This window comes from Catharus ustulatus, chromosome 25, assembly GCF_009819885.2.
Source record: "Catharus ustulatus isolate bCatUst1 chromosome 25, bCatUst1.pri.v2, whole genome shotgun sequence".
Taxonomy (NCBI): domain Eukaryota; kingdom Metazoa; phylum Chordata; class Aves; order Passeriformes; family Turdidae; genus Catharus; species Catharus ustulatus.
This window is the reverse complement of record NC_046245.1, coordinates 535,402-660,794: the sequence shown is the minus strand read 5'-3', so window position 1 is coordinate 660,794 and position 125,393 is coordinate 535,402. Positions and strand designations below refer to the sequence as shown.

The 125,393-nt window shown below is 52.5% G+C and overlaps 2 protein-coding genes across 5 annotated transcripts; one reads left to right on the top strand and one right to left on the bottom strand.

Moving 5' to 3' along the window:
• Window positions 1-4,327: 4,327 nt before the first annotated feature.
• DDX20 (DEAD-box helicase 20) lies at window positions 4,328-9,251 on the top strand. The gene is made up of 11 exons (XM_033080403.1): window positions 4,328-4,517; window positions 4,591-4,685; window positions 4,835-5,003; window positions 5,173-5,287; window positions 5,370-5,512; window positions 5,921-6,059; window positions 6,341-6,399; window positions 6,738-6,820; window positions 7,281-7,386; window positions 7,502-7,603; window positions 7,941-9,251. Exons 1-11 carry the CDS (start codon window positions 4,334-4,336, stop codon window positions 9,035-9,037), a joined length of 2,292 nt encoding a protein of 763 aa, XP_032936294.1. The 5' UTR covers window positions 4,328-4,333; the 3' UTR covers window positions 9,038-9,251.
• A 6,080-nt stretch (window positions 9,252-15,331) lies between these two features.
• KCND3 (potassium voltage-gated channel subfamily D member 3) lies at window positions 15,332-124,693 on the bottom strand. 4 transcript variants are annotated; one of them, XM_033080077.1, is made up of 8 exons: window positions 124,618-124,693; window positions 118,182-119,364; window positions 41,196-41,358; window positions 27,764-27,865; window positions 22,004-22,096; window positions 18,891-18,947; window positions 17,870-18,117; window positions 15,332-15,570 (listed from the first exon to the last, which is right to left on the bottom strand). In XM_033080077.1, exons 2-8 carry the CDS (start codon window positions 119,288-119,290, stop codon window positions 15,402-15,404), a joined length of 1,941 nt encoding a protein of 646 aa, XP_032935968.1. In that variant the 5' UTR covers window positions 119,291-119,364; window positions 124,618-124,693; the 3' UTR covers window positions 15,332-15,401. The 4 variants fall into 4 exon arrangements, with proteins under 4 accessions (XP_032935968.1, XP_032935972.1, XP_032935971.1 ...); XM_033080081.1 differs by lacking the exon at window positions 124,618-124,693 and adding an exon at window positions 123,752-123,994; XM_033080080.2 differs by lacking the exon at window positions 124,618-124,693 and adding an exon at window positions 122,960-123,479.
• Between the last annotated feature and the right edge of the window lie 700 nt (window positions 124,694-125,393).

The following is a 125,393-nucleotide window of genomic DNA, read 5'->3' as shown; positions in this document are numbered from 1 at the left end:
GTACAAGGCAAGTGGCAGATTCTGCAGGCTCCTGTGCTTCTTGCAAGGCACCAAACTCTGTGATCTTCTGGCAGATGAACAGGAAGAGTTTCTGGGCTCTGCTTGGCTTCTGCTAAGGACATCTTTTTGATCCATCTTCCAGCCTCTGGGGCTGCTCCTGTCCCAGGAGACTGATAAAGGAGCTCATGAGCACAGAAGAAAGAAAAGACCAGAATATTCATGTGCTCCAAACTCCTGGGAAGTTGCAAGGGGAGAGAAAAATCTGAAATATTTTCTCAGTAGGATTTCCTTACTAAGCAGCATTTTTCTCTTGCGTGTAGACAACTGGTTCAAAGCAGCACCGACACCTCATGCCAGGCCCTGCACTCCCGCTCGGTCGTGGTGCAAACCATGAGCAGATGGTGCAGTGCAGTGGAAAATCAGATCTCTGAGAAAACACAGAGCCAAGAATAAAACACCCTCCAGCAGAAAGCTACATGGTTTATTTCAGGATAAGAAGAAAAACTGAGATCCTTGGGCAAAAATTAGAATACTCCTTCAGAGTGGAGTATTCCACTTCTGTGAACTGCCTCGCTCCCTCCTGATTGAGGAAACATCCATCCCCTCACAGCTGAAGGCTCATCTCATTTGTTGTCTTTCAGTTCATTGATCTGCTTTCTCCAGGCTCCCACGTGACTGCTCTTTGCTGAACTAACAAGCGTGGTTAGCGCTGAATTTTCTTTCCTTTTGACTTTCTTGCACACTGACGACAAACCTTTCAGAATTTCCTCCCACTTCAGCTGCAGCATGACCTGAATTGCATCCATCCTTGTCTAAACCCACTGGGGCAGAAACACCCAGCCATGACAGGTAAGGATATAATGTCAGAACTTTGTATGGTTTTATATTTGTGCATAAAGACATAAAATACCCCCGAAAATCCGACTGTTTCTTCCATTAAATCTAATTTAGTTCCTACAGCCTCGGCATTTGTGGCCTTTATAAAGTTCTGACGTGCCCCAGCCTCACTATGCCCCATCCTCAAAATAAAAACTTTTAAGGCTGCTCTGGCCCAATTCCAGCTGCTGGCATTGCTGTGGCTGCACTGGAGGGCAGAGAAGGTGCCAGGGCAGCTCCCTGTGCAGCCCCTGCTGCCTGTGCTGAACAACTCTCACATCTCAGCTCGGCTCACTGCGTTTTCGTGACCTACATCCTGCTCATACGAGCTGAAAAAATAATTTAGCAAATCTTGGTATCTAAGATTAAACTGGGATGATGTTTATTTATTAAAACAACAGGAGTGGAATAGTGGCATTTCTCTGCACAGCTGGAATAGCTGCTCTGACCCCATCCCCTGGGTCTCCTTGCTTTTATCTGCAGCTGCCCCCGTGCATGTGCCTGTGGTGACTCCCCCACAGACCTGAGATTCCTTCTGAAACCTGGGCAGCTCTCTGTGATCCCTGTGAAGGATGTGCCTGACAAGGACCCAAATCCATTCCACAGCAGGGCACTGGAAGGAGCCTTAGATGGATGTAAGACATCACCATCCTCCTCATCATTATTTCTGACAACTGCACGCACCAGCCTGGCCGGGAAGGAGCCGCAGCTTTGCAGAGACCAAAGCAAGGAGAGGATTCTGCTGCTCCTTGGTAGCTTTGCCCTGCAGCTTTTTTCCCAGAGGGTGGGTGGATGTGCAGGGTGCCCAGAGTCAGTTTTCAGTGGTGAATGTGCAGTCCCTGTCTCTGCGGGGATCAATGGCCCTTTCACTGTCCTGGCTCTGCTGTACACAGAGCAAACACAGTTTCCATGGCAGTGTAAACACAAGCACGTCCCACACTCCAAAGAGTGACTCACACGTGCTGCAGGGAGCAGAGAAACTTCCCTGTCTTAATCTGAAAGCATCTGGGAGAGGAGGATGAGATTATCTCACCTTCAAAATATTCTACAATATTATGTAAAACAGATTTGCTCAGAATTATGCCATGTCTTGGCAGATCTGAAAGACAAATCCTTTGAAGGCAAAGGAATAAGGCAAGGCTGGTGGCTGTTTGCAGTAGCAATGTCCAAATCTATAATGAATAAATTCTTAAAATAGGCACAACCCAACAGTTCTGGAAGCCAATACAAATTATCCATGAGCATTTTACCTCATGTATTTTAGAGTCACAACAGGAATTGAAGTGTTGGGAGTGAAGAGCAGATTTACAACAGGAGGAGGAGATGGATCCATTTGTGGGAAGTATCCAGTACAGTACCACGTCCTGGTATTGCAGGTGTTAGGCTGAAACAGTCTGAAATAGTGACCCTGAGCATCAGCAGCATCACTCAGAGCTGTCTGAGAACATCATTCACCCAAAGCTGGGACACTGAGACACAGATTCAGGGGGAAATGAGTCCAGCATGAGTGCGATGTGCACTTTCTAGCAGGGACAGAAATGTGGTGAGCCCATTCTTGGAGGAATAAAACATGCTCCCAGTGTATATGGGAGGAAGAGCTTTCCCTATCAGGGCTTTTCTATGTCCTAAAACCTGAAGGATTTTTATGACCCCAAGCTAGAGAGTTTACATCCCTTCGAAAGAACCTGTTATTTTAGTAATGCTCCAGCTCTGAAGGATGTCTCATCTGCTTCTTTTACCAACCTAAATCCTTTTCCAGGACTTACTCTGCCTGCAGAGTATTCAGATGAAATGTCAAGATTTCCAAAGGCTGCTCTGAGCAGGAATTCTTCTTTTGGCAAAAGCAAAGCCGTGTCACGGCAGAGCTGCAGATTGCTCTTGGCGGGGCTGACATGTGAAGGTCGACAGTGGGAATTCAGTGCTGGAGAGGCACCGAGGTAAAGCAAGGCCTGGAGGGAGAAGATTCCGGCTTCTCCTGTGACTCACGGCACAGCACAGCACTTACACAGAGCTTACAACAAGGTCAGGAGCAGGAACGGGTAGGATTTACCACGGCAATGAGGGTTAAACAAAGCCTTTCATGGATGGACTGACAGAGCTGCAGGAGCTGAAATCAGAGTGACACAGCTCCCTGATCAGGGCCAAACCCTGCAGGAGGGGGACAGCAAATCTGCCAGGGTGTCTCACACACAGGGAGAGCTTTGGAGTCTGTCTGAAGGAAAATTAAATAACAAACAGCAGCGTCTTTGGGATGACGGTGCCGTGTCTGAATGGGTCATTAAGGCACCACACAGAATAATTCTGTCCCCAGATCACCTTGGTTGTATCACAACTCATGAAACCTTGGGAGAAAAGGAGTAGGTGAGAAAAGCAGAGAGGAGCAGTGTCTGCAGTGGCTCTTGGGGACTGTTTTGTCACCTCCTCGCTGCCCTTCCCCGCTGGGAACAGTCCCTGTCCCTCCTCATGCTCTTTCTTGTCTGTTCAAATCACATCAATTTAAAAGGGTCGTGAAAGGCTCTATTTAATCAAATGTTTGTTTTGTCCAGGTGTCTTTGTCTGTCTCCTTTCCCAGATTTATCCAGAGACAATTATCTCATGTTGGAGACTCCTTCCCCTTGAGGACCAATGAAAATATCCACTTAAAAATTTTAAAAATAATTGTAACAGCAGAATGGCTGCAGATCCTGTTACCTGAGCTCTGGGGCACAGTCCCACACTTGCTGTGCTCCCCTGAGAGCTCCAAACTGCAGGGTTAAGTGCTTGGTACTCACATATTCATAGGAAAATACCGTAATTAAAAAAAAAACTGAATAGAATCTGACAGACTTTTCTCTATGAGGAATTCCAAAGGCGTGACCAAGCCTGTGATACACCAAGGCCATTCAAACCCACTGAGGCTGCTGGCTCTGTGGGGATAATGGCACAGTGTGTGTGCTGTACAGTAGCACCCAGTGTGGAGATTTCCCAAATCCCCTGCAATGAATGGAAGCTGCACTCAGAGCCTCTGAAGTGCTCCGATAAAAGCTGATATTCATAAACCCACCATTTAAAATAAGTGGCCTACAGAGGGTAGTAAGTAACGCACACACAGATTAACACATTTGCCCTTTGTTGAGTGAATATGATACTGTTCATTTATTGTAGTGATTTTCTGTAGGCTCATAAACCGCGTGTTCTGTGGGCTCTCCCCGGGGTGGGCACGGCCCCAGGGCTGTCGGAGCTCAGGGTGCGCTGGGACAGCGCTCTGGGGCCCCGGGTGGGGTGCGGGGTGTGTGTGCCGGGGCGGGAGCGGCTCTGAGCGCTCACTCCGGGCTGTTCGGGCCCTTCCCGAGCCCACAGGGCCCTGAGGGAGAGCCGCCGCCATCTTCCCCCGCCGCGCCCCCTGGCGGCCGCTGCGCGCCTGGCCCGGCGCGGGATCGGGGCGGCTCTCGCGAGACTTCCGCTCCCGCCCGCCAAGATGGCGGCGCCCAGGGAGGCGCCGGGCCGGTTCCGCACCCGGGACGTGCTGGTGCCCGGCGGCCCCTCCGATTTCGGCTCTCTCCTGCTGTCGCCGCCGGTGCTGGCCGGGCTGGAGGCGGCCGGCTTCCATCGGCCGTCGCCGGTGCAGCTGAAGGCCATCCCGCTGGGGCGCTGCGGGCTGGGTGAGCGGGCGGGCCGGGCGCGGGGCCGGGCGCGCCCCGGGGCTGCTCTGACGGCCGTGGCCGCTCTTTGCAGATCTGATCGTGCAGGCCAAGTCTGGCACCGGGAAAACCTGCGTGTTCGCCACCATCGCCCTGGACGCCGTGCTGCTGGAGAGCCCCGCCACTCAGGTGAGGCTTTGGGAGAGAGAATCGCTCTCCTTTGGGGGATGCGGCGTGGAAAGCCGTGAGACACCGGGATTTAAATCCCCGCGGCGCTGGGCTTGGCTCTCAGCGCCATCCTGCGGCTTTGAGCCTCCCTTTAATCCTCGCCCGCGCAGATCCTGATCCTGGCTCCCACGAGGGAGATCGCCGTGCAGATCCACGCCGTGATCACAACCATCGGGATAAAAATGGAAGGCTTGGAATGCCATGTGTTCATCGGAGGGACTCCCCTGAGCCAGGACAGGAGCAGGCTGAAGAAATGTCACATAGCTGTGGGCTCCCCAGGTAAGGAGCAGCTTTGCTGTGCTTTGGGATCCTCCACACTTCAGTAACTGAGGGTGGGCTCTGCTGTCATTAACAGGGCACAGCCTCAGAGGTAATTCAAGAACAGAAAATCATCATTAGACTGTTTCAGTTCAGGTTTTTGGAGCTGTTTCACTTTCCCTCCCTGCAGGGCGGATCAAGCAGCTGATAGAGCTGGACTACCTGAGCACAGGCAGCGTGAGGCTCTTCGTGCTGGACGAGGCAGACAAGCTGCTGGAGGAGGGCAGCTTCCAGGAGCAGATCAAGTAAGGCAGGGCCCTGCTCTCCTGGCTCTGTGGCTGGCTCAGCTGCCTTTGGGGCAGTAATTCCTGTGCTTTTGTCTCGCAGCTGGATCTACTCCTCACTGCCAGTCAATAAGCAGATGTTGGCAGTTTCAGCCACCTACCCCGAGTCCTTGGCTGCTGCTCTCACCAGGTACATGAGGGAGCCCACGTTTGTGAGGCTGAACCCCACGGACCCCAGCCTGCTTGGTAAGCACATCAGAGCAGTCAGAGTGGCACTGTGGGTTTAGAGGAGGACACTAAAACCAAAACATGTCCCTTCAGAATGCGTGATGTTTTGTAATTACATCCCTGTCTGAGTTGTTCAGTTTATTAATATTGATTCCCAGTGTTGATGTAGTGAATCTTGAGGTAGAATGAGAAGGTTTTTAAAGGCCTTTCCAAATCACACCAGTTTGTGATTCCGTATTTTTAAAATAACAGTGACAAGTGGAACTCTCTGCTTTTTCTATCCAAAAAATGTCAGCCTTTCTAGAAAGCCTTCTCCTGGAGGTTCTTGTGTGTGCCTTTGTTTGCAGTTTCCCTTCAGCTGCAGTATCACATGTTTGCAGAACTCTGTGCATGTTTTTTAATCTCTTGTTTTGGTTTCCTGCTCAGGGCTGAAGCAGTACTACAAAATTGTGAATTCCCATCCCCTCCCACATAAAACCTTTGAGGAAAAAACCCGGCACCTGCAGGAGCTGTTCAGCAAGATTCCTTTCAACCAAGCCTTGGTCTTCTCAAATTTGCACAGCAGGTAATGCATTTGGAATTGCACCTGGACAAAGCTTGTTTGAAAGCAGGGGTGTAATGTCCAGCCATGGATAAATTTCTGTGCATGTGGATAAATTTATGGGAGCTGTGAGGTCTCAGAGCAGTCTGCAAACCTCAGGCCTGAAATACTGCCTGGGAAATGCAGTGTGAAATACTGCAAATATCAGAATGCAGTCCTTGGCTGTAGAGAATAACCTAAGAACTGGCAGCTGTTGTTAGCCTGGGGTTTTATTTGCAGTTTTCAGTGTGTGTGTGTTCCCTCAGGGCTCAACATCTGGCTGAAATCCTGACATCCAGAGGCTTCCCTGCCGAGTGCATTGCAGGTAAATCCAGTCACAGTTTTCTGATTCCACTGAAATTGTGCATAAATGTGACCTGAAGTAGGAAAATATATCTTAAATCTTGCCTTGCAGGGCCTCTGGTTAAATGGCTGAGAATAGCATTGGAATCTTCACAGGTCTTTTAAGACTACAAGGAAAAGGATTTTTTTTTGTCATGAGTGACCTGAGTTTTCCAGTTTTGTTTGTTCCTTTATACTCATTTGCAACTGATGTTTCAGGAAGTTTCAGACTTATTTCTGATGATACAAAGCAGTGCTTTCTAGAATGTGAGGGGCATAAAGATGAGAAATGTAACCTGCTTCTAATTTTTACTTTCCTAGGCAACATGAATCAAAGCCAGCGACTTGATGCCATGGCTAAATTAAAGCAATTCCAGTGCAGGGTTCTGATTTCCACAGACCTGGTGAGCTTTTACTGCTTTCAAACCAGCTTCTTACAGATTCCATTTCAAATTTATTAACTGCTCTGCAAATTTTACAGCACACAGGAATATTGCACATAAAGTTACTTCAGAGAATTAGATCTGGCTTGGAATTGGAGAGCTCATAAAGGTGCTGGTGAAGCACACGGACTGTGACTTTGTAGGCTCAGAAACCAGCCCAGTTCCCTGTGTGCCTGCCCAGGCCAGGGTTGCCATGGGATGGGCTTTGAGGGCTCATCAGCCCATCCATTCTGTGCTCTGGCTCAGGAATAGTTTTCAGTGCAGTGTGGGCAGTGAGCTGTGCGTGCCAGCTGTGCCAGGGGTGACTCTGGAGCAGTGACCTCTGTGCTCCCTCCCTGCCTCCCTGGGGTTCTGCAGGGGTTTAAAGCTCTGTGGGGTCACTGAGCTCTCAGTGCCCTTTTCTCCTCCTCCCTTCCTGCAGACATCTCGTGGGATTGATGCTGAGAAGGTGAACCTGGTCATCAACCTGGACGTGCCCCTGGACTGGGAGACCTACATGCACCGCATCGGCCGCGCCGGGCGCTTCGGTGGGGACAGGATGGGATGGGATGGGACAGGGACAGGGACAGCCCTGGGGCTGCAGCTCTGCTGGCCCTGCTGCTCTCTGGCCCTGCTGCCAATTCACCCTCCTCTGTCCCACAGGCACCCTGGGGCTGGCTGTCACCTACTGCTGCCGTGGGGAGGAGGAGAACACCATGATGAAAATTGCTCAGAAGTGCAACCTGCAGCTTCTTCCTCTGCCAGGTGGGCTCTGTGCTGGGGATGCAGCTGGGATTGGGGGTTTCCTGTCAGAGTTTCAGAGCAGCCCAGGGGGGCTGATGTGTGGCTTCTCTGCTTTGCTTTTAGTCCATGTTCTTCACACTCTGCTCCTGACAATTAATTTAGTGTTGTTTGTCTTGAGCAGCCTTTGATGCCTTCCATGAAGGAAATGTTCTGGCTCTTTAAACTCCCTCAGGAGCTGAAGGGGTTGGTTTGTGGCCCTGACTTGATGCAATTTGGAGAAGCTTCACTTGGTTGCTCTGTGAGTTGCAGAGGGAAGGATGCACTCGATTGAGTGGCTGCTTGTTTCTCTTCTGTGCAGAGCCAATCCCTCCTGGAATGATGGAGCAGTTTGAAGATGGAGAGGTGGAAGTTAAACCTGCAATACCAATGGGTCCTGAGGTGAATTGTGACACTGAGTGTCCTAAACCAGAGCAACCAGTGCTGCAGCCTGTCCAGAATGGCTTTGCAGACATTGCTCAGCCTCCCTCTAATCTTCCAAAGGATAATTCTTCTCTAGAAAAGCCAAAAAAGACTCAGAAGCAAAAAAAGATAAAAAAGTGCACAAATGCTGCAAATGCAGAGAAAAACAGTAGAACCCCCCAAAGTTCCAGCTGTCACACAGAGCAGAGGAATCAAGTCAAACCCATCTCCAGGATGGATGGACAGCACAGCACTCAGGCTCCAGATGAGGAGACCTTAAAAAAAAATCTTCCCAAAATTCCATGCTTGTCTTCTTTCAAAAACCAACTCACCAAGCCCTGGAGCTTCTCAGATTTTGTGGAGGACTATGATTATTTCATTAAAGAAGGGTCAGAGAGAGAGGTGGAGATTTTAAGAAGTTACTCAGGCCCAGGAGAGCAGGGTGAGCTGCCCAGAAATGGGGATGTGGAGTGGGAGGAGATGGAGCAGCACCCAGAGACAGCTGGGGATGTGTCTGACAGTGATAGCTCACACAGCTCCAGGGCTTCCTTCCACAGCAGGGCCAGCAGCTCGTGCTCTGAGGCCTTTTCAGACACCCAGGAGCCAGGTGCTGTGCCCACAGCAGGGCAGGGGCAGGGCCCTGCACCTTCCTGTCCCACTCCAGAGGGGCCTCGGGAGACACCCCACACCCCAAGGCAAAATGAAGAGAAAAAGAAAGTCCTGAAGCAAAATGCTAAACACAAGAAAAGGCACAACCATCAGTTCTGCAGTCCTGGCAGGAGCAGAGCTGAGGAGGGGCAGAGCTGCAGCTCCTGGGCTGGTGCTCCCTGCCAGGCCTGGAGCTCTGAGCACTACTGGAGGAGTTACTACGAGGCCTGGCAGAGCTACTACTCAGCAGTGTCTCACTACAGCAGGAGCTGCTGGCACTTCAGCTGCATGAATGCCTACCACATCAACTCAGTGTACCTGCAGGAGCTGCTGAAGGACGGGGATTGATGTCCCCATTCATGTCCCCATTCATGTCCTGATGCTGCTGGCTGGGACCAAGACAGGCTCTGTGACAGCAGTGCTGCTCTGAAGGACACTGACAGCAGACAGGTGTTTGAGATGAAGAAAAATGGTGTCTTTTTCTAAGCAGCTGTGTCTGGTAAATGTTTTACACAGGTCCAGTGTGATGTTACAGTTTGTTAATAAAAGGAACAGAAAGACAGCTGGATCTCAGTTGGAATCTTTACAATCCAAAGTAAAAAAAGGATGCTAAAAGGCAGCCATTCCCACAAAAGATGTCAGAAAGGACAAAATACAAACCAATCCCAGTTGTGTTTGATGGAATCCCAGAATGGTTTGGGTGGGAAGGGACCTCCAAGTTCATCTTGCTCTGTCCCTCCATGGCAGGGACACCTTCCCCTGTCCCAGGCTGGGACACTGCAGGGGCCCAGGGGCAGCCCCAGCTGCTGGGGCACTGTGCCAGGCCTGCCCTCCCTGCTGCCTGCCCTGCCCTTCCCTGGGGCTCTGGGTGAGGCTGAATTCCCTGTGACACTCCATGCTCTGTTCAAAGCTGGTGCTCATCCCCTTTCCCTCATTGTGGCAAACACCAGGCACTGATTGCACCCCAGTGAAGTGCCAGGGTGAAATGAGCATCTCAATGCCTGTATTGCTAATTTAAACCCAGTTAATTAACACTGTATAAATAACATTTCTATAGCAAGGTGTGCAGCAGGCTGTGTGGAAGAGGATTTAATTATGTAGAAAATGTGCAGCAATCATAATTGGTCTGTCCCTCTGGGTGCAACAATATCAGACTTCCCACACTTACAGGAATACTTTAATTAGAGAAGGAATTACCTATTAGTGCTAAAACTAATTGATATTTCCTGTTTGGCTTGTACAGAGCTGTCCTGGGGCAGGAAGAGATGGGAGTGTTGGCTGGCTCGAGGTGCTGACCCTGGGCTGCCTCTGCACTAAATTTAAAATTGTTTTTCTTTCTGTGCTTTGTTCCTGCCTTGCTCCCTTTGTGTCACAAAGGACTCCAGGGAGGGGATTCCCCTTTGTGTAGGTGGAGAAGCCAAGACAGCAGGATTTTGTTCCAAGATGAATTTCTCCAACTCTTACCATTCCCAGGAGGACACTGCAGGAGCTGCACTGCAGTATCTGCATCACTGCTGTGCTGTGACCCCTCACTGATTCCACTGATGATTAGGGAAGAGTTAATTAGTGTTTGAATGCAGCTGGAGTGGCCTGGGTGACACCCAGAAGGTTCTAGCAGAAATGACAGCATGCTGCTGCTCTTTGTGGCACATACTCTGTTTAATCCGGGTTGGATACATCAGGTACAGCAGTGGCACAAGACTCAATACTGGAAATGATATACAAGTTTCAACATATGCACTACAATTCCAAAAGAAGACAACAGGAAACTCGGTTCTTCTAGAAAGTTCTTCTCAAATGAAGCTACCTGCAGCTGTGTCCAGTACATTTCGTACCTGTCCTCTGACATTTGTAAAGCAAAGCCCATTGAGAGTACGAAAATAGAAAATAAAAAGGTCGAGAGCTTCTCATAACATAGAACTCCTAAAGAAAACACCATTGCATTGGAATGCCGTTCTGGTTTATCAAAAATAGACCATCACACCATTTGCAGAGACTTGGTTGGTCCGAGGAGCCCCCAGGAGCTCCCAGAGGTGGCTGGACAATGGGCAGAGCGTTGGGGTGTGGGGACCTTCCCCAGCTGAGGCTCTGGAGCTGCACTGGTGGAGCAGGGAGGGGAGGGACACACGGAGGGACAGACCTGACTGGGACAGGAGGAGGGACTTCTCAAGCTCTCTTGCTCCAGCTGAGGCGTTTCTGGCGCAGGTTCTGCTCCCTGGGCAGGGGCAGCAGTTCTGGCACTCTCCAGAATTCCCTGGAGCTTTTTGGGGTGCCATGAACTGAGCTCCACTGGCACTCTCCAGAATTCCCTGGGGCTTTTTGGGGTGCCATGAACCGAGCTCCACTGGCACTCTCCAGAATTCCCTGGGGCTTTTTGGGGTGCCATGAACCGAGCTCCACTGGCACTCTCCAGAATTCCCTGGAGGTTTTTGGGGTGCCATGAACCGAGCTCCACGCGGTGCCAGAGGAGCTGCTCATTGCTCTGCAGGCTGTGGGACTGGCAGAGGGTGACATGACTGCTTGGAGGTCACTCAGTGACTGCTCAGGAAATCAGGAGCAGGGCCCAGGCTGCTGGTGCTCACTCCTGATGTTTGCTGCCTTCCCTGTCCCTTAGAGCTTCAGAAAATCACCATGGACAGCATTTTTGGCAAATACAAAGCCAAACAACTTGGGCTCTAAACCCATGGATCTACTGCAGTTGGCTCCAAGTGTTGGAGAAAAATAAGAAGTGTTCTAAAACAAAATATTGCAATAGACTGGAGGGGTGAATGATGTGGAAAAGGTGTTTTATTCACCTGTTTGAAAAGCAGAATTCAGTTTGCAGTTCAAAGCCACTGATGTTCACCAGCTCTCCACAGTGCTGACTTTGTAACTCTGCCTTAGTCCAACAGATGAAAATATTACAAAGTCCAAGGGATGTTGCAACACAAATCAAATGTGATTTTTAATTTCCTGAATTTTCTTTACAATACATGTAAGATGTGACATATTTGCAACCTCTTTACCTAGAAAAGCAAAACCTTGAAGGAAATTTGCATTCTTTAGCTGGTATTCATCTGGTTTTCATGCCCACACCTGAACTGTCTGGACTAGAATGACAAATGCTGGGTGCAGGCGAATTAGCAACAGGTTTAGGTTAAATTGATTAAATTTGGTCTTTCTGGCCAGTTAAAGAAAGATGCATTTTGAATTACCCATGAGCTTTATTCCACACTAAAGCCATGTGTGTTACTTAGGCTGTCTGTGAGGAACAGCAAAGCCAAAGGTGGCTTTTGGAAAGAGCAGAGAGAAGTCAAAGCCTGCATGTGCAGGGTGTTTTTCAGCATTTGCTGCCAGCTGGGTGTGAATCCTGTTAGCAGCTCAATGCCAGGGGAGAAGAGAGGAAATCTATTGATAGAATAGGCTGAAAATCCGTGAAAACACTTTTCCTTCAGAAACAGCTTTGGAAAGGAAACAAAATGCTCAGAAAAAGGAGTTTCTCCTTTGATATTTTTAATATTGCTTTAGGAAAATCTGAAAAAATAATAATGCCCTTCCACTTGCTTTTTGTGCAAAGAATCCATTTTTATCTCTTTTAAAGGAACTTTTCTAAAACTATAAAAAAGTCACAAGGGATGAGAGGAGGGGGGAGGCTTTGAACTGAAGTGCCAGCACAGCACTGATGCTCGTGGGGCTGTTCCCAGAGCCTGCCCCTGTTCTGGGGCTGTTCTGGGGCTGTTCTGGGGCTATTCTGGGGCTGTTCCTGTGCTGTTCCTGCCCCTGTCCCTGTCCCTGTCCCTGTCCCTGTCCCTGTGTCCCTGTCCCCGTCCCTGTCCCTGTCCCTGTCCCTGTCCCTGTCCCTGTCCCTGTCCCTGTCCCGTTCCTGTCCCTGTCCCTGTCCCTGTCCCTGTCCCTGTCCCTGTCCCTGTCCCTGTCCCTGCAGCTCCCAGGGATGCACAGAGCTCCCCTGGGGACACCCAGGTTTTCCACAATGCAGTTCCAGGTGCTTTCAGAAGCTTCCCTTGGGCCACTTCAGAGGATAAAGGGAGCTAATGGCTCCATTAAAAATGCTCTCAGCCCTGTCCTCTAGGCTCAGACTTCCTTAATTCGGTGTTTTTATCCCCGAGAGCCTGTGCTGAGGAGTGACAGCGTGGGGCAGCACTGCCCAGCTCATGGCACAGGCTCCCAGCAAGGACAATTCCTGGTTTGTGGAGGAAAACAGAGGCTGTGGCAATCAGAGCCCAAGCAGCCAGCCAGAAACCCCTGGGACTGGAACTCCTTCTTTTTAACCCTTGGAATTGAATGTCACACTCTCTTTTCCAAGGAGTTTGACTGGCAGCAATGGGAAGCCCCAGCAGGGCTCTGGACCAGGCTGGGATGTGGCTGTCACAGACTCAGGGCTGGGAAGGGCCTTGTCCAGCACCCACTAAATCAGGAACGAGAAAGGCAGCACCAGCAGCCCACATGGAATCCCTGACTCTGTGATTTTTATTTTATTCCACCCTCACTCTGTGCCAGTGGAGATGAGGCTGCAAAGGTGGCAAGTGGAGGAGAGCAAGGCCTCTGATCTAGGAGGGCAGGGGTGCTCAGATGATGACAGTTAACGAAAACAAAGCAAAAAATGAAATTAAAACATCGAGGTAAAAGCTCAGTAATGGTAAGATTAACTGCAGTAAAACCTCCTACAGGAAGCAGCACAAGGCAGAGCATTTTAATCTTTTAAAACAGGACTAAACATAGTTTTGGGTAACATTACAGCACTGGAATAAATGACTGGAAGCTGCTGCAGCTACTGGAGGCTCAGCCATAGCCCTACTGCTGTAGGATGCTGTAGGATTCTAAGGAGGGTTTTAATGCATCAGCCATCGCTCACTCCCACAGGAGTGCTGCCAAAGCAGGGTGCAGCTCCTATGTGCAATCAGCATTAATTATCTATACATGAATGTGTCTAATTAGTTACATGTGTGTGTATATGTGCAAATACAAACGTCACATCGGGAGAGGTTATGACAGATGTTAGAAAAAAACGTCATCCCTTTGCTGAACCAGCCCCAAACGCTCTGTGAGCCGTTCCTGGAGCTCTGCTGCTGGGAAAATCTCTGCTCAGGACCAAGGGGAGCCTCCCCTGCTCCCTCCAGGCTCTGGGTTTGTGCACGACCTGGGGGATGAGCCAGGCTGGGGAAGGGGAGGGGGGGATGCTCCTCCTCTGCCCCCTGGCAAAGGGGGCTCCAGGAGGGCACAGGGGAACCAGCTTTGCTTCAGGTCCTTGATTTTCCTTCTGAATCTCCCTCCTAGAGAGGCCTGAGGAGGAGGTGCCAGCCCTGAGCCTGGCCCAGCCCTGAGCCTGGCTCAGCCCTGAGCCTGGCCCAGCCCCAGGATGAGGTACCTGGCAGTACCACACAGTGTTCTGCAGTTTTTGGTTAGCTGTTAGTCCATGGTTAGACTTTTCCCAAACTAAGTGTGGGACTGGGAATAGGAAATGCTGTCTGTACCACACGTTAGCAAATGTTCTCCCAGCTCCAGCCCTGCTCCCCCTGCTCCAGCAGCTCCTGTGCTGGGTGGAGAACGGGAATTGCTGACCTTGTCTATCCCCAGAATCAACGCAGCCCAGAAGCCACGGGCGGGACAACTGGAGCCCCAAGACTGTGGAAAGCCAAATACCTCTCTGTCCATGCAAGGTATTTGGCTCTGGGGTTAATTATTATCAAGTATAAATCCAGACATCATTTGGCTACTATTTACAGTGGGTTATACGTCCAGTGCTAGCAAAGGAGCTTCTGTCTAGAAACCAAAAGGTAAAAGGCATGGGCACACATTGCAAGGAACCTCTGTTAGACTCAGGAACGCTTGTTGCAGCTGAGTTCAGTGCTTTCATTCTTTGCCATTTGTGTGTACAGTATTAAAAAAGAATCCTACCTTTTTTTTTTTCCTTTTAAAAATACAGAACTGTAGTCTAGTCACACTCTAACAAGTAAGTGATAACAAAAATAGAAAGCAGATACCCAGGTGGGACTAAAACTCTACTAAAGCCTGTCTTCTTTTTTTTTTTTGTCGTTGTTTTTGTTTTTCTCCACAAATATGTTTCCACAGACAATAATTAGCAGACAAACACACCGTATGCAATTGCACTGTATTGACCTGAAGGGCGGATACAAAATAGTCTAAAGTGGGGATGGCATCCGGGGTGGGAGGAGTGTGTGTGTGTGTGTGTGTGTGCACACCTGGAGGGAGGAGCACACCTGGAGGGAGGAGCACATCTGGAATGAGGAGCACACCTGGAATGAGGAGCACATCTGGGCTCCTGCTGGGCACCCCTGCCCTCGAGGGGCTCTGCACTCACACACACACACAGTGCAGGGACTGCTGTGACAGGTGGCTTCTTTTGTCTAAATCTTTTCCTATAAAAGAAAAAAAAAAAAGAAAAAAAAAAGTGACATTTTGGTTGGTTTAAAGGTTCTGCTCCATGAAGGAAAAAAAAAAAATTCACAAAACCCATTGTTTTTCACCTTGTCAGTCATTTCCTCATGAATAAATATTATCCATTAAAAACCTTTAAAAAGGTGCTGCGATACACAGTGTTAGATCCCGCTGGCTCCGGCGATCTGCCCGTCCCGGTGCTGCGGGCTCGGCTCGCCCCGGCCCGGACCGGGCTCGGTGCCGCTGGTCCCGCTGGTCCCGCTGGTCCCGCTGGTGCCGCCGGTGCCGCCGGGCCAGGCTCGCTGCTCGCCCGGGGCTACAAGGCGGAGACCTTGACAATGCTGGGCAGGGCAGGGCCGGGGCTGCCCTCGGGCTCGGGGCTGAGCGCGGGCGGCGTGGGGATGCTGATGATTGCCGTGGTGATCTGCGAGCCCTTGCAGTTCGCCCGCAGCCCCTCGTCCGCCTTCATGTTGAGGCTGGAACGGCTGCAAAACAAACGGAGCGCTGGGCTTGGGTGGCGGAAGGAGGCGGTGGGAAGGAGGGGATGGTTGTGGTTCTTATTGAGCTGGAATATCCAAAGGCTGCGTTTAAACAACCCCTGCTCCTGCCAGGCACCGCTGCTGTCTGCACAGAATGCTCCCCCTGCTTAGGACACAGCTTTTCACCAGGCAAATTGCTCTGTTTCCATTTCCCTCCTGCATCGTTCCAGTCTATTTAAAAGGACATCTAAATACCCTGGCCTGGGTAGCGCGTTTTTGAGAGCACAGGTAGTTCTTTCTGAGAAAGATGCTGTCTTTCTTGCATTTCAAACACCTCTTTCATATTCACCGTCCCTTGATCTTTTCTATTTTATTTCTCTCTGCAGTACTCTCAAGGATGTGACAGCTGGGAGCATTCTTATTAGATCTGCATCAATTGCATCCTATAATTAATTACAGAGGGAAAATGATGGGTTGATTTCTGTGCATCTGCACAGCTACGGGAGTCTGCTATTAGCAGCCCAGCACATTCATTTCCAACACAAGGCTGTCCTTTCAGAACCGAGAGCTCCCAGTGGGGAGGCTGCTGCTGCTCCGTGCAGTGACTCAGAGGATGGTTTGTGATCCTCGAACATCCAGGGACAGAACCCACATCAGCCTGGGCAGGGCTGCGAGTGGGGCAGCCCCGGTGCAGCCACTGCACCCACACGAAAAATAACTGAGAAGTTTTTCTTTCTCTCCATCCAGTTTGGTAAGCAAGTGAAATAAGTGTTGACATTTAAAATATCACCGGCATCTGATTTAGCACCCAGAACAGCTGCCATTCCCCTGAATTACTGCTTCAGGTGCTGGTTTACAATATCGTCATATTGAAACTGAAATAGCTGGGGACGTGTTTTGCACCTCCTCATTCATAATTCATGCTCTGAAATGCCCTTCTGGCACAAAGTAATCGCTTGCTGCCCTGAAGGCAGCTTTGTTTCGGTTCCTACATCCCTTTGATAGGAGCGGGGACAAGAGGAATGGGACATTCAGAACCAGCCCTGGTGCACAAAAAACTTAATGGGCTGAGGGGGATTTAGAAAGTAATTTAATATTTGCAGGAATTATATGGTGAATAAATGATTCTTTTTCAGCAATTTATGTATAAAATGAAATTTTAAACATTTTCTATTAAGGGACACTTCACTTGTGTCCTTTATGGCTTTTTAGGGCACAGCTACTAAGGCACCATTGTGAAATTCCTCTTGTTTGCTTCCCAGTGAGGCCCTGAGTGGCAATTCAGAATTTTGGACAATGAAAATCGTGGAGTGTCCCAGGGGGGCCACGTCAGCTCTCCAGCAGCTTTGGCTGACAGACACTGCTGCTGGTTTTGCCAACGTGCCCATTCCCTGTTCCGTGCCCTCTGGGAGAAGCAGCTTTTCCTGAATCCTCCCCCAAAACTGCACTGGAGCCTGGCTTTAATCTGGCTCTGCCCAGGACAGCCAGGAGCTCCCTGGGTCAGCAGTGGGAGGGAAACAAAGGAGCTGGAGAGCTCTGGCTCTGGCTGGAGATCAGCCCTGCCAGGCCTGCAGCTGGACACAGCTGGGAACAGCTGGGCACAGCTGGATACAGCCCTGCCAGGCCTGCAGCTGGACACAGCTGGGAACAGCTGGGCACAGCTGGATACAGCCCTGCCAGGCCTGCAGCTGGACACAACTGGGCACAGCTGGGCACAGCTGGATACAGCCCTGCCAGGCCTGCAGCTGGGAACAGCTGGACACAGCTGGGCACAGCTGGACATAACCCTGCAGCTGGGAACAGCTGGGCACAGCTGGACACACCTGGGCACAGCCCTGCCAGGCCTGCAGCTGGGGAACAGCTGGGCACAGCTGGGTACAGCCCTGCCAGGCCTGCAGCTGGACACAGCTGGACACAGCCCTGCCAGGCCTGCAGCTGGACACAGCTGGGCACAGCTGGATACACCTGGAAACAGCTGGACACACCTGGGCACAGCCCTGCCAGGCCTGCAGCTGGACACAGCTGGGCACAGCTGGACACACCTGGACACAGCCCTGCCAGGCCTTCAGCTGGGAACAGCTGGGCACAGCTGGACGCAGCCCTGCCAAGCCTGCAGCTGGACACACCTGGCACACTTGGCACACCTGGACAACCTGGGCAGATCTGGACACACCTGGCCCACCTGGCCCATCCCATCCCATCCCATCCCATCCCATCCCATCCCATCCCATCCCATCCCATCCCCATCCCATCCCATCCCATCCCATCCCATCCCATCCCATCCCATCCCCATCCCATCCCGTACCTGGCGCTGAGCGAGGGCTGCTCGCTGCACTGGATGTGGATGGTGCTCAGCTCCTGCATGCTGCGCAGCCGCGTGGCCGGCACGCTGGAGTTGGGCAGGTGCGAGCTCTTCTTGTGGCGCCGCGAGCAGCACGAGGTGCCGAGCCCGGCCTGGCTGGACAGCGAGGGGCTCCGTGACGAGGGGTAGTTCTGCATGGAGCTCTCCATGCAGTTCTGCTCGAACAGCTGCTCGTCGATGAACTCGTGGTTCTGGGGGCAGAGAGGAGCGGTCAGGGCCGGAGCTGGGGGTGCTCTGTGCCCTGCAGGGAGTGCCCTGCCCTCTCTGCAGCCAGGGCTGTCCCGTGTCAGCAGGGAGCGAGGGCAGTGCTGGGGCTGTCACTGCTGCCTGCTCACACAGCCTGAGATGGGAACTGCTGCCTTCAGATCTGTGGGGTTTGAGTTTCTGCTCGTTTTCCCCCTGGATTCCAGAATGTTCTCAGAAAGTCTGGAATGCCACATGGCTGTGAAAGCCCAAAGGAGTTCCTGCTCCTTTATGCTGGGGACAGGATTGTATTTTATTTGGACGATCACCTGGCCATAAACTCAGAGCCTGCATTGGCTCTTGGGTTCAGAGCTTCCCTGCATGAGCTGGGAGGGATAAACACGGCACTGAAGAGGGGGAAGTGCTCAGGGGGGAGGAAATTCAGAAAGCTGAATCTGAAAAGAGCTTTTGTGCTAAGGAACGAGAAATCCTGAAAGAAAGAACTGCTGTGAGTGGCTCTGCACACCCAGGTAGGGTGAACAGACTTCATCCAGTCCCTGTTGGTTTCAGAAGAGATGGGAAACAAAAGCAAGCATGCTGAAGGCAGCCAGCAGAGCCCACTGGACAAGGAACGACTCTGACAGGGAACAGGAGCACGGGGAAGCCACAGGGAGCCACGAGCACGAACTGGCCAGGACAGGAGAGAGGAGAAGTGAGCAAACACTGCCCAGACACGCCACAGAGACCACAGAGAACACAGATCCAATTGAAAAGCAAATACCTTGATGGTGGAAGTTCGTACAGATAACAGGGGATCATCCACAAGATAGGACAATCCCTACAGGACAACATGCCAACAGAAGATAAAAACACAATTCATTGTCCATTGCAGCATCCAGAAGTTTAGTCCCAGCACTGCATCTCTCGCCTCAGCATTCCAGCTCAGGTTTGAATGGGCAACAGAACTTTCTCTCAGGCCCCTCAACCAGAATCCTTCTGGCCATTCAGCTGCTGAGTGTTTTGTTCGTGGAAGCAGAACAAAACCCAGAACAACTTTATTACTTTGATCTTTTGAGAGCCGAAGGCAAGGACAAGCAAGGTTTCAGCTGCTGATTCACAAATCACAGGTTTTGATTGTTTTGCTGTGGTGCCACCAATGGATTGTGGGGTTTGATCAAACTCTGTGAAAGCACAGAAGGGTTTGGGTTGAAGGACTGGGTTCAAGGCACTCAGCACTTGGAGGAAATACAGCTTGTGAATGTCCAGACTCAGTCTGGGAGTTGGAGTGAGAGAGGAAAAAACCTCCTTTTGTTTGAACAAGCTCCATCTGCTGTGGGAATATGACAAAGTAATCTCTGTTGTGGCAGCCACAAGTGCTCCAGGGTCACTTTGTCATCTGACACAGCAGATTCGTGAGCATTCGCAGCCACTCAGCTGGAAGTGTGTGCCAGTGACAACCCAATAAATAATGGCCTTTGAGAATCCTCTGCCTGCTCTCAGGAAAGGTGAATTGCCCATTGAAACAAGCTTGCAACCATGGTACATTCCTCATTCCATTCCTGCAACTCGCTCACAAAATGACTCTTCAGTGCTTAAAAATGCTTTTACTGCCATTTAAATTTTCTGCTGCACGGTGTTTGAATAGATTATGTGCAGTACAGGGTGTCCACACAAACCCACTGAACTTTTTGATAATTGCAGACCAGGAATCCAAACCTGCTGTGTGATTTGGTGCTGCACCATGGCAATAACTGGCTGAAAATCATGAGGGAAAACCCCATTGTGCAGATTCTCCTTCTGAGTTTTAATCAAACTCCAAGTGTCACTGTTATTGCCGTTGTTTGCTGAAAAACAGGAACATTTTCAACCCCTGCCACTCCTGGTCTGGGCAGGTCTGTGGGCTGGAAGGGTCAGCCTGTGTCAGTGTGGTGACACAGCCAGGGCACCACACCAATAATTGGGGCACCACACTGAAAATTAGGGCACCACACTGAAAATTAGGGCACCACATCAATAATTAGGGCACACTTTGGCCAGCTCCTTCAGCAGGTGAGTGATGGAGAAAGTCCTGCAGCCCCAGAGGTTTCACCTGGCCCTGCAGGTCAGAATTTCTGTGAGCCCCTCTGAGGGACAGGGTGGCAGCTTCTGTTTGCTTCAGCCAACACCTTCATGTTTTCAGATGAAAGTGCTTCACTGAAATGTGGGACATAGCACTGAAGGTTTTGGGCAGAAAGTTTTAAACTGAAGAGTCAGGTTGTGAAATATCTGCTGGTAATGTAACACTGAAATAAAGGCAGGATGAGTTGTATAAACAAATCCAGTAGTCATTGACACAGGAAGAATCAGTTCACTGCCCTTCAGAGCCCCGTGGGCTCAGGTCACTCATTAATTACTCAGTGCCCCTCTGAGCCCAAGGGGTGCTGCTCCAGCACAAGCCAAACCATGGGAGTGAAGGTGATTTGTGTAACAGAAACCCTTGCAAGTCAGAAATCAAAAGTACATTTGATGATGGACACAAATAGAAAAAGGCATGAATATTTCAAGTGTTAACCTCTCTTCATTCTCCCTAGAATGAATCAAGGTATAGATAATGTGTTCCTTTACTGCAGAACCTTTTATACAAACCTGGAAGCAAAACTTATGTATCAAATAAATACCTGAAATGTTCCCAAAGAGTTCTGCATACGCAGTCAGTCAGCAATGCAAACTAAAACTCGCTCCCAGCACCTGGCAGGGTGCAGACAGAGAAGTCTGGGTGGATTTGAGATAAATCCCCTGCCCTTGGACCAGAGATGAGCAGAGATGTGTGCAACCTTTAAACTCTGAGCAGAGCTCATCCTCTCTGAGCCTAAAGGTCATTTTTCCAGCCTTGGGCACTGGTGACCAGCCTGTGGTCAGTTTGGTGACCAGCCTGTGGTCAGTTTGGTGACCAGGCTGTGCTGTGTTTGGTGACCAGGCTGTGGTCAGTTTGGTGAGCAGCCTGTGCTGTGTTTGGTGACCAGGCTGTGGTCAGTTTGGTGACCAGCCTGTGCTGTGTTTGGTGACCAGGCTGTGCTGTGTTGTGGTCAGCTTGGTGACCAGCCTGTGGTCAGTTTGCTGACCAGGCTGTGCTGTGTTTGGTGACCAGCCTGTGGTCAGTTTGGTGACCAGGCTGTGGTCAGTTTGGTGACCAGCCTGTGCTGTGTTTGGTGACCAGGCTGTGCTGTGTTTGCTGACCAGGCTGTGGTCAGTTTGGTGACCAGCCTGTGGTCAGTTTGGTGACCAGCCTGTGCTGTGTTTGCTGACCAGCCTGTGGTCAGTCTGGTGACCAGGCTGTGTCAGTTTGGTGACCAGCCTGTGGTCAGTTTGGTGACCAGCCTGTGGTCAGTCTGGTGACCAGCCTGTGGTGTGTTTGCTGACCAGCCTGTGGTCAGTTTGGTGACCAGCCTGTGGTCAGTTTGGTGACCAGTCTGTGGTCAGTTTGCTGCCCAGGCTGTGGTCTGGAGCCCAGCTGCTCCTCCCAGGGCAGCAGAGCTGTCCCCCAGTGCTGCCAGCACCAGTGACAGGGATGATGTGACTGACACAGCACAGGGAAACGCACTCTGGGTCTCTCAGCAGCACTGAAGAAATAAAACTTCTTATTTGTAACCCCTGGTGAAATCTGTGTGTGTTCAGATGGACTTGGCTGAGAAGCTGCTGCTGGCTCCGTGCAGGGGTGGGGGAGCAGAAAATCCCATCTCCCTCCCTCTGCACAGGAATTGCTGTTATTATTTCAAAGACAGTGAAGTAGAAGGTTCTTTAACCCTCTGCAGATGCTGTGGGGAGCCCAAATGAGAGCCAGCCTGGGAGAGGGGTGCCAGGGTCCCCAGAGCCCCCCCGAAATCCCCTCCCTGCAAGGGCTGTGCTGCTACTTACGGTTGTTTTTTCCAGGCAGTGCAGCAGATGGTGGTGTTGGCTTTCGATTAACGAGGTGCCTTTCGTCATGTGCTGCTCCTCCTCCGTGGATCCCTGAAAGGCCACAGAGAGAGGAGGGGAACAAACCCAGAGCAGGTTAAAACCAGGGGAACAAACCCACAGCAGGTTAAAACCAGGGGAACAAACCCAGAGCAGGTTAAAACCAGGACAACAAACCCAGAGCAGGTTAAAACCAGGAGCACAAACCCACAGCAGGTTAAAACCAGGAGAACAAACAAACCCACAGCAGGTTAAAACCAGGGGAACAAACTCCCAGCAGGTTAAAACCAGGGGAATAAACCCACAGCAGGTTAAAACCAGGAGAACAAACCCACAGCAGGTTAAAACCAGGAGAACAAACCCAGAGCAGGTTAAAACCAGGAGAACAAACCCACAGCAAGAGTAAAACCAGGAGGACAAACAGAACCAGCAGCACCAGCAGGAGCTGTCTCACAATCATAATTTCAGTGCTGCCAGGTCCCAGCTTTTCCTCCTGGCTCTCAGAAGTTTCCTCAGATTTTTCTTAATGATTTCCCTTGTCCACCCTGGTGGACTCAAATTGGATCCAAAGTTTGAGGACATTCTCTTAGTGCTGCTTGAGCTGAAATTGTGATTCCAGCCCCCACATCCATGGTGTGCACTGAGGATAAGCTCTGCACAATGAGGGGCATTGCAGCAGCACCTGGGGGCTCCCAGTGCCCCAAGGAGTGAAATCTGGGAGTGAAACATGGATGTGCATGGCTTGAGTGGCTGCTCAGGGTCTGACTGCTCCGGAGAGGAAAGAAAATCCTGCCAAGAGATTGCTTGTTGTTCTCAAGGGGATCAAATTAAAAAATGTGGTTAAATTGTGTTTGAAGACACCCCAGTGTGCCCCTGCTCCCTGCAAGGGCCTGCCAGGGCTGTGATCCTCAGTGAAGGAATAACTCTGCCTCTGACAGCTGCCAAAGCACAGCTGAGGTGCTGCATTAAGGAAGCTGCCTTCCTGAACACAGAATTAACACATTCCTCTGGGAATGCATCTTAGGCAGGTTATGGATTTTTTGTTGCTGTTGTTTTGGAAGATGAACATTACCAGATGTATTTTTAGAAGTGGCCTAAAAAAAAAAAAAAAAATCAGTTCCATTTTTCTTATTAACAATCCTCGTGGTGAGGCAGCACATGCAGCAGGTCCTGCTGAGATGACTGACTCCACTGAGTCTGGGCTGGAACATCTCCCAGGGAGCTCCTTGGGAGCCCTAAAGCAGAGATGAGGCTGCACTCAAACACTGGGGAAAGAGAGAGGCAGAGCACGTACTGCACACTGAATGTTTGTGTGAGGATTTGCCTGAGAGGAGCTGGAGAAGGGATCTGAGAGCCAGGAGAGCTGTGGCAGGAGAGCCCAGGCAGTGAGCAGTGCTGGCAGCTCAGCCCAGCCTCTCCTGCAGCCCAGGGAAGGGACAGGGCTCAGACACCAGTGAGTGGCACTTGGACCCATCTTCTGAGGGGTTTTCCTCAGTGTTTCCAGGAGCAGGAACCTGAGGCATCCCAGTGGGAGCATCCCAGCTCTGCAGAGCTGATCCTGAGCCCCCAGGCTCTCTGGGGAGAAGGGCTGAGGAGAGGATGCTGCAGAGGCAGGTCCTGTGTCAGAGCTGCCTGTGTCACTGCAGGAAACACAGGCTGGGCGCTCAGCAGAGGGTCTGGAAGAGCTGCTGGGGAGGGAGAGCTCTGCTCCTGAGCAGGGTGCCAGCTCTGCAGGGATTTGGTGCCAGTTGCCTTCAGTTTGCTCTTGGAAGATTTTCAGTGCTGGTTGCCTGGGGGAGGCTGCAGCACGCTCTGGTGTCAGCTCTGAAATCCAAAATTCTTCACCTCAATTTCAGTGCTCCATCAGTGGGCCCTGTGAATGCTCCAGGGCTGGATTGGCCCTGCCCAGTGCTTATCTGGGGCTTGTGCAAAGGCACCAGAGCCTCCTGTTCCTGGGATGTTCATGTCCTGGGATATTCATGTCCTGGGATATTCATGTCCTGGGGTGTTCATATCCTGGGGTATTCATATCCTGGGGTGTTCATATCCTGGGATATTCATGTCCTGGGGTGTTCATATCCTGGGATATTCATGTCCTGGGATGTTCATATCCTGGGGTGTTCATATCCTGGGATATTCATGTCCTGGGATATTCATATCCTGGGGTGTTCATATCCTGGGATGTTCATATCCTGGGGTGTTCATGTCCTGGGGGCATTCATATCCTGGGATATTCATGTCCTGGGGTGTTCATATCCTGGGGTGTTCATGTCCTGGGATGTTCATATCCTGGGATATTCATGTCCTGGGGTGTTCATGTCCTGGGATATTCATGTCCTGGGGTGTTCATGTCCTGGGGTATTCACCTCCTGGCACTGCAGCTAAAAGGGAATTTCAGCTGTACAAGGAGATTAGTGCTAAGAGGATATGTAGGCTGCTGCCATGGAAGGATCTCACCATCCCCTGAGGACTTTTGACATAAAGCCCACTAAAAAAAATCTCTATATGAGAAGAAAACAGTCTGAGTGCCTCGTGCCTGGGTGGCAAATGCCAAACCCCCCTGGTCTCTGGAGCTGAGCTCTTCCTGTGCTGCCCTGGATGAATTCCTTTCTTTGTTTTTCTTTCCCTGCTGGGGGCTCCAGGCTGGAGGTGCTGCTCCTGGGAGGTGGTGCCAGTCCATCCTGGTGCTGAGGAATGGTCTGGAACCCTGAGCACCCCTGGGTTTCCAATGGACTGGTTTGGTGCAGAGCCCCAGCAGGGCTGGGTGTCCCTGCTTGGTGACCCTGCAGTGTCACAGCAGAGCTGGGGGGGCTGGGGGATCTGGGCTGGGGGATTTGGGGCTGGGGGATCTGGGCTGGGGGATCTGGGCTGGGGTATCTGGGGTTGGGGATCTGGGGGATTTGGGGCTGGGGACCTGGGGGATCTGGGCTGGGGGATCTGGGGCTGGGGGATTTGGGGCTGGGGGATCTGAGCTGGGGGATCTGGGGCTGGGGGATTTGGGGCTGGGAATCTGGGGGATTTGGGGCTGGGGCATTTGGGGCTGGGGGATTTGGGGGATTTCAGCTGGGGGATTTGGGGCTGGGGAATTTGGGGGATTTGGGGCTGGGGGATCTGGGCTGGGGGATCTGGGGGGTCTGGGCTGGGGGATTTGGGGCTGGGGGATCTGGGCTGGGGGATCTGGGGCTGGGGGATGTGGGCTGGGGGATCTGGGCTGGGGGATCTGGGTCTGGGGGATTTGGGGGATCTGAGCTGGGGGATTTGGGGTTGGGGATCTGGGGGATCTGGGGCTGGGGGATGTGGGCTGGGGGATCTGGGGCTGGGGGATTTGGGGGATTTGGGCTGGGAGATCTGGGCTGGGGGATCTGGGCTGGGGAATCTGGGGGATCTGGGCTGGGGGATTTGGGCTGGGGGATCTGGGCTGGCAGGGAATTGCAGGGATTCAGCTGGAGCTGCAGCCCTGGCCATCGCTGCTCCTTGCCAAGGTGTCAAAGCAGAACTCGGACCTGGCCAGGGGAGCAGTCTGACGCTAATTTCACTGACAAATATGCACAGTATGGAGATAATGTTTTGGTGCCTGTTACAGCAGCCACACACGCCGTGCTCCTTTATGTTTTCACAGCTTAAAAAATTTGGCTGTCTAGACTCGCTGTCATTCACATTTTGTACTCTTCAGAAGGGTTTGTTGCTCTGCCATAAAATGAAAAGACACAAAATCCTTCCTCGTGGAGTTAAACTGGTCCTGTGCACCTGCAGGGAAGAGCGCTCTGCAGTTCTGTAATTAATTAGTGCCTCTGCCTGGGGAGGGAGAGCCCTGTTGGGTCTTGGTTCTGGCCCAAATCCTCCTGAGATTCTGGGATTTAGAGCTCCAAGCCCACCAGGAAGGAAGTTACAGCCAGAAAACCTTGTGAAAACCTGTTGTAGGAGCTCCTATAGATCTAAATTTAGTTATTAATGGATCAAAAAAAAAAAAATCCTCCTGAACTTGTTAGAAATGTTTTGTTTTCCTTCTTGTATCTACAGTAGCTTTGTAGCTAAAATGATCCTTTTCCCACTTCTTTTTGGGCAAGTGCCAGAAAATGAACCCATTCAGCCAAGTATTTCCCTCAGCCTGGTGCATTTTGGACTTAGGCACTGGTGTGTCAGCTGCTCTTCCCTGAGTGGTCTTGGCAGGGAGTTTCTGTTGACAAGAGAAGTGAGGAGATTCTTGGGATGACAGGCTGGAAGATCAAGTGCAGACTGAGCGATCCTGCTAAGCTCTCCTGGCACTTTCAAAGATCAGAAACCAGAAGTTTAAAAGGAAATTTTAAATTGGTGCATGTTTCAGCTTTCCCAGGGGCTGGGAGGGCTCTCAGCTGGGATTTACAGAAAATGGGGGCTGGAAAATCCCTCCAGCTCCCTCAGCTACTCCTCAGAGGATTTGCTCTGCAGACCTTCCCAGCTCTGGGGTTCCTCAAATCAGGGATGTGTCCAGGACAGGGAGGTTGGGGTGGATCCCAGGTCAGTTCTGGGTGCTCTGGGCTCAGCCATTCTCCATCTCTGTGCTCCCCACGAGCACGAGGGGCTGATTCACTTGCAATGAAATCCATGAGACGTGCTAAGACCTGCTCTGGTGTTGGTCAGGCTTAATGCAATAACCTCTCCTGGTGTCTGCTGCTTCTGCTCAGCAATCTGAGCACTTAAAAACTTTCCTGAGCAGCCAGAGCCCCCGGAGGCCTTTACAGACAGCCCCGAGCAGGCTGCAGCAGGAGCTGGGAATGTCCTGGGTCCTGTTGGAGCTGACCAGCAGGGCACATCTGTGGATGACACAATCTCTCCAAACTCTGCTGCTCCTGGCCCCTGGAACTTGCTATCATAGATAAGGTGTCCTGGACACCAAGGCTGAGCCAAATTCCTTAAGAATTTGGTCACTCTGCTAACACCTGGGAAGATAATTGGTTAGAAATTAGGATGTTTAATTGGTCAGTTCCTGTTCTTTGTGTAAACTTCTATTGGTTGTAGTTGGATCCTCCGTGAACCTGTAAATACAGGTGTCTGCCCTTTGTTCTGAGAGAATCCGTGTTTGACTCCCTTGGCATGGAATGAACTCGTGTGGAAATCATCAGGCGTGGCCTCCGGTCTTTCTGGGCTGATGAAATGTTGGTTTTCTGAGAGTTAGCTGCCTGTTAGCACTCCCTGGTCCTGGCAAACCCATCAGGGACCGAAAAAGAAAACCCACACCCATCGGAGTGCTGGAGCAGTGAGTGAGGCAGTGGGGCTGTGCAGGGATCAGAGCAGATCCTGCCCAAGGAGAGCTCCTGGGAGAGCTGGGATCCAGCTGTGCTCACAGCTGGGCTGGGCAGGGCAGGCACTCACCGTGAGCTCCAGCCCAAGGAGAGCTGGGATCCAGCTGTGCTCACAGCTGGGCAGGCAGGGCAGGGCAGGCACTCACCGTGAGCTCCAGCCCAAGGAGAGCTGGGATCCAGCTGTGCTCACAGCTGGCTGGGCAGGCAGGGCAGGCACTCACCGTGAGCTCCAGCCCAAGGAGAGCTGGGATCCAGCTGTGCTCACAGCTGGCTGGGCAGGCAGGGCAGGCACTCACCGTGAGCTCCAGCCCAAGGAGAGCTGGGATCCAGCTGTGCTCACAGCTGGGCAGGCAGGGCAGGCACTCACCGTGAGCTCCAGCCCAAGGAGAGCTGGGATCCAGCTGTGCTCACAGCTGGGCAGGGCAGGGCAGGCACTCACCGTGAGCTCCAGCGCCTCGTTGAGCAGCCCGTTGCGTTTGCTGTGCAGGTACGCGTTGGAGCTGCCGGTCTTGGCCACGCGGATCCGCGCCAGGCGCGCCTTCTGTGGGACAGGGACAGAGCGGGTGAGAGGGGGTAAATAGTGGGGTGGGGGGTAAATAATGGGGTGGGGGATAAATAACGGGGTGGGGGATAAATAGTGGGGTTAGGGATAAATAATGGGGTGGGGGATCAATAATGGGGTGAGGGATCAATAATGGGGTGGGGGGAATAAAATAATGGGGTGGGGGATAAATAATGGGGTGAGGGGAATAAAATAATGGAGTGGGGGATAAATAATGGGGTGAGGGGAATAAAATAATGGAGTGGGGGATAAATAACGGGATGGGGGATAAATAACGGGATGGGGGATAAATAGTGGGGTGAGATAAATAACTGGGTGGGGATAAATAACGGGGTGGGGGAATAAAATAATGGGTGAGGGATGGGGGATAAATAATGGGGTGAGGGATGTGGGATAAATAATGGGGTGAGGGATGGGGACACAAACTGTGGGGTTAGGGCTGGGAAACACGGGGTGCTGCCAGCCCCTTTGTGTCCCCAGAGCTCCCTTGGGGTGAGATGCAGAGCACTGGAGCCTGTGCTGTCCTGTCCTGTCTGTCCTGCCCTGCCCTGCTCGGGGGCTGTGGGAGCTGTTCAGGGCTCAGGTGTCCTGAGGTGCCTCCTTTTGTCACCTGCAAACCCCTCCTGGAGTCCCAGCTCTGTCCTGGCCCCGCCTGGCCCTGCTCACACCCAGACCTGTGTCCCTGCAGTGCCACAGCTCCTTCAGCAGCTGGGAAAATCTCTGCCCAAACCCACACATCTCCAGGGGGACGAGTGAGGTGATGAGAGGCTGTCCAGAATAATCCAGCAAGAAAAACTAAGACCCTACCTCTTCTTTTTTGATTATTTTTGATAATTCCTGTAGCATTTTGGTTTTCTTTTCAATTGCTGCCTGCTTCTCTGTCGAGTGATTTGCCTTTTTTCTTTTCTACTGTTAATTTATGACTCAAACACCATTAAAAGTAAATACATGAAATAGCTGCAGCTATTAAAAAATAATTACATTGTGCTGTAGTTTAAAATGCTGCATAATCCCTTAAATAACATGGAGCTCGTGATTTTCCCTTCTAATTAGAGGTGCTAACGGGGAAAAGCTGCAGGAGGAGAAAGGCAGGAGGCAAAAATCTGCAGTGGGTCCAGGGAGTGGAGCCATTGCAGCAGCTCCACTCTGGCCTCAGTGCTGGAAATATTTGAATTATTTGTTTGACCTCAAGGCCTTGTGCTCAGGCAGACAATTTCCCAGGCAAGGACATGCACAGGGGGAAGTTTGCAGCTTTAATTGGGTGGCACAGACTATGGGCACTCTGGAAAATAGGTTTTCTTTTGGCGCCCCAAAATGGGGCCATCTGAAATTGGCTTTATTTCCCAGACCTCACCTAGATTCCCTTGTCCCATTTTAATGCTGAGCCTCCTGCTCAGGGTGAGTGAGATCTCTGGGCTGGGCTGGAACAGGGCTGAGAGCACCAGGAAGGGAAATTGGATTTTCACTTCTCCAGACTCTCCAAACTGGTACTCCAAGCCTTGGGAAGGACTGGAACAAACCCCTGGGCTGCTGCTGTGGGATGGGAGCCGTGGGGCTGGGCAATATTTCATTTTCCAGGTACATGGCATTGTCCCTCCGTTCCTGATAATCACATTTCCAGTAAACTGTTTATTCTAAATGCCATCATTTGTGTGCCTGCTCCTCATGGTGATGTCTCTCCTCTGAGCAGGAGAGGATTTGGGGTGCAGGGCTGGTTGTTCCAGGGCTGTTCTGATTCCCTTTTCCCTGTGCCTGATAAAACATCAGCTCCTTTGCCAGAGCCCAGCTCACCTCACCTGCAGCAGCAAAGGCTCCTCCTCATCCTCAGTGAATTGTCACAGTGGATTCAGTCTCAGGCTGTTGTAATGAACATTATTCCTTTGCTCCAGGCTAGCAGGATCAAATATTAATAGCTGTACTCCATGTGGAGTGGAGATGGTTCTGAGCTCTGCTCCCTTCTCCTTTTGAAACAGGGCCACTTGCTATCTAAATAATTAAGCCCCACAGCTTTTGTAGTTTGGAGCAGACGTTGTTATTTTAAAAAGTGTCAGTGGGGCAGGACAGAAGCGAATCCTGCTCTGCTCACACAAAGGATGGGCTGGGATTGTCCCAGCTCCAGCTCCCCTTCGTGATTCAATTTGGGAGATATCTTGATTAACTCAGCCAGAGAAGTTAATTAAAATTGGTGCCTAAAATTGGTTTGGCCCTCCAGACAGTTTCCTCCATTGGACTAGAAACTAAAAAACACCTCGGGTTTTTCAGGGAATGTTTTTCTGGGATGTTTTTCTGGGAATGTTTTTCTGTGTGCACATGGGAATTCTTTGGGACGTGTCTCTGCCAGGGGCCACAAGCTCTGCCTGGGGTTTGGGTGCCTGTCCTGTGTCTCTCTGGGCTCTGGCACTTTGCTCAAGCCTGACAGTGAAGAAGGGTTTCAGATTTTCCAAATTCTGCCAGTTTTTACCAAACTGGGCAGGTTTTTGTGCTCCCTGTCCTGCCGAGCTCAGCACTCCTGCTCTGGGCACAGATGATGGGCAGGGGCAGCCTGAGCTGCTGCTGCTGAAAATGGAATTTTGGGGGGGATGGTTGTGTTGTGCATCTTCTCCCCCAGATGTGACAGACTAAAGGTCACCAGGGCTGGGTCTGAGATCACTGCTACTGAAATAACCCCTGCACAGGAGCTAAAAAGGGAAAAGCAAACGGCACACTGTGTCTGCATGGAGATGGGGAGAGGAGTTGCTAGGAAACCACAGGATCTCAAAATGCATATGACCTAATCTGGAAGATAATTTATATGATGAAAATAATAATACTAATGACAGCCACTTACAGGTTGGAATGATTAATTTGGTTCTCTTGGAGCCCACGTGCTCCTCAGGGCAGGATGGAAGGCAGGGCTCAGGAACTTGTGGGGTTTGCTGGTTTTTGAGGAGCTGGAGGCTCAGGACAGGCAGTGAGGAGCTGCCAGGACCTGCCCAGGTGGGGAGGGAGCAGAGTCCTGGGAGCCTGCCCTTCCCAAAGGGGCTGGCAGGGGACAGGGAAGAGCCTGAGCTCATCTTGCTGCTTTTTGGAGCAGTGCAGGGAGCAGGAGCTGCTGGCTGGGGGAAATGCTTAGCAGATGGCGGGCTCAGGAAACAGCTAATTATTATTTATTAATGATTTTCATCCAGTTCTTATGGAGATAACGCTCACTCTTGATTTATGTGGCATGAAAAACTATTAAGCTACAAGCCAAGACACAGTTCCACGTTTGCCAGGCAGCTCCAGCTCTGCAGATGTTCTGTTCTGGGCACCTGCACATCAGGAGCTCTCTGCAGCCCCTCTGAGCACTGGAAATGTTTGGGAATTTTCACCTTGGGGAGCTTGGAGAGCAATCCCAGGTCACAGATCTACCTGTGCTGATCCTGCCCCGTGCCCAGGTGGGTCTGGGGCTGTTCCAAACCCTGCTCACCTGAGGGGTCCCTCTGAGCTGTTCCAAACCCTGCACACCTGAGGGTCCCTCTGAGCTGTTCCAAACCCTGCTCACCTGAGGGTCCCTCTGAGCTGTCCCCTGGAGCTGTTCCAAACCCTGCACACCTGAGGGGTCCCTCTGAGCTGTCCCCTGGAGCTGTTCCAAACCCTGCTCACCTGAGGGTCCCTCTGAGCTGTCCCCTGGGTCTGTTCCAAACCCTGCTCACCTGAGGGGTCCCTCTGAGCTGTTCCAAACCCTGCTCACCTGAGGGGTCCCTCTGAGCTGTTCCAAACCCTGCTCACCTGAGGGGTCCCTCTGAGCTGTCCCCTCCTGGGGTCACTGTCCCCTCCCCTCATGTCAGACCTGCTCTGTCCATCCCCAGCTCCCTTTCTGCCAAATCCACACCATGAGGGCTCCTTGTGCAGCCACACAAGGTGATTAACTGTGTTTTACATGCCAATTCCTCAATAATTAATATTATATTAACAATTATCTTACAAACAATATAATATATTATATTACTGGGAGCACCACTGGGTGTCTGAGGCTGGAGCTGCTCCCCAAAGCCACCAGTGGAGTGGTTGGGTCTGGTTTTTATTCTCAGGTGCAATATCACAGGCATCCAGCAAGTGCTTGATTTTCTTGCTTTTGTCTGCATGTGCTGCTTGTTTGGGGTTGGGAATTTGAATTCTAGGTGGAAAGAATGTGGCTGATCTGGAAGATGGGAAAGGTGACGAGCAGATTGTAGAGTTAAACAGAGCCCAGCACTGCTGCAGGATCTAAGAGAACTTTTTCTGCTCCTTTAACCTCCTTTTTTTTTTTCCTTTCCCTAGGAAACAAAGTGTGCACATTTGGATTTTGCTTCCTTTCAAACCTTTCCATTGAATGGCTTTTCAGCCAAGTTCAAATATTCTGTCACTTCTGCTTTGGGGGAGATGTTACAGAGCTGCATATGGAAATGAGGTGTAGAACTCATTATATTCCTATATAATTTGATAGAAGCACTTACAGTCAGACCTTGATCTTATTTTGGGCCTCTTCATTACTTTGCAGAGATGAAAGATTCCCCTCTCCTCCTCCGTGCCTCTCCTTTAATGCCACCTTACCCTTGGCACCATTAAAGCAACAGAACATCATTTCCAATGAACTTTATCGTTTCATCTTCCCCAGCTCTGAGGAACATCATGTCCAGCTATTTATAGAACAATGCACAGAACGTGGAGTTAATGGATCTGGGCCCCACCAGCCCCTGATATCCTGGCTGATTGAACGGGCAGCTTGCAAAGGGTCACAATATGCAAAACTGGCAGCATGGGCCTGCTGCAAACTTCTTTTTGTGCATTCTCATCCTGAGCTTAACAAGCTCTGCCTCGGATTTAGGGAAGCTCTTAGTGAAGCAGGACATTTGTTTCAGAAATTCTTTCTCCTGTTTAGAAAATTCCTCCTGGTTTCCAGCCTGAGTGTTGTCTGAGCATTTTCCCACCCAGCAGGGGTTACAGGCAGACCTGATCTGGGGAAGGACTGGCTTTATGGACACTCAATTGAATTATGTTTTATGATTCTGTTTTATGCAGTTGCAGCAACTTTGCTGAATCTCAAAGCTTCCCCTCTGCTGAAGTTCCCACTCCCAGCCCAGCTGAGTGACAAAACCACCTCTCCTCCTTTGTCTCTCCCTTCTTGAAATAAGAACAAAAGAAATTCCCACATGCACTTTTTTTAGAGTATGAATGCTGCAACAGATTTGTAGAGCTTGGGTCAGAATTGCTCCAAGGATGTCGTTAAGGAGGTGCCCAACTGTAGTGGGAACAATCTGGAATAACTGGAATTGTTATGGGGTGTAAATCGGGGTGTCAGAACTTGTCTAGAAACTTATTAATTAAAAAAAATCTCAAGAAAAGGCTCTGCTGTTTCCTGCATCATTGCCAGAGGTGCCCAAGCTCAGCTCGGGGCTGCACTGGTGTGATGAGCCCGAGATTGATCTGTGTGCCTGCTCTTATCTGTGTTCCAGAGCTCCCTTTAGAGCGCCTTTCACACAGCTCCCGCCCCTAATTAACGGCCATAAAGCATCGGGGGCCGGAGGAATTAGCGGGATCTGAGGTGGTGTCACTGCCCAGCCCCTGCCCTGATGGATGGGCACCAATGAAGGTGTGGAGCTGCAGGGAGGGGACGCTCAGCAGGGTCACCTGTGGGACAGGTCCCAGCTCCAGCCCCTTCTCCAGGGCTGAGTTCTCAGCCCTGACTGAGGAGAAGGTTCCTGGATGTCCCCAGAGCTGCCCAGAGCTCCTCCCAGCCCAGCAGAGCTGGGGCAGGGCTGGAACTGCCCCTGCTTCTCCTGCCTGTCTGCTGGCAAATCTGCACTGGGGGAAAAAATGGAAAAATCCATCCCAAATCCTCCCCTGGTGCTGCGTGAGTGCAGACTCCCTCCCAGCTGTGCTGCAGAACGGAAACATCTGGCCAGGGCTGCCCCAAACCTGGGATGGCTCCTGGGGCTCCTGCACGGTCCAGGCTCTGCTCTGGCTCTGACTGAGCTGCTGTGGAGCTGAAAACAAACGTGGAGCAGCTCCTGGTGTGTGGGGAAGGGATTCCAGCTGGGCACTGGGCCACTGCTGACAGCAGGATTGGATTTTTGGATGTATGGGCTTGCCTTGGAGGCTGAGCCCATAAACTGGAGCTCACTGATTTCAGCCCCTCCTTTCAGAGGAGACAGCTCCTTGTCTTATACCATTTGGGGCTCAGGGAGTTTGGAATAGCTGAACTGATGGAAAATGTTATTTTGCTTTCCTCGATGATATGAAAGAAAAGAGGCAGGATTCCTGGTTGGCTTATTTGTTTGGTTTTTTTCCCTGAACTCTATTAAGGGATGTGACAAACAGAGAAAGAGGTACCTAGCCCAGCAAAAATGAAATATCTGTTAAAAAAATAATAAAAAAGCTTTTTTTTCCCCTGTCAAAGACTGTTAAATATCAACAACAACACAAACATATTCCACACAGATTCATCCTGGTTGAGAAAAAAAACATGTTCTTGAAATGTCAGCCAGCTCCAGTTTTACCCTCATTGTTTCTCTCTCCCCTAAGTGCCCAGCCCATCCCCTGCTGGCACTGACTCCTGTTCTGTCACTGAGCTCTCCTCACACAGCTCCAGTCACTCTGGCCCTTCTTTTCCACGCTGAATTCAGTAACCCACCTCCAAAATCCCGGGTGTCAGCATTTCCAGGCTGCCTCCCCTGCCCTGCAGCAGCCAGTGCTGCCTCTTGGCAGCTCTGTGTGCCCTGCTCCTGCTGGGGACAGGGGTGACACAGAGCTGAGCCCTCCCCAGCCCCACTGCCCTGTTCTGCATCCTCCAGGAACAGCCCCACATTCGTGTCCCTGCTCTTCCCTCCTCCTGCCTGGACCCCTCTGAAGCATCTCCATAGTTACCTGCTGCTCAGCTGCCTGTGCCACTGCTCCCAGATGGAATCAGCTCCCTCCATCCCTGCTCCCTCCATCCCTGCTCCGAGATGGATTCAGCTCCCTCCACCCCTGCTCCTTCCATCCCTGCTCCGAGATGGAATCAGCTCCCTCCATCCCTGCTCCTTCCATCCCTGCTCCGAGATGGAATCAGCTCCCTCCATCCCTGCTCCCTCCATCCCTGCTCCCTCCATCCCTGCTCCCTCCATCCCTGCTCCCTGCCCTGCATCCATCCCTGCTCCCTGCCCAATCCCTCCATCCCTGCTCCCTCCATCCCTGCTGCTGCAATTCTGACATTGATTCATTCACCCCAATGTGTCCATCCCTGCTCATCCACCATCCCTGCTCCCTCTATTCCTGCTCCCTCTATTCCTGCTCCCTCCATCCCTGCTCCCTCCATCCCTGCTCCCTCCATCCCTGCTCCCTCCATCCCTGCTCCCTCCATCCCTGCTGCTGCAATTTTGACATTGATTCATTCACCCCAATGTGTCCATCCTTGCCCAGCCTCCATCCCTGCTCATCCACCATCCCTGCCCTCCATCCCTGTTCCCTCCATCCCTGCCCTCCCTGCTCCCTGCCCAATCCCTCCATCCCTGCTCCCTGCTCATCCTCCATCCCTGCCCAGCCTCTATTCCTGCTCCCTCCATCCCTGCTCCCTCCATCCCTGCTCCCTCCACCCCTGCTCCCTCCATCCCTGCTCATCCACCATCCCTGCTGCCCCTGCAGTTCTGACATTGATGCTTTCATTCACCCCAATGTGTGCATCCCTGCTCCCTCCATCCCTCCATCCCTGCCCAGCCTCCTGCTGCCCCTGCAGTTCTGACACTGACACTTTCATTCACCCCACCGTGTCCTCCCTCCTCGCCATTCACCCGCTCTGCTCTCACAGCCTGGGATCGTTTCCAGCCCAGTGTTAGATTTTATGTGGGAGCAGCTCTCCGAAACGGTTCTGTCCTGGGCAGTCCTTGCTGAATCTGTGTGTGCCTGTCTCCCGAAGCCTGCAGGATGGAACGAGTCTGCCTCGAGGCTTTTGCAGTACATTGCCTGTTCTCAGGGAGCCAAAGGGCACCAGATAATAAATGAAATGAATTGAACACCCTGAGAGGCTGTAGTCGTCAAAAGCACATTTACTGCAGCTTGGAGCCGAGCCCTGTGATTACCCAGGGTTTGTGTTCGTTGGCAGCCCCGGTGCAGCCCGTGTGAAATGCAGCACTGAGCCACGCCAATCCCCCTGGGATTAGCAGCTCCCCAGCATCCCTGCTCATTTAGCAAAGCTGGCTATTACACGACAAATGCACTTCAAGCAGGGCTGGGTTTTCGCTTTTTTCACAGCATCTGGACCCCTTCTCCAGCCCCAAACAATGACCTGCTCCCCTCTAATCCCAAACTATGATCTGCTCCTTCTCCAGCCCCAAACAATGACCTGGTGTCCCTGTCCAGCCCCAAACAATGACCTGGTGTCCTTCTCCACCCCCAAACACTGACCTGCTCTCCTTCCCCAGCCCCAAACAACCACCTACTCTTTCTCCAGCCCCAAACAATGACCTGATGTCCCTGTCCAGCCCCAAACAATGACCTGCTCCCCTTCTCCAGCCCCAAACAATGACCTGCTCCCCTTCTCCAGCCCCAAACAATGACCTGGTGTCCCTGTCCAGCCCCAAACAATGACCTGCTCCCCTTCTCCAGCCCCAAACAATGACCTGCTCCTTCCCCAGCCCCAAACAATCACCTGGTGTCCCTGTCCAGCCCCAAATAATGACCTGGTGTTGTTGTCCAGCCCCAAACAATGACCTGCTCCCATCTCCAGCCCCAAACAATGACCTGATCCCCTCTAACCCCAAATAATGACCTGGTGTCCCTGTCCAACCCCAAACAATGACCTGCCCTTCTCCAGCCCCAAACAATGACCTGCTCTCCTTCTCCAGCCCCAAACCATGACCTGCTCCCCTTCTCCAGCCCCAAACAATGACCTGGTGTTCTTCTCCAGCCCCAAACAATGGCCTGCTCCCCTCTAACCCCAAACAATGACCTGCTCCCCTTCCCCACCCCCAAACAATGGCCTGCTCCCCTCCACCCCCAAACCATGACCTGACCCCACACCTGCTCTCCCTCTCTAGCCCTCCCTGCTCTCCCTCCCCTGCTGCCCGAGCAGCCTCTCCGGACTGGCAGCGCTGTCTCTGCCTCTCCTTGCCGGGGTGCACAAGTGGGAGCTGCTGTTCCCCCCAGCACAGCTCCTGTTTCCCTCTCCCTGCTGCAAACCGAGCACAGCCGAGGGGCTCCTCCGGCATCATCTGAATTACAAAGTCCTCCTATTGTCAAGCCTTTTAAGTGTCACATTCTCTTTTAAATCCCAGGCTGTGACATTCGCTGAAGAACAGCAGCGTTTCAAAGTCAGGAAGGTCTATTCTTAGCGCATCAGTCAAAAAAGGGAAAAAGAAAAAAGTCGTTGGGGAAGGGAAAAAACACAACAATTTCACCAAAACGAACCTTGTCACAAGTGATCAATTCATCTTCCCTTCACGCTGACCTGCTCTTGCTGCGTGCCAGAGGACAGAATTTGATGCCACAGCACAGTGAATTAAGATTTGCCAGATCTCCTTGTAATTAATTGTCTCACAGCACAGGTTTGGCAAAGAATAATTTATCTTTAACGCGATTAGATCACTGCTAGTTGGGTTTTGTGTTTGGTGGGGGGTTTTTTTCTTTTTAAGGAACATTTCTGCTCAGTTAGTTGAAGAATAGATGATATGAGTAACAACCACCTCCTGGTATTTTATCCACGTTGCTGAAATCCCTCTTCCTGCTAGACCAGAGCCCCTCAAGAGCTGAGAGGCAAAGTTAGGACTGAGCTCAGCAAGGCTGGGGGACCCTGGGCTGGGCTGGGCTCTCCTGGTGCAGCCCCTCAGAACCCCAGGGCTGGGGGGTCCCGCTGCTCTCCCACCCCCTCCACCCTGGGAGTGCCAATCCAGCCAGGCTGCTGCTCCTGCAGAGCTGCTTTTGTTGTTTGTCACTGGAAAATCTCACTCTGAGTTCATACAAAATAAATTAATAAGGTCTGTAGCCTCATCTTGAGATCTACCTGTGCACCACCAAAGTTATGATTCTCCAACTAAACAGAGCTTTCAAAGCTTTTATCCTCACACTGCCCAAGAACTGCTCTTCCATTAAAGAGAACAATAATTCACTGAGTGCTAAGGGAAGACATGGTGTGGATTCAGAACTGTCTCCTAAATTCTGTTCTGAGGAGCTTCTGGTGGCTTCTTCATACTCAAGGACTGAGGGAGCAAAGAGATTTTCCCAACCTTCCTGAAAAAGCCTTGCAAATTGTAACTTTAATGAGATGGGGGCAGAGTTTGAACTGTGTGTGGAGATGGGATTCAGTCAGTGTGGGATGATGCTGGGACAGTGTGGTACCCAGGCAGATCCTGAAAGTCCCTCTGTACATCCTGACCATCTCCACAGGGACTGGCATTCCTGTGCTTCCCTCTCCTTCCTGCTTTTTAGTATTCATGCAGTGCTGATCATGTGAAAATTACTCACACTCATGACTTGAGAAAAGTTTCTTAACTGAGAAATTCCACCAATATCAAGGGAATTAGAAATTCAAATGGGGGAAATTATACAGTGTGTGTGTCAATACAGCCACCCTTTATAAAAGCTGCAATCAATCACGTTGGCATCAAAGGTGGTGGAATTGTCACCAAGTGGATCACAGGCCAGAGAAGGAAAGGAAAAGCTGGATCAGAGGGAGAAACCTGGGTTTGCTGCCTGGAGAGAGGGGCTGCCCTGTCCAGAACAGAGCTGCAGCCAGTTCTGGGGCCTCTCTGACTGTGACCCAGGGCTCTTATATTGTTATTATAATTGTTATTATCGTTGTTATTATCATTGTTATTATCATTGTTATTATTGTTGTTATTATCATTGTTATTATCATTGTTATTATTATTGTTATTATCATTGTTATTATCGTTGTTATTATGGGCCAAGGGTTGCCTGGCCCAGTGCTGTGCCTGGGCTGTGCAGCAGCTTCTGCCTCTGTTTTATTCAGCAGAACAAACTCCTTCTCTCAAAGCCCTCAGTTCTTGAAATGGGCTCTTGGACACTGTCCCCACAAACCCTCCCTGAGCATCCCTGCCCTCCCCATGCCTTGACACCTCCCCTGTCCCTGTCCCAGGTGAAATCCCAGCTCCTCTGCAGCCTGCCTTGGACAGCTCACCCTGCAGGGGCTGAAGTCACTGGATGGATGCTCTGATCCCTCTGGATCCCTCTGTCAGCAGAGCAGAGCATGAACAGACAAATCCACTCCTCTCCTGCCCAGCACCTCCCTGCCCTGCTGTGCCAAACCTCAGCCAGACTCTGTAAAACCCAGCAGTGGCTGCTGAGCTGATTCCTGCTCCCTTCTCCCTCCCTGCCACTCCCCTTTGGTGTCTGGGCTGCCAAATGCTGTGGTTTTGTAGGTCTTGTGTCTGAGCTCTCTGCTGTCAGCTCCCTGAGATGCAAGAAGCAGGCACGGCCCAGATGCTTGCCTGGAGCAGAAATAACACTTCTTTCTACTCCTGTTCTCCATCAGGTCCCCTGAGTCGTGAATTTCTGGCAGACAGCGTTCCACAGGGAGAACAAGAACCTCAGGCCTTTGGTTTGCAGTTGTTGTAAAACCCTGATTCTGGCTGTGGTGTAATTTAACAGATTGAAACAGAGCTGCAGTAAATCTGTTATACTCTCTTAGTGGCTCAGTGAGCTTCCACTGGCAAAAACTGCTCAGAATTTGGAATATTCAGTAATCCCTTCACATTTCCAGGGATTTTGTGTGTCCCAGTGTTGCTGGGAGGGGTCTGTGTGCTGCTAAGGACGAACAGCTCCGGGGTGATGGAAGGCTCTGTGCACACAGCCATACATTAGATTCAGACAAGTGTGGAGGAAAGGTGAATAATCACAGCCCTGCTGCTCCTGGTGTAAAATACAGCAGCACAGAGTGTGCAGGAGTGAGGTCAGTGTGTGTTTGATGGAGCACACTTTGCTTCCAAGGTGGGATGTAGAAATTGCTCTGCTCGGGCTTTGGGTCAGCCAGTGCTGAAATTCTGTGGGATCATATGAGTTTATTTTCCTTGTGCTAGAAATGTGTTAGGTAAGTTATTATCTGGGTGTAATTTCATGACATACAAAGGGAAAATTTTGTCCAGGAATCCATCCAGTCTCTGTGAGGTTTCCACATTAGCCTGGTGTGAAATGTGGCTCAGTGCTGGATGCCACTGGAGCACTAAAACACCTGGGGGGGTTCTGCAGATGAAATTTTACAACAATGGTTTTTACAGACCACAAGTCCTGGAGAACAGCCAGGCAGGAATTCCTGTGCCATGCTTTGTTCTATTTTGGGGTGTGTGTTTTATTGTGGGGGGTGGCAGTTCTGGGGCAGGGTGTGAGTTTGGGCACCTCCTCTGAGCTCTTTGTGCTTTTCTGGTGCTGTGGGGGCTCTGCCCACCCTGTGTCCCTTTCCTTGGGGACATTGGCAGGTTTGGGTGTGGGAGCTGTGTGGGGATGGTTTTGAGGGGATTCTGTGAGTGTGCCTGCACAGGGTGAGGGTGGCAGTGCCCAGTGTCCCCATGGGCCAGCAGGGACAGCAGGGACAGCAGGACAGGGGGACAGCAGGGACAGAAGGACAGGGGGACAGAAGGACAACAGGGACAGAAGGACTGCAGGACAGGGGGACAGCAGGGACAGAAGGACAGGGGGACAGCAGGACAGCAGGGACAGAAGGACAGCAGGACAGCAGGGACAGAAGGACAGCAGGACAGCAGGACAGCAGGACAGAAGGACAGCAGGACAGCAGGGACAGCAGGAACAGCAGGAACAGCAGGAACAGAAGGACAGCAGGGACAGAAGGACAGCAGGGACAGAAGGACGGCAGGACAGCAGGGACAGAAGGAACAGCAGGGACAGGGGGACAGCAGGGACAGAAGGACAGTAGGACAGAAGGACAGCAGGACAGCAGGACAGGGGGACAGCAGGGACAGCAGGGACAGGGGGACAGCAGGGACAGAAGGACTGCAGGGAGAGAAGGACAGGGGAACAGCAGGACAGCAGGGACAGAAGGACAGCAGGACAGCAGGACAGCAGGGACAGCAGGGACAGCAGGGACAGAAGGACAGCAGGGACAGGGGGACAGCAGGGACAGAAGGACAGCAGGGACAGCAGGACAGCAGGACAGAAGGACAGCAGGACAGCAGGACAGCAGGGACAGCAGGGACAGCAGGGACAGCAGGGACAGCAGGACAGCAGGACAGGGGGACAGCAAGGACAGGGGGACAGCAAGGACAGCAGGATAGCAGGATAGCAGGACAGGGGGACAGCAGGACAGCAGGACAGCAGGACAGGGGGACAGCAAGGACAGCAGGACAGCAGGACAGGGTCCCACCTTCTGAGCACGGCGCTTGTCGGCGCGCTGGTTCTGGTGGTAGATGCGGCTGAAGTTGGAGACGATGACGGGCACGGGCAGCGCGATCACCAGCACCCCGCTCAGCGAGCAGATGGAGCCAAAGATCTTCCCTGCGATGGTCTTGGGCACCATGTCCCCGTACCTGCAGCACAAACACACACAGGGCCCTCCTTCAGACACAGCCTGCCAGGGCCTGGGCACTGACAGGGGACAGCTCGTGGGGACACCCGGGGCACGGCCACCGTGAGCTGGGCATGGCCACCATTGGTTGGGCACGGCCACTGTGGGCTGGGCATGGCCACCATGGGCTGGGCATGGCCACCCTGCCCTGGGCACGGCCACCACGGGTTGGACATGGCCACACCAGGCTGGGCACGGCCACCACGGGCTGGACACGGCCACCATGGGCTGGGCACGGCCACCATGGACTGGGCATGGCCACCATGGACTGGGCACGGCCACCACGGGTTGGACATGGCCACACCAGGCTGGGCACGGCCACCACGGGCTGGGCATGGCCACCACGGGCTGGGCACGGCCACCATGGACTGGGCATGGCCACCATGGACTGGGCATGGCCACCACAGGCTGGACACGGCCACCATGGGCTGGGCACGGCCACCATGGGCTGGGCTGGGCACCATGGGCTGGGCACGGCCACTGTGGGCTGGGCACGGCCACCATGGGCTGGGCACGGCCACCCTGCCCTGGACACGGCCACTGCGGGCTGGGCACGGCCACCACGGGCTGGGCACGGCCACCATGGGCTGGGCACGGCCACCATGGGCTGGGCACGGCCATCCTGCCCTGGGCATGGCCACTGTGAGCTGAGTATGGCCACCATGGGCTGGGCATGGCCACACCAGGCTGGACACGGCCACCATGGGATGGGCTGGGCTGAGCTGAACTGAGCTGAGCTGGGCTGAGCAGGAGCTCTCTGCTGAGCCGAGCTGAGCTGGGCTGAGCTGAGCTGAGCTGAGCCGAGCCAAGCCTAGCAGGAGCTGTGAGCTGCTCCAGGCCCTGCTGGAGTTTAAATCCCCACCTCACTCTCAGCTGGAGTTTAAATCCCCACCTCACCCCTCAGCTGGAGTTTAAATCCCCACCTCACTCTCAGCTGGAGTTTAAATCCCCACCTCACTCCCCAGATCTCCACGCAGCCGAGCTCCAGCAGCTCTGAGCTCTGCCCTGCTGGGGTTCATGGATTTTCATTCCCTTCCATCCAGGTGCAAATGAGGACTGATTTACACTTCCATTCCAATCCCCAGCAGTTGCCCTGCCATCTGCACAGTCAGAAATTTGGGGGTTGTTCAAAGTGTGCATTCAGTGAAAGGTGAATTCTCAGGGATACGAGACCAGCTGAAAAATATTCACACAGAGCTCGGCATTGGGTTTGCCCAACAATCTCCTGCTGTAATTTGTGCTGCATAAAGAGCTGTGGAGCGAGTGCAGAGGAGATGCTCTGAGGGCTGGAGCCCCTCTGCTCAGGAGAGAATCTGAAAACTGAAAATTTAAATCTAGAGAAGCCCCTGATTGCTACCAGATGGTGTTAGGGATTTCTGTGGTTATCTCTGAGCTGTTGTGGTGCTTGGTGCAGCAAATGTTGAAAAGGGAAATGATTTATTACAATTGAAGTTTTGTTTTTACGTTTGATGTCAGTCTATGACCAACAAAGAGCCTTGAGGGGAATAGAGTTGAGCTAAGAATAATTGACATCCAAGAGGAAAAACAAACATTTCAGAACACTTTTTTAACAGTTGAATTTCCTGTGCCCATGCAAGAACTTGTTGGTATCAGGGGCTGAACAAGAGCAGGACTCTTGCTTGTGAAATCTTCAGGCCATCAGCCAAGGTTTATTTATGCCAGGCAGAATCCTGCCCTCACCTGCATCCAAAGCCCTCAAATACCTCAAATCAATAGATTGCTCTTCATGTCTATTAACTTCTTAGCTGCTGCTTTATGCAAAGATCATCTCAAAGCTCTTGCTAAGTGACAAGTTCTTCTACCTCATTTAACACTGGTCTAAAAAAATCTCACTTTTCTCCTGCTGGCCCTTAACACAATAAGGCTGAAAATTAATCATATGCCTCAAACATGATCTCAGTGACCTGGAGCATGGAGAAAAAGCCCTTCTGTGCATTTGCAGAGAGTGTAATAATAAGTGTCTGGCTCCCAGTCTGTCTCAGGGAGTTTTGTTCTTACACACAGCCCGAGAGTTACCTCATTACTCGGGACTTGAGAGAGCTGCTCCCAAACACCAGCAAAGATCAAAGCCTTGGAGCAGGAAGGGCACATGGAGAAGTTCACTTGCAGAACTTGTGAGAGCTGAGCAGTGGCTGCAGCCCGGGGACAGGAGCTGGCACTGGTGACACTGGTGACACTGGTGACACTGGCTCAGTGCTGGTGACACTGGTGACACTGGTGACACTGGCTCAATGCTGGTGACACTGGCCCAGTGCTGGTGACACTGGTGACACTGGTGGCACTGGTGACACTGGCTCAGTGCTGGTGGCACTGGTGGCACTGGTGGCACTGGTGACACTGGTGACACTGGTGACACTGGCTCAGTGCTGGTGACACTGGTGACACTGGCTCAGTGCTGGTGGCACTGGTGACACTGGTGACACTGGTGACACTGGTGGCACTGGCTCAGTGCTGGTGACACTGGTGACACTGGTGGCACTGGCTCAATGCTGGTGACACTGGTGACACTGGTGACACTGGCTCAGTGCCTGGTGACACTGCAGGATCCCTGAGCACCCCTGCACTCCTCCCTCTGGGATCTGCTGCCTTGGACATTGGCCCTTGGGAGCATCCCTGGCTCCCTGGGCTGCCTTGGCTGGAAGTGTCAGCCCTGAGCTCGGGGAGATCTCAGCTTTGTTTGTCACAGCAAACCCAGCTGGGCTCCACGTCCCTCCCTTGGACTCTGGGCTGGGGGTGAGCTCTGCAGCTGGGATTGTTCTGCAGCTGGGGTGTCACTGCCATCCCCAGCTGGGATTGTTCTGCTGCTGCACTGCCATCCCCAGCTGGGATTGTTCTGCTGCTCCACTGCCATCCCCAGCTGGGATTGTTCTGCTGCTCCTGCACTGCCATCCCCAGCTGGGATTGTTCTGCTGCTGCACTGCCATCCCCAGCTGGGATTGTTCTGCTGCTGGGATGTCACTGCCATCCCCAGCTGGGATTGTTCTGCTGCTGGGATGTCACTGCCATCCCCAGCTGGGATTGTTCTGCTGCTGGGATGTCACTGCCATCCCCAGCTGGGATTGTTCTGCTGCTCCACTGCCATCCCCAGCTGGAATTGTTCTGCAGCTGGGATGTCACTGCCATCCCCAGCTGGGATTGTTCTGCCCCTCCACTGCCATCCCCAGCTGGGATTGTTCTGTCCCTCCACTGCCATCCCCAGCTGGGATTGTTCTGCTCCTGGACTGCCATCCCCAGCTGGGATTGTTCTGCTCCTGCACTGCCATCCCCAGCTGGGATTGTTCTGCTTCTCCTGCACTGCCATCCCCAGCTGGGATTGTTCTGCCCCTCACTGCCATCCCCAGCTGGGATTGTTCTGCAGCTGGGATGTCACTGCCATCCCCAGCTGGGATTGTTCTGCCCCTCACTGCCATCCCCAGCTGGGATTGTTCTGCAGCTGGGATGTCACTGCCATCCCCAGCTGGGATTGTTCTGCTGCTGCACTGCCATCCCCAGCTGGGATTGTTCTGCTGCTGGGGTGTCACTGCCATCCCCAGCTGGGATTGTTCTGCTGCTCCTGCACTGCCATCCCCAGCTGGGATTGTTCTGCTGCTCCACTGCCAGCCCCAGCTCCTGCAATATTCATTGCTGGAGAGAACTATTTCTGTGCTGATGCTACCACAAGGCACTAATGGCCCTGTGGCGTATTTCTATCAGGTACAGTGCCAAATAAACTCGGCTATTGGATCTCAGTTAGCGCTAATTAGGCACTGCCAGCCCAAAACTTCTTTTCCCCAGACTGGAATGGGAGAACTCAGCTTTCCCATTAATTTGTTCAGTAAAAGGCAACTTGTCATCTAAAAAACTTCTACAGAAAGTGCATTTTAAGCAATTCATCAATAATCTCATTAGAGCAGCGAGAAGATAGAGGGGTTGGGTAATGATTAACACGCAGAGGGTCTAGGGGGTGTTTGAACTGTGAGTTCCATAGGATTTATTGTGACCTCCAGCAAATCATTGCAACTTTCTGTCCCTCAGCTCCCCAACTCCAGCTTCAGCTAAATCCCCAAACAGGCAAACCAGGGGGAAAATAATCAGAAAATGACATTTAAGTGGCCGCTCTTTAGACTGGAAAACGCTGCATGCAGAACTTCAACTTTTTTATTTTTTATTTCTTGTGTGACTTCTGTGCTCTTTGTCTGGAAAAGGGGCCGTGTGTCACTCACCCCAATTAACAGCTATTAATGTTGACAGCATAATGTGCTGCTGCTGCTCTCCGTGCCAGAGCAGCTCACACAGAGCTCCTGGTTTTACCACAGAGGTGTCGGCCCTGCTCGGGTCCCCAGCTGGAGACAGCAATAAATAAGGTGCCAGGAGCTCATCAAATGGCTCCTCTAAAAATAGCCCTGGCAGCGTCTCGGTGGTGTCTGCACGTCCCCAGCGCTGGGGCTGCAAGCAGGCACTGCAGGGAATGCACGGCAGGGACACGGGGCAGTGACAGCTCGGTGCTGGCCCTGGAGCAGCTCTGCAGAGGATGCTCCTGCCCTGCAGGGATTGTCCTGCCAGCCGGGCTCCCTGCATGGGCACAGCGCTGAGAGGGGCGGCTGGGCAAACCCCAGCACGGGCTCTGGGTGCTGGGAGTGCTGGGAGCACTGGGCAGGGATGGGGCTCTGAGTGCTGGGAGCACTGGGAACACTGGGAGCACTGGGAGCACTGGGCAGGGAGGGGCTCTGAGTGCTGGGAGCACTGGGAGCACTGGGCAGGGATGGAGCTCTGAGTGCTGGGAGCACTGGGAGCACTGGGAGCACTGGGAGCACTGGGCAGGGAGGGGCTCTGAGGGGTCCTGGGGGTCTCTGGTGTCTCTGATGTGTCCCTGGTGCCCCTGTGTCCCTGTGTCCCTGATGCTCCTGTGTCCCTGTGCCCCTGGTGTGTCCCTGTCTGTCCCTGCTGTCCCTGGTGTGTCCCTGTGTCCCTGTCTGTCCCTGGTGCCCCTGGTGTGTCCCTGTGTCCCTATCTGTCCTTGTGTCCCTGTGTCCTTGTGCCCCTGGTGTGTCCCCTGGTGTCCCTGTGTCCCTGGTGACCCTGTGTCCTTGTGTCCCTGTCTGTCCCTGTGTCCCTGTCTGTCCCTGTGTCCCTGTCTGTCCCTGTCTGTCCCTGGTGCCCCTGGTGTGTCCCTGTGTACCTGTCTGTCCTTGTGTCCCTGTGTCCTTGTGCCCCTGTTGTGTCTCTGCTGTCCCTGTCTGTCCCTGTCTGTCCCTGTCTGTCCCAGTGTCCCTCTGTCTCAGTGTCCCTCTGTCCCTGCTGTCCCTCTGTCCCTGTCTGTCCCTGTGTCCCTGTCTGTCCCTCTGTCCCTGTGTCCCTCTGTCCCTGCTGTCCCTGTGTCCCTGTCTGTCCCTGGTGCCCCTGGTGTGTCCCTGTGTCCCTGTCTGTCCTTGTGTCCCTGTGTCCCTTTGCCCCTGGTGACCCTGTGTCCCTGTGTCCCTGTCTGTCCCTCTGTCCCTGCTGTCCCTCTGTCCCTGCGGAGGTGCGAACACAAACCTGTGGCCCGGTTGTGTTTTTACAGCTCTTTTACAGCATTACCAGCTCTTCGGGAGCTGCTTTATCTCTCCAACCTTTTGCCCCTCGCAGGAGAGGCAGAAGAAGATTTTGCTGCAGCCGCTTTTAGGACAATGGGGACAGAATAATATCATTATGTACTGCACAATAGAGCGCGATTTGGAAAGGCTTTAGCACGAAAGAGCTGGAATAAAGCATGGAATTAGCATGTGGCTTGCCAGGTGCCAGAAATCCCTTTTATACTCCAAGCAATTCACTCGGCAAGGCTGTGATGGGCACGAAGTGGCTAAAACTCAGCTGGGAGGTTCAGTGGCATCGCCAGACTGTGAATGATGCTGGGAATCATCATTGTGCCACTTCCAATGTCCCAGCTCCGCTCATCCCTCCCCAGTTCTGCACTTGTGGAAGAGCAGGGAATTCACAGGGGCTGGGGGTCCTGGATTTGGGGTTGGGGTTTAATTCAGCATTCCCCACCCACCCTGGAACAGCCCCCAGAGCTCAGCTGAGCTGCTGAAAAAAGCTATTTATTCACCTTCAGAAAGCCATTTATTCACCTTCAAACAGCCATTTATTCACCTTCAAACAGCCATTTATTCACCTTCAAACAGCCATCTATTCCTGCCTGCAGGAGCAGGGACATTCCCAGGCCCTGTCCCTGACCTGGGGGTCCCAGGGGTGCCCAGCTGTGCTCCAGGCACTCCCAGCCTGGTTTGGTTTGGGGCTCGGGTGCCTCCTGCTCGGAGCCACGATGGTTTGCAGAAGAGAATGTGCAAACAGGCTGTCAAACGCCAGCCCTGAGCAGTAAATCAGCCGTGGCCGGGGAGTACAGAGCCTATTTCATGCTAGGATTCTTTTACATTAAATATACTTATTTTCTGCCTTGTTTGGAGCTGGGCAGCTCCCCAGCTGGGTATTCAACTGCGAGATCTGGCATGGTTTCACACTACTGTTTTCTTTTTTCTGGCATAATTCATTTGCTAATGTTTTCATGGATGCTCTAGAAATTCTCCTGCAATTCCATCCTCAGCCAAGCTGTGAGGATGAGGGCTGGAGATGCTATCAGCTCCAGCAGCAGCTTATCTCCAGCACTTGGATTCACTTTGATTTTTACTAAAGCCGTGGTCAGCAGCTGCTTAGTAGGGATTTTCCAGGTACAGTTGCCTTTTTGATATTGTTCTGGTTTATAAATTTATATTTCTCACTGAGTTTCGTGTGATAGAAGGACAGAGATGATTCAAAATTGTCCTCTGAGAAGTGAGAATGAGGAAGAGAGGAAGGTTGTTCCTGCTGGATCTCCCAGGGCAGCCTGAACCAAATTCACTGAACCCAAATCAAGGATCAGCTGCAGGCTGCTCGTCCCTCCAGCTCCACAGAAAACGTGACCTGAGAGCAACTGGTGGCAGGAATATTCCTGACAACAACAGCAGGCCCTGCCCAGGGAAACAGGAGTGTTTGTGTGGCCTCAGGAATAAACTAAATGGGTTATTTAATATGCAAAGGGTGGAGAATACTCAATATATTCACACACTGGTTCCATTTATTCCTCCTGGCTTGGATCAGCTTCTCAGCCTGTAGGCAGCTAAAACAGATGGTCTGAATTTGGGTAACATTCAGACCTTGAGTTGAAGCTAAAAATGGAATTTCATTGGCAAGGAAAGTAGGTCAGGAAGCTAAAGCCCCTAGTCCTAAAATGATGAAAGGCTTCTAATCAAGAGTTCCCTGTTACCATTCATTAGAGGGAGCAGGGGAAGGAATGTCATCAGAGCCCTTGGAAAGGGATTGCAGGGGCTGGGATGGGATGGGACCAGTGGGGTGGGATGGGATCCATGGAATGGGATCAATGGGATCAGTGGGGTGGGGTGGGATGGGATAATGGGATAATGGGATAATGGGATAATGGGATAATGGGATAATGGGATAATGGGATGGGATGGGATGGATGGAATGGGATCAATGGGATCAGTGGGGTGGGATGGGATGGGATGGGATGAAGATGAGGATGTGGGGATGAGGATTAGGATAAGATGAGGATGAGGATGAGATGAGGATGGAGATGAAGATAAAGATGGAGATGAAATGGGGATGAGGATGGTGATTAAGATGAGGATGAAGATGTGGGGATGAGGATGAGATGGTGATAAGGATGAGGATGGAGATGAAGATGAGGATGGAGATGAAGATGAGAATGAGATGGTGATGAGAATGAGGATTTGGATGAGGATGGAGATGAAGACGAGGATGAGGATGAGATGGTGATGAGGATGGAGATGAGGATGAGGATGGTGATGAGGATGAGGATTAGGCTGTGGGGATGGGGATGAGGATTAGGATGTGGGGATGAGGATGAGGATGGAGATGAAGATGTGAGGATGAGATGGTGATGAGGATGAGGATGGTGATGAGGATGTGGGGATGAAGATGACGATGGTAATGAGGATGGAAATGAAGATGAGGATGTGGGGATGAGGATGAGGATGGTGATGAGGATGAGGATCAGGATAGGATGGTGATGAGGATGAGGATGAGGATGGAGATGAGGATGGTGATGAAGCTGAGGCTGTGCTGATTCAGAGGTGCTCTGGGCAGGTCCCAGCTGATGGCAGAGGCTCTGGGGTCCTGCCTGCTCTCCCCTGACCCTGCCTGGCTGTTCCCACCTTCCTCCTCCTCAGGCACCGCTGCCAGGGCAGCCAGGCTGGGGCTGAGCTGTGCCAGGTCCCATCCCCAGAGCTCAGGGATGTTTGCAGGACAATCTGCTGCTTCTGCCCATTGCAGTTTCTGTCTCATGCCCATCCCACTGAGGGAAAACAGGTCCTGCCTTTCTTTATGGCAGCTCAGGTTTGTCCATGGAACTTGCTAAAGCACTGGGTATTTTTTAATAGGAAAAGTAAAAGAGAATTCTAAAGTGTTGATCTAACAGTTATTCAGAGGAAAAGTGGAATTTACTTCACTGTAGAACCAATATAAGAAAAGCTGAATTTCACTTTGGAGAAAATACCTCCAGTCCTAAAAGGCAATCAGGTGTGGAGGTTTTTCCTGATGTTTATAAATTCAGCTGCTCAGAGGAAGCTCTATTCCCTTCAGTTCTTGCAAAGCTGATAATCCAGCAAAAAGTAATCTCAGGGGCTTTTTGCTTCATGTCATCTAAGATTTTGATCCTCAGATCTCAGTGATGGATGTATCAGGAAAAGCTCTCAAATACTTTTTTTGGTTTTTTTTTGTTAGCCTGCTGCATTTCACAGCATTTCTGGCTGGGCCTTTCCTGTCCTGTGCTCAGAGTGGGCACCAGCACATCCCAAAATGCAGAACTGCTCCACAGCCACCAAGCACCAGGAACAGGCTTGAAATGTGAGAAAAACTCCTGATTATTGTTGTCCATCTGATTCTGGCATCTGGCATGAGAGCTCAGTAATGCCCACTCTTTAAAAAGTGTTGGTTTTAATGGAAAATAAAATGTCCCAGATTAAGGCATTATTTATTTCTGGCTGCACACACTAAAGGCCTTTTAAATCACTTCATTCATTATTAATTCAAGAAGAATCCTCATATTACTTGGAGTGAAAACCTTACACAATTACCTGCTCAGAGAATCCTCTTTCTTTTTTTTTATTTTTTGTTTTTTTTGTTTTTTGTGGGTTTTTTTTTTTTTTTCATCTTAACTCTCTGTAAAAGGAATCTTTTTGGAGAGGACAGGGGCTGGAGAGGGCAGGCAGTGCATGGAGCAATTAGACTTTTCTGCTAATGGCAGGGCTGGAGGCTCCCTGCCCTGCCTTAAATCCTTAACTGTGGTGTCAGCTTAAAGGAAATGCTGGGTTTCTGCTTCCATTTTATCCTCATCTCTTTCTTTTCTGTCCTTTTAAGCAGCTTGAGTGTCCATGCTGAGCCATGTCACATTCCCAATGATCCACATACTGTGCATTTTAATGAGCTGCTAACACTGATTATACAAAAAGCAATCTCAGAAATATTTACTGAGTCAAAAAAAAAAAAAAAAAGAGCCTATGGGGAGCTAATTAGCTTTTTAAGAATTGGTTTTTTGAAAGCTTCAGAGTCTGGAAAAGTTGAACTTGGAATCAGTTTCAAAGAAGTTGAAGGAGTGACTGAAGGAGTTGTAGTGGAGTATTTGTACAGAGTATTCCACATCCCCCTCTGCACAGGACTGAGGGTGAATATGGAATGGGAGTGAATGTGGAATGGACAACATCCAGGGAGACAAGAAATGCAATTGTGGGGGCTCAGGGGGCCCTGGGGGCTCTGGGTGTCTCTGTCACAGCCAGGAGGGTTTGGGAGCAGAGGCTGAGCCTGCCCCTGTGGCCCAGCCCAGCCCTGGGGCTCTGCTGTGGGGATTCCGTGGGATCAGGGAATGGTTGGGTGGGAAAGGGACCAAAAATTCCCCCAGAGCCCCCAGCCATGGCAGGGACCCGTCCCCCTGTCCCCCTGTCCCCCTGTCCCCTTGTCCCTCTGTCCCCAGTGTTCCCCTGTCCCTCTGTCCCCCTGTCCCTCTGTCCCTCTGTCCTCAGTGTCCTCCTGTCCCCCTGTCTCTCTGTCTCCCTGTCCCTCTGTCCCCCTGTCCCTCTGTCCCCCTGTCCCCCTGTCCCACTGTCCCCCTGTCCCTCTGTCCCCAGTGTCCCCCTGTCCCTCTGTCCCTCTGTCCCCCTGTCCCTCTGTCCCCCCTGTCCCCCTGTCCCCCTGTCCCCAGCCTGCCCTGGGCACCAGCCCAGCCCCATCCAGGGAACAATTCCTGCCCAAATCCCGTCCAGCCCTGCCCTGTGGCTCTGGGAGCCATTCCCTGGGTGCTGTCCCTCCAGCCCTGGTTAAATCCCCTCTCCTCATTCCTGGGGGCTCCTCGGGGCTGCTCCTGCTGCTGCTGCTGCTCTGTCCCAGTTCTGTGGCAGTCCCAGCGGGCAGGGCTCCACTCCCAGAGCTGATTGAGCTCCTGGGAGGGATCACCTGGGCACTGGTGCGGGGCTAATGCTGTTTGCATCTTTGCACACCTCTGTAATTCTGCAAATCTGCCCAGAGCTGCTCTGTGAGCTCCAAAACCCTTTCTGGGCTTGGGTCCCGTCAGCCAAGGCAGGGCCAGGCTGCAGCAGGGGCAGGGGACAAACAGGAGGGGCTGGGAGGGGACACTGGGGGTGTGACAGACCCTGAGGTGTCACCCAAGGTGTGACAGACCCTGAGATGTCACCCAGAGTGTGACAGACCCTGAGATGTCACCCAGGCTGTGACAGACCCTGAGATGTCACCCAGGCTGTCCCAGACCCTGAGATGTCACCCAGGGTGTCCCAGACCCTGAGGTGTCCCCAGGCTGTGACAGACCCTGAGATGTCACCCAGGCTGTCCCACACCCTGAGATGTCACCCAGGATTTCAGGTCTCTCCCTCTGCTCTGCTGCAGCTTCTCCTCCTTTGCTCCACCTGGGTGAGGAGCTCAGTGACTCCTCCCTAACGGATTTATCTCAATAAATCTGAATTCCTGCTCTCAGAGCTGGGCTGCCCAGGGCTGTGGCTGCAGGGCCACCCTCCCATCCCTCAAATCCCTGCCATCCCATCCCATCCCATCCCATCCCATCCCATCCCACCCCATCCCATCCCATCCCATCCCATCCCTCCCATCCCTCCCATCCCTCTCCTTGCTCCTGGGCTCGTGGGGCTGGGGAGCTTTATCAAAAGGTGACTCCAGCATTCCTTCAGAGCTCTGCTCCTTCTGCTCTCTTTTCCATGAATAAAATTTGAATTTTTGGAAGCCTTGAAATCAATTTCCACCCCTCATTTCATGTACAGCAGAATACAGAAATGATAAATCCCTGAAAATCCAGGTGCCCTCTGCAGAGTCACGCAGTGCAGGCCAGCAGAGGCTGCCACAGCAGACAGGGAAAACAAATTGCTGTTTCTTATGCTCTCCACTCTTTCATCTTTTATCTCTTTTATCTCCTTTATTAAAAAAAGGTGAGCTTTAAACACCTCACAGCCACAGGAAGTTTATTCAGGTAAGTGTGGGGCAGCCAAGTCAGAGAATCTCTTTGTTCAGGTGGGAGCCAAGTGCTCAGAGTGACCCCAAGATTTTCTGCTGTTCCCTGGGAGAGCTGGGGCTGAGAGCTGAGCCTGAGCTGAGCCTGAGCTGGGGCTGAGCTGGGGCTGAGAGCAGAGCCTGAGCTGAGCCTGAGCTGGGGGTGAGAGCAGAGCCTGAGCTGAGCCTGAGCTGGGGCTGAGCTGAGCCTGAGCTGAGCCTGAGCTGGGGCTGAGAGCAGAGCCTGAGCTGGGACTGAGAGCAGAGCCTGAGCTGAGCTGGGACTGAGAGCAGAGCCTGAGCTGGGGCTGAGCTGAGCCTGAGCTGGGGCTGAGCTGAGCCTGAGCTGGGGCTGAGAGCAGAGCCTGAGCTGGGACTGAGCTGGGGCTGAGAGCAGAGCCTGAGCTGAGCCTGAGCTGGGGCTGAGAGCAGAGCTTGAGCTGGGGCTGAGAGCAGAGCCTGAGCTGAGCCTGAGCTGGGGCTGAGAGCAGAGCCTGAGCTGAGCCTGAGCTGGGGCTGAGAGCAGAGCCTGAGCTGAGCCTGAGCTGAGCCTGAGAGCAGAGCCTGAGCTGGGGCTGAGAGCAGAGCCTGAGCTGGGACTGAGAGCAGAGCCTGAGCTGGGGCTGAGAGCAGAGCCTGAGCTGGGGTGAGAGCAGAGCCTGAGCTGAGCCTGAGCTGGGGCTGAGAGCAGAGCCTGAGCTGGGACTGAGAGCAGAGCCTGAGCTGAGCCTGAGCTGGGGCTGAGAGCAGAGCCTGAGCTGAGCCTGAGCTGAGCCTGAGCTGCCCCAGGCCCAGGACAGGGGCAGGGTACCAGGCTTTGGAACATCTCCCTGTGTTCTCAGCACGTTTAATAACACCCAGATCATTTTCTGTGTTAGAAATGAAATTCCCCTGCATGCTGCCAGATCGACGCCTCCAGGGAAGGGTTCTGAGGCTGGAGCTGCTGGAATATTTTATTCTATTTCAGAGATTTTTTTTTCAAAGATTGACTAAAGGACTCTGCTCGCACGTGTCAGTCTTGCTTGAAATGTTTTGGACTTTAGGAAATAAAGCAAATGAAACCACAAAGTCTTTAAGTGAAAGTAACAAAAGCCAGTGGAAAACAGAAGCTGGTTTGTGAAAACTTCCATTTCCTTTGTCTGTATTTGATTAAAACCACCTCAGATTTAACAGGATTTTTCTTTCAAATAGAAAGAAAATCAAGAAGAAAAATCGCCCTGCCTGAAAGTCCCTGTTATTTTCTTCTTCCTTGGAGTGTTTCATCATTCTCAGCAAAAATCAGGCAGAGTTGTCAAAGTCTGCCAGTGATGGATTGTGTCACCTTAAACGTTCCCAGCCCAAACCTGGTTTGTGCTGTTCCTGCTGCAGGGTGGAGGCTCAGAGCCAGGCTGGGGAATGGCTGTGTGCTGCAGGGGGGCCAGCTCTGACCTGTGCCCTGTGTCCCCAGCTCTGACCTGTGTCCCTGTCCTGTGTCCTGTGTCCCTGTCCTGTGTCCTGTGTCCCTGTCCTGTGCTCTGCAGGGGGGCCAGCTCTGACCTGTGCCCTGTGTCCCCAGATCTGACCTGTGTCCTGTGTCCCTGTCCTGTGCTCTGCAGGGGGGCCAGCTCTGACCTGTGCCCTGTGTCCCCAGCTCTGACCTGTGTCCTGTGCTCTGTGTCCCTGTCCTGTGTCCTGTACCCTGTGCTCTGTCCCTGTGCCCTGTGTCCCCCAGCTCTGTCCCTGTGTGTCCCAGTGTGTCCCTTTATGTCCCATGGGTGTCCCTGTGTCCCATGGGTGTCCCATGGGTGCCCACCATGTCCCTGTGTGTCCCTTTATGTCCCATGGGTGCCCCTGTGTCCCTGTGTGTCCCAGGGGTGTCCCTGTGTCCCAGTGTGTCCCTTTATGTCCCATGGGTGCCCCAGGGGTGTCCCTGTGTGTCCCAGTGTGTCCCTTTATGTCCCATGGGTGTCCCTGTGTGTCCCATGGGTGCCCTGTGCCCCTGCCCACCGCAGCCTCATTCTTTCCCGAGGTTCTCCCCCCAGGGAGCTCTCCCAGAGTTGATGTTGAACTTTTTGCCCTCCCCAATGTGCTCCCCCCAGATGGGAAAGCAGCCAGGCTGTGCTGGGGATGAAAACAACGGGACAGGAGGGGACAGTGAGCAGAGCAGAGCTGCTCTGTGCGAGAGCCCTGCCCGAGCGGGATGGACACTGAGATCTGCCCTGGGACCAGCTCAGACACACCTCCTGTCCCTCCAGACACACCTCTTGTCCCTCCAGACACACCTCCTGTCCCTCCAGACACACCTCCTGTCCCTCCAGACACACCTCCTGTCCCTCCACACACACCTCCTGTCCCTCCAGACACACCTCCTGTCCCTCCAGACACACCTCCTGTCCCTCCAGACACCTCAGCCCCTCTCCTTTGTACCTCTGCATTCAAACACCGAGATTTTTATGCACATTCATAAGAAAACGAGTCCCTCAGCTGTGGGGTTTGTTTTCACCACCACACAATGAAATTACCATTTTGCAGCTTCCACCAGTAAATCTTTTGTCTAGTCCTAAATCCCCCGCCTGGCCCTTCCCGTCACAGCTTGGGAAATTCACAGCTTCCCCGTCAGCAGGTTTTATTTTCTAATTCCCTTCCTGTCCTGGAAGATTTTTCATCGTTACTTGCCCAATCTGAGCTTTAAACCATCATCTGTTACTCCACTGCCTCGCCTGCTGTGAAGAATTTCCCCCTGGTGTTTTCTGTCAGTGCCCCAGGAGCCAGGTGAGCTGTGCTGACTGTCCTGTGTGCACCTTGGCAAGCTGAGCTGTTCCCTGCAGATCCACACTCCCTGAGTCTGACTCCATAAAATGTGAATTCATTCTGTGGCAGTTGCTGATTGCCATCGTCCCTGCAGCTGCAGCCAGCACAGACACCTCCCTGCAATCCATCCCTGGCACTGATGTGCAGCAGCCTCACTTCCCAAGGTGATTTTGGAATAAACAAGGCAACAAAACCCAAGTCAGAGCAAAACATAAAACCCCTAAAACAGCCAGCAGGGCCCAGGGCTGCTGCAGCTTTTCCCTGCTGGTGTTTGCTGGGAGCAGAGAGGGATGGCAGGGCCAGGACCTGGCAGGGTGTCCTGCCCTGGGTGTGCCAGGATGTGTGTGCTGGTGGGCACAGGGCTCCTGTCCCTGTCCCATCCCTGTCCCTGTCCTTGTCCCTGTGCCCATCCCTGTCCCTGTCCCATCCCTGTCCCTGTCCCATCCCTGTCCCTGTCCCTGTTCCCATCCCTGTCCCTGTCCCATCCCTGTCCCATCCCTGTCCCTGTCCCATCCCTGTCCCTGTCCCATCCCTGTCCCATCCCTGTCCCTGTCCCATTCCTGTCCCTGTCCCATCCCTGTCCCATCCCTGTCCCCTGTCCCTGTCCCTCTATCCCTGTCGCTGTCCCATCCCTGTCCCCATCCCTGTCCCTGTCCCATCCCTGTCCCATCCCTGTCCCTGTCCCCTGTCCCATCCCTGTCCCTGTCCCATCCCTGTCCCTGTCTGTCCCTGTCCCTGTCCCTGTCCCATCCCTGTCCTGTCCCTCAGGTTTGGGACAGCTCTGAGACCCCACAGATGGCACAAGCCCCCGACAGCCCCTCCCAGGCTGGCCAGGGCTCGGGGCAGGGAGAGCTGAGTGACAGAGATTTGTCTCTTTGCCTGTCTGGGGGTTTTAGTGCAGGTCTAGAACAGAGTCCTGGGATGGTCCAGGCTGGGAAATCCCACGGGATCACCCAGCCCAGCATCAGAGCCAGGAGCACCCTGTGTGCAGCCCTAAGCCATCCTCAGACTAATCCTTGTTCTCAGACTAACCCCTGTCCTTTAGACTAACTCTTGTTCTCCTGACTAACCCCTGTCCTCAGACTAACCCCTGTCCTCAGACTAACCCCTGTCCTCAGACTAACCCTTGTTCTCCAGACTAATCCCTGTCCTCAGACTAACCCTTGTTCTCCAGACTAACTCTTGTTCTCCAGACTGATCCCTGTCCTCCAGACTAATCCCTGTCCTTAGACTAACCCTTGTTCTCCAGACTGATCCTTGTTCTCCAGACTAACCCCTGTCCTCCAGACTAATCCCTGTCCTTAGACTAACCCTTGTTCTCCAGACTGATCCTTGTTCTCCAGACTAACCCCTGTCCTCAGACTAACCCAGCACTAATCCCTGTCCTTTAGACTAACCCTTGTTCTCCAGACTAACCCTTGTTCTCCAGACTAACCCCTGTCCTTAGACTAATCCTTGTTCTCCAGACTAACCCAGCACTAACCCCAGCCCTCCACACCTTCAAACTCTTCCAGGGATGGTGACCCCACCCCTGTCCTGGGCTGCCCTTTCCCTGAAGGAATTTTCCCTAAAATCCAACCTGAACCTCCCCTGGTTAAACCTGAGGCTGTTTCCTCTCGTCCTGTGGCTTCTAACCCGGGAGAAGAGCTAATGGGAATAAATGGGAACCAGGCCAGATTTCTCACCCTCCCTGCTTTAGGAAAAGCAGTGGCTGAGCTTTAAGCTGCTGGGCTCAGCACAGGGATTTCCTCTGATTTGGGCACATTTCGTGCCTTTTGTGTCCTGGGGGCAGTTAAGCCCCTGCAGTCTAAACCCTCTTTTATCCAGTGCTAGATCAAAAGTGCCTGCTAAAAATACCCCAGATGTGAGCAGCTCCCAGGGAATCACCTTCTCCTCCCTTTGAGGAGGAAGGAGAGCAGCAGTGTTCCCCAAACTGCAGAGCTGCTGAAGCTCGGGATCAACCCAGGACGGTTTGGGCTGGAGGAGCCTTAAAAATCATCCCAGGCAGGGAGCTTGGGGCTTGGTCAAAGATCTGTTTGTTCCTAAGGGGTTGGGTTTGAGCTCTTTTCCAACCTTTATGATCCCTGTGCTTGGCTGTGGCTGCTGCAGAGCCCGGGCAGTGCATCCTGACTGCCCTGCTGGAGGGATCTCCCCTTGCTGCTTTTATTTCTGAAATGAAATAATTTCCTGTTAAAGTGAATGGGTTTAGGTTTTAATGGAATCGGAGTTCTCCCAGTGAAATGAGCCTGATTCCCATAATTTCATCCCAGGTAGAGCTCTGTCCCTGACACTCCCCTGCCCATCAGGGAGAGGGGCAGATTTGGTGTCAGGAAAATGAGGGGGAAGCTCGGGATGGCTTCACAGAGCTCACATCCCCCAGCCCTGCTGGGTTCAGCAGCATGAGCTGCTAAGGTTTTGAGATCTAAATTTTATTTATTTAGTATAATCGTGTGCTTTGAACAGGAAAACAGTCTGATCCTTGTCTTTTCTCTGTCCTGTCCAAATCTCATCTGTAATGCCAGAGCAGAGTTCCTTGCCTTGCTGCTGGAACACACTGCTGAAGCACTAAGCCCTGGTAATCCAGTTTGTTTTCCTACCAGTAACTGTGACATGAAGATGTGCACAGCTTGTGCTTGATGTAAGCACTGAGATCATGACAGCGCTCCCAAATCCTTTTATTTTAAGATTTATTTCGTTGATAAACTTTACATGTTCGTCCTCCATTTGTCATTTCTAGCAGGGGCTTAAGGCAAAGGCAGCTCTGGGTTAAACCATTCCTCCCTGAGGTTTTCTGGGGGTGGTGGTGCAGAGTGAGAGGCTCTGAGGGGTGGCACCTGTGGCTCTTCTGTGCCCTTGGGCACCTCTTTTCTGCTTGTGTCTCTAACAATGAGGATCAGCCCAGCCCTGATCCCCAGCGCTCCCTCTGCTCTTTGTCTAAGGGACTCTGCTCTTTGCACTGCCAGTGTCCAGCCACTATTTCCATCATCATTATTTACACTCGGATTAAGCATTCATATTATTCAGTACATGGCATTAATAATATCAAAATGCCATTTTATACAATATTTAAGATCAGAATTTCCTATTGGAAATCAATGAGAACATCTTCCTAAAAATTCAGTGACCTGAACGTCCCTTCCTCTTATGTAAGGAGTGTCTAAATTTACCAGTGCTGATATCAGCTGCTGTGGTTACCTGGCTGCTCCTGGCTCGCCCAGAGCCCTGAGATGAGCTCCTCACACAGCCAGTCCCATCAGCAGAGGGTGACTTTGCTCTGCCCCACGAGTTCAGTGAATCCCTGCTCAGATTTAAAGCAGAACCCTGCAGATGGAAGGTTGCAGTTCCAGGATTATTTGGCAGCCCCAGGACAGTCCCACCCTGCAGGGGCTGCTGCTCCCATCCCAGCGGGCTCCAGGACAGCAATTCCCTGCTCAGAGCACAGCTGCAGCACAGCTGGCTCAGGACAGAGCCTCCTTCATCCCCTGTCTGCTCTGCAGCAAATCTGAGTGCACTGCCCCTGTGCCACACTCTGAAATCACAGAGGGACAGATGGACACTGCCCCTGTGCACAGCATTCACACTCTGAAATCACAGAGGGACAGATGGACACTGCCCCTGTGCACAGCATTCACACTCTGAAATCACAGAGGGACAGATGGACACTGCCCCTGTGCACAGCATTGACACAGAAATCACAGAGGGACAGATGGACACTGCCCCTGTGCACAGCACTGACACTCTGAAATCACAGAGGGACAGATGGACACTGCCCCTGTGCACAGCACTGACACTCTGAAATCACAGAGGGACAGATGGACACTGCCCCTGTGCACAGCACTGACACTCTGAAATCACAGAGGGACAGATGGACACTGCCCCTGCGCACAGCATTGACACAGAAATCACAGATGGACAGATGGACACTGCCCCTGTGCACAGCACTGACACAGAAATCACAGAGGGACAGATGGACACTGCCCCTGTGCACAGCACTGACACTCTGAAATCACAGAGGGACAGATGGACACTGCCCCTGTGCACAGCATTCACAATCTGAAATCACAGAGGGACAGATGGACACTGCCCCTGTGCACAGCACTGACACAGAAATCACAGAGGGACAGATGGACACTGCCCCTGTGCACAGCACTGACACTCTGAAATCACAGAGGGACAGATGGACACTGCCCCTGTGCACAGCACTGACACAGAAATCACAGGGGACAGATGGACACTGCCCCTGTGCACAGCACTGACACAGAAATCACAGAGGGACAGATGGACACTGCCCCTGTGCACAGCATTGACACAGAAATCACAGAGGGACAGATGGACACTGCCCCTGTGCACAGCGTTTACAGTCTGAAATCACAGATGGACAGATGGACACTGCCCCTGTGCCACACTCTGAAATCACAGAGGGACAGATGGACACTGCCCCTGTGCACAGCATTCACACTCTGAAATCACAGAGGGACAGATGGACACTGCCCCTGTGCACAGCACTGACACTCTGAAATCACAGAGGGACAGATGGACACTGCCCCTGTGCACAGCATTCACACTCTGAAATCACAGAGGGACAGATGGACACTGCCCCTGTGCCACACTCTGAAATCACAGAGGGACAGATGGACACTGCCCCTGTGCACAGCACTGACACAGAAATCACAGAGGGACAGATGGACACTGCCCCTGTGCACAGCATTGACACTCTGAAATCACAGAGGGACAGATGGACACTGCCCCTGTGCACAGCATTCACACTCTGAAATCACAAAATCACAGAGATTCAGTGCCTGTGGTATACAACATTTACACTGAAATCACAAAATCACAGAGGGATTTGGGCTCTGCTGCCTGAGCTTAATGTTCTGTGCTTATCTGGAAGTTTTTACTGTATATAGATATAGAGATAGATAGATAGATAGATAGATAGATAGATAGATAGATAGATAGATAGATAGATAGATAGATAGATATGTATATTTATAAAAATAATATATATAATATAATATATAATATACAAACAATATTATATATAGTATATAAAAATAAAATATAATAATATAATATATATACAGCATATATATCTTTACTGTGTATCTGTCTATATATTTATATCTATATCTATCTATATATCTAAATATCTCTCTCCTGTGTTTGATTTGGCCTGGGGTGTAATCAGTAAAAACTGCAGGGTAACCTGTAAACATTCTATTGGGAAAATGTGCAGCACCAGCTGGAATTGAGATTAAAGATGTTAAAAAAATCGTGTATCTGTTCATCAGTGCTCTCTCCTCATTAAACGTGGAGTTTGCTCACAAGCATTTACCAAATGAAGAGGGAGAGATAGGGAAAAGCAAATACTCTGCAATTAATTTCCCCTGGATTTCCCCAGAAGGTTCCCCTTGATTTACATCCCCCATTCCTCCCGGGTGTGTGATGCAGGGGTGCAGGGTGGGTTTGTGCTCACAGGGGCAGGAGAAGTGTCTGGGCAGTTCTTTCCTGAGCACAGGGTGTGAGTTCATCCTGCTCCCCTGGCCAGCTAAACGGACTGCTCTGACTTCCAGCGATTTTTCACTCATAACAAACTCAGTGGATAAGTAAGGGCTGGCCTTCAGCTGGGCCGTTTTCAGAGTGCATTTATATCCATGAGTCGTGTGGCAGTCACTATTTCACAGCCCCAGGACGTTTGGATTTACAGAAGGGCTGAGCTGGAGCAGGCTCAGGGCTCTGGCCTTGGTGCTGCTGAAGTGAAATTCCTGTGCTGGCTTTGGGGCTGTGAAGTGAAATTCCTGTGCTGGCTTTGGGGCTGCTAAAGTGAAATTCCTGTGCTGGCTTTGGGGCTGCTAAAGTGAAATTCCTGTGCTGGCTTTGGGGCTGTGAAGTGAAATTCCTGTGCTGGCTTTGGGGCTGTGAAGTGAAATTCCTGTGCTGGCTTTGGGGCTGTGAAGTGAAATTCCTGTGCTGGCTTTGGGGCTGTGAAGTGAAATTCCTGTGCTGGCTTTGGGGCTGCTGAAGGGAAAATTCCTGTGCTGGGTGCTCTGCTGAGTTTTTCTCAGTCATATTTCTGTGCTGGGTGCTCTGTTGTGTTTCTCTCAGTGATTTTCCTGTGCTGGCTTTAGGGCAGCTGAAGTGAAATTCCTGTGCTGGGTGCTCTGTTCTGTTTCTCTCAGTGAAATTCCTGTGCTGGGTGCTCTGTTCTGTTTTTCCCAGTGATATTCCTGTGCTGGGTGCTCTGTTGTGTTTCTCTCAGTGATATTCCTGTGCTGGGTGCTCTGTTCTGTTTTTCTCAGTGATATTCCTGTGCTGGGTGCTCTGTTCTGTTTTTCTCAGTGATATTCCTGTGCTGGGTGCTCTGTTCTGTTTTCCTCAGTGAAATTCCTGTGCTGGGTGCTCTGTTGTGTTTCTCTCAGTGATATTCCTGTGCTGGGTGCTCTGTTGTGTTTTTCCCAGTGAAATTCCTGTGCTGGGTGCTCTGTTCTGTTTCTCTCAGTGATTTTCCTGTGCTGGGTGCTCTGTTGTATTTTTCTCAGTGAAATTCCTGTGCTGGGTGCTCTGCTGTGTTTCTCTCAGTGAAATTCCTGTGCTGGGTGCCCTGTTGTGTTTCTCTCAGTGAAATTCCTGTGCTGGGTGCTCTGCTGTGTTTTTCTCAGTGATATTCCTGTGCTGGGTGCTCTATTCTGTTTCTCTCAGTGAAATTCCTGTGCTGAGTGCTCTGTTGTGTTTCTCTCAGTGATATTCCTGTGCTGGGTGCTCTGTTCTGTTTCTCTCAGTGATATTCCTATGCTGGGGTGCCCTGTTGTGTTTTTCCCAGTGATATTCCTGTGCTGGGTGCTCTGTTCTGTTTTTCTCAGTTATATCCTTTTGCTGGGTGCTCTGTTGTGTTTCTCTCAGTGATATTCCTGTGCTGGGTGCTCTGTTGTGTTTCTCTCAGTGAAATTCCTATGCTGGGGTGCCCTGTTGTGTTTTTCCCAGTGAAATTCCTGTGCTGGGGTACCTGGTTGTGCATAGCAGAAAATCTGCCTGGGGAAGGTCAGGGCCCCCAGGATGTTCAAAAGGGAGGGAGGCAAAGAGCTGCAGGCAGTCAGAGCAGGGAGGTTTTCACCTGTGCACCCTCAAAAAGAACAACAAATCTCCTGCAATCAGTAAAAACAACCAGCAGCACCCCAAGGCCCAGGAATAAAGGGAGGAAGCTCTGTCAAACATTCAGAGAAAACCTCAGTGATCCTGCACTGCTGAGTGGAGGGAATTTTATGGTTGACTTTGAGGGAAGCAAAAACAAGTCTTTGAACTGGAATGCTTCTTATTTTCATAGCACTGTAGAAAATATCTGCAGCTCATATGAAAAGAAGCCAGTGTTATCTCCGCTTCCAGGGCACTGAAGCTTGGAGAGTGTGAGCCTTTGGAAAATCAAGCAGGAAATGGGAGACAGATTTGGGAACCAGACCTAAATTTCTCCAGCCTCAGCCCGGTGAAAGGACTTTGCAGAAACAAAGTGACTTTTTCTGGTGTTCTCCAAAGGTGAGAATTCTCCTGATGAGCCTGAGCCTCCTTTTCCAGCTTTTTGTGCTGCTGTAGGTTAAGCACTCAGAAGTAGGTTACAAAGGACTCGAGTGCTGAAGAACAAATATTCCTCTGGTGACTTCTGGGTGGCCTAGTTCTGGCCAGCAAAGTCAGAGGAGACAGAACACTTCAAATCCCACTAAACAAGTGCTGGAGGCACTTTGAGGAGAGGCCCAGGGAGAGCTGAGCAGAGAGTGAAGGAGCTGGGGGAGCTGCTCTGGGCTCTGTCCGAGCAGGAGGGCTCAGAGGGGCCAGGCTGGCTCTGGGGATGTGCAGAGGGGACCTGAACGCCCCCAGGACTTCTGTCCATCCCTGAGCCCCCCAGGGCTCCTGTCCATCCCTGAACCCCCAAAAACCTCCATTCCTGACCCCCCCTATGGCTCCTGTCCATCCCTGACCCCCCCAGGGCTCCTGTCCATCCCTGACCCCCCCCAGGGCTCCTGTCCATCCCTGACCCCCCCCAGGGCTCCTGTCCATCCCTGAGCCCTCCAAAGCTCCATCCCTGACCCCCCCATGGCTCCTCTCCATCCCTGAACCCCCCAGGGCTCCGGTCCATCCTTGAGCCCCCCAGAGCCTCCATCCCTGAGCTCACTCCCAGGGCTCCTGTCCATCCCTGACCCCCTCCATGGCTCCTGTCCATCCCTGAACCCTCCCCAGGGCTCCTGTCCATCCCTGAGCCCCCCAGGACTCCTGTCCATCCCTGACCCCCCAGGGCTCCTGTCCATCCCTGACCCTCCCAGGGCTCCTCTCCATCCCCTCCCCTCTGGAATTGCTGCTGACCACGGGTCAGCCCAGTCCTTTACACTCACTGTGTGTTTGGATGGATATTTGATTATAAATTGTGTTTAAATCTCACTGGGGTGAGGAGCACAGAATCATCCAGCTGCTGAGGGCTGGCTCTGGGCACTGGGAGCACAGCCCAGGTGTTCTGCAGGTGCAGAGGCTGCTGCCCTTGTCGTGCCCTTCCTCAGGGACTCACAGCTCAGCAGGGCACAGAGAGGGTGCAAGGGCTGTATTTAAAGGTTTTATGGGACATGAAATAGTTCTGCTGGTTAAAAGCTAAACTTTATAGTGTTTCTATTTTTAATTAAATATTAATTGCAGAAGACGGCTCTGGAATTGACTGTTCAGATCATTTAATCCATATAGATGACCTTTAGGTTGAATTTATTCTCTCATGCTCACTCTGCCCTTCAACCCCATCTGGGGACTGACCTCATCTGCCAGGCTGCTCCACTCTTAATTAGAAAGATGCCGAGCTCACGCTCCTCTTTAATGTTTATTAATGCTCCTGTGCTCAGGATCCTGCAGGAGCTGCTGATTGCTGCTATAAACTTCCCTGGCAGCTCTTTGTGTACCAACACCAAGTTATTCCTGCTCAGCTTTGGAGGCTGGGCTGCACTTCAAAGGGCCAGCAAAGGGGGAACAGTTTCTCCTCCAGTTGAGAAGCAAACCCTCCTATGCTCCATTGCTGAACACAAGCATTGCTTAAAAAAATTTTTTTTTCCTCTCCCAACCATCTTAATTCAGTTCTTTTGATGGTGATAAGCAGCTTTGTGCAGCATGAAATTTCCTACCATGATTCTGAGTTGCCTGAGAGCTCAGGTATAAAAACAAACCACTGGCCAGCAGGAAAATGTGACAGGATCTGGTCCTTTTGCAAAATCCAGTTTGCTGCTGTGAGATGTGATTCTGCTTCTGTCAATGCACGAGCACTGGGATGGTTAAAGACTGAAAAGTTAATTAAAATGGGAAGTTAGAGAGGGAAATGACAAGTGTAAACCAGCCTGCTCTGTTTGCTTGTCTGTGGGACCTGAGAGCACAGACCTGCTCAAAGGGGAGGGCTTGGTTTGCACTTTAAATTACTCCAGTTCCTTTGGCACCCCAGGCTCGTGGTTTCTGCTGCTCTGCTGCTGCTGTGCATTGAATCATGCGAAGATAAAACCCGAAATTCCAGCCCAAAGCCCCAGAGAGCTGCTGCAGAGCACCAGGGATGTGCAGGAGCCAGAAATGCTGGAGTGGGGCAGGGTCTGCAGGAGGGCTGGGGCTGGGCTGAGCCCCTTTGGATGGCCCAGAGAGCAGAAACCACAAAATCCTGGCGCTTCTGATGTGCCTGGTGTCGCCACACAGAGCAGAGAAAACATTTAAAGTTATTCCTTCCAAATCTGCTTTGCCCTGTGGGGTGACAGTAAGCACCTCCTGTGCTCTTTGGGATAACAGAGCCCTGCCTCACCCCGGGATTTGACACAGGGATCAAGCCTTAAGCCTGCTCCCGAGGATTTGCAGATTTTGGTAAAGCTCAAGTGCACACAGCATCCTCTGAGCTGTGCCTGCTGGAAGGATCAATGCAGCTGCATTTCACTTCTCAGGCACAACCTGCCACGCTCCTGCTGCCTCCTCTCCTGTTTGTGTTTCAGGTTTCACAGCTCTGTTGCTGTGCTCACTGTTGTTTTCCAGCAGCAGCCCCCAAGGCAGGTAAGCAATCCCTGAGCAGAAAAGCCATGAGCAGCCCCAGCAGTTCCTGGGCAGGTCAGGCTGTGCCAGGGCCCTTTGGGCTCTCTGGGATGGAAACTTCACCTCCCTACGTGCAGTTACACTGATACTTCAGGAATGGATAACAAAAGGAAATTTGATTATTTCTGAGCTGTGTGTTGCTGTCTGTAATTGCACAGATTTGGGCTTTAATCACTCAGATTGCTTCCTCAGCTCAGGGCTGGACAAGGTAAGAACATGCACAAAAACCCTGAATGTCCTCTCCTTATCCAAGCCAGCCCACACCTCAGGGTCCGTGTGTTTGCTGTAATGAGCTCCTGGATCTAAACATTGCCTTTAGGCCACGCTTTATTTGTGGGTTTGTGCTCTGCATTCACCCTGCTCCTGCACCTCGCTGCACTTCTGGTGCTTTTCTGCAAGTTGGTTTTGTGGAGCAGGAAAAGAGATCCTGGCAGGGAAGCCTGACTGAAATCCATACCTGCAGTTTGCACCTTTGCTCAGCTCCTACACCTGCAATGATTTTCACAGGCAGATGAGTTTTGCACACAGATACTCCAGACCAAGGCGCGCGTTACACAAATCGAATTTTAAAATTAAATTTCCGATGCCTAGAGAAAGAGATTGCAAGGAGCTAAAAAAAGCCCTGAATCTGATGGTGAATATGAAGATACCAGCGAGTCACACCTCAATAAACTTCAGGGCTGGAGAAGAAAGGCTCAGCAGCTCTGTTTGAGCCTGTGTGTGCTGGACTGGGCATGGCCAAGCACCCAAATCTGGGGGCAGTCATTTAATAAATATTATTATTAAATTATTAATAAATAAGAACGGTGGGACTGCAGCCCAGGGAGCTGGACTGTGTGCACCAGGAGCTGATCTGTAACAGATGGAAGCAGAGCAGCTGCTCTGTGGAAATTCAGTGCACACCAAACATGTGGCAGCAGAGCTCAGACCAAGAACACACAGCTCAGACCAGCACAGCCCAGACCCACAGCACACAGCCCAGACCCACAGCACACAGCTCAGACCAGCACAGCTCAGACCCACAGCACACAGCTCAGACCAAGAACACACAGCTCAGACCCACAGCACACAGCTCTCACCCACAGCACACAGCTCAGACCAAGAACACACAGCTCAGACCCACTGCACACAGCCCAGACCCACAGCACCACACAGCTCTCCAGGATGAAGAAAGAATCATGCATGAATCATGCAGAAAGAATCAGCCCTGAACTCCAAAACACACCAGTCCCATCTCTGGCTGATGGAGTTGCTGGTGCTGATCTCCTGCACAGAAGTGGTTTTCTCATCACTGAAATGCTGCTGAGGTTGGGGTGCTCAAAAGAATGAAAAATACTCTATTTTCTTCTATTTCTGATCTCCTTTGGTGCACAGTTCCTACACCAGAGCCTTGTCTCTGAGGAGCCAGAGGAGAGGCTCAGGAACAGAAACAGCCCCAGAGGGAAAGGATCTCTCACTGCTCTGCAGTTTGTGCAGCTCTTGGCACAGGTTTGAAATACAGCAAGAGTTTCTGTTCATTTCCAGCAGCCCTGGCTGTGCATTCTGCCTCCAGAAAGGGAACTTTGGGGACGGTGGAGCTGGTGTGAGTCAGAGCTCACACACCCAGACTCAGGAGCTCCTGGAGATAAAACCAGGCTCAGCTCTGCCTGCTCCTCCTCCCTGCAGATGGGGATCACCTCTTAGGGCAGCACTTAGCACTGGCTTTTCTTATTCCCAGCCTATAATTAGTTTTCACACCTTGGCTATGTTTAACTCCCCTCTGTCTCATCTGTTAATCTGCTAACAAGCAGTAAATGTGTTTTCGAGTAGGCTCCAAATGGGAGGCCAGGACCTCATAGTTCACCTTCTGGGGGAGCTGCTCGCAGGGCACCGATCTTAGATAATTTTCAAATATCTTGTATTCATGTGGTTTTTACAGCCTGAACAAAAATGAGATTGTATATCTTAATATTAATGCAGAAAGTTGTAAATGGACTAAAAGCTAATAGCATAAAATAATCTTTAATTTCCTTTTGGAGCAGGGAAATGATTTAAAAGGAGGAAAGGTACCAGTCTGACAGTCTGGGAGCACCTTCCATGAGTTGAGCAACCCCAGCAATTTCAATTTCTGCTCAAAGAGACCTTTGGGGGTACCTGGGCAGTGGGGAAGGTGGATCTCCTCCCACTGAGCTGGGACTGGTGCAGGAGTTACTCTCCTAAATGCAGGATGGGGACATGGACACTGAACAGGACACCGGATTTCAATCCCTGCTCAGTGACTTGGGGGTGAGCTGAATTTCTCCGTTCTCTTGGCCAGTGAAGGAGCTGTGGTGGAATCTCCTCCCCTCTCTAAATCTCCCCACCCAAGTTCTGAGACCACCGAGTCTCCAAAATGCTTCTGCTTCACCCAGCCTCAGGCTGGGAGCAATGCAGAGAGCTTGGTTCTGTAGCACACAAAAATACTGCAGGAACTGAGCATCCACAAACTCATGAATGTGTATTAAAACAAATTAAAACATCTGTGAACAACCCCTGTGGGTCTGTGCTGGAGTCCACACGGGTGCCTGGGTGAATTTCTGGGAGAATTCCTCCTGGGAAGGGTGGTCAGGGATTGGGGGTGTGGAGTGCCATCCCTGGAGGCGCCCAAGGAACACCTGGGACAAGGTGGGGGTGGCTGCCAGGCTGCCCTGGATGATCCTGGAGGGATTTTCCAATGCAGACCCTGGGGCTCTGGGCAGTGAGGTTGTTTTTACACGGCATTGCCTGGCTCTGGGCAGTGAGGTTGTTTTCACACGGCATTGCCTGGCTCTGGTCAGAGCAGCCACTGCCAGCACATTCATCTCACTCACACATTGTGACTTCTTAGGTCAGATCTCCTTTGTCTGGACATAAATGAAGATCAGCTCCTTTTAAACATTTCCCCCCTACATTTGTGCTCCCTGTTGGAGAGTCATGGCCTGTGTTGCTGTGGGGGAATATCAAACGTGGAGCTGAAGTGCAGGCAGAGCAGGGGCTGACCCTGTCATGTTGCTGTCCCCACAGCTGCCACTCAGGGGCTCACACAGCGTGTGCTGCTCCTCCACTCCTGCTCATTTGTTCCTTTATTTACCCAGCCATCATTCCCTCCAACTGTGTGCACAGGAACAGAGATTAAAACTTCTGCAATAATAGCTGGAGCTGGAATTGGATCCTGAGCCTGCCCTGGGCTGGCTGGAGCTGCCAGGGGCTGCAGCCAGGACTGCCCTGGTCAGGGGAGGATTTCTGCCCAGCCCAGCCCAGCCCTGCTGCCCCCGCAGATTAGGGGAAGATTGTTCTTCCATTTTCATATTCTGCAGCTCCCAAGTCAATAAATGGAAGCTGCCTGTGCCATTTGTCCTAAGTCTCTTTTCCAAAGAGCTGCCACTGATTATCGACCTTTTTTATTTCGCATTGTTAATCCTCCTCCTTCCTTCAGTGGTCTGTTCATTTACTAATCCCAGCTGTCGTGTGCGTAGATGTGGAGAGATGGAAATCTAATCTCATTGCGGTTTTCATTCTCTGTCTAATGTACTTAGGGAGATTCACAGGATTGGAGCTTTTTTTAGGGGGCTGGTAGTGGAGCAGATGCCCAAATGACCACTGCTACCTGGCCTGGGGAAGTGGATCCAGACATCCACGGATTTGGCTTGGCTTTATTCAAATGCAGGCTGGTTTTTATAGTTACAAATTGCACTCTTATCCTTCCTGATAATTTCACTGAGACACAAGTGGTCTGTTAAGAGGTTTGGAGCCTTTCCCAACCAACGAGCTCCCTGAGAGAGGAGATGGGCTGAGGCAGAGCCCGAGCTCCTCCAGCAGCAGGGCAGCACCTGGAGCTGCTCCAGGGCCAGCTCAGATTGGATATTAAGGAGTTTCCACACAGAAGGGGTTGGAAGCACTGGAACAGCCCTGGGAAACCATCCCTGGAAGTGCTCAGAGAGCGTGGGGCTGTGGCACTTGGGGACACGCTGGGCTGGTGACCGTGCTGGTGGCACTGGGCTGGACTGGGGCACCTCCAAGGTCTTTTCCAAGACAATTCCCTGATTCCCTGAGTGCCAGCAGCAGGAGCACAGCTGGGGGGATGCAGCAGCTGCTGAGGCACTGCTGGGCAGGGCTGGGAGCCGCAGGCAGCCCCAGCAGAGCCTGGAGAGGTGGGGAGGATTGACAAGGCGAACGTCACAGGCGTGTTCCCAACGAATCTGTTGTGATAGGTATTAGTCATAAGTATAAACTGCAGGGAGATTTGCATTTGATTCTCTTTATCCTCCTTCAATCCCGAACAGCCCCTTCTGCACACCCTAATTTGGAATATTTGAGGGGATTTGCTGCATTTTTTAGTAATTAAAGGTGCTGGAGAACAGCGAGTTCCTTTGGAGGGAGTGATGTGTGTGCGTGCTGGGGCTGGGTGTGCACAGCTCCTTGTGCCCACACACTCATGGCCTCATTGAGGCTGGAAAAGCCCTGTAAAATCATGGAATCCAAGCATTAACCACCACCCCAGCACTGCCCTGCTCACGCTGCCCCTGCCCCAGGCTCCACATCCACACTGGGTGCTGGCTCATTCCTCCTCCTGGTCCCTGCTCGGTGCCCATTCCCACTGGGAATCCACACTTGGGGTGTGTGGGTTTCCTCTTCTCCCCTCTGGGTTGTTTTGGGGGTTCTCAGCTCCTGGCTGCTCCCCTCTGCAGCCCTGCAGAGCTGCTTACACACCTCAAACACAGCGGGGCTTCCACACCGAGCCTGAATTTATCTGGGCTCTGTCATATGCTGCTCTCATTGTGTTTTATGACCTTTAATTAATTAAGCTTCATAAAATTCTAATCATGCTGGAATTATTAATCCTGTTTTAAATTAACTGGCCAAAGAGAGGTGAAATGTCTCAGCAGGCTGTGGGTACCTGATTTGAACCCTGACGTCCTGCTGCCTCCAGCCCTGCTGGAAAATTCACTTCCCACAGCACTTCAGGTGAAGCCTTTGGCTCTGGAGCTCCTGTGCTGAATTCCTCCTACTGCACATGGATGTGACCCTGAGCAACCCCAGTCTTATCCCTGGGCCCAGCCACAGCTCTGGCCTTGGGAAGAGTTTCAGTAAAAGCAGAAGTGAGAATTCCCTCCCCTCCTGGCTGCCAAAAACTTCCACGACTCCTTAATTCCTTCCACACGAGTGCAGAAAGTCCTATTTTATCAATCTTAGCCTGGGATTTCTTGGCATTAAGTGACTTGTAATTTTCTTTGGAAGGAAAGTTTGTGAGTGGTTATTTAAAGCTCTGCTGCACCTCCCCTGCGAGGTGTACCAAATCTGTGTCCTTCCAGGAGGGAGCAATGTGTGTCCTGTGCTCCACTGAGCCTGCAGCCACGCAGGGCTGGGGATATCTGGGCTTTGGAAATGCTGCATTTCTGTCTCTGGGTGTGTTTCCATAACCTTCTCATCCCCCTGATCCTTGCAGCTCGATTTTGCCATGAAGGGCACACACAGAGGCAGCAGTACCTGTGCCATGGGGGTGGCTGCACAAAAGCTGTTTCTCAGCCAGGGAGGTGGGTTGCATAAAATTAATCTCACACAGCACAGAATCCCAGAATGGTTTCTGCAGGAAGGGACCTGAGATCCTCCAGCCCCAATCCCCTGCCTGGGCAGGGATGCCACTCACAGATCGCTCTGCTCAGCCCTCCTTCAACCTGGCCTCGAACATTTTAAATAAACAAACAACCAACCCCCCAAAACACAAACCCAGACTTCCAGGTCACAGTCTGCATTTCCTGCATTCTTGCCTGAAGAGTGTTGTGGGTTAGCAAAAGAAATGAATGTTGCTCAGTGTTGGAGGGGAGCTGGCAGCTCAGTGTAAAATATTATTGCAAGGGAGAGTTTCCCCAGCCCTGGAGATGCCCCTGTGACTGAGCAGCCCTTTGTGGTGTCTCTGTGCCAGGGCAGTGGGGGCTCTGCTCTGAGTGCTGTGAATGTCCCTGAGCGTCCTGGGGTGGGGCTGGAGCCACCAGAGAGAGTCACCAGAGTCTGGCAGTGCTCAGAGTTCAGGGAGAAACATCCCCACAGCTCTGCCAGAAATGGTTTTCCTTGTGTTCCCTGCACTGAGCAGGGTTTCTGTGCCTGGCTGGCTCTGGAGCTCTCAGAGTGCTCTGACAGAGCTGCTCTGGGCTCCTGTCCCTGGGGAATCTCTGTGCCACAGGAGCTGCTGGCCCTGCCCTTCCTGTCCCAGCACTGCCCAGACCAACATCTGCTCCACAGTTCATGGAATTCAAGGGATGTTATGGGTAACGATTCTCCTGAGCTTCCAATGCTACATCTGTGCCAAAACTTCTGAACTGGGGTGAAAGGGGTCACAAAAGGCTCCAGAAAGCAAAAACTGGCTGGGATTTGTACCATTGAAAGGAGCTGGAATCACCTGAAGTGGGGGCAGGTGGGGTGGGATGGGATGGGATGGGATGGGATGGGATGGGATGGGATGGGATGGGATCCATGGGGTGGGATGGGTTCGATGGGATGGGATCCATGGGATGGGATGGGATGGGATGGGATGGGATGGGATGGGATGGGTTCCATGGGATGGGATGGGATGGGATGGGATGGGATGGGATGGGATGGGATGGGATGGGATGGGATGGGATGGGTTCCATGGGATGGGATGGGATGGGATGGGATGGGTTCCATGGGATGGGATGGGATGGGTTCCATGGGATGGGATGGGATGGGATGGGATGGGATGGGATGGGATGGGATCCATGGGGTGGGATGGGTTCCATGGGATGGGTTCCATGGGATGGGATGGGATGGGATGGGCTGGGGATGGGATGGGATGGGATGGGATGGGATGGGATGGGATGGGTTCCATGGGATGGGATCCATGGGGTGGGATGGGATGGGATGGGATGGGATGGGATGGGATGGGTTCCATGGGATGGGTTCCATGGGGTGGGATCCATGGGGTGAGATGGGTTCCATGGGATCCAGGGGTGGCTGCAGGCTCTGGGGACAGCCCTGCACATTCTGTGCTCTCTGGAGGGCCAGGCAGTGTTTGCAGTGTTTGCAGCCTGGGAAACCAGGCTCAGCACTTTGGTTTCTCTCTCTGTTTCTCCACATCCTGCCTTGAGCCAGAGTTTCCTGTGCACCAGATCCACACCCAGCAGCAGAACAGGTACTTGAGAGCAGGAAGATGAAACATTTCATTATTTATTTCCCTGTGGTGATCTCTGTACACTCGAGGCAGAAGATTTGATTACATTTACATTAGCATGTTAATAATTCATCACATTAGCCAGACTCTTAAATCCAGATGCATGAGGTATTAGCAGTAAAAATACTCTTCATCTGTATTTATTTCTGGACATGTTTTAAACATTTTTATTTCCCTTACTGCTTTGGGTTACGCAGGAGCCTTGTCACTGTCCCCAGGTACCTGCAGTTTAAGGAGCTGGGGATGTGCTCCATGGCATTTTTCAGTGAGGTTTGCAGTTATTGTCTGTTTGGAAGGGGTTTGTGCTGTGGCAGGGCTGGAATGAGATGAGCTTTAAGGTCCCTTCCAACCCAAACCACTGCATGATTCTAGATGAAAGCTTGTATATATTCATACAGACACAAACACATATAAATATATATCTATGTATGCATGGATATTGCTTAGGCATCCTGAGACTCCCACAGATTCAGATTTTGTTTAGTCATAAAGCTGCACAGCGTGGAAATGGGAGGCTCTCAGCTAAATGATGTCAGGGATTTTGGATCACAGTGAACACAGGGACTCACAAATTGGGAAATTTTTGAGAAGATCTGGCAAGATCATACTGGATAACCTCAGATTTGATTTGAAAAAGGAAGATTAACATCCTGATCACAAGGAATAATTGTTACAATATTTCACATTGCTCTGAAGCTTATTGCTGAAACCCTCTGTTTGACACTGCTGAATATTCTGCTATTTTATCATTTGCTGGCTTGCATAACAAATGGAGAATTCTGTCAGGAATGAAAAGTAACGGTGCCTTTCATTTGAAATAAAAATATAAATATCAGCAGAGGTTTCCCAGGCTACCTGGCCGAGCTGCAGTGAGGTTTGTGGTGCAGCAGGGCCTGCTCAGGTTATCAGCAGCACGTCCCAGGAACATCACAGCTTCCCCTAAACGCTCTGACCTTCCTCCTGACTGAGATCTATCTGCTGCTCGATGGAAAATGTCCCAAATTCCACAGCAGAAGAGGAAAAGCGTGCTGAAGTTGAGGAAGTTGCTGACAAAGTGGGTCATTAATAAAGCTGCAAGGCTTTGTGCAGAGGTGCTTGGGGTGAATTGTCACTCAGAGTTTGTAATTTCCTGGGTTTTGTCGTTTTACAGCAAATTCTGAACCTGGGTGATTTTGTTTGTGAAACATTCTGCTGGGTTTAATTGCCTGCTTTTCTTTTATAAACCTGATCTGATCATGGGAGGTTTAGAGGCAAATTCATTTTGGTGCAATAGATTTTTCTGTCCCTGTGTTTGGGATGCAGGGGAGGGGACTGAGCTGCAGGGAGGATTGATCCCAGTGAGGGTGCAGGGAGGGAATGTTCTGGGTGTTCTGTGCCCGTGGCTCGGGGCAGGCTCTGGGCAGGAGGAGCCCCCTGCACTGCCCGAGCCCATCCCTGGCTGTGACACAAGGGAAGAGTCCCTGGCACAGAGCACAGGGTGTTTGTGCACCCAGAGCAACCCCAAATCCCTCCCTGCTGCTCTCACAGCTGCCTGGGGGACAGCAAAGGCTCCTGAGAGCAGCACTGGCACTGCTGGGAGGGGACAGAGAGGCACTGACCCCTGGCACTGACCCTGGCACTGACCCTGGCACTGACCCTGGCACTGACCCCTGGCACTGCTGGGAGGGGACAGAGAGGCACTGACCCCTGGCACTGACCCTGGCACTGACCCTGGTACTGACCCCTGGCACTGACCCTGGCACTGACCCTGGCATTGCTGGGAGGGACAGAGGTGGCACAGAGGTGGCACTGACCCCTGGCACTGATCCCTGGCCTTGCTGGGAGAGGGCAGAGGTGGCACTGACCCTGGCACTGACCCTGGCACTGACCCTGGCACTGACCCCTGGCACTGACCCCTGGCACTGCTGGGAGGGACAGAGGTGGCACTGAGGTGGCACTGATCCCTGGCACTGACCCTGGCCTTGCTGGGAGGGGGCAGAGGTGGCACTGACCCTGGCACTGACCCCTGGCACTGACCCCTGGCACTGACCCCTGGCACTGATCTCTGGCATTGCTGGGAGGGGGCAGAGGTGGCACAGAGGTGGCACTGACCCTGGCACTGACCCTGGCACTGACCCTGGCACTGACCCCTGGTACTGACCCCTGGCACTGCTGGGAGGGGCAGAGGTGGCACTGACCCCTGGCACTGACCCCTGGCACTGACCCTGGCACTGACCCTGGCACTGATCCCTGGCACTGACCCCTGGCACTGACCCCTGGTACTGACCCCTGGCACTGCTGGGAGGGGACAGAGAGGCACTGACCCCTGGCACTGACCCCTGGCACTGATCCCTGGCACTGACCCCTGGCACTGACCCTGGCACTGAGCCTGGCACTGACCCCTGGCACAGAGGTGGCACTGACCCCTGGCACTGACCCTGGCACTGACCCTGGCACTGACCCCTGGTACTGACTCTGGTACTGAGGTGGCACAGAGGTGGCCCTGACCCCTGGCACTGCTGGGAGGGGACAGAGAGGCACTGACCCTGGCACTGACCCCTGACACTGACCTGGCACTGACCCTGGCACTTACCCTGGCACTGACCCCTGACACTGACCTGGCACTGACCCTGGCACTTACCCTGGCACTGACCCCTGGCACAGAGGTGGCCCTGACCCCTCTGGTCCCTTTGGTGCCCCCCTGGTGCTGCCCACTCCAGAGCTGTGGGCTGGCACACGTGCCAAAAACGTGCCCAAGTTTCTCTCCCTAGACAGAACTGGTTAAAAATAGTCTGTATTTCTCAGCCAAGCTAATGGGCTTCTTCTTTTTTTTTTTTTTATTTTTTAATTTTTTTTTCCCAAATTGTCTCGATAAGGACACAGTGAGTTTGTAATGGAAAAGTTATTTGGGAAAATAAATGAGGTTGCTGATATTTTCCTTTTTCCTTCAGCATACGCGCTCCCACATCAATGCAGAAGTAACTATCCATTTAACACCTGTGTTCTTCGAACCATTATTTTACTTTTTCCACATTTTCATCCCCCTTGGATAGCAGTTCTCATTTTGAGGAGCAGTGAGGTCTCAGAGAAATCTGATGCTCCAAAGTGTTCTTGGGATGCTCAAGGTTCTGCTCCTTGTCCTGCCCCTGATCTCTCCCTGTGGCTGTTCCTGCACAAGCTGCAGCAGCCCCCAGACCTTTGCAGTGTGCTCGTGCTGCTTCCCAGGCTGGAATTCCAATTATCTCCAGGCTATTTTCCTCCAAGTAGCTGTGGTAGCAAGTGCTCAGTCCTCCTGCAGGAAATGGCTCTCTTAATACCTGGAGTGTGTCTCAAAAATTGTTCTGACATCAGATGTCTTTCAATTACAACTCTTAATCTTTATAATAACAGTTCATTTTCTTAATTAGAAAATGATAAGCGCGGTGCTCTAATGAGAATGGCAGTGCTCTGAAATGGTTCAGTGCTTCAGACCCTGAGGAAAGGCAAGGAGCCCCTGGTGCCAAGGGACACCCAGGGAGGAACTGGGGGCTGGGGCTGGTGTGAGTGCCAGGGCAGAGCTGTGCCCACCCAGCCGTGCTGAGCTTACCTGGGCTCAGCTCACCTGAGCTCACCTGAGCTCACCCCATCCTTGGCTGAGTGTTCCTGTCCCAGAGCTCCAGGCAGGTGTAGGACAAGGGGAACTGCTCCTGTGGGGCTCTGGGTTCCTTCCCCTTCCCTGAGGGAAACTCTGGAGCCACTGCAGGGATTTTTGCTTTGCCCTGTGCTGTGGCAGGGCCAGGAGGAGCTCTGAGGGTTTGTGTAGAGGATGAGGGGTGCCAGGATTTCCAGGTGTGTTCCTGGGCACTGTCAGCCCCTCCTGCCCCCTGTGCCCGGGAGAAAAGGGATGGCAAAGCCCCTGCTCCTTCCATTGCACAGCTGCAGGTTTGCTGTTCATCTTCCCCAGGATGTGATGCTGCAAACCCCACCTTTGCTTGTTCAGATCAATCCCATTTCCACCTCCAAGGAAAGCCATTTGAAACGCACTTAGCAACCACCAGAGTCTATTTTTAGCTTCTCTCAGGGTGTCATGTACAAAATGTGGTAATCTCATGCTCAGGGCTCCTTCCCCTCCTCCAGAGCCGTGCCATTGCTGCCATGAGCAGCAGCAGCAGGGGAAGCTTTGCCAGTCCTGGCTGTGCCACCTCTCCCCTGGCCTCTGTCACCTCTGAGTCATTACTGGGCACGGGGACAGTGCTGGGCAAGGCAAAGCAAGTGCAAGGTTTGGGAGCAGAGCTCCAGGGGATGCACAGAGAGGATGTGGAGGGGGAATGAACACCCCCATGGCTGCAGGAAACGTGGGGGACAGCCAGGGACCAGGAGAGCTGGGCTGCAGGGCTCACCAGCTCCTAAATGCACTTTGCATTGTCCACCAGTGCACTGCCCTCCCCCAGACCCCAGGAATGGGTTTGGGAGGGTCTGGGGAGCTCTCGGGGTGTGTGGGGGAGATGTGAGCTCAGTGCTGGCTGAGCAGAGCAGGGAGGATGATCCTGGGGCTGCAGGACTGGGATGGACACCAGTGCTCCCAGATGAGCACTGGGAGGATGATCCTGGGGCTGCAGGACTGGGATGGACACCAGTGCTCCCAGATGAGCACTGGGAGGGTGATCCTGGGGCTGCAGGACTGGGATGGACACCAGTGCTCCCAGATGAACACTGGGAGGATGATCCTGGGGCTGCAGGGCTGGGATGGACACCAGTGCTCCCAGATGAGCACTGGGAGGATGATCCTGGGGCTGCAGGGCTGGGATGGACACCAGTGCTCCCAGATGAGCACTGGGAGGGTGATCCTGGGGCTGCAGGGCTGGGATGGACACCAGTGCTCCCAAATGAGCACTGGGAGGATGATCCTGGGGCTGCAGGGCTGAGATGGACACCAGTGCTCCCAGATGAGCACTGGAATTCTGTGTGACACCGTGGGCCTGTGTTTCCTTTGCTCATCGGGGTTTGAATGGCAGAACTGATGGGGCTCCTGTTGCTCCCTTCCAGAGACTGAGTGACCTCCTGTGCCAGATCAGAAATAGATTTTCAATAATTCATTGAATAAAGTCTAGGATTTTTGTAACTGTCTGTCTGATTCTCCTTGCTCTTTATTATTCCTGGCTGTCGTACCAACCCATGGAGCAGAGCCTCATCCCTCTTGTCATCATCACATCTACACTGCCTGCTCCACTCACAGGCCACTCCACTGCCTCAACATCACTCTAATTCTTCCTTCTTTCTCTTGAACCAGGGAATTACTTTGTTTTGATTTCCCTGCTGGAGTGTGCTTTGCTCTGCTGGGGGAGGACAGAGCCTTGAACTTCCTGGGGGTGGAGGGGCCCCCAGCAGAAGGTGCCAGAGCAAATTCCAGGGTCCTGTGAACACCCTGGGACAGCCCAGCTCCCACACAAGCACAGCGAGCAGAACTCAGCCTGTGAGATTACAGATGTGCACATCTGACAGAATTCAGCCTGAGATTACAGATGTGCACATCTGACAGACCTCAGCCTGTGAGATTACAGATGTGCACATCTGTCAGACCTCAGCCTGTGGGATTACAGATGTGCACATCTGTCAGAACTCAGCCTGTGGGATTACAGATGTGCACATCTGTCAGGCCTCAGCCTGTGAGATTACAGATGTGCACATCTGACAGAACTCAACCTGTGAGATTACAGATGTGCACATCTGTCAGAACTCAACCTGTGAGATTACAGATGTGCACATCTGACAGAACTCAGCCTGTGAGATTACAGATGTGCACATCTGTCAGAACTCAACCTGTGAGATTACAGATGTGCACATCTGTCAGAACTCAGTCTGTGAGATTACAGATGTGCACATCTGACAGAATTCAGCCTGAGATTACAGATGTGCACATCTAACCCTGGGCACTGGAAAGGACAAAAACCTGCCTGGGGCTCCAGGGAGAGGCAGGGCAGCCAGCAGGGCAGAGTTCTGAAACTCTGGCTGGGAGCAGAACATGGGCAATTTGTGAATTTTCCTGATTCCAAGTGCTCTGGCTCACTCCTCTCAACCCAAAGGGATGGGATGGCTTTTGCTGTTTAGCTTTGGGCTGGAACAGAACAGAAGACACATTTCCTTGCAAAGACACATTCCTGTCCTATTTGATGGTCTGCAATGAAATCAGGAGGAATGTTACTTAGTCAGGGAGAAAGGAAAGCAAGAAGGAATAAAAGAAAGGAAAGCAAGAAGGAATAAAAGAAAGGAAAGCAAGAAGGAATAAACAGGTGTGTGATAAATTCCTGGCTCTCACTGGGGGATATTCCTGGGGAGTTGCTCAGAGAGCCCTGGGCTCTGTCCCCTCCCTGCAGGGCCCAGTTTGAGCAGCTGAGCTCCAGCCTGGCTCCATGGAGCACTCCTGCCTCAGGGACATGCTGAACTAGAACTTTTTTCTGTCTTTTTAAAAAAACCGGCACAACCATGAAGTGATTTCTTTCCATCACAGCTCTCCTGACCGTCTCACCTGTGGGGAAGTGAGGCTGGATTTATTCCAGGCTAAGCAGGACTGAAATGCAGCTTCCTTCATCCCCAAACCTTGTGTGAGCTCCAGCTCTCCCCTGGTTACTCTGGGTTGCTGAGGGGAATTTGAGGCCATCAGCCACCACTTCTCCCTTTAATGCAGAGATTTAACCCAAAGAGAGTTAAATGCTTGATCAATAGTGAGGTCCTGGTGGTGGCACTGCCAGAATGTTCCTTGTTCTGTGGCTTCAAAAGACTTGGTTTTCCTTTGACAAGTGCATTTCTTTTGTGATATAACCCCACTGGTTCTGTGTGGATTACAGCAGCCCTGGTGGGGGTGAGTGCACAGAAAAAGCTGGAGTCAAACCCAGAGCCCTTTAAGTAACAAAACAAAAACAGAAGCACTGAAGTAGAATTGCACTGGAGCTCGTTTAAGGCTCCCTGAAATTTCCATTGTGCGAGCGTTTGAATGTTGTAGTTACTGTGGCACATCTCATTTTCCTTTATTCCCTGGTGGATGTTTCCCTGAGAATTTGGTACAGATGCTGAACAATAAAGCCTGTTGCAAATTGCTTTCCAACTGCTAGGTAATTACAGCAGGTTTTATGCTAAATGTAAAGAATGTACTGCTATTTTTTAATAAAGGGAACATCTTTTCTTATCTGATGCTCTAATGCAGGCTCATTTGTCTCACTTTCCAGCTGCAGGGTAGCTCCAGTTGCTCCCACCCAGCTGGAGCTGCTGGCCTGGTGCCTTTCCCTGTTCTCCCCAGAACCTGCCTGTTGCAGGATCAGCAGGAGCTTCAGACACTCTGTGTATTCAGTAAGGAACTTTAAATATTTAACATGACTACACGGAGGCCAGGGAGCATGTTTCTATCTGTGCCTGTTACCAGATCAGCCTGAGTGCTTGGTTCCAGCAGGCTCCAAGGATTAGCTCCACGTTCTGTCACATTTGTCAGTGTTTACTAACGACCAGTGACATTATCATCTCTCACAAAGCAGCCTGAGCAAACATGGAGCTCCTCAGCCTGCCTGGGAGTGTTCTCAGCTCTGTGCTCAGCTCCTCGAGCTGCAGAGTGCCTCTGCTTCCCTGCCCTGCCCAGCACATGTGTGGGGAGGGTGGGATTCGCTCTGTGGGGACAGACCAGCAGCAGAGCGGGTTTGGGGAGCCTGCCCCTCTCAGATGAGAATTTCAGGGTGCAGAGAGTGCAGTAATTTCAGTGTGCACAGTGCTGTAATCTCAGTGTGCAGTGCTGTAATCTCAGTGTGCACAGTGCTGTAATCTCAGTGTGCAGTGCTGTAATCTCAGTGTGCACAGGGCTGTAATTTCAGTGCACAGTGCTGTAATCTCAGTGTGCACAGTGCTGTATTCTCAGTGTGCACAGTGCTGTAATCTCACTGTGCAGTGCGGTAATTTCAGTGTGCACAGTGCTGTAATTTCAATGTGCACAGTGCTGTTATCTCAGTGTGCACAGTGCTGTAATCTCAGTGTGCACAGTGCTGTAATTTCAATGTGCACAGTGCTGTTATCTCAGTGTGCACAGTGCTGTAATCTCAGTGTGCACAGTGCTGTTATCTCACTGTGCAGTGCTGTAATTTCAGTGTGCACAGTGCTGTTATCTCAGTGCACAGTGCTGTTATCTCACTATGCAGTGCTGTAATTTCATTGTGCACAGTGCTGTAATTTCAGTGTGCACAGTGCTGTAATCTCAGTGTGCACAGTGCTGTAATCTCAGTGTGCACAGTGCTGTAATCTCAGTGTGCACAGTGCTGTTATCTCAATGTGCAGTGCTGTAATCTCAGTGTGCACAGTGCTGTAATCTCAGTGCACAGTGCTGTTATCTCAGTGTGCACAGTGCTGTTATCTCAGTGTGCACAGGGCTGTAAATCTCAGTGTGCACAGTGCTGTAATCTCAGTGTGCACAGTGCTGTAATCTCAGTGTGCACAGTGCTGTAATCTCAGTGTGCACAGTGCTGTTATCTCAGTGTGCACAGTGCTGTTATCTCAGTGTGCACAGGGCTGTAAATCTCAGTGTGCACAGTGCTGTAATCTCAGTGTGCACAGTGCTGTAATCTCAGTGTGCACAGTGCTGTAATCTCAGTGTGCACAGTGCTGTAATTTCAGTGTGCACAGTGCTGTTATCTCAGTGTGCACAGGGCTGTAAATCTCAGTGTGCACAGTGCTGTAATCTCAGTGTGCACAGTGCTGTTATCTCAGTGTGCACAGTGCTGTAATCTCAGTGCACAGTGCTGTTATCTCAGTGTGCACAGTGCTGTTATCTCAGTGTGCAGTGCTGTAATCTCAGTGCACAGGGCTGTAATTTCAGTGTGCACAGTGCTGTAATTTCAGTGTGCACAGTGCTGTAATCTCAGGCTGTAATCTCAGTGCACAGGGCTGTAATTTCAGTGTGCACAGTGCTGTAATCTCAGGCTGTAATCTCAGTGCACAGGGCTGTAATCTCAGTGTGCACAGTGCTGTAATCTCAGTGCACAGTGCTGTAATCTCAGTGCACAGTGCTGTAATTTCAGTGTGCACAGTTCTGTAATATCAGGCTGTAATCTCAGTGCACAGTGCTGTTGTCTCACTGTGCAGTGCTGTAATCTCAGTGTGCACAGTTCTGTAATCTCTGTGCACAGTGCTGTAATCTCAGGCTGTAATCTCAGTGCACAGTGCTGCAATTCCAGAGCTGGCAATGCCATGGGCACTGCTGGGTTACAGGGGCTCTGGCAGCAGCCAGAGGCTGAGCTGGTGCTGTGCTGGCAGAGCTGGAGCTGAGATAAGCACGAGCAGGGGAGGTGGAATCAGAGGACATGAGGTGGGGTGAGACAAGGGAACAGTCCTGCCCTGCCACCAGGTGACTTCACACCCAAAGCAACACCCCACATGGCTCAGGAGACAACAGAAACCCCACCAGAGCCGTTCTGGCCTCTTCCAACAGCACTACTGAGTGGTTGAAATGTGCAATTTAACATATGGCTAATAAACTACTAATTAAAACAAATAGGAAACAGTCAACTAATCAAATCTTCTTGCTGCCATATGGCAAAATTCCCTGGCAGGCTCAGGGAGGAGTCACCCAGTCCGGGCTATCAACAGGGACCAGTGACTCAGCAGGGATTAGGGTGAAGCAGGGAATTTGGGATGATTATTCATTGCTGTCAAGCACAAAAATCTCCTCTCTTGCTTTGTTGCTGCCCTGGGCAGCAGGAGGAGGATGAGGGCAGAGGATGAAGCTGGGACACCCTGCATGGACAGAGATGTCCCTGAACCCACAGCACCTCTGCAGGAGCTCCCACTGCACCCAGGGCAGGGTTTGGGCTGGGTTTGGGAATGTTTGCAGAGATTGGGCTCTGCCCAGCCCTGGACAGGGCTCAGGGCACCCTGGGGCACTCAGGTGACCCTGGCAGGGCAGGGGGGCTCTGGATGGGCTTTGAGGGCCCTTCCCACCCAAACTGTGATTTCTGGGGGTGCTGTGAGCAGGCAGGGGGAGCAGGGGGTGCTCAGAGCTGCTCCTGTCCCAGCAGGCACAGCCTGGGACCAGAACAGAGCCTAGAAATAGAACAGAGCCTAGAACTAGAACAGAGCCTGGGACTAGAACAGAGCCTGGGACTAGAACAGAGCCTGGGACTAGAACAGAGCCTGGTTTAGGCCACAGCCTGGCACCAGAACACAGCCTGGAACTAGAACAGAACCTGGCACTAGAACAGAACCTGGGACTAGAACAGAGCCTAGAACTAGAACACAGCCAGGGACTAGAACAGAGCCTGGTTTAGGGCACAGCCTGGGACTAGAACAGAGCCTGGCCCAGGGCACAGCGTGGGACCAGAACACAACCTGGGACCAGAACAGAGTCTGGTTTAGGGCACAGCCTGGGACCAGAACAGAGCCTGGGACCAGACCAGTCTGGTTTAGGGCACAGCCTGGGACCAGAACAGAGCCTGGGACTAGAACAGAACCTGGGACTAGAACAGAACCTGGGACTAAAACAGAGCCTGGGACTAGAACAGATCCTGGGACCACACTAGAACCTGGCTTAGGGCACAGCCTGGCACCAGAACAGAATCTGGGACCAGACCAGAGCCTGGCTTAGGGCAGAGCCTGGGATCAGACCAGAACCTGGGACCAGACCAGAGCCTGGTTTAGGGCACAGCCCGGGGCCAGAACAGAGCCTGGCTTAGGGCACAGCCTGGTTTAGGGCACAGCCTGGGACCAGACCAGAGCCAGCCCAGGGCACAGCCTGGGACCAGAACAGAGCCTGGCTTAGGGCACAGCTGGGGGCCAGACCAGAGCCAGCCCAGGGCACAGCCTGGCACCAGAACAGAACCTGGGACTAGAACAGAGCCTGGCCCAGGGCACAGCCTGGCTTAGGGCACAGCCTGGCACCAGAGCAGAGCCAGCCCAGGTTCACAGCCCGGCCCAGGGCAGCGCTGCCCACCGCAGGCCCTGCCTGCCCAGGCCTGGCCTGGAGATGCTGTGCTGGTGCTGGTGGCAGCACAGCAGCTGGGGGAGGATGTTTAGAGGCAGGGAGAAGCCTTGCAATGATTCAGCAGGAATGGGCCGTGCTGCACACAGGGCTGGGCCTGCTGTGGCTGAGCAGGAGGCAGCAGCTGTGGGATCAGGGGCTCAGGCTCTGCCCACCACGCTGAGCCGCCCCTGGCTGCACTGGCAGCAGGGTGACACTGTGGTGGCACTGCAGAAGTGTCACTGTGGCTTTGGTGTGAAGAGCAGGATGAATCGAGGGGCAGCCCTGGTTCCTGCTCTGCGACAGGGACAGGACCCAGGGCACGGCTGGAGCCGGGCCAGGGCAGGATTGGGGTGGATGTTTCTGGAAAATTCTGTCCCAGAGGGTGCAGGCACTGCCCAGGGAATGGGCACAGCCCCAAAGCTCCAGGGTGGATTTGGGGCTCTGTGAGGTGAGCCCTGGGTCCCAGCTCAGCAGGTTTGGGATCCTGTGTGTGTCACCCGAGGGGTGCTGGCTGTCCTGCAGGACACAGGCAGGGCTGCTCAGCTCAGCTGCAGCTCAGTCAATGATGGGAATTAGGAACAAAACAGGATGTTTGCCCTCTCTGCTTTATTAACTTACTTCAGAGCAGCTGGGTGACTCACAGCTTTCTGGGCACAGAGATGCCCTGGTCACGCAGGCTCAGGCTGGAGAGCCTTGAGCTCGCTGTCACTCCCTGCTTGGGCACTGGGGCTCGTTCTGCCTGTTTGTACCCCAAAAATTCAATGTGAAACCATTAGCAACTGATGAGCTTTAACCTGGTGTGACAAGAGAGCACAGAGACAGAAAATCCTCCCCTGAGCCAGGAAAGCTGTGTCCCCTTTCTAAATTTACGTGTTCCTACAGAGGGGATCTTTTATTCCCTCGTGAATAGAACTTTCTGCTTCTTAAATGGAGTCATCATTTACAAAGGAGCTGGAACTGGATTTTTTCAGACCTTTTGCCCTTGTGTTGGTTCAGCTCTAAGTCATGTTCCAGGCAGTGTAAAACTCAGTGTTAGCAGAGCACAGCCCTGAGGGGTGGGAAGGGGCATTTCTTATGGGCATGGGGGGTCAGAGGGACCCAAACCTGGATGAGGGGAGATTTCTGCACTGGGACCTCACTAAGGAGTTTTATTTGGCTTCGTTTTGCAGACAACCAGTAATAGATAAAGGCTGATATTCTTCATAAAGTGACAGAATTATAACAAAATGTAACAGAAGTGACTCCAGTGCCACGGGGAAGTGCTGGGCAGGATCCATCAAGGCTCTCAGTGCCCCAGCCATCATCCAGGACAGCTCCTGGTGCTTTCCTAAGTGCCTCCTTTCCTGTAAGCCCTGCCCCAGTCAGAGCTGATTTCTGAGCTGTGTCAGGAGCAGAGCTCAGGGCAGCTCAGGCACACCCTGGGCCCCGTTTTCCATCTGCAAATTCCACTTCCAAATGCTCTCCTCCTGGGCCCTGGGCTTTTGGAACAGAGAACATCCCTTGGCAGTGTTGGAGAAGGTCCCTGGGAGCCTTGTGTGGAGAAAAGGAGTCCCAAAAAATGATGGTTCTGAAAAGGGGGCTGAAATGGGTAGAAACCATGAGTGATTTTCAAACCAACAGAGGAGAGATGAGCTCAGTGTGGCTGTGACATCCCTGCAGCACGGAGGTGTTTGCTCTCGCTGCCAGCCCCAGGGTGTCACAATTTCCCTTCTAGCCCTAAAGCTGTTAATGAATTGCTGATCCCCCATGGCCACCTTCTGTTTAGTTACAGGTGCATTCTGCCTTGCTCCTCCCAGCAGGAATTTGGGTGCCCAGGCCTTGGCAGGACATGCAGAATGAAAAAACTTCCTTAGATCCAGCTCTAAATAACAAACTTCCTTAGATCCAGCTCTAAATAACAAACTTCCCTTAGATCCAGTTCTAAATAACAAACTTCCCTTAGATCCAGTTCTAAATAACAAACTTCCCTTAGATCCAGCTCTAAATACCAGAGGGATGGGCTGGGCTGGGCTGGGATGGGATGGGATCCATGGGATGGGATCCATGGGATGGGGTAGGATGGGATCAGTGGGATGGGATGGGATCCATGGAGGGGGATCCATGGGATCAGTGGGATGGGATCCATGGGATGGGATCCATGGGATCAGTGGGCTGGATTTGTAGGACAGGAACATCTCCCATTGATTGGATGCTCGGGTTTAGAGGAACATTGTGCAATCACACAGACATAGATAGAGATAAATATCACACACAATTTCCTCCAATGAATGTGAAGCCAGGCAAGGGTAATTTAGTTACATTAAATAAGTCTTATTCCCCAGGAATGGATTTTCTGTGGCTGGACCTTGAGCTTGCACTGGCATCCAAAACTTCGCTGCCGTCTCTTCTTCCCAGGCTCTACCAGAAGCCAAATTCCAATCAGCACCATATGGCCCCTCTCAGATTTGACTTCTGGACAGAAGTCAGGTCCCCAGTGCTCCCTCGTGAGTGGAGCAGACGAGCCTGGAGACGACAGGAGCAGGGCTGTGTTCCCAGAGGAGCTGCAGGAGATTTAATTTTCTCCCAAGGGTGTCCTGGCCCTCAGACGGATGAGACAGCTCATTTTTCACTTAGAGCAGGGCTAGACCAGACCTGCCACCTGCAGCAGGATGCAGACTCTGAGGAACTCCCTGGAAGCACAGGAATTTCTGCCTGCCATCATTTCCAAGACCCCACTGCTGAAAAGGGCTGGAGCAGGTGGGGAAGGTGCAGAGGTGCCCACGGGCTCCAGCCTCCTCTGGTGCTCTTGTGCAAGCGGCAGCGAGCTCCCAGGCTGGAGGGGAAGGTTTGAAGAATGGCAATGAGGTCATTCCTACAGATATTCACAGCCTGCTCTTCAATGTTTGATGAGCAGCGGGGGCCTCTCGCTGCAAAATGACTCCAGAGTTTTATGGGGTTTTTAGTTTGCTTTGGTTTTTATTCCTTCCAGACTCATCAGGTGTTTGGTGTTCCAGTTCCCCTTCTCCAGGTTTCTCTCACTCCTGGGTTTTGTTCCTGTGCTCCCCACACAGCGCCAGAGCCTGAGCCTGATCCCTGCAGCTCCCAAACTGCCCAAGCCTCCCTGGACATCAGTGAGGGGCAGTCCCCAGGTGAATGAAGGGCCAGAGCTGTCCCCTGGGCAGTGCCATCCTGTCCCTGAGCAGTGCCATCCTGTCCCTGGCAGTACCAGCATGGGATAGAGGCAGTGCCATCCTGTCCCCTGGGCAGGGCCAGAGCTTTCCCCTGGGCAGTGCCAGAGCTGTCCCTGGCAGTGCCATCCTGTCCCTGGGCAGTGCCATCCTGTCCCCTGGCAGTGCCAGAGCTGTCCCTGGCAGTGCCATCCTGTCCCCTGGCAGTGCCAGAGCTGTCCCTGGGCAGTGCCATCCTGTCCCCTGGCAGTGCCAGCATGGGATAGAGGCAGTACCATCCTGTCCCCTGTCAGTGCCATCCTGTCCCCTCTCGGTGCCATCCTGTCCCCTGGGCAGTGCCATCCTGTCCCCTCTCGGTGCCATCCTGTCCCCTGGCAGTGCCAGCATGGGATAAAGGCAATGCCATCCTCTCCCTGCTCTGTCCCTGCTCTGTCCCTGCTCTGTCCCTGCTCTGTCCCTGCTCCTCAGACCCTCCTGGGTGCCCCTGAGACAGCCCAGAGCCCCCAGGGCTCCTGTCCCTCCCTGCTGGGCTCCCAGCTCTTATCCCACAGCATCACAGTGCTGAGATTGGCACTGCTGCACCCGGGCTTGCTATTTGCTCTTAAATTATTTTGTTTCCCTGTGTACTCTTTAGTGGAGGTATTTGCTTCTCTCTGGAAAGGCACAGTATCCTTTTGGCATTTCAGAAAAGGTGGGCAGGATGAATTATTCATTTTAAAAGTGTGTGACATTATGATGGAGCTTCAGCAAAGTACATTTAAACATTACAAAATAGGATGAATCAGTTTAAACTCATCTGAGCTTATCATATATCAGATAAAATGACTGATATAAATGCTAAAAAGGAAAAAAAAAAGCTCTCCTCAAACCATTTCTAAATTAGACTCCAAAACCACACCAAATATAAAAGGGGGTTTATTTTCAGATCCTTTAATGCCAAGAGGTTTAGAGAAAATGGATGAAAACACAGGGTTAAACCCCTCCTGGCTGGAAAAGGGATGTAACTCCCAGAACTGTGCTGGGGAGAGTCCCTGGGGCAGGAAGGGCCAGGTGGGACAGACCACGGGGACTGGGGCATCACTGGGGACCTGAGCTCACCAATTCCTCAGGAGCACTTGTGTAAAGAGGGAAGCAAAGGCTCTGGTCAGAGCCTGGAGGATAAAGTGGAAAAAGGCAGCAGGAAGAATCTCCTGGAGAAGCCTCGGGAGCTCCTTTATTCTGAAGTGATTTGTTTTGTTCTGGAAATGTAAATATGAGTGTTTCTCTGTCCCCCTGCTAACCCTCTTTATGGGCACCGAGGATTCTTTACCCTGCAAAATGGATGTCCTGAGCTACAAAGCATTGGCAATAGGATGTTTAGACTCAGAATTTAAACAGCCCTCATTATTTCCATGAAAACCATGTCTTTAAAAGTCAAATTCTGGGCGAGAATCCTCTCTGAGCACTCATTTAAGCAGAGCTGTTGCTTCTCTTTATGCTTCAAGGATTGCTCTTTGGGTGATCATCGTTTGCTCCCTGCCAGGGCAGTGGATGCCCAGGGCTGTTGTTTTGCTGCTCCCATCTGGACTGAGCACAGCAGGAGTTTCCTTGTGCTCTGTATCCCAGTTCCTCCCCTTCCTGCACCTTTCCCACCTTGGTTTCCCGTGCTGCTGAAGTCTCCAGGCCCTTGTGGAGCTGCTCCATCCTCTGCTCCCTGTCTGAGGAGGAGCTGCCCTGTGCCTTCCCCAGGCACTGCCCCTGCCAACCTCCCCTCCTTCCTCTCAGCTGCCTGATCTGCCCAAATATTTATTCCATGCCCACTTCTTTTCACTTTCCCAACAAACGAGACCTTTCTAGCTTAAAGCTGACCTTCAGATCCTTTCCCCTGCAGAGCTCCTGCAGGAATAGCTCAGATGCTGTACAAGCACTCAAACACGTGCTTTTGCTTTCTCAGACAATTCATGTTGCTGCTCTGCTTTGCCAAAATCCCCGGGAAAACTCCCTTAAAGCTTGTAAATCCACAATCTGCCTCTTTGTTATCCTTGGGATGGGGGGATATAAACACAGCAGCTCCAAACCGCTGCCCAGTTCAGCACCCTGTCACTCACAGCAACAAATGGGAATTGCTCTGAAAAAAGAGACCCTGAGCAAGTGCAAAGCCTGCCAGCAGGGCCATGTCCCTGTGAACCCCAAAGAATTACACCCTGCTCTGAATTCACCTTGCCTTATTCTGACAAGAGCTCCTGTTTTGATAGAAATGTTGGTGCTTTCAGAGCAGCAGCTGAGCCCTCGCTCCCAGGGAGGGGCTGTGGCACTGAATGCCAGGTTTGTCCCTGGGGCAGCACCAGGGATGTGTCTGCTGAATTTGTCACCTGGATTGGAAGCCACTCAGCCCCTCCCCTCTGCTGTCCCTCAGAGCAGTGGCAATGGCAGGTTCCTCACCCCGTACCCTTTGGCACTCACTGCAGATGCCTTTTGTGGGCACCCAGCAGCCCAGGCAGCTCTGAGCTGGGAATTGCCTTGTAGCAGTTCTGGGGAATTGCCTTGTGCCAGTTCTGGAGCTGGGGAATTGCCTTGTGCCAGCTCTGGGGAATTGCCTTGTGCCAGCTCTGGGGAATTGCCTTGTGCCAGCTCTGGGGAATTGCCTTGTGCCAGCTCTGGAGCTGAGAATTGCCTTGTGCCAGCTCTGGGGAATTGCCTTGTGCCAGTTCTGGGGAATTGCCTTGTGCCAGCTCTGGGGAATTGCCTTGTGCCAGCTCTGAGCTGGGAATTGCCTTGTGCTGGTTCTGAGCTGGGAATTGCCTTGTGCCAGCTCTGGAGCTGGGGAATTGCCTTGTGCCAGCTCTGGGGAATTGCCTTGTGCTGGTTCTGAGCTGGGAATTGCCTTGTGCCAGCTCTGGAGCTGGGGAATTGCCTTGTGCCAGCTCTGGGGAACTGCCTTGTGCCGGTTCTGAGCTGGGAATTGCCTTGTGCCAGTTCTGGGCTGGGAATTGCCTTGTGCCGGTTCTGAGCTGGGAATTGCCTTGTGCTGGTTCTGAGCTGGGAATTGCCTTGTGCCAGCTCTGGGGAATTGCCTTGTGCCAGTTTTGGAGCTGAGGAATTGCCTTGTGCCAGCTCTGGGAATTGCCTTGTGCCGGTTCTGAGCTGGGAATTGCCTTGTGCCAGTTCTGGAGCTGAGGAATTGCCTTGTGCCAGTTCTGAGCTGGGAATTGCCTTGTGCCGGTTCTGAGCTGGGAATTGCCTTTGCCAGGCCCAATTTCCCTGCAATTGCAATTGGATGCAGCTCCTCATTAGTGAGCTCCTGATTGTGCTGCGTTGCTGTGCAACAACGGCTGCAATTAATCCCCAGGGCCAGGAGACTCACACACTCCCCCTGCACATTTGGAATTTGTAAAGCTGGAATGGGTCTTTTTCAAGGAATATTACTTAATATTTAATAACAGCGATACTAATGGACTGTGCATTTGCTCCAATTAGACACTGGGAAGGGCAGATTGTGCAAACTCTGCCTCCAGAGCTGCAGTGTGGCACTTTCTCCCAGACTCTGTACTTGAGGACGTGAGTAAAGTAGGGTAATACAATTCCCAGGCAATTACACATTGCATCCACATACTGTAGTGCTGAAAGCATTTATCATAATTAATGGAACCGCACTGATTATCAAAGGCTGTTTGGATAATGATTGATTTGTCACTTGTAAAGCCGTGCAGGACATCAGAGCACAAATTACGCTGAGTTACTGCAAGAGTTCTGAGCTTTCAAGTGCAGTTCCTTAGGGGGGATCTGGGGCTCTGCTGCTCCTTCCTTGCTCTCTGGGTCCCTCAGAATCATTTTGATGTGATAAAATAGAATTAGGAGAATTACTGCTAAGAGGCGGCTTGAATGAAGGGACGGGAGCGCCAGGGATGCTGCACATCTCCCCGGGCTCTCACAAAATCCTTCCTCCTCCCCCGGGAAGGACAAACAGCAAACTGCCAGAGCTCTGTGCTCTGAGCCCCGGGCACCTTCCCACCCTCACCTTCCACGGTTCCTTGGCTGCTTTGCTGTACCCCCAGCTTTTCCCAAGGCCGTTCTTTGCAGCCATCCCGCATTCCCGGTGCCGGAGGAAGGATGGCTTCACCCGGCGTTGCCATGGGAACACGGATGGGGACTGGGATGGAGCTGGGGACCGGGATGGAGCTGGGGACTGGGATGGAGCTGGGGACAGAGGGACCGGGATGGAGCTGGGGACCGGGATGGAGCTGGGGACAGAGGGACCGGGATGGAGCCGGGGACCGGGATGGAGCTGGGGACAGAGGGACCGGGATGGAGCTGGGGACCGGGATGGAGCCGGGGACAGAGGGAGCGCTCGGAGCCACCGGGCAGGAGCCCCCAGCTCCATTCCTCAGCACGGGCCCGGCTCTGTGCCTTTGTCTGCACACTTCAGACTGTGGGCACTGCAGCAACGGAGGGAAGCACAAATCAGATCCCTGTCATTGCCTTGCCTCCTCCAGTGTCACTGGCTGATGTTTTCATGGAAATCCGCTCCCAGCCTGCCAGGACTCCTTCCCCTTTCCCCGGGCACTGGTGCAGCCAGGCTGATTCCTCTGGATTGCCCTGGCACCGTCCAGGAGGGCCAGAGGCTGTGCAGCCATCCCAGGGGTTCTGTGCTCCCAGCCCCGAGCACTGCTGGGGACAATCACCATAAGTTATCCCAGTGACTGCACAGGAGGGATATTTTTACTTTTGAGCACGCACATTTTACATTCCTGCCCCCAAAGCAAGGCTCAGCTCCTGCAGCCTGTCCAGGCTCTCTCCAGTCCACAGGACTCTGCTTTCCCCAGCTCTGGCTCCAGCTTTGCTGTAAAAGCTTTGGATCAAAGCTCTGCTTGTGCAGACTCAGACAGGTATAAAGAGCATCTGCTGTGTTGAGTCACTTGAGTTTGTGCCATGCCTCAGACCACTTGTGGATAAGCTCTCAGCTTTCTGCTGTGTGCACACCACTTTAAACCAAGCCTCATTTCTGCCGCTCTGATTCTGAGCAGAGGGAGAAATGTTACCTGAGTGTGTGCTGCAGCACCAGGGCTTCCCAGAGCCTGTGGGAGTGTGAGTGGCAGCGGGGCAGGGTTGGGGAGGATTTTGAGATGAGAAATTCGCTATTCAGTGCCTCTGCAGCCCTGGCAGGACACGCAGATGCCAGTGGGGAGATCAAAAACCCTGATAATTGTGAGGGATGTGTCCGTGGATGTGGATGGCCAGCTCCAGGGATGACTTCAAACAAGTCTTGGATGTTTCCAGACCTGCCTTTCTAAGCTCATCCTGCCTGGTTTTCTCTCTTACCATATTCAGAAATGCAAGCTGCAATGTTTGGGTAGAAGTGCTGGGAGACAGTGGCCAGAGCAGGAGGGAGAGATGGAAATCTGTCTGGGGGATTCAGGGCTGGAAATCTCCCTGGGGGATTCACGGGTGGAAATCTCCCAGGGGAATTCAGGGCTGGAAATCTCCCTGGGGGATTCAGGGCTGGAAATCTCCCTGCAGGGTTCAGGGGTGGAAATCTCCCTGGGGGATTCAGGGGTGGAAATCTCCCTGGGGGATTCAGGGGTGGAAATCTGTCTGGGGGATTCAGGGATGGAAATCTCCCTGGGGGATTCAGGGGTGGAAATCTGTCTGGGGGATTCAGGGATGGAAATCTCCCTGGGGGATTCAGGGATGGAAATCTCCCTGGGGGATTCAGGGCTGGAAATCTCCCTGCAGGGTTCAGGGGTGGAAATCTGTCTGGGGGATTCAGGGGTGGAAATCTCCCTGGGGGATTCAGGGATGGAAATCTCCCCGGGGGATTCAGGGGTGGAAATCTCCCCGGGGGATTCAGGGGTGGAAATCTCCCTGCAGGGTTCAGGGGTGGAAATCTATCTGGGGGATTCAGGGGTGGAAATCTCCCTGGGGGATTCAGGGATGGAAATCTCCCTGAGGAGGGCTCTCTGTGCTGCCTTCCCTGGAGTTCTTTGCCTGTTGTGTTTCCCAAACCTAAGCTGACCTGGTGCTCTGGAATGCAGTTATCCACAAGAAATAAAATCCTCCTGCTTTGGAAACTCTCTCTGTCCTTGCTGCAAATCATCTCTAAGTGTTCAGAGAAGCCTTGCCAGAAGTCCAGTGCTGAATCTGTGTTTCCTGACTCTCCCCTCCTGTTTCTGGTCATGCTTTGTCCTGCTTTGATCCCTTCTGCTGTTGCATTTTCCCCATCACCAGGTTTGCCTCTCTGCTGGGAACCTGCCATTCTGTGTCCAGCTCTGGGGCTCAATTTGCCTTTTGTGCCTCCTGCAAATCTTATTAAGCTGCGTTGTATTAAATGGGAGAAACATGCAGTTAAGACTGTGGTTTTCAAAATGCATTAGACGTCTTTTCAAGTATGCAAAGTGTAAATGGATTTTGTGCTTTGGGAATGCAGCAGTGTGTTTACAATTTTGGTTAGATAAAAGGATGTTGAGATGGCCTTTAACATTGATTTCATGTTACGTTTTTCTCGGCTTTAATATAGCCTTAGAGGTTCTTTGAGTGTTTTGATTTACAGAATACAGTGGAAAATGAGTTTTATTTTATTTATCAGTCAGTAATGGGCTTTTCTTTCTGTTCTTCCCAAGTGCAGTTAGCCCTGAAATAGTAACCTGGGTAATCTCATTAGGTCGGGCTTTCTGCTCTCAGGTTTTCTGGTGCAGGATGGGTTGAAACACTGGGAAATGAACTTCTGGCATTGTTTGGTTATTTTTTTCTTGTGAATCCAACTGAAACCAAGCAATTTCATGAGCCATGACAAGTCTACAGTGAACCTAAGCCTTTCTGAACCTGGGAAGGGAATTCTCTGAGTAATGAAGATTTAAATCCCAGGACTGAGTTTTCTCTGGGCTGTTGTGTCGCTCTGGAGCAGAGCTGGACATTTCTGTCCCTTCCCGAGCTGCAGCAGAGGCTGCTGGTGTTTATCCACCTTGCAGAGGCACTTGTAAGGTTCTGTGTGTTAGAAATAATCTGAGGTGTGACAGGGAAAGTTGCCATGAAAGTTCCACACAGCCACGGGATGATTCATGCAGGGGAGCTGCAGGAGCACTGCAGAACGTTCCTGGAGCCTGGATCTGTCTGTGTGCTCCTGAGGGACTGCAGAGCCACTCCTGGCCCTGCAGGAGGGGAAGGGGGCACACAGACACACCTGGGGTTTGATTTTCCAAGTCCTTCATCAGTGAAACCTCAGTGAAATTGCAGTTATGATCACTGAGTGATGCCCAGTCCTGTGTTAGCTGATCACTTCAGAGCTGAGTGGAGGAGCACAGGCACCACCCCGACCTTCCCTTGGCCATTTCACCTCCAGACACCACTGTAGGAAACTCAGCTTTAATTTTCAGTGGGACAGAGAGATTGGGTAGAGTGGAGCTTTGCAGGTGCAGGAGGGGATTTTGTGCTGCTCAGCAAAGGAAAGTTGTGCCCAGGCTGGAGAATCTCCTGCCTGCCCATGGAGGTGCTACAGGAGTTCCTTGAGAAATTTCTGCTTTAATGCCCTCAAATCTACAGAGTCCCAGATTGGTTTGGGGCTGGTGGGGCCCTAAAGCTCAGCTCATCCCCCCTGTCACTGCAGGGACACCTCCCACTGTCCCCAGTGTCCAGCCTGGCCTTGGGCACTGCCAGGGATCCAGGGGCAGCCACAGCTGCTCTGTGCCAGCCTGGAACTCCTTCCTGATCTCAGATTTAAATCTGCAGGAATGCTCTGCCAGGCCTGGTGCTGCCTGACGAGTGTTTGTTCCCTGTCAGGTTTTCTCTCAGTCCAAGTCTCAAATCCCACTCTGTGTCTGAAGCACAAGTAACTGCCTCAGCAGCTGAGCCCGATCACAGAGAGAAACATTAAATCTAAAGCAGCTCTTAGCTCCTGCAGCCAGGAAAATATCCATGTTTTATTCATGGAGGAATACCAGTCAACATCCCCCAGTCCCTGACTACAGCCATGGCTCTATAAATAGCCCTGCAGTGACACAGCAAACTGGCCTGGGGACAGGGGCTGGGCTGCCCCAGAGAACACCCAGAACATCCCTGGGTACCCCAGAACATCCCTGGATGTCCTAGAGAACACCCAGAACATCCCTGGGTACCCCAGAGCACCCAGAACATCCCTGGGTACCCCAGAGAGCACCCAGAACATCCCTGGATGTCCTAGAGAATACCTAGAACATCCCTGGGTACCCCAGAGAGCACCCAGAACATCCCTGGATGCCCTAGAGAACACCCAGAACATCCCTGGGTACCCCAGAACATCCCTGGGTACCCCAGAGAGCACCCAGAACATCCCTGGGTACCCCAGAGAGCACCCAGAACATCCCTGGATGTCCTAGAGAACACCCAGAACATCCCTGGGTACCCCAGAGAGCACCCAGAACATCCCTGGATGCCCTAGAGAACACCCAGAACATCCCTGGGTACCCCAGAACATTTCTGGATCCCCTCAGCAGCTGGGGCAGGGCTGGGACTGCCCAGGGCTCCACCCCTGGATGGATTTTGGGGTCCCCACCTCCCCCCTGTGCCCTGCCAGGCTCTGTCCCTGCTGCTGTCCCTGCTGCTGTCCCTGCTCCCTTCAGCACCATGTGAAGTTCATGCCCAAGGCATGTTTAGGAGAGGAAAGCTGGGGGTGCTGGATGAATTTGGGGTGCTGGATGAATTTGGGGTATCTGGGGTATTTGGGGTGGGTTCAGCTGGGAAACAGAAGCACTGCAGCCTGAGCCCTGCTGATGCTCTGCCTGATGCATGCTCAGTAATAATTCTCTCTGTAGCTAAAACTGGCTGGATCCTCATTTAATGCAAACTTAGGTGAGTACAGCTGTAATAATTTACAGGGATGAGGGCCTGGGAGACTTGCCTAGAGTTTCTCACATGTGCCTCAATCATATTTTAGCATTGCTTGAACAGTTCAACAGGCAGAGCTGGCATAACAAATTCATCATGTGAGCCGTGATTTATGGACCTCTGTTGATCTATATCCTTATTTTCCAACTCATTTATCATTCTCACATGGTCATTCCTTTCCTCTCTGCAGTTCTTAGTGGCTTCCAGCTTTTTGGCTGCTCCTGAGAATTTCTCAGGAACTCTATCTGGAACAGAGGAGCCTCCAGACTGTCCTGGCTGGTTCAGAGCTGGGTTCAGAGCAGGGAGGTTTTGCAGAGTGCTGTTGTTGTGTGAGTGATCCCAGCACAAACAGAGACCTCTGCTTTGTATTTACACTCTTTTAATCAGCTTTTCCCCTGACTTTAATACCTGTTAGACCAGAGCCCTGGGGCTGCCAGAGCCCAGCCCAGAACGCTGCCCCAGCCCTGCCCTGTGGGCTCCTGGTCCCTGCCTCTCTCCAATTGCTGGGATGCACACAGAGTACTAGAAAGTTGTGCAAGTTATTTTTAAATTGTGGAGGAAGTTATGTAAGGCAGATCATGCTAAGGGTTTATTTTATTTTTAATGACTATATTTAAAAATTCATGCAGAAGCATAGAGGGACTTTTAATTACTACATTTAAACCTTCAGGTGATATTAAGTAAAGGGGGAAAGGGCCTTCTCCATTGTTTTTTTCATGTCCTCCCTTTCTTTGCAAAGCAAACGTAGGAGCAGACTGGGAGGTTTCCCTGAGCTGAGGGAGCTCCAGCCTGGGCAGGAGCTGCAGAATCCCAGCTCTGCTCACAATATCTCACACTCACTGCCGTGCAGATCTCTCATTGAGCTGCAGAATCCCAGCTCTGTTCACAAAATCTCACACTCACTGCCCTGCAGATCTCTCATTGAGCTGCAGAATCCCAGCTCTGTTCACAATATCTCACACTCACTGTCCTGCAGATCTCTCATTGAGCTGCAGAATCCCAGCTCTGTTCACAATATCTCACACTCACTGCCCTGCAGATCTCTCATTCTGCTCCAGCCAGAGCACCTGGGTTTCCTTGGGCAGGGCAGGGTAGGGCAGGGACTCTCCTACCTCCCCAAAAGAGATTTTAGGGCTTGACTTCCAGTCACAGATTGCAAATCCTCCAATGAGGACCTGCTGCAAGTCCTGTGGCCATTCTGGAATCTTTGGGCAGAAGCATTTCTTTTCTTCCATGCCAGCAGTAACAGCAGAAGGACAAGCATTCACCCAGAAATAAAGAACTCAGCTCAGCTTTTGTGTTTGCCTGGTGCTGTAAAGCATCTTTGGGAGTGCAGAGTGCACAGAGCCTGTTCTTTGTGCTCCTCTGGCCTGTGCTTATCTTATTGACCAGCAGAGAAAAGAGAAAGAAAAAGTGCATTTTAATTAGTCCTGACAACTTCATCTGTCAGGAGGTCAAAGCTGAGCTTGGCTGGGTTTTGCAGTGACTCTGCTTTGGTCTGTCCTTGGGCCAGGGGGGTTTGGGCACCTCCCTGCCCTGCCTGGCACAGCCAGGCTGGCACAGGGCAGGGAAGGGGATGGATTGGATTAAACCCAGCCTGGCACAGGGCAGGGAATGGAATGGGTTAAACCCAGCCTGGCACAGGGCAGGGAATGGGATGGGTTAAACCCAGCCTGGCACAGGGCAGGGAAGGGAATGGGTTAAACCCAGCCTGGCACAGGGCAGGGAATGGGATGGGTTAAACCCAGCCTGGCACAGGGCAGGGGATGGGCTGAGTTAAACCCAGCCTGGCACAGGGCAGGGAAGGGGATGGGTTAAACCCAGCCTGGCACAGGGCAGGGGATGGGCTGAGTTAAACCCAGCCTGGCACAGGGCAGGGAAGGGGATGGGTTAAACCCAGCCTGGCACAGGGCAGGGGATGGGCTGGGTTAAACCCACCCAGAGCCCCCTGCCCCAGCAGGGACACCCCCTGCCCCAGGTCCAGCCTGGCCTGGAGCCTCTCTGCCTTTGCAGGAATGATCCCCACGCCCAGAGCCGCTCCTGCCTCGATTTCCTGACCTGCACAGGGAGTGCCAGCCCTGGCACAGCCCTGGACTCAGTCAGGACAAGCTGCTCCCTCAGCAGCCAAAATATTCCCAATATTGGCTTCTCCTTTCTCCAGCTCTTGCCTTTGTTCAAGTGACAGCCCTGGAGGGGGCACAGAGATTTTACAAGTCTGTGAGCTTGTATCGCCTGAAGGGAACAAAAATAGATTCTCCCATCTTTTCTTATTGAATAAAACCAATCAGGCACAATTGATTGCTCCAAAGCAATCCCAAACCTCACCCTCCCCTGAGTGGGGCTGGGTCATTGCAGTCATTCAAATCCTGGTGAGAAATAACCTCAGTGTGTCCTGCTGGGGCTGGAGCTGCTTTTCCCTGAGCTCTGTTATCTGCTCATCCTGCTGGATCCAGGGCAGGAGGGGCTCTGCACTTCAATGGGCCAGGACCTCCCACAACACAATTCTCATAAATTCCTGCACTGGCAGCCACATCTTCCCCTGAGAGGCACAAAGGCTGGGATGGTTTCCCAGCTTCCTGCCCGAGGAGTGGCAGGAAAGGGTTTGGAAGAGATCCCAGCACAGATTTTTTCCTTGGAGCTGACGCTCTCAGGTCTCCCATCCTTGCTGGGCCATTGAGATTCCCTGAGCTGGGGCCGTTCCTGGGGGCAGCCTGAGCTCCTGCAGCCCCCAGGGATCTCCTGGGCACCAGTCACTGCTGCCCAGCACACACAGAGCCTTCCTGCCACCCCAAAACTGAAATCTTCCTGAAACTCAGATCCCAGTCGTGTGCAGGTGATGAAAGTCCTCTCAAGCTGTCCCTTTTTACAACACATGGAAACTGAGATGAGTCCAAACGTCTCTGCTCTGACACAGCTCAGAAAATGATGAAGTACACAGAAACCCAGGTTTTTTCCTCTTTTTGCATGAAGTGCTCATTGTTAATTTAGTTCTGAAAGATCCTTGATGGATGGTTCCAGGTAGCTTTCTCTGCTCTTCCTTCTAATCTGCCTGATACACAGTTTTAGGGAAAAAATGAGGAGGCTGAAGAAATCAAATCAGAATTCATTTATGCAGCAACTCCAGCATCCATAAATAACCCATTAAATATTGTCCTCTGCTAAATTTAGAAAATGCTCAGGTGTGTCTCCTCTTGTGCTGCACAGAAAGTTTTAACACAGATTTATTCGTACCGAGTGTGAGGGGAAAGGGCTAATTAGATTGGCAAATTTAGAAGGCTGTAGTATATGATATGGGAAGAAATGGGTGATCAGATATTATTCACTGGAAAAGTGACTGGCCTTGGGGAATTATTAAGGGTATTACATGACATAATCCCAGTTTAAAAATTGACAAAGTCCGAGTTCACATCATCCTCAAAATGGTTCTGTTTTCCAAAAGGATTTTCCCAATGTTTGTTTTTAGGGGTTTTTGGCAGCTGGAGGAGTGAGAGCCCAGCTTGGCCAGTGGTGCTGTCCCTGTGTCCTTCTGTCCCTGTGTCCTTCTGTCCCTATGTCCTGCTGTCCCTGTGTCACTGTGTCCTTCTGTCCCTCTGTCCCCTCTATCCCCCCTGTCCCCTCTGTCCCCACTGTCCCCCCTGTCCCCTCTGTCCCCTCTGTCCCCAGGCTGCCAGGGAAGATTCTCAGCCTCCCCCAGAGCCCCGTTGCACTCCCGAGGTGATTTCCAGGACAGACATTAGGGACATTATTCACTGTACAGATAAAGGTGTGGGACCCGCCCGGGTGCTGGGGGAACGTGGCACTGCTGAGCTCACACGGAATGATTTCCTGCACTTCCCTCCCTTTATCCAGCCCGGCTGAGCTCCCTGTCCCACAAAGGGACACTGGGAAGGTGAGGAAATGCCAAAAACCACAGCAGCACGGGCTGTGACATCAGAGACTTCGCTGCCACCGGCCCCAGACCCAGAACCAGCCCAGCAGCGCTGGGGGAGGCTGCTCTGCACCAGATGTGGTGACTTCGGCAGGAAAATAAATCAGGAGCTTGTTTTGTCCTAAAGCACACATCATTTTGTTCCTCTTCCAAAGCAGATTTCTGTCTCATCCTTCTGAAGGGATCATTTAATAGCGTGTGAAATGAAATGTCAACAAGAATTAGAACAAATGGCGCTGTGGGCCCCAGGAGACACCAGGTTTCTGATGGGAAATGTTTCCAGCCAGGCACTGCAGGGAGGGGAGGGAGAGGTCTCAGGTGCTGCTGGAGCTCCTGGAGCCAGAGCCTGGCACAGCCCAGAGCCCCTCGGTGGGACCCTCACCTGGGCTTTGGGACCCTCGCCTTGGCTTTGGGACCCTCACCTGGGCTTTGGGACCTCACCTGGGGCTTTGGGACCCTCACCTGGGCTTTGGGACCTCACCTGGGGCTTTGGAACCCTCACCTGGGGATTGGGACCCTTACCTGGGGCTTTGGAACCTCACCTGGGGCTTTGGGACCCTCACCTGGGCTTTGGGACCCTCACTTGGGGCTTTGGGACCTCACCTGGGGCTTTGGGACCCTCACCTGGAGCTTTGGGACCTCACCTGGGCTTTGGGACCCTCACCTGGGGCTTTGGGACATTCACCTGGGGCTTTGGGACCCTCACCTGGGGCTTTGGGACACTCACCTGGGGCTTTGGGACCCTCACCTGGGGCTTTGGGACATTCACCTGGGGCTTTGGGACCCTCACCTGGGCATTGGGACCTCACCTGCTGCACAGACAGAGCCCAGGCCATAAACAAACCCTGCCCTTGGGATTATTGCCTTCACCACCGAGCCTGTTGCTCATGGGGAGTTCAGAAATGAGGTGAAAACATAAATGTGAGCTATGCAAATAAGTCCTTCTGACAAAACTGTTCACTAGACTCATTATTATGGAAATAAATTTCAAATGTGACTTTTTAGAGCTGCCGAAAGACAGAAAAACATCACAGTGTGGAGCTGTCCTGTGTCCCTGCCATGAACTGGGCTGGGCTGGGCTGGGCTGGGCTGGGCTGGGCTTAGCTGAGCTGGACTGGACTGGGCTGGGCTGGGCTGAGTTGGACTGGGCTGAGCTGAGCTGATTCATTATTTAATACTAAAATACTGTGAATTACAAATCTGCAGAATCAGCCAGCCAGGGAAGGGAGGGATGTGTGGCAGAGCCCCACAGATCCCAGCAGGCTGTGCCAGGGCTGTCCCACACCTGCCAGGGGCTCCCAGCCTTGCCTGGCACTGCTGCCCTTCCCTCTCCTGTGGGTTATTGCTCCTGGAACATCCCACCCTCTCCTGTGGGTTATTGCTGCTAGAACATCCCACCCTCACCTGTGGGTTATTGCTCCTGGAACATCCCAGCCTCTCCTGTGGGTTATTGCTGCTGGAACATCCCACCCTCACCTGTGGGTTATTGCTGTTAGAACATCCCACCCTCACCTGTGGGTTATTGCTGCTGGAACATCCCACCCTCTCCTCTGGGTTATTGCTCCTAGAACATCCCACCCTCTCCTCTGTCCAGGAGGGACCCCCTGTCTGTGCCCCAGGCTGAGCTTTGGGGTCACTCAGACCCTGTTGTGGCCCAGGGACCCTGGAGGATTTTGCCCACAAGTGCCACAAATACACTTTGTGACAAGTGCTGCCACACAGGGTGGAAACCGTTAAACAGTAGCAAAATGGACTCGTTACAATACAATGTAAGGCTCGGGCTTTTACTCTGTAATCCATTTTAAAGTGCTCTTAGATGTGCTGCTCCACGGTAAAATTGGATTTTTAGCAAAAATATAACCCAAATGCACAGCATAACAAACTGTAATCACAGCAGTCAGTTTGCCATCTAAGATGCAATGCATCCTCCAGATCTTTTTTTTCCCCTCTTATCTTTTAAATGCAATTTTCTGTCCCACTCTGTTGAAGACCGGGTTAAATCACTGAAATAAAAACAGTGTTGTAATATTATATCCTATGGCAAAAGACCAGCGTTGTCTCTAGTCAGGAGCTGTGAGAGTGATGAACCCAACCCAGATCTGGTGGAACTCTGCAGCTCTGTGGGTTCCTCTGACACCAGCCCTGACTTCCAGCTCTTCCACACCCCTTGTCCACAGGGAAAACATCCTTTATCAAGAGCAGCCACACCTGCGGGTGCAGAACAACGACTCCAAGGCTTTTTAATTGCATTTGCTTCCATTGCAGAAGAGTTTTGTGGTTTTCTTGAGCTTTCACAGCCAGAGCCCTGCCTGCCCTCAGCCAGGGGAGTGGGACAGGCACTGAGAGAGGGACCACAGCAGCCACAAACCCTCCTGGAGCCCCAGGAGCAGAGAGAATCAATCCACAGCCTACAGGGATCCCCTGGGAGTAAATCAGACTGAGGGGATGTGAGCAGGCTTCTTGAGGATTATGTGTAAAATGTGAAAAGCAATCACGGCCAGATATGGTAAAACATAACCATAAAATAAAGCTCTGAAAGCCTGAGTGATCTGGCATTGAAGCACAGGGATTTTTAAATGCTGCCATTCAGATATGGTGGAAAATTATCTCCCTCTGGCAAACAACCCTGCAGTACTGAGGGCTAGGGGAAAAACACAGGTCTGCTCTGCCCAGCCCACCTTTTCCAGATTCTTTTCCTTTCCTGGTATTCAAACCTGTGTGTGATTCCAGAGGAGCTCGTTCTGAGCTGCCAGGGCAGGGCAGCAGCAGGGACTGTGCAGGTTTTGCCCATCATTCATTTCTGAGAAGTGTCAACACCACCATCAGCAGAGACAGGAGCTGTTCCTGATGTGCTGCCACTCTCAGGTTTGATCTGATTCCTCCAGGGGAATTCAGCCCCTCCTGGGCCCATCCTGCAGGGACTGGGATGCTCTGAGCCCTGCTCTGAGGAACACACCAAACCCCACAAGGGAAACGAGCCTGATTTTCCAGAGATGTGACTGATGAAGAGATTTCACCGAGCTCTCAGGGAAAGGCTTTTCCTTCCCCTCTGCTCTCAGCTCAGTCCCAGCATGTGGCAGGAGGGCTCTGACCCGAGGGGATCTCGGCTTTGTGCCCCTGTGAGTTACAGGCTTTGTCAGGAATGATCTGTTTAAAACCCCACCGTGCTCAGGGCTGTGTCTGACAGACACAGAAACTCTCGGGCAATCCCTGCAGGGCTCGAGTGGCCAGGGCTGCCCTGGGCTCGAGGGCAGCAACCTCAGAGCCAGCCCTGCACCGTGGGCAGCGACCTCAGAGCCAGCCCTGCACCGTGGGCAGCGACCTCAGAGCCAGCCCTGCACCGTGGGCAGCGACCTCAGAGCCAGCCCTGCACCGTGGGCAGCGACCTCAGAGCCAGCCCTGCACCCTGCCAGCCCTGCACCCTGCCAGCCCTGCACCCTGCCAGCCTGGCATCAGCGACACAGGGACAAGGGAGCCAGCCAGAGCACAGAGGTCAAGGATAAATTGCTCTTTTTTCCCCCGAAATCCTGTCTGAGGGGCAGCATCTCCCCTGCCCAGCCCTCCTGTCCTGTCCTCAGTGCAGGGAGCTGCCCAGGAGGAGCACAGCTCTAAATCCCTTTTCTTCTGTGTAAGCTCAGGGGTTAATTCCTAAGGCTAAAAGACTCTTTTTTAAATCCTGAGGCTAAAAGACTCTTTTTAGGGGCTTTGGGAAGAAAAGAGCTGCTACAGAAAGGGAAGAGCTTCCAAGGGCTGGTTATTTCTGCTGCCTCTCCTGCTGCTTCCTTTCATGCTATGCATCTCCCCAAAAGGCATTTTTCCCTCCGAGGTGGTTTTGTGGTGCTGTTTTGGGACTGCTCTGGAGGGGAGGTGCCCGTGCAGAGCTCAGGGACCTGAGCAGGAGCTGCCTGAGCTCGGCCAGGGCTGTCAGGGGCAGTGCAGGGACCTGGGATGGTTCTGAGAGTGATGCAGCCCCAGCTCACTATTGACACATGGCATGGGGACAGGAGATTCGCTTTGGCATCTCATTCACTCCTCAATCCATCTTCTCCAGTGCTTTTCTGCCCTCCAGCCTGTGCAGAAAGGTCAGGCAGTGCAAGTGCAGATGTGGGACACATCAGCCCCGTTTGCAGCCCGAGCTGTGCTCAGCTGCAGCTCCTGCACCCCCCACCCACCCTGCACCAGGCACAGCAGCAACAGGGTCCTGTGCAGTCAGGAAACCTCCCCTCGTATCCCTGGACTGATAACAAAAGGAATAAATAACTGCAGAGAAGGGAATTTTAATGACATTTCTGTACCGAGTCTGTCAGGGTACACTACAACCATTTATTCGAGTTCACTGCCTAGACAAACCCTGACATCTCTATTGCACAGGTGTAAAGCCCGAGCCAGAGAAAGCCCGAACTCCTCTGCACACCCCACACAACCCAGAACTGCTGGGGCCTGCTGGGCAGCAGCACAATTCCCAGAGGAGCAGGGGAGCCCTGGGCACACAGAGGCTGCTCTGATCAAAGCTGCCCTGGCTCTGGGGCACACAGAGGCTGCTCTGATCAAAGCTGCCCTGGCTCTGGGGCACACAGAGGCTGCTCTGATCAAAGCTGCCCTGGCTCCAAACAGCCCTGATGTCCTCGGGGTGAGCAGCTCAGGTCCCCTCCTGCAGGCACCGGCAGTGTCTGATGTGTGCTCAGAGCCTGGCACCTTTCCACCTGCAATTTCCTTGCTGCTCTCTGGAACATCTGCACGTTCTGCTGCCCAGGGAGGTCGTTCTGGCGCTGCTCCTTTCGGTTCTGCTCTCCCACATCCGGGACCCTTTGAAGAGCAGAGGCACAAATCTGTTCAGGAGCATTTCTGGGGTCCCTGGGGCTGCTCTGTTCTTTCCATCCCTTCAGAGAAACCCACTGAATTCTACAGAGGTCAAAACAAACCCGAGTTCACAAACAGCAGCTGCCTCAGCCCTCCAAAAGGATTCCGTAGCATTCCAGGAACTCTCACTGCAGCATAAACTTCACTTTGAAATAAGGACTCTGTGATTTTTAATTGCCTCCTAACCTTTCATTAATTGGGCTTTATGCAGTGAACAACATCCCCAAAATCGCTCTGCAAGCTCAGTGCAGAATGCAAATGTTCCACAGCGAGGGGAGAGCCCTTCCCCAGGGTGGCTGTGCCACCAGAGCAGGGACAGGACTCTGCCAAGGCCAGCCTGTCCTGCTGCTGTCCCTGCTGGGACTCAGAGACACTGAGCAGGGACCCTGCACCGGGTCAGGGCAGCAGGAATGGAATGAGACCTGCAGGGACATTCCCAGGGGTCACAGCAGGAATGAAATGAGACCTGCAGGGACATTCCAAGGGGTCACACAGGAATGAAATGAGACCTGCAGGGACATTCCCAGGGGTCACAGCAGGAATGAAATGAGCCCCACAGGGACATTCCCAGGGGTCACAGCAGGAATGGAATGAGCCCCACAGGGACACTCCCAGGGGTCACAGCAGCAGGAATGAGCCCCACAGGGACATTCCCAGGGGTCACAGCAGGAATGAGTCCCACAGGGACATTCCCAAGGGTCACAGCAGGAATGAGCCCCACAGGGACATTCCCAAGGGTCACAGCAGGAATGAGCCCCACAGGGACATTCCCAGGGGTCACAGCAGCAGGAATGAGCCCCACAGGGACACTCCCAGGGCTGTCCAGGCTGGCAGAGCCCCACAGGGACATTCCCAGGGGTCACAGCAGCAGGAATGAGCCCCACAGGGACATCCCAGGGCTGTCCAGCAGGAATGAGCCCCACAGGGACACTCCCAGGGGTGCCCAGCAGGAATGAGCCCCACAGGGACACTCCCAGGGGTCACAGCAGGAATGAGCCCCACAGGGACACTCCCAGGGGTGCCCAGCAGGAATGAGCCCCACAGGGACACTCCCAGGGCTGTCCAGGCTGGCAGAGCCCCACAGGGACACTCCCAGGGCTGTCCAGGCTGGCAGAACCCCTGGAAGGACACACAGCCACTGCTGGGTGCAGGTTTGTGCTGCAGGAGCCCCTGGACACGGCACACGAGCAGCTCCAGCCACAGCCTTTGTTTCCTGACAAAAATGAATCGTAAAAGCTGCTGAAATTCATTTTCAGTTCACAGCACATTTGGTGCCAGACTTTGCTGCTGCAATCATGTGAATTTATCCTGACACGTACAAGGAGCTGCCTGTTTGTTTACCCTGGGCTGAGCACTGCAGGGCATGCGTGCACAGCTTTCAGGATATGTATTTTTAAAACCTGAACACCGATTTTCTACTCAAAATCTTTATCTCCCACCAAACTAGCCATTATATTTCACTGAAAAATTCATGTATTTTCCTTTCTTTTTTTTATCCAACATTTCTAGCCCTGCTCAGGTGGTACCAGACCAATGATGGACAGTGCCAGGGTTTTGGAGTGGCACAACTGTAGAAATTAGTGCCTTAGACAACATTTCAGTATGTGCTGAAAGTCTGAGAGGAAAGGGTAAAAATAAATGCAAATGTTGCTATGTGAAGCCAAAATGAAGATTTCATCTGTAGATCTCTTCTCCTTTCCTGAAGTCTCGTTTCCCTTCTCACTTCCAAGGCAGGAGGGCTGAGCTGGGTGGGATGAGGGCCCTGCAGCACTCCTGCCTCTCTGGGGAACAAACCATCCACGAGGCAGTGTGGATGTGAGATTTCCTTTGGGTCCTTTCCAAACCCTCGGAACTGGCGTCTGCTCTGGCACATCTCCCCAGCACCAAGGCAGGGCCGGGGTTTGATGGAGTTTCACAGAGCTGAACCATTTCAGGAGCAGGTTTTGATATGGTTTTGGTCCTCTGAGGTTCCCCAGCCCTGCAGGAGGGTGGCAGGGCTGATGGAAATGAGAAGGAAAGGCAGCAGGAGCAGTAAGGAGTCGTGTTGGGATCCTCATCTGGATCCCAAAGTGTGCAGAAAGGACAGAGCTGGGAGGGAGCCTCTGCTCTGTGCCCTGTGCCCTTTGCTCTGTGTCCTGTGCTCTTTTCTCTGTGCCCTCTGCTCTGTGCCCTGTGCTCTGTGCTCTTTCCTCTGTACTCTGTCCCTTTTGCTCTGTGCCCTGTGCCCTATGCCCTGTGCTATTTTATCTTTTCACTTTTCTCTTTGCTCTGTGCCCTTTACTCTGTGCCCTGTGCTCTTTTCTCATTTCTCTGTGCCCTGTGCCCTATGCCCTGTGCTCTGTGCTATTTTCTCACTTCTCTTTTCTCTGTGTTCTTTGCTCTGTGCTCTTTTCTCTTTTCACTTTTCTCTTTGCTCTGTGCCCTGTGTTCTGTGCTCTTTGCTCTGTGCCCTGTGCTCTTTTCTCTGTGCTCTGTGCCCTATGCCCTGTGCTCTGTGCTATTTTCTCTTTTCACTTTTCTCTTTGCTCTGTGCCCTTTACTCTGTGCCCTGTGCTCTTTTCTCATTTCTCTTTTCTCTGTGCCTTCTGCCCTTTGCCCTGTGCCCTTCGCTCTTTTCTCTGTCCCCTTTGCTCTGTGTCCTGTGCTCTTTTCTCTATGCCCTTTTCTCTGTGCTCTTTTCTCTGTGCTCTGTGCCCTTTGCTCTGTGCTCTTTGCTCTGTGCCCTGTGCTATTTTCTCTTTTCACTTTTCTCTTTGCTCTGTGCCCTTTGCCCTGTGCTCTTTTCTCATTTCTCTTTTCTCTGTGCCCTGTCCTCTATGCCCTGTGCTCTGTGCTATTTTCTCTTTTCTCTGTCCCCTTTGCTCTGTGCTCTGTGCCCTTTTCTCTGTGCCCTGTGCCCTTTTCTCTGTGTTCTGTCCCCTGTGCCCTTTTCTCTTTTCTCTGTCCCCTTTGCTCTGTTCTGCTCCCTCCCCACACCCTCTCCCCCAGGACAGGCCCTGCCCTGGCCCTGCCTCTGCTGCTCAGCCCCAGGTGCTGTGTGTGTGTAAACTGATGGAGCTGTTTACCTGTGTTTGATCTAGGCAGGGCTTTCCCCAGGCAGGAATTCAAGCTCGTTCAATAGAGCTCATTAGGTAATGAGCTTATTCACTAAGCTCATTAGTGGTGGAATTCATCCTGCTCAGCCCTCTGCAGCCCAAGATCCTGTGTCCCTTCAGCCCAGCTCGCTGCTGCTCCTGACCCCTGCCCAGGGGTCTATTTTACCTCATTTCCTCCATTTCCCATGTTTTCATTCAACAGCCGCTTTGCTGAATGACTGTTTCTATTATTTAATCTGTCCTGCTATTCCTCTCTAGCAGAAAAATATCTGAGAGGGCTGAAATCTCGTGTGGAGTGTGCCAAGGCTGGAATGTCTTGCCAGCTCATCTCAGAGAGAGTGACTCAGTGGGACTCATCCTGTGCCGTGATGGATGCTCCCAGCACTGACGAACAGACGGAGGGGCAGATGTAGGTGGGCAGGAAAACGAAAGAGGCACCGAGTAAAAGTTGTGTTTGCCTCCTGCGATCGCCCATCTGCACACAATGCTCCGCTCCTGGGGAGCTGCTGCAGCACGCACCCGGCAATTCCGTGTTTTGGTTAATTATGCAGAGATAAGGGAGTGAGGTTGGTAAAAAGTACCTGAGGTGCAAAGCTGGGTGGGAGACAGGGCTCTGAATCTCCCTGAAGCAGCAGCACAAGCGAGATGTGTGACAGTGAGGAATGTGTGCTGGCAATAATGCTTCATTGATTCGTGCTCAACGTGGTAAATTTAGGTGCTGTTTCTACTCACTTCAGACACTGATTACTAGAAAAAGGCTCTGCAGTGGAGTGAGGGAGGGGGCAGAGCCTGTTCCCATCTCCCCTCACGAGAGCAGGGAGAGGCAAGTGGAGCTTTCCTCACGTTAATATTGATGGTGAAACCCAAGCAGTGATGCAAAAATCCAAAACCCCGCTCACCCAGGGCTGTGGCTGAGCTCTGGGCTCGCTGGCAGGACAGGATCTGTTTGTAGCTGTGTGTGCAGGGGCTGGGCTGGGTCCTGGAGGGTCCTGCAGGGGATGCCCAGGGCCTGAGGGCACTCTGGGGGTCCTGGGGTTTAATCCAGGAGGGATCAGCCCTTGGCAGCCAACCTGCAGAGGGACCAGGGCTGGGTTTGCTTCCCCAGAGCTTCCTGAGCCCAGCCAAGCCCCAGAGCCCACGGGCTCAGGGAAGCAGCTCAGAGCAGCTTTCCCTCCCTCCAACTCTCCCTTTGAAGACAGATTATTTCTGCCAGGTTGTGAGAAGGGCTGGCTCGCACAATCCTCTCCCATTGAAAAATAAAGTGCTATTTTTGTTCTTGCCACAGTGACTGTAATTAATATTGGAGGAGGATGGCTCCCTTGTGCTCCAGATCATACAAATGCAGAGGAAAATGTGCACATGTTGTCTCTGAGTTGCACCCCGAAATTGGAGTGGAGCAGAGAGGGAATTGAGGATTCCCCACCCTGGAGTGTCCCAGGCCAGGCTGGTTGGGGCTCTGAGAGACCTGGGACAGAGAAAGGAGTTCCTGCCACGGCAGGGCTGAGAACTGATGAGATTTTCCCAACCCAAACCATTCTGGGATTCCATGATTCTAACTACACAGAAAGCCAGCAAATTAAATAATAGTGAGGATGTTTTCCTTGGTGTAAAGAAGGGCTGCCTGGTGCTGGGGCACAATCTTGTTATCAAGGCTGCACATTTGCATATTAAAGGCTGAAAATGACTCAAGATTTTATCATCTGCTGTTTCCAGGAGCCCTGCACCTACGGGCAGGATGAGAAAAACAGCAGCACTGGGTGACTTTTCCGTGGCAGAGGGAGTGACAGGGACACCAAGAGCACGGCTGAAGGATGATTGCTGGGAGCACAAAGCTCAGGGATTGGGTGGGGTTTGGTGGGATTGGGTTTGGGTGGTTTTGATGGGGTTTGGTGGGGTTTGGTGGGGTTTGGTGGGATAGGGTTTGATTTGATGGGGTTTGTTGGGGTTTGTTGGGGTTTGGTGGGGTTTTGTGGGGTTTGGTGGGATAGGGTAGGATTGGGTGGGGTTTGGTGAAATTGGGTAGGGTTGGATGGGGTTTGGTGGGGTTGGATGGGGTTGGATGGGGTTTGGTGGGGTTTGGTGGGATAGGGTGGGATTGGGTAAGGTTTGGTGGGGTTTGGTGGAACTGGGTATGATTGGGTAGGGTTGGGTGGGATTGGGCATGATTTGATGGGGTTTTCTGGGGTTTGGTGTGGTTTGGTGTCCAGAGCTGTTCCAGTGGCCCCAGGCTGAGCTGCCTGGGCATCTCTGGGGATACCAGGAACGTCCAGCAAGCCCCAGCGTGGGGCACATCCACCTCCCCCCGTGTGTTCAGGGTTTGTCCCTTGAATAATTCCCTTTTCCTTTTGCAGCACAGAGCTCAGCAGCCCCGCTCCAGCCCAGCCTGGCTCCTCAGGACCCACACAGCCCTTCCCAGGGCTTTGTTCCGTGCACATCAGGCAGGTTCTGCAGCGCTGGGGGCAGAGCCGAGGCAGAGCTGCTCCGTTCCGTGCAGATGGCACCGGCTGAGAGCAGCAGCTTCCCCAGGCCAGGCTGCTCTGAGTGCTGAGAGCTCTGAGTGCCCAGAGCTCTGCTCTGCTCCTCGCTGAGGCTTTTAGAGCTGAGAGCTCTCCCTGCCCTGAGCATCCTCACACAGCAGCGACAGAGCCTGTGGGGAACAACCAAATCCACAGGGGAAAGGCAGAACAAAACACAAATTCGGGCAAGGACGAGGGAAAAAAGAGCCAGATGCTCTGAGCTGCAGAGCAGGATGGAAAGGCAGCAGAGGCTCGCACCTTTAGAAGGAATAATGAATTGTTTCCTCCTCTGGCAGGCAGTGATTTGACTTGCCACATGCCTCTAGTAATTTCCCAGCAGGTTTAAATGTTGGAACAATGGCATTCTGTTAGATATTGATTTTAAAATAACTCTTCCACACTTACTTGTAACTTTAAGAGGTGAATTACAGCCCTTGAGTGTGTTCTAATGCAGCAGTGGTAAATAGTTAAATAGACACAATCTGTTTCTGCAGGCATTGTCTGCCCAGGAGAAGGCAGAGCTTGGCTGAGCGCTGCCTGTCTTCTGGGCTGCAGGAAAAACATTCAGCAGGCTCCTTCACTGGAGGGAAATATTAACAAATTCCCCATGGATGTGGTGGGATTTGACAGAAAGAGAATTTCTGTGCTAGGTGGTGAAGCAGTGAGAGTGAGAGGCAGTGGGTGAAGGAAAAATCTCAGCTCTTCTTCCTCAGCCTCTGCAGAGAGAGAGAGAGATGCTCCCTCAGCCTGAGCCTGGTCTGAGCCTGGTCTGAGCCTAACCTGAGCCTAAACTGAGCCTGGCCTGAGCCTGGCCCAAGCCTGGCCCAAGGGACAGGGACACTGGCACTGTCCCCCTGCTCCAGCCCAGCCCAGCCCAGCCCAGCCCAGTCCAGCCCAGCCCCAGCTGCTCCAGGTTCTGTGCCAGGGCTCCCCAGGGAACAATTTCCAAACTCCTCTCCTGCCACTGAATCCATTCCCTGCTCCTGGCACTGGAGATCCCTGAATTGCACTGAAACCTCTCCTGCTTTTCTCCTGACGCTGAAACTGGGGCTGGTCCCCGTGCCAGGGCAGCAGGGTGGGTGAGGGGGGTGCCCAGCAGCCCCTGGGAGGATGAGGAGGAGGAAGAGGGTGAGGATGAGGATGAGGAGGAGGAGGAGGATGAGGGTGAAGATGAGGATGAGGGTGAGGAGAAGAGGAGGATGAGGATGAGAATTAGGAGGATGAGGACGAGGAGGAGGATGAGGGTGAGGTTGAGGAGGATGAAGGTGAGGATGAGGATGAGGATGAGGGTGAGGATGAGGAGGATAAGGATGAGGAGATGAGGATGAGGAGGATGAGGGTGAGGATAAGGATGAGGATGAAGAGGAGGATGAGGATGAGGATGAAGATGAGGATGAGGATGGTGCTGGCAGCAGCTCCCTGAGCTCCTCTCCCTGCACACCACGGGCTGCAATCAGCTGAGGACCCTAATTAGTTTTGGCTAATTTGTGCAGGGCCTTTAACTTCTCTTCCCCTGCCCCTGCTCTGGAGCTGACAGTGGCCACTCTGTCCCTTCCTTGCAGCTGATGTCTGTAAACTGATTACTTTTACTGGGTCAGCTCTCTTATGAAATTATCGTTTTATGAGGCTAAAAATAGCCCAGATCCAGTCAGCACGCCAATCACTTCCCCTCATCTCCAATGAAAATGCAATATTATCTTTAATCTCTATTTCTCAGGCTTACTGTGAGGCAGGTTAGAAAGAAAAGGGGGAGGAAAAAAAGAAAGAGGAGATCAGAAAAAAAATCTGTAAATCAGTTGCTATAGATGCATCCCTGCCAAGGCTTCCACTGGTAAATTTAGCAGTCACGTTACAATTTTAGTCAGCACCATTTCTTAGCCTTATTCAAAATAATTCACTTCTCACACAATGAGTTACCCTAGAGGCAAGTTATTTTGTCTTGCACATTAAAAATGGTGCGTTTGCACATACATGCAACCGTTACAAATATCCAAAGCCACAAAAAAAGCTAAGAATGGATAATTCTTTTTTTTTTTAAGAGAGGAAAAAAAAATCATCCAGTAAATTCCACTTGCTCTAAGAATGAATAAAGGTTTTTTAATACTTCTGGGGGTCTGGTGAATACAAATAGCTCAGAAATTAGATGCTTGCCTGAGATTTATGTCAAGATAGTGAAGGGAAAAGGTTCCATCTGTAGTTTCTGATACAAAGACATTTTGCACACAATATCTGTAAACCCATTAGGAGAGGAAAATTGATACACGTTCTGTATGAGATGAGGCTGGAGTGGAGAGAATGAAAGCCAAGGAAATGGCCTCTTTGTGTAGCTCCATCAGCTGAGCTCTGATTGGGCTTTCTGGGGATTCAATCCAGGCAGCTCTTCGGCCCCTGGATATCAGGAATTGCTGGGAATTGGTGAGAGTGGTGAAATTCCAGCACCTTCCTTTGCAAAGGGGACACCCCCAGCTCATCCAGCACCCATGGGTGATGCTAAACCTGCACAGGGTGTTTCTAAACCTGCACAGGGTGTTTGTTTCTAAACCTGCACAGGGTGTTTCTAAACCTGCACAGGGTGAAGCTAAACCTGCACAGGGTGTTTCTAAACCTGCACAGGGTGTTTCTAAACCTGCACAGGGTGTTTCTAAACCTGCACAGGGTGTTTGTTTCTAAACCTGCACAGGGTGTTTCTAAACCTGCACAGGGTGTTTCTGTCAGCAAGGCTTTCCTGTTCAGCTCAGTGCAGCTCCCTAAGTCCTGCTCAGAGTGACTCCTGGCCCAAGCAGCAATCCCTCCCAAGCTGGGAATCATCCAGAGATGATTTATGGTTTCCTTGCTATGCAAACTGCTCCTGGTGTGTGTGAGGGAGGGGAGTGAAGGTCACTGCCAGCCTGAGCTGAGCAGAAATCAGAGCAGACATTTCTCATGGCCTGGCAGGACAGGGGATGGACACAGTGCCAGAGGGCAGTGCTGGGATTGGGGCAGGAATTGTTCCTGTAGGGTGGGCAGGAATGGGGGGATTGGGGCAGGAATGGGTGGGATTGGGGCAGGAATTGTTCCTGTAGGGTGAGCAGGAATGGGGGGATTTGGGCAGGAATTGTTCCCTGTAGGGTGGGCAGGAATGGATGGGATTTGGGTAGGAATTGTTCCCTGTAGGGTGGGCAGGAATGGATGGGATTTGGGCAGGAATTGTTCCTGTGAGGATGGGCAGGAATGGATGGGATTTGAGCAGGAATTGTTCCCTGTAGGGTGGGCAGGGCTGGGTGGGATTTGGGGCAGGAATTGTTCCCTGTGAGGGGAGCAGGGCTGGGTGGGATTTGGGCAGGAATTGTTCCCTGTGAGGGTGGGCAGGAATGGATGGGATTGGGGCAGGAATTGTTCCCTGTAAGGTGGGCAGGGCTGGCACAGTTTCCCAGATTTGCTGTGGCTGCCCCTGGGTCCCTGGCAGTGCCCAAGGCCAGGCTGGACGCTGGGGTTTGGGACACTGGGAGTGTCCCTGTTGGCTGGGGTGGCTCTGGGTGGGCTCTGAGGTCCCTCCCAAGCCAGACCCTGGCAGGACTGTCCCCCTGCCTGGCACAGCCCGGCTGTGCTGCCCAGCAGAGCCGCAGGGTGCAGGAGGAGGGGGCACTCAGGCTCTCACAGCTGCACTCTGATGCCTCTGCTGCAGGTCACAGACACTGCCTGGCAGCCTCAGACATACTGCTGCTGTCAGATGAAATGAAAACAGCTGTAAAAAGCTCAGAAAAACACTTTCTCTGGGCAGAGCTGGCGTGGGGTTTGGTGGGGTGACAGAGGTTTTGTGTTTGTGCTGCACTCGAGGGGAATCAGCAGAACCTGAGGCTTCCCCATCCGTATGGTTCCCTAAAAGTGACTCAGACTGGATTTTGGGCAGGGCTAGGAGCAGCCTGGGCGAGGGGAAGGGTCCCTGCACAAGGCAGGAGTGAGCTGGGCTTTAAGGTCCTTCCAACCCCAGCTGTGACTCCGTGCAAACCAAAGCCCTGGTGCCAGGGGAGCCCAGGTCACTCCAATTTACACATTTCCACAGAGATTAAACCCATCCTGAGCTGGCCACAGGCAGGGCAGGGTGCTGGGATGGGCTGGCCCTGCTGAGCCCAGGGGTCAGAGCCTCTGCAGGGTCTGGCATCAGCACCCAGAGCACAGGAGACGGAGCTGGGGCCTCCTGAGGAAAATGTTTCTGCATGAATTGGAGAGCTGGTTTTGAATCAATTTGGGATAGTTGTTTCAGTAATTCAGATTGATTTAAGATGCACCCAAGAATAATGTTTTCATTAGAAAGCCTCCTGAGCAAAATTTAAATCGTGTTGAATTAAAAACAGCCTCTGTTAAAGCAGGGCTGATGAGCACAGCAGAGGGATGGAGATGCAGGTCAGTGTAATTGAATTCCTCGGCTTTGGAAAGCTGCTGTACCTGTCTGCCGGGCTGTTAACTGCCTAAGCAGTCTGAATTCCTGTGCACTGGTCTGCAGGCTCACCCCCCAAAACCAGGGGGTGTTTGCTGGGCTGGGCTTCCCCTTGGAGAATAAATGCATTTTCATTGCCTTTTATTCACGGGTCAGTCTGAAAATGTGGTTGTATCCCAAAGGAATTCATTGGGAATCTGGGAGAGCAGCTGAGGCACGGCGCAGTGGGAGGGTTCATGGGTCACTGTTGGTTTTGTTGGTTTGTTTGTTGTAAGTAAAGTTTTGTTTTACACAAATCTTAGAGAAAAGTTACCCTGCACGATCCAGATCCCTCCTCCAAGGCTCTGTCAGAGCAGGGGTGGGATCCCAGCCTCAGGGAAACTCCACTGATGTGGTGTGAAATGGTGCTGATGGTTTTGGTGGTGAAAAAAAACTAATTTTATATGTATATGGTTTTGAGTTAAAAACTGCTGTGCTTCTGTTTTAAATGCTGGCTGAATTACTAAGAGTGAGAGGCAGGAGATATTGAAGATCTGGCTAAAAGCTCTGAGTGCTGCCGGAGTCCAGGCAGTGAATTTGGAGGGGAAGCACCGGCAGGGGAAGTCTGATGGGCTGGGAGCTGTTAGAGACCTTGGCTGCTTTTCTGGCAGCAGGAATTGCCAGGACTCTCATTAGCAACGAGATCCTTCCAAACAGACTGAAAGGACTTCTGAGGAGAGCTGTGGATGAAATATTGTCTGAAAGTGGTCAGAGCTGGAAGGATTTTGGGGGAGGTGGGGGCCGGAGGGGCAGCCCTGGGTGGTGAAACTGGGGGGAAACCACCTGAAAGTCCCAAATCAGCACTAGCAGAAGTCTCAGTTCAAAGACATTTTATAGTTCCCTTCCCAATGAACCCTTACAAAGCCATGTTTAAATGTTTAATTTCTCAAATCCATGTCAACTCATCTCCAGCATTGCTCCTCTGTGGTTTCTGTGATTCAGCGAGCTGGGGACACTCTGAGGTCCCTGGGGCACCGGGTTTGTCCCCGTGCTCGGGAAGGGAGGGAGGGGAAGGGCCCCGAGCTGGGCAGAGATGGCAGGAGGAGAGCCCCAGCCCCTCTGCAGCTCACTCTGCACATCCTGGGGCTGTCCCCAACCCCAGGGACAGGAGCAGAGCCCCAGGGACTGTCCCCAGCCCCAGGAACTGTCCCCAGCCCCAGGGACTGTCCCCAACCCCAGGGACAGGAGCAGAGCCCCAGGGACTGTCCTCTGACCCCAGGGACTGTCCCCAACCCCAGGGACAGGAGCAGAGCCCCAGGGACTGTCCCCAAAACCAGGGACTGTCCCCAAACCCAGGGACTGTCCCCAAAACCAGGAGCAGAGCCCCAGCCCCTCTGCAGCTCACTCTGCACATCCTGGGGCTGTCCCCAACCCCAAGGACTGTCCCCAGCCCCAGGGACTGTCCCCAACCCCAGGGACTGTCCCCAACCCCAGGGACTGTCCCCAACCCCAGGAGCAGAGCCCCAGCCCCTCTGCAACTCACTCTGCACATCCTGGGGCTGTCCCCAACCCCAAGGACTGTCCCCAAACCCAGGGATTGTCCCCTGACCCCAAGGCTGCTGTCACAGGGCTGGAACTGCTCAGGAATGGTGCAGGGGTGGGTGTGATCATTATCAAACAGGAATCCCAAACCAGAACTGGATTTTCACACATCTCCCCAGTGCAGGGACTGTGAAGGAGCCACCCAAGGCTGGTGTCCCTTGGAGCTGCTCAGACACCGTGGTGGGGACAGGGGGACTGACCAGTCTGGACCAGTCTGACCAGTCAGGACCTGGAAATCTGAGCTGCAGCTGCAAAGCCCAGCTTTGATTTCTAAGTGAGCTCTGCCTTTCCCAGGCTAAGGAACAACTTTTGCCATAAACTTTGCTTAGCTATTAAAAAGGAGGGATATGAGATCTTTAGGTGACTATGACTAACAGGTTCTACATTTGCACTTAATGAAGAAATTCAGATTTCAGTTGTCACATGCCCAGATTCGGCGCCTTTCTGACAGCTGAATTATGATTTTAATAATTTAAAAGTGCTACTGTGAGCCTGTTCATGCATAATAGGCACAGAGAAGTGTTTAAAATCAAAAGCAGTTTAGAGAAAAAAGGAGGAGAATTGTCTACATCTAGTATTAAACTGAGTGAACTCTCCAGTGGGAAAACTCTTTGCAAAGTAACTGGAAACTTCCCCTGCTGTTCTGATTTGTGGGATGAGGAGATTGTGCTCGATCCTGGCTTTATGTGAGCCCGAAGCAGCCGCCTGCAGTGCCCACATTCCTCTAAAAACCTCGGCAGGGCGAGGGTTTGGCCATTCTGCTCCCAGAGGTTTTCGTTCAGAGTGCCAGAAGCACACATCTGCAATCTCAGTCACAACAGAGACAGAAAGGAAATAAAAGGGGGAAAAGCCCTCCAGGCTACATCCCCTGTGCTTTGATTTCATTCTCTTTGTACCTGTCCATGGGATGTTTGAAATTCTGCTGCACCACCACAGCACGCTGGGCTCCCAAACTCACAGCTAAACACGCACGAGAAGCCCCCACCCTGCCCAGAGAAGGAAAAACCAGATCATGTCCTGGCCACCACTGAGTATTTCAGCACAGAGACCCACAACATCCACTTAAACTCAGCAAATCTGCATTTCCTGGCAAGCCAAGGGGAGAAACCACGGCCGACATCGGAACCAGACACAACAGATCCCTGAGCAGGTTCGTGTGGAACGCAGGGCTGGAGCCCAGGGCAGGGTGGGCAATCCCTGTTCTCTGCCCCATCCCCTGTTCTCTGTCCCATCCCCTGTTCTGTCCCATGCCCTGTTCTCTGTCCCATCCCCTGTTCTCTGTCCCATCCCCTGCTCTGTCCCATCCCTGCTCTCTGTCCCATCCCCTGCTCTGTCCCATCCCCTGCTCTGTCCCATCCCTGTTCTCTGTCCCATCCCCTGTTCTGTCCCATCCCCTGCTCTCTGTCCCATCCCCTGCTCTGTCCCATCCCCTGTTCTCTGTCCCATCCCCTCTTCTCTGTCCCATCCCCTGCTCTCTGTCCCCTCCCCTCATTCCCTCTCCCATCCCTGCTCCCTCTCCCATCCCTGCTCTCTGTCAGCTTTTCCCTCCTGCAGGGATGAATCAGAACCTGCTACTCCAGCGCTCTGCTCCTCCCGCGCTCGCTCACCGCGGCGCTGAGCATTTGTCAGGTGGGTGTGAGCGCTTTCTCTGCTTTGTACAACTGCACACACATTGCAGAAGTTGTAAGGCAAAGAATAATCAACCCCTCAACATTTCCAGCCCCTTCTCGAACATGCACCCAGGAAAATGCCGAGGAGGAGCTGAAGTCAAGCTCCCAGCACATGCCTGCCTGCTGCTCAGGAAAAGGAAAAGTGCTACTCACCCCAGAGTTGTCATGGTTACAATAGTGTACCAAAAGGAAGCAGGAATACTGGTGAATTTGCTCGCCGAGGACCCTTTCTCTGCATAAAACATCACAGTTGCAAAGATGATGATTGCCATAGTGAGGGAAAAGAGCAGAAAGCCAAGCTCGGAGGCACAGCTCTTCAAAGTGTAGCCCAAGATTCTCAGGCCTTGGGAATGGCGGGAGAACTTGAAAATCCTGAAAACCCGAAAAACCCTTAGCGTGACGAAGGCGCCGCTGACGTCCTCGTTGTTGGTCATGACCAGGCCGATGTAGTAGGGCATGATGGCCACCACGTCGATGATGCTCATGACGCTGCGGATGAAGCGGTAGCGGCTGGGCGCCGCGAACAGCCGCAGCAGGTACTCGACGGTGAAGATCATCACGCACGCCGTGTCCAGGCAGAAGAAAGCCACGGCGTAGCGCTCCCCGCACGGCAGCTCCTTGCTGCCCGGCACGTTCCCGCAGGGCACCGTCTCCACCACGTTGGTGATCACCGAGACGGCGATGAAGAAGCCGGTGACGTAGTAAAAGACTAAGGCTAAGGTGCTGGTGTGGGGGTTCTCGAAGGCTCGCCACATGGTCTGCCGGAAGCTCAGCGAGGGCATGGAGCCCTCCTGGTTGTTCTCCGAGTCGTTGTCGTCCATCAGCCGCTCCGCGTTCTCCCGCTTCCTGTCCTTGTACTCTTCGTAGCAGCAGTCCCCGATGATCTCGGGCAGGATCCCGTAGAAGGCGAGCTCTTCGTCGTAGGCGGAGATGCACTCGTACCTGGGGTAGTGCAGCTTGCCCGTTCTGTAAAAGTTGAGGATGCACCTGAAGACCTCGGGGTCCCGGTCGAAGAAGTACTCCTTGGTGTCTTCGTTGAAGAAGAACTCCTTCTCCGTGCTGCCCAGGAGAGTGTCCGGGTACCTCTCCAGTGTAGTCCTCCAGGTCTGGAAACGCCTGCCGCTCACGTTGAGGATGATCAGCTCATCCTGCCGCTTGTTTTTCTCGGCCGGAGCCAGCGGCATGGGGCAGTTGGCCACTGGCATCCATCCTATGGCAGCCGCCCTGGCGAAGGGCAGCCACGCTGCCACTCCCGCGGCCATGCTGAGCCCGGGCTCTTACTGGGGACGGGGCTCGGGCTGCTGCTGGGACCTGCTGGCAGTCAGAGCAGTTCCATCTACAACAGAGGAGAAGAGAGCACAGCACATCACGAGGGGCTGGAGGAGCCCAGACCAGCACGGACACCAGAAGTGCTCGGTGCTGCTCGCCCTCACCTCCCAGGTGAGGAGTGAGGCTGAGCCAGGCACGTGAAAATCAGCTCAGCGGGGTTATGGCTTTATTATAGATTGAAATTTTGAATAGCAAATGATTCCTCATTAAAAGCATTTTAAAAGTAGCATAAACACAGTAATTTATATTTGCTTCCTCACAAACAAGACTAATCCATAATTCCCCAGGTGTAAGCCTCCCGTGCTCATCAGTTTAACTACAGCTGTCAAGAAAGAGCTGGGAACTCCAGTGAAATCAGCCTGCAGTGGAATCTACGCCACTAAACCCACAACACAGCTTAACTTCATTTCCAGTCCTGAACGAGTTCAGAATGTTCTGAATCTTGCACTAAGAACACCTTTAGTTGAAAGAAATGGAAATTTTTCTCTGTTTTTTACCAGTTCTCTTCCATCTTTAATGCAATGCCTAGCCTCAGCAGCAGTTTTCTGCTGCTCTCTTTCATTTACAGGTGGGGTTTATCCTTGGCAAGTATTGCAGCCCTCCACTGGACCAGAGGAAAATTCTGATTTTTGGGGAAATGTTGTTCAGAATACCTGAGCACCAGTAAGCTCCAATCCCAGGTGTGAAGGCTGATGGATTAAGCTGCCAAATACCAAGAACATCGGAATGAAGGAAGGCTCCAAAGCTGGAGAATTTCTTACCAGCAGGACAGTGCTTTGCTTATTTCCTGGCTAAAAGGAAATGGGTGAAGAACTGAAGGACTCCTAGGACACAAAATATGTTCACTGCACTCTTGGACTGCTAGATGAGGAATATCCCAAGTTGTCCAGATCCTCAGCCACCAGAGGCCAACGTTCTCTTGAAGTTTGAGTAGTTTTTATGTTCTGATCGAGCCCTGAATTTGTTTTATCTCTTTTGATCTTGGGTCAGAGTTCTTACAGTCTTGAGCTTTTGTTTTAACTTGCTTTTCCTTTCATTTCCCTAGTGCTTTTCTAATTCTACCATGAAATTATCTGAAGAAAGGTGCCATTGCCACAGAAGATGCATTAGGAGCCCTATCAAAAGTCAATTTATCAATGGAAATTCCATTGATTGCACTGACTCAGGCCCTCAAAGCCTAATTGTATCTTTTAGGCAGTTTTACTCTAAAGTTTTTAACTCACATGAAAGCTGCCATTCCAGCCAGCAAGGCTGCAGCATTATTGATTCCAATGGGCCATCAAAATACTGAATAAAAAATGATGGAATCAGTCTGTGGTGAAAATGCCTGAAGTGCTCACAGAAATGCTCTTACTCTTCGGGGCAAATTAACATTCATCACCTTAATGTGGAGCATCTTCCTGTGCAATTTCCCTGTCTAGAGGACAATTGAAACCCCTGGTGCGAGCATCTCGCTGCTGCTGAGGAGCTTTTGTAATTATGGAACATAAACCCAGAGTGATGCTTGTCCCAAGGAGACACTTTGCTTATCTGCACGGCCCTGGAGCGAGCATCTCCCAGGATTTCCCTCTGGAGGATGGTTCAGTGGTACAAAGCACCACTTTCCTCTCCCCCAAGGGGGAATTCACTGCGTGAGCCAGCCTGGGGACCAGGGCAGGCACAGCTCAGCACTGAGAACTTTCTCTGCATGGCTTTGAAAAGCTCCCAGCCCTGGGCTGAAAGGGCTCCGTGGGCTCAGGCTGCAGCCTCCACCACCAGTGCTGGATCTTTTAACTTTTGTGAAACACTTAAGAACAGGAGGCAGCGAAATAAGAACGATTTCATCCATTAATCACCAAATATATACAGCAAATAACCGAGAAACCAAGAAAAGGCATCCTACTCCCGTTCTCCCTGCTGTCAAACCGGGTTTGGATTTCACTCAGCACCATCAGCAGAGTCCTGCCAGCACTGACTGACCTGGCCACCTTCAGCTCACTGGATCCTCATCTCCCCTGATTTCTCAGGGGAACCACACGCGAAATCTCTTCTGTACTTTCATAACTTTGGTTGTGGATTCCAGGTTACCTACATTAGCTGCCAGGCACTATAAATACTTCACATATAATTGTTCCAATAAAGCACTGGTAACTCATAAGTGCCTTACACATTTTTAAATCAATTTTTAAAAGATAAAATGGGTCTTTTCATGCTGGCACTATATGTGGGGAAGCTATAAATACCTCAGCTATGAAAGGGGCAGGAGATTAAAGCAGAAGAGAAAGAAAGGGGAATTCTGTGGAAGTTTAGCTCCCATTTCTCCAAGAGATGCAGCTGGCAGGAACAGCAGAGCGCACCCAGCTTCGTTCTCAGAGCTACATTGAATCTGTCCCGTTGATCCTCAAAGTACGCAGAGGAAGAATTATCTGTAAATTATCTGAAGGACCAAGAGAAATTCCCTGTTGCAGAGGTTTTGCTTTTCCTTGTCCATGAGTCCTTGGAACTCTACCACTCCCTGAAGGAAGTGACAGAAAACTGGGAGAGAGAGACAGGACTGGATTTATAATTCTGACCTGCACAACCTAAGATGAGTCAAAAAAAGGATGAAGTAACCAGTTTATCTAGAATGTAGAATTACAGAATGTAGAAAGAATCCTCCTTTTCTGCCTGCTTGGATTTTGGTGACTGCTAACCAGCCTGTTTAGGCTGGAAAGCAATTGGCTGGACTCAAAATCTAATGTACTGTTGACAGTCTCTGGAGCTCTCACAGAAAACAGACACACTCTGATTCTAGCAAGCATATATTTAGCTATATCCATATTTCTAATTTTAATTACCATAATTTCTGCGTGTAATTTAAAAGGAACTGGTTCACAGCAGACCGGCACCCTGCTGATGACATTTAGAAGACCTGGTACACAAAATAGAATCAATTGCCTCCTGATTTTAAAAAAGTATTTGCAGAGAAAAGAATCTGTTTTCTTTAGATGGCTGTGGGGACGGTGGAACAGCCAGGATTTGATGGGAAGGGCAGAGAAGGAGCCCCCGGCCCCTCGCAGCTCCCCTGCCCCGCCGGGTCCCTCCCGACCCCGCAGCCGCGCCGGGCTCCGAGCTCCCAGCCCGGTTTGGGACCAGAAATAAAGGATGGGTTCTCACCACGGTGGCTCCCACACTGATCAATGCCTCTTCACCATCTCAGGAGAGCAGAGCCAAACCAAAAACCTCAGCGTTTCCCTTTCTAGAAGCAGACAGGGCTGTTCTGAGATCGGACCGATAAACACACTGCAAGTTTCCTGACGAGACACTGCTAATGGGAGTGGAGAGCCTGGAGACCATTCCTTCTTCCCTCTCCTGTCCTTGTTGGGTCAGGCTCAGGCAGCAAAGACACCTTTGCTTTAAAGCAAAATATGTCAGCCGAAGCCTCGCTGTCATCTGTCAGTCACACAATCCTTCCCCTCCGCAGCAACACCAGAAAATAAAACTTTCTGCAAAACACTCACTCCCTCATCCTGCTGGGGAGGCTCAGGAGCGAAAGCAACAGGCTTAGGATAAATGCATGCGAAGTTGTCCCCTGTGTCCCTCCCTCCCAGCGAGCCCCATGCCGGCTGGCAGTGCTGCCTTACCTGGCAGGGAAAGGCGCCCGGAGCGGGGCTGGATGCGGGGAAGGAGGGGGAGCAGCCGCTGCTCCGGATGGAAGGTGAGCTGTGCTGCCTGCCTGCTGCCTCCCTCTCTGAGTGCAGTCAGAAGCAATCAGTAAATGTGATCATCATTGTGCAAGTATATATAGAGAGATGACTAAACAGCTTCTCCCTCATTACTGCCGGCACCGAGGCTCTCCCTGAGCTGCCTCGGCGCTGCCCCCTCCCCTTCCAGCGCCGCTCGCAGCTCTGCCCTCGCTGCCCAGCCCAGCTGGGACCGGCCCGGAGATCCCGGAGATGCCGGAGATGCCGGAGATGTGGAAGGAGCCGGAGATGCGGGGCTGGAGCCGCCCGGTGCGGAGGGAGCGGAGCGCGGTGGGGAGGGCGGCGTGAGCTGGCACGGCGCTGCAAATGGAGCCGTTAAATACACGGCAGAGCCTACCCTGCATGCTAATGTGCCGAGGGGGAGACGGAGGGGGGAAAGCACGGGATGAACTTCAGGGCTCCATCCCGGAGCTCCCTGTGTGTCCCTCCTGGCGCCCGGTCAGGCGGGGACAAGGCAGGAGCGATTCCTTCTGGACAAGAAAGCGAGCTGTTCCTCCAGCACCGCAAACCTACACCCAACGCCTTGGCCAGGGCGGGAGGATACATTCAGGAATAAAGAGAAATCGCTCGGATTTAAACCGATCTTGTCCTACCTTCTTCTTCCTTCCCATCACCTTTCCCTTTCCCCCCGTCCCGCTGCTCTGGCTTGCCCCGCTCCCTGGCAGCTCTTACCAGTCCTGTCTCCACCTCAGCATCCCTCTTTTCATCCGCGGGCACAAGTTGGACTCGGCACGCTCAGAGACCTCAGCCTCGCTCATTTATCCGTTTGCTGTCGAATCTCCATTAAGTGAATAACCAGGAGCCCGAATCAGAGCGAGCCAGCCTTGCCCTGCTGTGCCGGGCAGCTCCGGGCGCTCACTGAGGCGCCGCAGCCGGAGTTGATGACTTCCATAAAGTCAGAGCAATCCGCACCGGGGCGAGCGGGGCGAGCCTGCCTCGCCATCGGCACCGCGCTTATTGCCGGCAGCGCGGGGCTGGCCCGGGCCGTGCCGGGCTGGACCGAGCCGTGCCGGGCTGGACCGAGCCGTGCGGAGCTGAACCGGGCTGTGCGTGGTTGGTCCGGGCTGTGCGGGGCTGGACCGAGCCGTGCCGGGCTGGACCGAGCCGTGCCGGGCTGGACCGGGCCGTGCGGAGCTGGACCGGGTTGTGCGGGGTTGGTCCGGGTCGTGTGGGGCTGGCACGGTCTGTGTGGAGCTGGCACGGGCTGTGCGGGGCTGGACCGGGCTGTGCGGGGCTGGACCGGGCTGTGCCAGCATAGAACGGCGAGGGGCGGGAGGGGCGCGGGGGTGGGAGCGGCCGGGGGCACCGCTGTCCCCGCTGTCCCCGCTGTCCCCGCTGCCCCAGCTGTCCCCGCTGCCCCCGCCCCGCCCGCAGGTGGAGCCCGGGCCGGTGTCCCCGCACCCCCGGGCCGGTGTCCCCGTAGCCCCGGGCCGGTGTCCCCGCACCCCGGGCCGGTGTCCCCGCACCCCGGGCCAGTGTCCCCCCACCCCGGGGCCGCTCCCTCTCCGCCCCCCGCCCTCCCGGCGGACCCCCCTCACCTCCGCAGGGCGCTCCCGGCCGTGGCCGCCCGCCCGGTGCCTCCGCGGCCATGCGGCTGCCGGGAGCGGAGCGCGGGGCTGCGCGGAGTGCGCGGGCGCGGGGCGGCGGCGGAGAGAGATGGGGATGGATGGGGTGGATGGGGATGGATGGGGATGGATGGGGATGGATGGAGAGAGATGGGGAGCGATGGGGAGCGATGGGGAGCGGTGGGGAGCGGTGGGGAGAGATGGAGAGAGGTGGGGATGGATGGGGAGAGATGGCGAGCGGGGAGCGATGGGGATGGATGGGATGGATGGGGATGGATGTGGAGCGGTGGGGAGCGGTCAGCACCGCGGGCGGAGAGCGGCGATGGGCGCGGGGCCGGCGAGCAGCGGCGATCGCGGGGCCGGGGACAGCTCCGCGCCGAGGGGCGGCGGCCGGGCGGGGGGCGGCGGGGGCTCCCCGCACACGGCCGCGTCCCCGCCCGCCGCCCGCCCGCGGAGCCGCCGGCAGGTGTCACCCGGAGCGAGCGGCGCCGGGCGCGGCTAGGGATGGAGCGGAGATGGGCAGGGGATGGAGAGGGATGTGGGACCCTGGGATGGAGGGGATGGAGAGGGGTGTGGGACCCGGGATGGAGCGGAGATGGGCAGGGGACGGAGAGGGGTGCGGGACCCGGGATGGAGGGGATGGAGAGGGATGTGGGACCCGGGATGGAGCGGGAGATGGGCAGGGGATGGAGCGGGATGTGGAACCCCGGATGGAGAGGGGTGCAGGACCCTGGGATACAGGGGATGGA

Coding starts and splice junctions, on each gene's coding strand:
- DDX20 (XM_033080403.1), top strand. CDS start 4,334: ATGGCGGCGCCCAGGGAGGCGCCGGGCCGGTTCCGCACCCGGGACGTG. Junction 4,518..4,590: donor GCTGGGGCGCTGCGGGCTGG/GTGAGCGGGCGG, acceptor CGCTCTTTGCAG/ATCTGATCGTGCAGGCCAAG. Junction 7,387..7,501: donor CGGCCGCGCCGGGCGCTTCG/GTGGGGACAGGA, acceptor TCTGTCCCACAG/GCACCCTGGGGCTGGCTGTC.
- KCND3 (XM_033080077.1), bottom strand. CDS start 119,290: ATGGCCGCGGGAGTGGCAGCGTGGCTGCCCTTCGCCAGGGCGGCTGCC. Junction 22,097..27,763: donor ACGAGGCGCTGGAGCTCACG/GTGAGTGCCTGC, acceptor GTGGCCTTTCAG/GGATCCACGGAGGAGGAGCA. Junction 18,948..22,003: donor ACTGCCTGGAAAAAACAACC/GTAAGTAGCAGC, acceptor GTTGTCCTGTAG/GGATTGTCCTATCTTGTGGA.